The sequence below is a fragment of the Apodemus sylvaticus genome, chromosome 10 (genome assembly GCF_947179515.1).
Source record: "Apodemus sylvaticus chromosome 10, mApoSyl1.1, whole genome shotgun sequence".
Lineage (NCBI taxonomy): Eukaryota > Metazoa > Chordata > Mammalia > Rodentia > Muridae > Apodemus > Apodemus sylvaticus.
Window position 1 is genome coordinate 99763109 of NC_067481.1, and position 104337 is coordinate 99867445.

Sequence of the window (104337 nt, forward strand, 5' to 3'; positions counted from 1 at the left end):
CGGTGGAGGCAGTGCGGCCGGACTAGCGCGAAAGGGAGCCGACTGTGCTACCGGCTCGCTTCCGGGACTCTAGACTCATTTCTAGCCTTTCTTGGTGGTTCCGTTACGGCCGTTAGGCAGGCGCGGGCCCCGGGCCGTTCCCGAGCCTGAGGTGCCGGGCGGATGGGTGTTGGAGTCCGTGTACTGCCCTGACTGACCCTGGCGCGGCCTGGAAGCCAGTCTCGGTCCGAGCCCGGAGCAGAAGAGGCCCTGGCTGCCCGCGAGCCCGCGCTCGGGGCGAGAGCTCCAGACTGCTGAGGAGCGCCTAGCTCGACCGTCGGCTTCCGGAGCGGCGTCCCCGCAGAGCGTCCTCGGCATCGCCCGACTTGTTTTCTTGGACGTGGACTTGGCACATCTCGGCTCCCCCCGCTGGCTGACGAGAGAAAGCGGCAGTTCGTCGAGAGGCTTCCTTCCCGCGGGCTGGGGACCCGGCCATGGGCCGCGGCGCGGGCCCTCCGCGCGCCCGCCTGCAGCGCTCGGGTGCGGGCCGCTGAGCCGCGCCGCAGCCCGGAGGTCCCGGGCCGGCATGAGGACCACCACGGGGAGACGTCTGCGGCCCGCGTCGGCTCTGGGGACAACGGTGAGCGCCGCGGTCTGGTCCAGCCTCCCGCGTTAGCCTTCGTAAGTAGTGTGACACTTTGCAAGAAGTTTTGACAGCTGGAAGACAGATGACAGCGTAGTGGGAACTGGTACCTGCCGAGGGGCAGGGCGGCTGCCCTGACTTCCGTAGACCGAGTTGTAGCCTGATTTGGAGCAAGAAAGGCTCACTCCCCAGAAAAGACAGCAGGGAGTCCGAGTCCCGGGTGGACCTAACTTAGGGCTGTACTTTAAGTCAGCGCCTGCTGGGAAGGTGACGGGTTCACGCCCCTTTCCCCAGAGCAGCGTCCGTGTAAAGGCTTTGATTGTAAATTGCTCTGGGAGATGGTGAGGTGGAGAAGGTGGGTAGTAGCCGTGGATTGACCCCAGCCTTTTTTTCTTTGGAAGAAGTATCACAGATTAGTCGCAAGGACTGTCATTTTCGGTGTGTGTTAATTTAAACAAACTGACCATTTAAGGTGTGTTTGAGATGTCATAAAATTTAACAAGTGTTCTTAATTTAGAAATTAGAGTTTTCGAGGGACTGAAGAATATTGTAACGACTTGTCTTTAAATGTAAGTCTTTACAACTAGATTTAGAAGCAATCCCATCGAAGTCAGGAAGAGAACAAAGGATATCTTGTTTAATGTCCTGGAAAAACTAATAATGAAATGAAATAAGACAGGAAACAAAAATAAATGTAAAAAAAGCTATTTCTGTAGATAATAAAACTTTGCTTTTTAAAATAAAAAGAGAAAAGCCATTAAATGGGGAAAGAAATTAATGAAAAAATTAGCATACAAGTTTTTCTGTTTTGTCGGTAGTCAGGTCAAAAGTAAAATGGTTAAAAAGAATGTATTTATGATAACAGAAACATAAGATACTCCCTAGGAATACCTGGAAATATGTTTTTTTTATTTGTTTTGTTTTTTTCAAGACAGAATTTCCCTGTGTAGTCCTGGCTGTCTTGGCGCTAGCTCCTTGTGGATCAGGCTTGCTTCGATCTGAGTGCTGGCATTAAAGATCTGTCCATCACCACCAACCCATAATCCCATAATCTGCTTTTTAAAGAGAAGAATTTTTCCTGTGTGGCATATTAATTCAACTCAGCCAGGCGGTGGTGGCGCACACCTGTAATCCCAGTACTTTGGGAGACAGAGGCAGGCAGATCTCTGAGTTTGAGGCCAGCCTGGTCTATAGAGTGAGTTCCAGGACAGCCAGGGCTATACAGAGAAACCCTGTCTCGGAAAAACCAAATCCAAACAAACAAACAAACAAAAGTCAACTCATTCAGAGTATTTAAAACCTATTCTGTGGGTTTTTTTTTCCTTTTTGTATTTTATTTGGAGACAGAATCTCATGCAATCCAGGCTGGTCTTCAACTCCTTGTATGTCCAAGAATGACTTTAAACTTAGCATCCTCTTGCCTCTGCCTCCACAGTGCTTCTATTACAGGTGTATATTACTATTCTCATTTAAATTTAATCTCAGTGTGGGGACTGAACCCAGGGCCTCCAGTGTGCAAAGAAAGCACTTTGCTGAGCTACATCCCCAGCCCATTCTTAGCTATTTAAGAAAACAAAAACAAACAAAAATACCACTTTTTAAAAAAAAAGATTTTATTTATTTTATGTATATGAAAAACTTCTGGCTGTCTTCAGACACACCAGAAGAGAGCATCAGATCCCATTACAGATGGTTGTGAGCCACCATGTGGTTCCTGGGAATTGAAGTGAGGACCTAAGAGTCAGTGCTCTTAACTGCTGAGCCATTTCTCCAGCCTCCATTCTTAGCTCTTTTTTAAAACTCGTAAATTTTAATTAGTGTTTCATTTACAGATTTAAGAATTTATATGACAAATTATGTGAGGGTCTACAAGATGGCTCAACAGGTAAGGGTGTCTGCCTCCAAGCCTGAAGACCTTTGTTCAATCTCTGGAACGCACATGATGAAATGAAAGAATTAACTTCTGTAAGTTCTCTCTCTCTCTCTCTCTCTCTCATGATGAAATGAAAGAATTAACTTCTGTAAGTTCTCTCTCTTTCTCTCTCACACACACACACACTCACATACTCATATGAATGCATGTGAAAATAAAAATTACTTAAACTTGAACACTTGAACAAAGCTTAGAGATAGCACCAGGTTAAACAGATTAAATTTTCTTAAACAATCAACTCTTTTAGATCAAGTTAATTAAATTCTCTTAACATGTTTTAAACTGCATTTATTTTTTTCTTAATTCTCAGATATTTCTTTCTTGGTTTGTTTGTTTCATATTTCTTTTGTTTGTATGTTTCTTCTGAGACAGGGTTGTTTTTTCTGTGTAGCCCTGGCAGTTCTCTGTAGACCAGGCTGGCCTCAAATTCATGGAGAGCCACCTGCCTCTGCCTCCCAAGTGCTGCATACTGTACCATCTCCCATCTACTTCATATTTCTAAAGAGGTAAACTTGTAAACCTTAGAGGAAGCTCTTTCCAAGATCATAAATAACTCATAAGTTAATTGTATAAATACAATTTACATTCTTTTATGGACTTTACAACCTACATTTTCTTTCTTTCTTTCTTTCTTTCTTTACAACCTACATTTTCTTTCTTTCTTTCTTTCTTTCTTTTTTTTTTTTTTTTTTTTTTTTTTTGGTTTTTGAGACAGGGTTTCTCTGTATAGCCCCGGCTGTCCTGGAACTCACTTGAACTTGGAAATCCTTCTGCCTCTGCTTCCAAGAGTGCTGGGATTACAGGTGTGTGCCACCACTGCCTGGCTCAGCCTACATTTTCTTAAGCATTTGGAATTAAATGTGTAAGTTTAACATGGACTTTAACATCTATTATTGTCTTAAATATTTCAAATGCCCTAGTCCATGAACATGGTCAGAAAACTTCACCAAAACCTGACTTCTAAGAGTTAATAGGTGGACTTACTTTATCTTTTAGTCTTATCTCCTTGTTGGCCAAGGCTTGCACAGACTTTTGTAGCTGACAGGAACATTGTTAGTGGCTATGTGGATTGGAATTGTGCTTTCTAAAAACATGGTCTGAAATGAAGCTACATTTTAAAAATTTTGGCTAGATGAAACAACACTTGGGTCTGGCTGCCAGTTCCCTCATCTAGTTGAGTGACTCACTGATCCATTTCTCACAGTGCGACTGCTCCGTTCAGTGGGAGCCTTTCATTCTCAGTTAAGGTGTGTTTTCACAGCCAGCTGGTCCTTAGGGCCTTGAAGCAGTTGCTTAGGTACTGCGTAGAGCATCCTAGTGAGTGTTGATAAACTCTGCACTGGGCACCTATTTTACTAGTTATGTCTTTGCTGTCCAATTAGAATGACTTTTTTTCCTTCAAGACAGGGTTTCTCTATGTAGTCCTGGCTACAGGATGCCTGCCTCTACTCCACGAGTGATGGGATTAAAAGTGTACCGCCATCACTGCTTGGCTAGAATGACTTTTTAAAACTCATTTGTATATTTTTAACTCCTTTATGTGGTCTTACATCACTTTTTTATGATAATAACAGAACGAATGAATACTGAATATATATATAGATATGTTCCACATATATCTACATATATGTGGAAATAGACAAATCATTCTGAATTCATATTTGTGATTCATTTTTGCAAAGTACAGTCACATTTTGTAGGGGACTTCCAAAAATGATTCTAAAATTGATCTGAAATAGGCTAAAATTCAATTACTATTTTTAAAAAGATAATAAAGACAAAGTTTTAATTCAAGATACCAAAAGTAGGAGTTTTCAAGACAGTTTATTACTGGATAAACAGTCTGTCAAGTACTTGATTAATGTAACACAGCTTTTAGACATGGACCATACATATATCAGGTCTGCTTTGTAATTGGTACTGGGAAAAAAAAACAAGTTATAGCCTGTTCTCACAGCATAGACCCCAGTAAGTTCACCATGGGTTAGATTTAAAAGTGAAAACTCTTTAGTAGACTGACTGGGGTGATTTCTTCCTTGTGATCTGTTTATAAAGAGCTTTCTAGGCACAAAAGAAATGTCACATGCAACAAAACCCAAGTTTTGACTGCATTAATAAATAGGCTTTTGACTTGAATTAAGTGGTGTGAGATGATTTCTAAAATAGGAAAAAGTTATATTTAAAACTATTTGCTTAAATGAGTTAAAGCAACTATAATTTATCAGTGGATTCTTTTTAACAATGAAAAATTTTAAAAACTGAATAACTGACAAGGAAATGCCTGTTTTGTTATTTTGAAAATGTCTATCTTTGTTATTTTGGTTTGACCTGGCCCTTCTTTTCAATGTTAACAGAAACCATGCAGTGACACCTGCTAAGACTTGTTGGTAGCCATGTCGGAGCCCCACAGGGTCCAGTTCACCTCTCTCCCAGGTTCTTTGAATCCTGCATTTTTGAAGAAGTCCAGGAAAGAGGAAGTTGGAGGAACAGAGCAGCATCAGGACTGTGAGCCAGCTGCAGCAGCTGTTCGCATCACACTCACTCTCTTTGAACCAGATCACAAGCGCTGTCCAGAGTTCTTCTACCCAGAGCTGGTGAAGAACATCCGAGGGAAGGTGAAAGGCCTTCATCCTGGAGACAAGGTACATTCCTGTTGCTTTGCAGACCTAACATGAAGCTACCAATATGTCCACATGGACCTTTACATCTGGGAAGTGAGGCCTGAGAGGCTGAGCTGCCCTGTTTATTTCACTCACCTAGAGCAAGCACTGGGTGAGAAGAAAGAGAATTCTATTAGGAATCCTTCTGACTTATGCTAGAGAAAAATATATGGCATATTCAAGGCTAGTTTGAATTATGGCTAACTATAAATTTAAAAAGAAGCAATTTTTTTATACTAATCTTTTCATATGACTCACATGAGCTCATTGTTTTGATGGTCCAGAGTTCCATGCTTTCCTTTGTCCGCTCTGTAAAAGGACAGACAGGAAGATACCTGTACTGCTCATCATTCCTGAACAGGAGTGACTTGAGTAGTTTCTCGTTTAGGATGTATAGAAATCTTGCTTGCTTGCTTTCTTCCTGTGCCAAAATTGGCTTTGTGAGCTTTAAGCTGTCTCGTTTTCTTTTTCTTTTCTTTCCTTTTTAAAGTTTTAAACATTTATTTATTTATTTATTTATTTATTTATTTATTATGGAGAGAGAGAGAAAGAACAAGTGTGCTCAAGCATGTAGCTTGTGGGAGTCAGAGCTCTCCTTCCATCAGTAGGACCTAGGATGGAACTCAGGGTATCAGGCTTTATAGCAAGTGCCAAGAATCTCATGCTGCCCAGGCTGACCCTCACCAACTTTGATTTTTTTTTCTTGGCTTATTTGTTTTAACTTTTCTAGTATGGAACTTTCAAACATGTATATTTTCAAATCTATGCATATAGATTACCAAGTATGGGTAATATCTATTACCCATTTTTAACTGTTCCAGCATTGGCCAGTCATTAACTTTTTTTTGTTTTGTTTTGTTTTTTGCTTTGGTTTTTTTTTCAAGACAGGGTTTCTCTGTGTAGCCCTGGCTATCCTGGAACTCACTCTGTAGATCAGGCTGGCCGCAAACTCAGATATCCCCCTGAGTCATTAACTTTTTAAAGAAGTTTATGTGTTTTTATATATTTTCGAGATAGTGTCTTTCTCTGTTTTCTGTTGCTGTGATAAATGTAGAAATCAAAGCAAGTTGGGGATGAGGAAAGGCTTATTTCAGCTTACAACCTTTCTAGTCTATCATGAAGGGAAGTTAAGATAGGAACAAAGGCGTGAGCTATAAAAGAGTGTTGCTTATTGACTTGGTTCTTTTGGCTTGCTTAGTTACCTTCTTGTACAGGGGTAACTTGCCCAGGTGTCTCACTACCCAGAGTGGGCCATTCCCACATTAATCATACCAAGAAAATATTCCCACAGACTTGCCTATGGACCAGTCTGAAGGTTACATTTTTTTCTGTTGAGGTCCTAAGATGACTCTAGCTTGTTTCAAACTGCAAAACAAAACAAAACAAACAAACAAAAACCCCAAGTAGCACAGTCTTACTATGTAGCCCAGGCTGACCTTGAACTTAGGAGTCCTGGGGCAGACTCCTAAATTCTGGGTTTACATATTTACACCACTATATCCAACTAAAAATGTCTAAACAAATTGTTTAGTTGTATCATACAAACAATTTTAAAAACTACATAATGATAACAGTTGTGGATTTTACATAAACTTAGCACAGCCATGCAACTTGCACATGGTTCATAAAACACAACTTTTACTGGGATACTAGAGACATTTCTACCTGCCTCTAACACTATCTGCCTTCCTCACAGGGAACTGCTGTCAATCAAGACCAGTTTTGTATTTCTTTGTGCTTGTATGTATATAGCATCATATATTATGAGTAGGAACTAGATGAGCATTTTAAACATACTGTATACTACAATATTGGTAGGCTTGAAAGAGAAGGAAAGTAGGACCACACTTGTGACATTTTGATCTAGTGGCTTTTAGCAGAACAAAGGATGAGCCAGCACCCATCTAACAGAAGGGTGGAATGAGATAATACTGTTAAGTCTCTGGCATAGTGTCTTGGTGCCAAGTACTCACCCAGCCTGATTGATTTTGGGAATGTATGGAGGAAGCATGTCTAGTTAGAAGGATTCCTCATTTTTCTTGATTAAAAATGTATAGGGTTATGTTTTGTTATATTTGAGGCGGGGTCTCATGTACCCTAGAATGGCCTCTCAATTACCATATAGCAATATGCTCTTGAATTCCTGAGCCTCCTGCCTCCACCCCCTCCTGCCTGTTTGTTGTCTTGATTGATAATCTTAAAGGCAGAATGAAATCAGTGCATCTATACCAAGGGTCATCATGTTGTATAAGGGCCAGTAATCAGGATGAAAACAATAAAATCTGTTTACAATTCCTAATACAGATAGTGTTCTCATTCTCAAGAGAAAGAGATAGTAGGAGTTGGTTAATATATTTATGTGCTCATACTAAATGGATAAAACAAAATTAGAACTCCAGTGCTCTGACTTACCTTGTTTTATTTTTTGGCAGCTGGGGAAGAAAAGTTCCATATTACTTTCAATATTACAGAAAAATGTATGGAATGTATACAGAAAAAAATTGGATTAAGATTCAAAGGAATCACTCCTTTTCAGTTTTACAAATTGTGAGTGGCTCTGTCCTGTAGTATAAAGGGTACAGTCACGTGTGAGCTCCTAGGCACCTACTCACAGTATAATCTGATCCATGTGGGTATTAATTCATTTAGCACATATTCTTTACAATGTGAAGTGCTGCTGCACAGGGAGAGCCATATGAAAGTGGGAAAGACTGTCCCTGCCTCATAGGAATTTACAGTCTTATAGCTATGTTAAAAACATTCTAGTAGTGCAGGTAGCAAAAGTTACAATATGTTGAGGTTTAAGCCCCAGAGGGCTTTGACTGAGCTCAGTAATGGCCAGCACGCTGTGTTTGAACAGAACTGAGTCTTTTGTTCTGGGTAGTAATTGAAAAGATGTGTTGGCTTGGCTTTGAGGAGTTCATGTTAAATTGGGTAGTGCTGAAAAATGGTTTTTTTGTTTGTTTTTTTGAGTCAGGGTTTTCTGTGTAATAGTAGTGGACCAGACTGGCTTTGAACTCAAAGAGATCTACTTGCCTCTGTCTCTAGGTGCTAGGATTAAGGGTGTAACCACCACCCTTCCAAAAATGGAATTTTTAAAGGTTATTTTAGCCATTTAAGTTGTACGTGATCATTGTAGAAATAGAAGACACAAATAAACAGCACATGGTTTTTTTGTTTTTGTTTTTGTTCTTTAAAAAAGCCCATGTAGGTTTGGAGAGATGGGTTAGTTTTAAGAGCGCTCTCTTTTATAGGACCCAGGTTCCATTTCCGGCTCACATCCATTTGTAACTAGTTCCAGGGGATCTGATGTCCTCTTCTGACCTTTTGGGCACCATGCATGCACATACAAACATGCAGGCAAAAACATACTTATAAAAAATCACTCATTGTCATTAATGTTTGTACTTTGTATGCACCATAGAATTCCAGTATGTATACACACTATAAGTCATGTAAATCTTTTTGAGTAGGTGGGTTTTATTAGACTAGAAAGTATAATAAAGGAATTTTTTTTAATTTGAGGTTGGAAATTGAGCAATACTATGTAGTACGGGCTGGTTTTTGACCTTTTTTTATGCATTGGTGGTTTGCTTGCATATATATTTGGGTAAGGGTGTCAGATCTTGGAGTTACAGACAGTTGTGAACTGCCATGTGGGTGCCAGGAATTGAACCCCTATTCTCTGGAAGAACAAATATTCAGTTCTCTTAACTGCTGGGCCATCTCTCCAGCCCTTGAACATTATTCTTTTGCTTCTGTTTTCCAAGTGCTAAAATAACAGGAGTGTACCTTCATGCTTGGCTTAGAGACATTAGTTTTGAAAGCAAACATCTATTTTTCTGTATTTTATGTGCACTCCGAAGTCTTAACATATAGATTATAATCACTATTAATATTAAAATTCCCTGCCCAATAACATGGAAAATGTACTTGATTAAAAAGTGTAGGAGTTCGGGGCTGGAGAGATGGCCCAGTGGTTAAGAGCACTAACTGCTCTTCCAGAGGTCCTAAGTTCAATTCCCAGCAACCACATGGGATCACAACCAATCTATAATGGGATCTGATACCCTCTTTTGGTGTGTCTGAAGACAACTACAGTGTCTCTTAACCTCTGAGCCATCTCTCCAGTTCTTTCTGTCTTTTTTTAGAGAAAATTTTTAGACTTTTTTGTAAAGATTTATATATGAATGCTCTGCCCTATATGTACATCTGATTCAAGAAGAGGGCATCGGATCCCATTACAGATGGTTATGAGCCACCATGTGGTTGCTGGGAATTGAACTCAGGACCTCTGGAAGAGCAGTCAGTGCTCATAACCACACTGAGCCATCTCTCCAGGCCCCCACCCCCACCCTTTTTTTTTTCTTTTTAAGACAAGTTCTTGATGCATTGCCTAGGCTAGCTTTGACTTCATTCTGTAGTCAGGGTTGGCTTTGAATTGAGATTATTGTGCCTCTGCCTTTCTAGTAGCTAGGATTACAATAAATTGGAGAAATTCTGTGTTTTTTAAACAGTAAAACATGGTATTCTATCTTGCTATTTCTGAATGATAGTTTTTATTTTTTTATTTTTTGTTTTTGATTTTTCAAGACAAGGGTGTCTGTGTGTAGTCCTGACTGTCCTAGAACTTGCTCTGTAGACCAGGCTGGCCTCGAACTGAGAAATCTGCCTGCCTCTGCCTCGCAAGTGCTGGGATTAAAGGTGTGCATCACCACCACTGCCCGGCTGAATAATAGTTTTTATTACATAGTTTATAAGTGTTGGGTAGTCATTGAAGGTTCTTTAAGTAGGACTATGGCTTTGTGTGTGTGTGTGTGTTTTATTTTTTTGTGGAATGATCTCTTTCCAGAAAAAAGATGTCTTGGATCCTTTCAATGATGAAGAAAAAGAAAGGCATAAAGTGGAGGCCCTTGCACGGAAATTCGAAGAAAAATATGTAAGACTTTTGTGTTGGGCAAGACAACCTATTAGTGAGAATAGTCTCCAGGCATTTTCATGTTCATTTAGTGGACAGTCAGAAGTGATCTGAAATAGACATAGAATTCAGAGGAAACAGAATGTAGGTATTAAACCAATGTATTAAGGGACAGACCGCTTATGTGGCAGGAGCAATGGTGAGTTAAATGGGTAAATAAACAAGGCCTTAAAAGATCTGTTTTGTTACAGAGCAGAAGAATCTGCTTATTTTGTTCTTCTTTCTTAGGCCATTTATGCAGATTAAATCTGCCCTATTTCAAAGGTCTTTAGGGGAGAGGTTGGAATATGTATGTGGGTATGTAAGAGAGAAGAGAGACACTGGTTGGGGGGTAGTATGTGTTTTCATTGCTTTACAACTTAATCATTAGCTCAAGGCAACATTTAATTGTACTTACCAAAAAGCATGTGATAACTTGCTTTTAAATTTCAGGGTGGAAAGAAACGTAGGAAAGACCGAATACAGGATTTGATTGATATGGGATATGGCTATGATGAATCGGATTCTTTCATCGATAACTCTGAGGCGGTGAGTACTTAATGATATGATACTGTATGATACTGACAGTGGGGTTGTGATATCTCAGTGTGTCCTCTTCGTACAAGAAGCACTGAGCTTAAGAGGAATAGACCTCCTGAACCCAGAACTTGTTTTTTTTTATTTGAAAACCTCCCCTCTCTAAAACATCTAGTAGCTTGCACACTAGTGATTGACAAGAGGATGTCTTAGCATGGTGTCTGAAGAATGACAGGAAATCCCAGTTGCATTTCTTAAAATGTGCTTTGTATCTTGGACCGTAGTACCAGAAGTGGGAGCTGATGATATGTTTTCCCCCTTTAGTATGACGAACTTGTTCCTGCTTCTTTGACTACAAAATACGGAGGATTTTACATCAACTCAGGAACCTTGCAGTTTAGACAAGCTTCAGAATCTGAAGATGACTTCATTAAAGAAAAGAAGAAAAAATCTCCAAAGGTTAGAATATTCTTTCTTTTGGACCTTAGGAATAATTTTTGATGTGACTCTGTGAAATTAGTAGGTTATTCTAGACTATGTAGTCTCTTGGGATGACTTAGGAGACTGGTGGACAGGTACCTGATGTGAAACATGGGGATGCTGGTCATGCCTTAGTCATTTCATCCATATCTCAAGATGGTCCAGTAGGGTCATGTTTCCAGATAAGTCTTAGGGAGGACTATGAACCCACTGTTTCAGGCTTTTCCACTGTGGACTTGGAGACGACTTTAGTTCCGGGGCTTTCACCCACTGCAAACTTTTCAGCCTTAGTTTGGGTGTGTTTCAGGGCCTGCCTACCATTGCCCGTAACATAAAATGAGAGGGCTCACCTGCAACCAGTTCTAGAACAGCCACCATGTCCTTCACTTGGATGTTTGCAGGAAACACTGTTGTTGGAATGCTGTGGGTTCTTGACCCAAGGACTGCTTTGAGAGACAGCTTTTCGTTCATGAAGGAAATGAGATGGGTTTGGAGATATACACCACACAGAGCAAGTCTAGTGTACTTGCTCTCTGACTCATGGAATTATGTAACTGCCTTGTCTTTTATTCTCAGAAGCGGAAGTTGAAGGAAGGTGGTGAAAAGATAAAAAAGAAGAAAAAAGATGACACTTATGACAAGGAGAAGAAATCGAAAAAGTCCAAGTTTTCCAAAACCGGGTGAGAGGCAGTACTAGGAGAAGTTCTGGTCCTTGAGGGCACATGAGGGCCCTGGGATACCTGAGAGCTGACTTTCCTTCTCTTTCCTCTGCAGCTTCAGAGGGGGTTATAGGGCCTGACCCTCCTCTCCCCTCTTCTGACAGGGCGGTTCTGGGCAAGTCAGCCATTCCCATCTCTGTATGTTGGATAGCCTGTGTGCCTGTGTTCTTCTGTCGGTGTCAGCAGCTATTTCTGTCACCATGATTGCTGATGTCCCTTGTTCTCTTGGCACTCCTCTCGGCCCCAGTTCTTCTTATCTGTTACTTTCTTTTGTCGTCTATGGTTGTGATTCCTCCTTACGCCCAGCTGCCTTCTAGTTGCTGCTGCTCTCCTCTCATGTCTTCTTCCTTGAAATAGTTTTCCTGCCCCTCCCATTTTTTGCAAACTTTTATTTCAGCCTGGTAGTGGTTTTTAAAAACCCATTGGACATTTAGCGTTATATGATACTGTATGGCTAATCTGTATTCATGCTACAGTTTTGGTCTAGCAAGAACAAGTTCTCTTTGCCAAAAGGATGGAGGCATAACAGAGTGGACTGACAGAAAAAAGACTCATGGAGTCTCTTCCCTGGGAGCAGGGATGAAGGCTGTTGAGTTTCTCATGGAGAGGGCTACAACCTGAGTAACCAGTTTCCCTCTTGCTTGCAGCTTCACAGCCCTCAATGCCAGTAAGGAGAAAAAGAAGAAGAAGTACTCTGGGTCATTAAGTGTTAGAGAGATGCTCAAGAAATTTCAAAAGGAGAAAGAGGCTCAGAAAAAGAGGGAGGAGGAACACAAACCTGTTGCTGTGTCATCAATAGACGCTCAGGGCCTGAGGGAACTGGAGGGCGCTTCTGACCCGCTGCTCTCACTCTTTGGCTCTGCTTCTGACAATGACTTGCTCCAAGCTGCCACTGCCATGGACTCCCTGACGGATTTGGACTTGGAGCAGCTGCTCAGTGAGTCTCCAGAAGGAAGCCCTTTCCGAGATATGGATGATGGAAGTGATTCCCTTGGGGTGGGATTGGATCAGGAGTTCAGGCAGCCCTCTTCCTTCCCCGAAGGCCTGCCAACACCCCTGGAGAAGCGTGTTAAGGAGCTGGCTCAGGTATGGTGACACACTGGCTGGGCTTTCCTGGAAGCCATTTCAGTAGATTGGCATTACCTCTGCACCTCGTGAGGCTTGATGCCCAAGCAATCCTTTGTGAAAGTATAAGCCTTTCCCAGTCCTCACTTCATCCCAAGGAGGAAGCTGTAAGCTTTGCCCACCAGGATTCAGTTTTTCACCTTTTTTGATTCCTCCACTTCTGGAAATTTTACTTTGGGGGAAATTTTCTCTTGTTCTGCTTTTCCCCAGTTTCCTTCTCACAATTCCCCTTTGCTTTTGTTGACCTGCCCTGATGTTGATAGCAGGGAGTTAAGGTAAAATGTCATCGTTGAATTCTTCCAAAGATTTTGAAAATTCACTGGTTTATGAACGCATGAAGTGAAAACACGTGCTTAGCTGTTACTGTGTTTTAATTGCTCTGGTATCATTGGTGCTGAGGTGGACCTGCTTGGTGATGAGTGGAAGCTTAGTCTGAGCACCTCTTCCTGTCCCAGAAACCAGCAAGCAGTCTAAATTAGCATGGAATAGCCATGCTGCTGTTCTCCTCCAGTATTTGGAGATGATCCCTGAGTCCTAAGAACTGTCAATTCAGTGATTTACTACTAACTGTAACCTAACTGTGGATCATTAGTTTTGATACCATTGCCTTGGTTAAAATAATATTCCCTGTAGAGACTGATTTGGACTGTAGCTCCAGGAGTGCTTGTGCTCAACAGCTGTATGTTTTGAACTAGTGATTCTTACAGCATTTTCAGAATCACTGTTGTGACTATTTCAAGTTATAGGACAGTGTAAAACATCAGCTTTGGTATAAATGTTTAGTTTTGTTTTGTTTTGTTTTCTCACGTAGAGAAGATATTTAAACACAATGTACAAAGCAAACAAAACACCTTATTCACAGCTATAGTTTCTCCTTGTTAGCCTATGTGTGGTATCTAAGTGTTCTTGAATGTAATGCTTTAATGAATTGTGACATGTCAGGGACTCAGTTATCTGAATATGACATTGAAGGGAGAGGAGTTGAATCTGCACTTGGCATGTTTGAGCATATTGTCTTGTTGCTCAGAATTTATGTTTAAAAAAATTATTTCTTGTTCTTTTCAATGCTTTGATTTGTAAGCACATTGTTTTGTAGTCTCTCAAAGACTTGTTAACTAAGTTAAATGAGACCAAGTGATAGTAGACCACTGTTTATTTTAACAGAAAAGTCAAAATAAAACTCCTGGTTATGTGCTCACTCCCACAGTAGATTGTGATCAGAGTAGTAACCTATTATTTCACCTTTTTCGGGAAAAGATATAGTGGGAATGAAGTGCCACCCCTGAAACAGTGTTGAACTGTGGTACAAGAAAGCTCTCTGGGTAGACATGCTATCTGGTAAGTTCTCTCTTGTGAATAATGGCTCCTTTACAGCTGACATTATAGACTTTGCTGTACCTAGAGCCCTTCATATGTGTGCATGGGTGTCTGGGTGCCTCATCCTTTGTGCTAATTTGCTAGGAAAGGTGGTTTTTCCAGAGAAGAATGTATTTAGACATAGAATATTACATAGAATTCCAAAAGCCACACACGGTTATTTGAATCTTTAATAAAGAATTCTGTGCTAGATCTTGAAATGAACATAGCATTTTAAAAATTAAATTTGAGGGGACTGAGAAATAGCTCAACAGTTAAGAGCACCGATTGCGTGTCCAAAGAGCCTGAGTTCAATTCCCAGCAACCACATGGTGGTTCACAACCATCTGTAATGGGATCTGATGGCCTCTTCTGGTTTGAGGACAGTGATGATGTATTCATATACATAAAATTTAAAAATCAAATAAATTTGATAGCTGGGCATGGTGGCACTCACTTATAATCCTAATCGTTGAGAGGTAGTGACATGAGATTGTGGTGTTCAAGAACATCCTGGCAACAAAGGAAGTTCAAGATTAGCTGGGCTATACCAGACCCTGTCTTAACCCCAGAATTAAACTCAATGTGCATCATTGTTGGTAGCAGTTTAAGTATTTTTCCCTGCATTTTCTTACTTCCCTAAACTTATTTTCCTCTTTTACTCTTTTTAAAAATAAGATTAGATAGATTTTAAATCTTGACTTTAGATGAGAGACATGCCCATTTCTATTGCTTAAATTTGAAAACGAATGCTAAAACTTGGGGTTGGCTACATACTATTCCTGACTTTGCTGGTTAAGTGGCTCTTTCCCCATCTTTCCTGAGCTCACACTTCATTAGCCATATGCTGGCTAAACCTCCCTATCAGGAGTTTCTGCAGATCATGGTAGTCTCACTGGTTACTCGACCTTACCTCAAATTTGGAATCCTGCTTTAGTCTCCAGAGTAACTGGGGTTATGGCTGTGTGCCAGCAAGCCCAACATCAGTTAGTCTTTAATTTGGAATTATTTAAAAATGTAGCACCTAAGTAATTCACTATAATGCCAGATCCTCCAACTTGCAGTTTGAAAGGCTTCAGAATTTTTTTAAAAGGTTATAAAGGCAGAAAGCTTTTGAAGTACTGGAGAAATGGATTAGTATCTAAAAATAAAACTTGTAGCCAGGTATGGTAGTGCATGCCTCTGTAATTGTTGTTCTTAGGGGACAAATTTTGGATTCTAGCACTTATATAACCAGCTAAATATGATCTAGTATATGCCTATAACCTTAATGCTCTGAGGGTGGTGTGAAGGAGGAGGATCAGTAGGCTCAGTGGCTAAAAGTTTAGCCCAAAATACTGAATTCCAGGAATAAGACAGTGACTGAGAAGGACAAATGACGTGCTCCTTTGGCATCTTGTTTGCACACACAGTACCTACACGCACACAGAGTATATATAAACAGTTCAAGTTCATCCTTGGGTTAATAAAACCCTGGCTCAGAAAAGGAATATTTATTTGCAAACTTAAAACTGTCGATGGCCCTGATGAGCAATGTGACACTTGAATATCTGCTTAAGGAGTGAGATTGAATTACTAAGGATACTTCTGGGTCTTAGAACTAGTAGTATAACTTTAAACAAAACAGTAACTCATCTGGGGAGAGAGTCAAATGTTTGCTACACAAGCATGTGGACACAAGGTTTGACTCCCCAGAGTCCTTGGACAGTAAGCCATGGCTCCTGAGAAACAGCAGCTGAGGTGGTCTGCTGGCCGCGGCTTACACCAGTACAAACACACACAGCAACACTAATGGGAACACACACGTACACACTCACACATACACAGACAGGATTCAATTTTATTTTCTTCTGTATTAACTGAGGCTGTAGCTGAGTGGTTCAGGGCTGGAATAGCATATGTGAGACCCCATATTCTATCTCCAGCAATGCAAGGGTAAGGGGAGCAAACTAACCCAAACATAGACACAAAACCTCCAAACATCAAAGTAACAGAATCCCATTGCTCTAGAAAAGCACCAAGATAGAATCTGCATGTTTTAGAAATTACACGTACCCTTTAGTCATGAATAGTAGTTTATACCTATAATCCTATCACCCAGAACTCAGGATTGCAAGTTTGAGGGCAGTCTGGGTTATAGTGTAAGTTCAAAGCTGGCCTTAGATACACAGCAAGACTCTATCTTTTAAAAATTAATAACTGAAATAAGTTAATTTAGAAATAATATTCACACTGGGCAGTGGTGGCACATGTCTTTAATCCTAGCATTAGAAAGGCAGTGGCAGGCAAATCTCTGAGTTTGAAGCTAACCTGGTTTACAGTGTGAGTTCCAAGATAGTCAGGGCTACACAGAGAAACCCTCCCTCAATAAAACACAATGAAATAAAATAAAACAAAATAATAAATAGACTACACATGTTCTTTCTTCCACTACCCAGTGTTTGTGTCCTACCATTCATCTGTTTCTTCTGGGTTATCTTTTAGCCAAGGTATCCTTAGAAGCTTGAATTTTGTATAGTTTCTCCATATTCATTTCTGATTAGTCAGTATTTAATCTTTTTCCATCTAGTTTGTCTTAAAATTATGTCTGTTCATATGTTTTCTTTCTTTCACTCATTCAGTGGACCTGTGACTTGATAGCTATAGTGAATACAATGACATAGATTCAAGTTCTTCTCTTCCACGATCTTGTCATGTAAAGAGACAATAGAGAGGTAGACAACAGGCTGAAGTACAGAACAGGCTGAAGTTTGGATGGCTAGGTAGATAGCCAGATTGAAAAGAGATCAAAGAATACCTCTGAGCTACCTAGGACTCAGACTAGAGACCACAGTGTTAGTTAGACTAGTCTTCAGCACAAGAGATCCTTGTCATTAAGTACAGCAGAGCTGAGTGTGAGTGGTTGGACAGTGGGATATTCATATGGTAGGAGAGGAGACGAGGAGAGCTGACGTGGGTGGGTGGCTAGTGGCAGACGATGGAAAACCATGTGTAATGCTTGGGTTTGAGTCTGGAAAAGAACCCTTATAGGGTTCTAAGGAAGTTAGTGAGGTGTTTTAAGAAGACTAAGGTGCAGGTATGAGTAGGAATCTAGGGGGTCAAGCAAGTAAGTTTTAATAAGTTGCTTGTTTATCCAAGGCCACTCACTACCCCTTTATAGAAGTAATTGGAAGTGATTTAGAAGTAATTGGAAGTACTAGTCCAGAGTTTAGAAGAGAGGGTTCAGGATTTAGAGGCTTAGATTTGACGGATCTGCCGGGATCTAGAAGCCTGAGAATCGGGAGTTAAAGGTCAGTCTCAGCCTTTGAACTCTGATTTTGGTGGGCGGGGTATAAAGGGCCTGTAGAATAGTTAAGTGGAGTGGTCAGAGGGGCCAGGAGGACCCAGAGATTGCAATTACAAGAAGGCAGAAGAGTAAATATTTACATATCTTTTTCAGAGAGTCACCTTTGTCGTCCCCATTTTGTATCCAGTTTGATTTCAGAAACTGTATTTTGCCTTAATTTTCAGGTCAGCATCTTTTTGTCTAGACCAGTGATTCCCAACCCTCTTTGCTCATTAGAATCACCATGTGGTATGTTGAGAGAGATCTGATGTTTGGGCTACTTGTCAAGAACATACACTCTTCAGTTCTAGCTCCCAAGATTGTGTTTTGATTGGCCTGGGATAGGGAAACCTGCCTAGGTAACTTCCATGTGCTGCTATGAGTAAGAACTACCAGTCTTTGCTATGGTCACTTCAGGGATCTCTAGACTTGTTCTCCAAGTTGTCATCTTCAGTATCACATAATTCAGGAGTCAGGGTGTGGGATACCGTACAGATTTTCAAAGGATGTCCTTTAAGTGCTGAAGCTACACAGTCATTTTTTTTCTGATAGGAGGCTTCTCTCTGGGTACTAGAGTACACAGTATTTTTATTTCTTTTCATTATTTTTTTGATACATAAAAGCTTTTAAATCAGCAGGTCTTACTTAACCCATGGGTTACAACTTTCATAGAGTCACCTAAAACCATTGAAAATATAGATATTTACATTATGATTCATAGCAGCAGCAATAGAGTTACAAAGTAGCAACAAAAATAGTTTCATGGTTGGGGATCACCACAACAGAAGGAATTGTATTAAGGGATTGCAGCGTTAGAAAGGTTGAGAACTGCTGCTTTAAATCTTGTAGTTTTGCTGAAGGTCTTAGTTGGTTTTCTACCATTGACAGTATAGAAATCCCAATTTACAGTATAGTTGGTAAGATCCTGGACACAGAAGCTAGACAGCTGGCTGAGTTGGTCTCTAGCTAGATGTCTCAGGATAACTTCTTTCTGTTCCATGATTAATATTGTAGTAGGTCCCAAGAAACTCAACCCATAGATGCTGCATCAGCTTTGGGGGTGATCTTAATCTGGGGTTGGGGAATAGTCAAGAAGATAGTAGAGAGTGAGAGAGTGTTTTGTTGGCAGGTGCTCTTTGGGAGCGGTGACTGTGTTCCTGCTGGTGAGTATGAGGGGTGCATGGGGAAAGGGCACTAACACATTACCATTACTGTCTCCTGTGAATCAGGCTGCCAGAGCTGCTGAGGGGGAGAGCAAACAGAAGTTCTTCACTCAAGATATTAATGGCATCCTGCTAGAGTGAGTATCATCTGTTTGTTTGTCTCTGCTCTCCTATTTAAAATGAAACAGGGACACTGCATCTGTTGCCATAAATGATAGACCTTACTAATTTTCAGCAACAGACATTATTAAAATGATGTAATACATGTATTGTCATAATTGGAAGAGGATTTCTTGGCAAGTATGTGATAAAAAAAGAATGCAGAAAAATGAATGGTAACCTGGTGACCTCAGGTCTGCTGGGAATTAGGTGCCTCTCAGGGTTCCGCCTCATTTTTATTTGTGCTGCCATTTCACTTCATCCTGTGATGCTTTGCCCAGAGCTCCCCAAACCTGAGGTGCTTGGTTGTCTGAACTGTATTAATAAGGACAACAGCAAGCATACAAAGCTAAGCCATGTCAGGCCACAGCTTTGCAACCTTTCTCCTGGTCAAGGCAGCAGGGAAGCCTGGTACTCAACAACAGGGTTTTGCTTATGTAAGAACAGTTATCAAGACTTGAATATTCCCACAAATGGCCTCTACTGAGTAGGGTGTGGATGGACCTTTTGGCCCAGCACGGGCCTTCAAAGAGTACCTTGAGGATCAGGTAAGAGTTTTGTGTCAACAAAGATCCTGCCTGATTGTGCCACATACAGAAAGCTCAGGCTTGTTTGTTTGTTTGGCTAGAGAAACTAAACAGTGAGGATTTTCCTGATCTCATGATCATGGGTAGAATTAGTAACTGAAAATCAGATTGTGGTGGAGAGGGCTGAAAAGATGCTCTAGTACCTACGAGAACTTGCCATTGTTTTCACAGAGGACCTGGTTTTGGTCCCTAGTACCAAGATGGTGACTCACAACTGTCTTTAAGAACCTGGTTTCTTACCTTAGGTCCAAGGGATCCAGTGCCTTCTTAGGGCTTCCATGGACACCAGGCATGCACATGGGACAGACATATACATATAGGCAAAACACTTTGCATGAAAGAAAAATAAATCTTCAAAATATTGTTGGAAAATATTTCCTGCCAACTCCAAGCAATTTGTTACTTTCACTTTTAAAGCTTTCATATTTTTTGTTTATAAAATTTAATACTCATATCTTTTTGTCTTTGGTTTTGTTCTCTTGACTACTTTTGACTTGGTCTTATCCTTGACCTAAGAGCCTTGACTGTTTTTTCCTAGCCAAGTTCATCAAGCTTGAGAGTTTTTCTTGTTGCTGCTGGAGATTTTGTTGCTGTAACCACATGGTTGGTTACATGGTGTGACTATCAAGATAAGATTCAGCCTACTTTTGGTGCCTAGCTTTCTTCTCCAGTCTGCAACCTAAGGAAGAGGAAACTTACCATGAGCTACAGGCCATTGATGACTGTGTTGTGTTCTTCAGCATAGAGGTGCAAACTCGGGAGCTGACTAGCCAAATCCGTTCTGGAGTGTTTGCCTATCTGGCTTCATTCCTGCCCTGCAGCAAGGATGCTCTAGTCAAGCGTGCTCGGAAACTTCACCTCTACGAACAGGTGGGTGTCAGAGTCTGCCTAAGGATCCCATCTGCTACACTAGCTCCTTTTGATAGCCCATTATGGGTCCTCAGTGTAAGACTGGTGCATGAGCCAAGCCTGTACTATATCCTTTTTTTTTGTAGGGTGGGCGCCTGAAAGAGCCACTCCAGAAGCTCAAGGATGCTATTGGTAGAGCTATGCCTGAGCAGGTGGCCAAGTACCAGGATGAATGCCAAGCACACACACAGGCAAAGGCTGCTAAGTAAGTGTGTCCCATCTCTCTTGAGTATCATTATCTTTGTGTATTTTCTTCTACTTCCTCTTAAAATTACTTGTGCACATGTGAGTTGTCTGTGGAAATGTGCATGAACTTGCAGAATCCAGAAGAGAGTCTTTCCTTGAAGTTGTTACAGGTGATTGTGAGCTGGGGTGCTGGAAACTGAATTTGGATCCCCTGAAAGAGCAGTATATGCTTTTAAACTCTGATCCATCTCTCCAGGTTCCTGTCTCTTTGTTTTACACTTCTCCAACACTTTTTACATTGCTCCTTCTTGTGTGTTGTCATCCATGTAGGGAATACATGTAGAGCATGGGTAGTTAGGTAAAGACTGTGTTAGGTGTTGACTTGATTCATTTGGTGCTTTAGACAGATAAAAGAACCTCAGGAATTATTATTCTTTCCTTGTAGGTTAGGTTATATGAAGACAGCTTTTGTTGAGTTTCTCTAGGCAATTTAGCACTTTCTGATCTTAAGGAGAACATTGTAGAAGGGAGAAGTGGGAATCTGGTGGGCAGGAAGACCTCAGAAGTTCTTCTATTTCCTCTATAGGATGCTGGAGGAAGAGAAAGACAAGGAGCAGAGAGAACGGATTTGTTCTGATGAAGAAGAGGATGAAGAAAAGGGGGGCCGGAGAATAATGGGACCCCGGAAGAAATTCCAGTGGAATGATGAAATCAGGTGTGCACATACTGGGACCTTGCGTCATTGGAGGGTTTGTGAGACCAGTGTCTGAGCCTGTCCCCATATTGCTAATGAAGGTTAGGATTAATTACTTTCATGTGTTGCTGAAAGCACACAGTGGCAACTGTGAAACAGCCTTTGGGGTGGTGGGAGGTTTCTGATCTCTCTCTCTGCTCCTCAGGGAGCTTCTGTGCCAGGTGGTAAAGATCAAGCTGGAGAGCCGTGATCTGGAGAGGAACAGTAAGGCCCAAGCCTGGGAGGACTGTGTGAAAGCTTTTCTGGATGCGGAGGTCAAGCCTCTCTGGCCCAAAGGCTGGATGCAGGCCAGGTGAGGCCTTTGTGGTGAGACAGTCTGGGCTGACAGATCCCTGCCCTCATAGGTTGTTGTCTCATTGTTCAGTTCTGATGTCACTGGAGTACTTAGGGACATACTGGGATCTATAAAGGAGTCTTCTTAATCTATAAGAGGGATCTTATTTGCGGGAGTTCAGTCCTCGTAAGTCCTCACTCCTCTTTAGTTGGAGGATTGACTGCATTCTCTTCCTCACAGTATGGACTTTATTATTTGATGCAATGGCTGTACCAGAGGCTAGGAGATAGACGTCGTCTAAGGGACTTCCTCATGGTCCCAAAAAGTTTCATTCATGAGGAGCGGTGCTAATTCCATGTTGGAGCTTAGTGTTGAGCTTCTATCCAGAATCTCCTTCATGTGTGTTGTCATCATGTAGGGAGCACATGTGCTTTATTAGGGCATGGGTGGTTAGGTAAAGACTGTGTTAGGTGTTGGCTTGATTCATTGGTGCTTTAGACAGATGAAAGAACCTCAGGAATTATTGTTCTTTCCTTATAGGTTAGGTTATATGAAGATAGTTTTTGTTGCGTTTCCCTGGGGGGGGGAAATGTTGACATTTTTTCCTTGGGTGGATTTAAATAGCACCACTGCCTTGGGGAACTTGTGGCTATGATAGGCTGCAGCAAAGCCATTGGCTTTCTTGGTAAAGCTTAGAGTTCTGGCTGTAGGTTAGTTGGTGAGACCATATTAGGCCCCTCAGTTGGATTAAGTGCCACTGAGTACCAGAGCCTTCAGGAACAATCTAGAAGAAGAGTTGTGGCATAGTGGGGCAGATATGATACCCCGGCTCTTTTTCTTTTAGGACTCTCTTTAAGGAGAGTCGACGAGGCCATGGACACCTGACGTCACTTCTGTAAGTACCTCAGAATTTTATTTCTTGGGGCACTGCTACTTTAATCTTTTCTTGTGGATGTCTTCTGAACCATTTCTGTGTTCCTTTCTTTGAGCAGGGCCAAGAAGAAAGTAATAGCTCCCTCAAAAATCAAGATGAAGGTGAGTCAGCCTGTTCGGGCCATGTGTCAACTGTCCTGAAGCTATGCTCAGGAAATCTCTTGAATGACTGTGGTAGCTTGTTACACTTCACTGAGAAGAATTATTGAGATGGCGCTCTTGACCAAGACAGACATCTGAGCTGGGCCACGTAACTCTCTCTAGCCTTTGTTTTCCCAGCAGTACTCAGCCAGCGCAGTTCTTTTGGTTGTGGGGCTCAAAGTCTGAGGCAGCCCCAAAGGGGTGCAATGCAAAGTCACTGTAAATGTGAAAGGTCACTTGCATGGTAGTTTTCTTGGGGGGAAGAAGTATATACTCTTGCTGTTTGTAGCAGTAGCAGGAATGAGAAGTGTCTGTCAGTTACCTGGGAGGACCATAGGGGAAGTACAGTGGATGGAGCACAGACATGGGATACCCATCGCACACAGCACAGAAACCTCTCAGGAGAGACCTTTGGTACTTGCCAAACTTGTACCAGTTGGGAAACTTGGAATTCGCTTAGCCCTGCTTAAAGAGATTGTGAGATCAGAAGTTTATTCCTGAGTATATGAAAGGTTCCTAAAATCTGTGAGAACATACTGTGTTAAGTACTGGGGACACAGGAGCAATGGGAGAGATCTTATTTTGTTCCCATTAGAATGGCTGGGAGACAGGTATTGTGAAAAATTAGAGGAAAAAAAGTTAATTGAAAGTAATTCTCATTAGTCTATAATTTTAGCCAGGAGCATTCAAAATAGTGTAAATGCCAATAGGCTTAGTCTTCTACTGTTGTGATAAAAAACAGAAACACAACCAAGCCAGGCAGTGGTGGCACAGGCCTTTTAATCCCAATACTTCGGATGCAAAGGCATGCAGTCTCTGTGAGTTCCAGGACAGCCAGGGTACATAGAAAAAACATGTTTCAGAAGTGGGGAAAAAAATCCTATCAAAAGCAACTTGGAGAAGAAAAGGTTTTTGTCTTACAGCTTATAGTCCATCATCCAGAAAAGTTAGGGCAGAAACCCAAGCAGGGCAGGAGCCTGGAGACAAGAACTAATACAGAGGCCATAGAAGAGTGCTGCTTGTTCCTTATGGTTTATTTAACCTCCTCCTCCTCCTCCTCCTCCTCCTCCTCCTCCTCCTCCTCCTCCTCCTCCTCCTCCTCCTCCTCCACCTCCTCCTCCTCCTCCCTTCTTCTTCTTCAGTTAAATTTTACATCTTGATTCAGTTTCCTCTCCCTCATCTCCTCCCAGTCCCCCTGCCCCCCAATCCACTTTTCCTTTGTTTTTCTTCAGAAAAGGAGAGGCCTCCCATGGATATCAAGCAGCCCTGGCATATCAAGTTGCTGAAAGTCTAGGCATATCCTCTCTTATTGAGGCTAGAGGAGGCGACCAAGTAGGAGGAAAGAGTCTCAAAGGCAGGCAGTAGAGTCAGTGACAACTCCTGTTCCCACTGTTTTGAGACCCATGTGAAGACCAAGCTATACAGTTGTAACATATATGCCTATGCAGGCTTCCTGGTTGGTAGTTTAATTTTTGTGAGTTTCTATGGACCCAGGTTAGTTGATTCTATGGGTTTTCTTGTGTCCTTGACCCCTTTGGTTCCTACTTCCCTTCTGCAGGATTCCTCAAGCTCTGCCTAATGCTTGGCTGTGAGTCTCTGCATCTGTTTCCATCAGTTGCTGGAAGCCTCTGATGATGATTAAGCTAGGCTCATGTTTGCAAGTATAACAGTATCTTTAGCAGTATCAGGCTTGGGCTCCCTTTCATGGCATGGGTCTCAACCTGGAGCTGTGGTTGGTTGGCTATTCCTTCAATTTCTGCTCTATCTTACCCCAGCACATCTTGTAGGCAGGACAGATTGTAAGCTGAAGGTTTTGTGACTGGGTTGATGTCCCAGTTCTTCCATTGGAAGTCTTGCCTGGTTACAGGAGATACCAGTTTATCAGCCTGCTTTCTTATGGCACTCAAGACCACCAGCCCTGGAGTGGCACTACACATAGTGAACTGGGCCTTCCTATATTAACCATTGATCAAGAAAATGTGGGCTAGAGAGATGACTCAGTGGTTAAGAGCACTGGCTGCTCTTCCAAAGGTCCTGAGTTCAATACTCAGCAACCACATGGTGACTCACAACCATCTGTAATGGTATTCAATGCTCACTTCTGGTGTGTCTGAAGACACATACAGTGTACTCATATAATATAAATAAAATAATTCAAAGAAAGAAACTCCCCCCTCCCAAAAAAAAAATCAAGAAAATGCACCACAGGTTGTCCACAGGCCAATCTTGTATGGGTATTTTCTCAGTTAAGATTACTTCTTTTGCCGGGCGGTGGTGGCTCACGCCTGTAATCCCAGCACTCTGGGAGGCAGAGGCAGGTGGATTTTTGAGTTCGAGGCCAGCCTGGTCTACAGAGTGAGTTCCAGGACAGCCAGGGCTACACAGAGAAACCCTGTCTCAAAAAAAAAAAAAAAAAAAAAAAAAAAACAAAAAAAGATTACTACTTTCAAATTACTCTAGCTGGTATTAGGCAGTTCATATACAACTAGCAAGTATAGTGAGTAATCCTTATAGTATTTCAGAAACTAAAAGAAGAAAAGTTTTGCTGTGGGCATATGTATACTTAGCAACAAAGAATGCTAGCCTAAAACCAGCCTCCACCACATATGACCAAATAGTACTACAAGTCAAAGCAGACATGGTACCTACACTCAACCATCACTTGTAATTACCCAGTAAGCTTGAATTCACTTGACATCCTCATAACAGGCCACTGTTGGCATCTTTGAGTACATCTAACTATGAGCATTTCCATTTTCCTTTAGGAATCATCTGTTAAACTTGACAAAAAAGTTTCTATCCCATCAGGACAACATGGTGGTCCCACTACTTTGCTCTCAGAACATCAGGGCGGAGGCCTGAACACTGGGGCAAACAGCAGGGAGCATCCATCCCAGGCAACTTGTGGCCTCCCTGACCCTGTTCCTGTCACCTTGGAGGACTCACTGGATGAAGACTTGGTCCGGAATCCAGCCTCCTCTGTGGATGCTGTGTCTAAGGAGCTGGCTGTATTGAACAGCAGAGCAGCCAATAGTTCAGAATTCACACTGCCTGCACCCTCCAGAGCACCAACAGAAAAAGTTGTTGGTGTTTTGTGTACAGAAGAGAAACGGAACTTTGCAAAGCCCAGCTCTTCTGTACCACCCCCCACGAATGCTCTGCAGTCACCTCTCAATTTTCTGGCTGAGCAGGCTCTAGCACTGGGGCAGTCCTCTCAGGAGAAAAAGCCAGAGGGTTCTGGCTACAAAGAGCTATCCTGTCAGGCTCCCCTTAGCAAGGGTATGCCTGACTTGCACCAGTCCAAAGCAAAGCACCACAGTTTGCCACGGACGTCTCATGGATCCCAGGCAGCAGCTCCCGTGCCTGGTCCCCAAGTCAAAGTCTTTCATGCAGGCACTCAACAGCAGAAAAGCTTCACACCCCCATCCCCATTTGTCAACAAGCTGCAAGGCCCAAAGGCCACCTCACCACAGTGTCATCGTTCCCTCCTGCAGCTGGTAAAGACAGCAGCCAAAGGCCAGGCCTTCCATGCCGCTATGCCAGCCTCCTCTGGAAGTTCATCAGCCTCCAGCAGCAGCTCCCACAAGACGACAGCCTCAAATTCTACCACCATCAACCATCCAGCAAAGCTGCACCCCGCCAGCTCTGTGGGGCCATCTTATAAGAATAGCCCCTTTGCTGGCTCAGTCTCTAAACATGGGGCTTCTAGCAGCCCATCGCCTGGAGGAGGAGCCCAAGTGCAGAGTTCTGTTTCTGGGACCTTGCTCCCTGGTGTGCAGCCTCCCTCCACAGGACAGCCTGCTAGCAGAGCTGCCCCAAGTTCTTCTGTGAAAAAAACACCTGTTACTCAGAAGCTGACCCTTGTGGCTCCGCCTGGAGGTCCAAATGGAGATTCTGGTGGTGGGACCCAGGGAGTGGCAAAATTACTGACTTCCTCCCTGAAGCCTGCTGCAGTTAGTAGCGTGACATCGTCTACCTCCTTGCCAGTGAGTATTCCAACATTGCAACCTTCCCCAGCTGCAAGGTTTTAGGGATAAGGCTGCTTGTCTTTCTCAGGTCTGTAAAAGTGGTCTGAAACTGAGGTGGTGACAGTTAAGTGAGATTAGATACTGGGGTGAGTACTGGGTTTTCTGTTAAGTCTCACTTTTACTGGTGATTGGAGGACTGGTATAAACTGAATGTCTTAGCAGGGGAACTGGGAGGGAGGGAAAAGAAAGGGAACATCTTTTGGCATTGGGCCCCTGTTAGATAGAGCCTGTGAGGAGTAGAGTGAGCCCTAGAATCTGCCTTTGCAGATGGAAGCACCTTCAGCTGTTAGGTAGCAGTCAGACGTGTTTATACCTCAGTACAAAGTGGCAGTACCTTTTGGTTGCAATTCTCTGATTAGCTTGAAGGAACTCTGCAGGACAAAGGTGACTTGACTAGCAGGGAAGGTGTAGGGTGTGGGTGTATGTAAAATGAGAAGTTTGGCCAAGGGCATTGTCACACATCTATAATCCCACGGATAGAAGCAAAATCAGGAGTTAAAAGCAAGACTTGGCTACATATCTACAAACTGAGACCAGCCCGGATACATGAGACCCTTTCTTAAATTGAAAAGAGCTCTGGAAAGATAGCTCAGCAGTTAAGAGGGGAAAAAGCACATAACACCAGGTCACCAGGCTATGGTGGCAGCATACACCTTTACTCCCCGCACTTGGGAGGCAGAGGCAGGCTGATCTCTGAGTTCCAGGACAACCAGAGCTACACAGAGAAACTTGGTACAGGGCTGGGGGTGGAGTGTACATTACCTGTCTTGAAGAGCTCCTGGGTTGGTAACCCACCACCCACATCAGGTAGCTCACACATGCCTGCAACGCCAGTATGCGGGGGTCTGAAGCCTCCGGTCTCCTTTGGCACACATAAACACGCGAATTTATATGTGTATATGTATGTAATATATATGTTACATGTGTGTGTGTGTGTGTGTTTGTGTATAATATATATCCTTATACATGCACGTAATTAAAGAATTGAAGACAGGTTGGTCTAGCAAGGTCTTGATTCTTTCTCCATACCACCCCATATAGTGACTGTGTATATTAGTTTCCAGGAAAAAAGAAATGGTATATACACACATGTGTTTGTTTGAGTGGTGGCACTTATCTTAGGTGTACTGGTTATAGGCTCATGCTAACATACTCAGTTTTATATGGGTTTTGAGGATTCAAACTCAGGCCTCAGGGTTCAGGCTCTAGTTCAGTGGTAGAGTACTTATCTAACATACACAAGGCACTACATTCAATCTCTACTACTGCTAGAACAAGAAAGGAAAAAGGAAAATTATTCACTTAATGTTGCCTTAACAGTATATTATAGGCTGGTGATACAGATCAGTTGTTAGAATGTGTGACTAGCTTGCATGAAGCCATGATTTGATCCCCTGCACCATACAAATTGGGCAATGGTGCATACTTGTAACCCCAACACTGAGAGATAGAGTCAGCCAGATCAGATGTTCAAGGTCATCCTCAGCTACATAATAGGTCAGTGTGGGCCTATTATGGGACCTGTCTCAAAAATAGAACAAGGACTTCTTGTTTCCTATGAACCCTTGGATTGAAGTTTGCAGCCATGGTAAAGATCTCTATTGTGTTAGGTAGGCTTCTTACGCTTTCTTGGGACGTGTATACCCTTTCAAAGTGAAATAAGGGTCTATAGTAGATAACGTGCAACTCAGCCCAGTGTCAGGTACTGGGATTAAAGGTGTCTGCAACCATACCCAGCTGAACAAGACTTTCTGGGTTCCTGAGTACATACTAGCTAGTCTTATTGAAAGTATGATCTTGGGGCTAGAGAGATGGCTCAGCGGTTAAGAGCACCTACTGCTCTTCCGGAGATCCTGAGTTCAAATCCCAGCAACCACATGGTGGCTCACAACCATCTATAACAAGATCTGACTCCTTTTGGAGTGTCTGAAGACAGCTACAGTGTACTTACATATAGTAAATAAATAAATAAACCTTAAAAAAAAAAGTATGATCTTGTGCAGTCAGATTTCACTAGCCACATTCCACTGTAGTGCTGCGATGAAGCTTTCTAATTAACTTTAAAAATCCAATGATGGGCAGAAGTGTTCACGTTCATGTGAATTTGAATATGTGGGGAACCAGTTTTGAGTATTATTTAGGAACACCTCATTCTGTTTGGACTATAAAAGTCTTTTTGTTCAGTGTACCAATTAAATTTTAAATTTTGGATGGTAAATCTAACCTCATTACCTTTATATTTAATCATATATTTATAACATACTTATGTATATATAAATATAATACACTTATAAAACCAGGTAGATCTTTTAAAATGAGAATATATTTATTTATAATTATATATATTTATTGTATATTGTATATCCATTTAAACATTTGTTTACATAAATATAATATATATATATGGTTATATAACTAAGCTTATACTAACCTTATGATGCACTCAGTGCACTGCCTGTGGGAGGATGTCACTGTCTCATGAGGGAGGACTGCCTGTTGCCATTATCTCATCATATCATTTTCAGTTGTTTGTCTTTTTGTATTGTTTTGCTGTGTTTTTCTTTGCCTCCCTTCCTTCCTTTCTTTTCTTTTCTTTTCTTTCTTTTCTTTCTTTCCTTCCTTCCTTCTTTTCTTTCTTTTCTTTCTTTCCTTCCCTTTTCTTTTCTTTTCTTTTCTTTTCTTTTCTTTTCTTTTCTTTTCTTTCCTTTCCTTTCCTTTCCTTTTTCCTTTCCTTTTTCCTTTCCTTTTTCCTTTCCTTTTTCCTTTCCTTTTTCCTTTCCTTTTTCCTTTCCTTTTTCCTTTCCTTTTTCTTTTTTTCTTTTTTTTTGAGACAGCTTTTCTTCTGTGTATCCCTGGTACTCTCTTTTATAGACCAGGCCTTGAACTCACAGAAATCCACTTGCCTCTGCCTCCTGAGTTCTGGGATTAAAAGCATGTGCCACTACTGTCCGGCTTCAGTTGGATCTTTTTAAATGAGAAACCTGCCATACTGTTTATATTTATGGAAGCTTTGGGTGGGAGCAAGGGTTCCTCTAGACTTAAAATTTGTCATGGAGATAACTTTGTTTTTATTTATTTTATATGTATGAGTGTTTTGCCTTTATGTGTATTGTATTTGAACCATATGACTACCTGGTGCCCACCGAGGCAAGGAAAGGGCGTTGGAACCCTTGGGAGTGTAGTTAAAATTATCTCTGTACCCTGGAATCCCCTAGATACTGACTCACAGAAACTTCCTAATTCCTCTTTTGGGTGCTAAGTAGTAGGTCCTTTCACAGGGCAGGTTCTGACTGTGTGTTTCCTTCCCAGAAAGGAACTGGCGGGGCAGTGCTGCTGTCCAACACCTCTTCCTTAAGCCTGCTGTCTTCATCCTATAAGCCCAACAACCCCAAGCTTCCGGGGGCTATGAACTCAAACTCACTGGGAATCATAACCCCATTTCCACTTCATGTACTCTCCTTCAATGCAGACTCCTCTGCCAAAGCAGGAGTCTCTAAGGATGCCATTGTCACAGGTCCAGCCCCTGGGACCTTCCACCATGGCCTCAGCCACAGTAAGTTCTTGTCTCCTGTCTCTATTCCTATGTTGTGTGCCTTGTTGGGTCCTGTATGTGTTTGGTGTGACCATGGGAACATCCCCTGCGTCTGGAAGCTGCTTAGTGCCCAGGATAGCTGTTTTGTTCCAGACTGGCCCACAGGTTGCCTGGGGCTCTAGATCTCCCAAGCTGCTTTTCTGTTCTGTCTTCAATGTGTGTGTTTTGTTCTCTCCCCTCCTGTTTCTCTCAGGTCTTCTGGCTGGCTTGCACTCCAGCCCACCCCACACAGCGCCTCTCCCACATGCTGCTGTGTCTACCCATGTCCCACAGAGTCTGCCAGGTAAATGCCAGATGGGCAGTGTGCCATGCACTCTGTGCACCATACCCCTCCACCCTTAGGTGCTTTGCTGCTGGCGCTGTTAGCCATCTCTGCCTCATCATCACTGTTTTGTATTTTGCTTTGTCTTTTGAGGCTATGTCTTTTTGGGTTCCAGAATAATATAAGCCTATAATATGAGAGACTTTTCCTGATTTCTTATTGGAATGGCCATTGGGTCAGACTTAGCCCATGTGACAGTATATGATGGAGCCTGAGTATGAAACAGGTGTTCCAACCCTTAATATGCATTTAAAGAAAAGAAAGGTAATGGTGTTACTTGTCCAGAGGTTAAGCACTTTAGGGCCTTTATGGTGAAATGCTGCATTCAGGCCATGCATTGTCAGGGGCTGAAGACTCTTTGAAATAGTGTAAATATCCATAGAATAGTGAGAGACCATAGTACATGATTGTGAGGGAATGACCTCTTTATCTCTGAAGTTTTTTTAACACAGATTCAAAATAGAAGCGGCTTTCAGTCCTCCCTGTATAAACCTTCCTTGAAACAGATTTGGAAGCACACCTGGAATGAGGCCAGTGTCTCCTGATAGAATGGTGCTTTCAGAAGTAGGCAGCTCTAAGAGCTCTGGGTATATTGTCAGCTTGAGAGCATGAGAACGGGGAATAGTTGCCAGAGACAGGCATCTTGTCATACATGGACTGGCCTCATCCTGTCCTGATTCCTGAATTCTTGCATATGGATACTTCATGAAATTTTGGTTTAAGAACCCTATGAGAGCCGGGCTTGGTGGCGCACACCTGTAATCCCAGCACTTGGGAGGCAGAGTTCCAGGACAGCCAGGACTACACAGAGAAACCCTGTCTCCAAAAAACAAAAAACAAAACAAACAAACAAACAAAAAGAACCCTATGAGAACCTGATTTTGACCTAGTATTTTTAGCGCTTTAGACCTGTTCCAACCAGGTCCCTGGGCTATCAGGAGAGAAAGACTAAACTTAGGGAACATGGGGTTTGTATAGGACAGGAATCAGATGCAAACTCTAGGGATGTGTCTTTGACCTGCACATGAACTGTGTGGACCCATAACTCATTGTCTGCTTTAGGATCTGTTTGTGGGCTCCTTGTACTCATGTCTTAAAGCTGGGAACTCTGTAGAGGCCTTGGTAGGATGAGAGTGAGTTTGCATTTCTCAGAGGGAAACCTTTGGGCCTTTGAAGAGCAAAGCCAGCCACAGTAGTCAATTCTTTGAAGAAGTAGTCACATCTGAGGACTTCCTCTACACGGGTGGGTGGCTGCCATTTGAGTGAATTGCAGTGTGGGTGTCTCCCCAGCTATGGAGAGCCTGTGTGCTGTGAAAATGAGATGGTGCCACTTCCACCTGCTTTGGAAATGGCCCTTTTTCAGAGAAACAAAGTAATTGAAGAGGGACTGGAAACAAACTTTGCATTTGTAGAATTTTCAGCAACAAAGGGAAGAGGGAGGCAGATAGAAAGGAAAAGAAAAAAACATTTTTTGAACCATTTTTGTGTTTTCCCTCCCCTGGTCTTCCAAAGCTATCAGAAGATTTAAGGATGTCATTCAGTGGTTGAGTACTTGCCCAGCATATTTAAAGCCCTGTGTCCATTACCAGTACCTCAAGGAGAAAAGAAAAACGGTGGAGGCAATCAGAAGAGAAGCCATGCAAAATGGGTTAGCAGAGTGAACTTCATGTTGAGCTATGCTCCAAGTATGGGCTCTGTAGGATGGACAGGGAAATCTACCTGTGAGCTGAGACTGTAGGGCAGGCAGGGAATGCCCTGTGTCTACCTGTGAACTGAGACTTGGTTCTGTCCTGCTTTCCCTTCCATGTGGATTTGATGTTGTTACCTTTGTCTTTGTGCCTGTGGTACCTGAGTACATTTTGGTGGCAAGAGAATGAACATTGTCTGGATTCTATGTGGTCATCAGGCCTTGCATGGCCTTGCCATGTTGCAGAGTGCCTGATCTATAGATGTGCTCAATGGCCTCCTGCCTTAAAAGTGCTAGTGCTCACGCATGATGCAGGATGCTGCAAGTAGCAGTGCACACGGCTGCAGTTTGGGGGACATTTGCTGCTTATGTCCCTGTGAAGTTTGTTTATGCTGTCTTAAAGGAATTGGAGCACTTCAACAATGATCTGATTTTGCTTATTCCTTTACAGATGCTTCACAGCTTCATGGGAAAGGGCCTGTTGTACCGAGGAAATTGTGACCACTTTGGAGGATGGAACTGAATGACATAGGTCTAGGAGGAAGCCCAACATGTATGTCTCTGATAAGACAGTGGCTGTGCTCTTCTTGCCCACTGCTTTTCTTCTGGAGCAGGCGTGTGTTTGAAATGGAGCACTTCTTAGCACTTCAGATGGGCCTCCAACCAAGGCAGCGTCTGCTGCTCACAAAGCGCTTACCGACCTGGTGCTCTAGGCCTCATGGCTTTGTCGCTGGACGACGTCAAGGGGCAGCTCTGTGCTGGGAAGTGTGCCTAGACTATGTTGGGAAGCATAGTGTACATGAGCACCCGTGGCAGCTCTGTTGGCTACTGGGTTCTAGATCTGCCTAACTCCTGGCATTTGGTGTGTCTCAGAGCTCCCTACTGGTCAGGGACTCCTGGCCACAGTAGAATCCCTGGATGGTTGTGATTCCATCCCATCCTCAGGCTATGTATTCAAGAGGACAAGACTCAGGCCAGAGCCGCATGTGGGGGACCTTGCAAAATACTAAGAACACATAATGTGTGCTCCTTGTAGGGGCCAGTTTCTCCTCAGAACATGACAATGAAGCTCTTATAGAGAAAAAGATCTTTATAGATTCAACAATCGTGGTAGGATTTTTAAAGATACCTATCTTGGGCTGTTTTTCGTCATTACCATTGAATGCGTTGGATAGAATGGGACTGCTCTTCACACATCACATTATAGGAAGACTTAATTCCAGTGCCTTTTTGGTGGAGCAGACTTTGACAACTCACACCTATCCATTCAGCCCACTGAATGGATCTGAGATGAAGATCTTTTTTAAAAGCTAGTCTGTATTTAAGACAGTTTTATTTAATTGGGTTTTTTAATGACTGCACACCATAGCCTGTGCTGTCTTGACTTGAAAGTCATCTGAGCCCCCAAATCCCAGGTTCCCGTGGAGCTACAGCTCTGTTTTGCTTTTGTAGAGTTGATGCAGGTGGACTACAGGGGAGTCCCTCGGCCCTCTGTGTGTGAGAGCCCAGGGGTTCCAAGCCAGGTAGACATTCCACTTTGTCTTACTCTTAGAAATCTCTCTCTCTGGCAGAGCTGCAGGACAGGCCTCTCTGAAGCATCTGCCACAGAGAACAGGTTTAGGGTGCTGGTGCTCTCTGGACTGCGAGCTTCTGTGTAGACTTAGGAGGGATGTCCAGGGTCTGGAGGGCAGACGGAGGACAAAGATAGTTGACTACAGAGCTTCCATCTTCAGGCTGTCACACTTAGCTAGTGGCTGTTTCATATGGACTCGGAGGGCTGATGCCTATCCTGTAAATCTGCCTCGCAGTGGGTCTGGCTGACTGCCTAGCCAGACAACATTTGGGGAGGTAATCAGCGCTCTCAGTATGCACCCTAGGGTGGGCCAAGTGTGCTTTGGTTCCTGCCTCAAGGGTTTGGAGCTCAGTAGCCCTCTAGTCGTGTGGGGGTGGCCACCTTTCCACTTAGGGAACAAGACCGTTGTCAGCTCTTTGGTCCGGCCTCTGCTCTGACTCCTTTTGTATGGAAGAACCAATTGTTTTCACATTGGCCATGTGGATTCCTTATCCTTTTATTACATATATTTTTTGCAACTTGGATTTCCAGTTTGTTTACAGAATAGTCTTAGGTAGTAGCAAAAAGAGCCAAAGAAGAGATTTGTATAGCTGAGCTCTAAGCCGAGCTGAGGCCGCCAGCGGAGCTGAGCAGTGGGAACTCTCCAGGCTCCTCTGCCCGTCAACCAACGGGCCCCAGCACCCCACCCTTCTGGTGCTCCCTCCTCCCCATGTGCCACTGCTTGTGCAGCTAGAGCAGGATGCCCTCATCTTTAGGAATCTAGTGATGCCTCTTGCCTCAGGGAAACGTTTCTTTGATGGGGAGTTTATGAGATTTCTTTTCCTTGTTTATGCTTTATTTGTGGTTATGAACGAGTGAATGACTTAAGCATCCAGGGCCAGGGAGACCTGCGGCCCGGCTTCAGCAGAGGGTGGAGGTAGAGCAAACTCAGTGGGATGCAAGGGTTTCTTTGGTGGGTGCAAGGTTCTGAGACTTAACCAGGCGTGGCCGTTTCTTAGGTGTGAGAGGGGCTTTTGTGCCGCAACTATGTTGGTGTTAGGGGGTGGTGTGGAAATTGTTAATCTTGTATAAAGCAATTCAATAAATTGTTTTGAGGTTTCCAAAATGTCTTTCCTTATTTTTTTCATTACTATTTTATTTGCAAGTGATTCTTCAGTGCATAGGAGCCCAGGTGTATATGGAACACCCATTGTGGCTGGGAGCCGAGGTTCAGCCTCGTGTAAAGGATGCATACTTGCTATGAGTTAGAATCAAGCCACCAGATTTTTATTTTCATGCCATAAAGTTGCCTATCACTTCCCATTTTCTTACATAATACATGAAATACAGAGAAGCAGAAATTTGTTTGGTGAACAGCTGTCGTTTACCTAAATGCCAGTGTGATAATGAGGAAGACTTGTAAGGCACTGAAAGTAAGGCCAGCACACCATCCATTACTAAGATCTTTTCATAACTAGCAAACTGTTGTTGGTGCCTGTCTTTCTGGCATATCCTGGCTAGTTACTCTAGCACCAAGAGCCAGGCATTGTGGATTCTGGACACGTTCTAGTGTAGAGCCCTGTTCAGTGATAAGAGTCACTACTGAGCAGGCACTGTTGATAGTTTGATCCCAGTCAGAAAAATGGAATGGCAAGAAGGAAGGTCAGCAGCCCCAGTGGACCAGTCAAAAGAGGCAGAAAGGAAGCCTTCTGCCTTCAGTGTCACTGTGTGATAACACTAAAGCCAATGCTGTCTTGTTATGTCTATATTTTCTCCTGCTGTGGTTTCCAGCTGTCGCACTGATGATGAGAGCATATAGGAAAGGGAGAGAAGATACCAAGGTTGTTAAGTCATCAGAGGTGGGGGCAGGTCACTCACTCAGACCGAATGAGGCTGAGCTGAGAGATGCTACCCAGCTAGTGTCTGCTGGTATCACAGTAGCCGCACTGTAAGCAGCCTGATACAGTGTGGATAAAACACTTAGCTCAGAAGTCTATATGAGGGCTAAGGAGCAGAAGACACCCAGGAAGTTGCTGAGAACGAGTTAGCCATCCATCCATCTCCAAGAAAAGCCAAGCAGAAGGACTGGCCTACTTCTGCCCAGACACCAAGACTGCCAGCTCCTGAATGGACATATCCTTGTTGATATAGCGGTCATATTGAGCAGGAGTTAGCCTGCCACTCTGCAGAGCGTCCTCAATGGAGAACTTCTTGCCTGACTTCCTGTCATGGATTACTGATGACTCCCCATTAGGACCTTTCACTGATATCTCCTCCCAGTCGCACTCCTGGCTTCTGAGCTTCACAAACATTTTCCAGTCGATGAGCCCAGCCCGGTGGGCCTCCTCTGGGGACAGCTCACGACCTGTGTCAGGGTCAATGACCACTATGGAGCGCCTCAGGTGGTTCTCTCTCTGCTCTCTCTTGACAGCCACAGAGCCCAGGCGCCTCTGCAGTTCATCGATCTCCAGATCCTTGTCCTTGGACATCTTCTTGAGGTCATCCAGTTCCTTCTCTAGGGACCACAGCCTAGAGTTTAGGTGGGTCCCAGAGTCTACCGTGGTTATGTTCTTCAGATCTCGAGTTTCTGTTGCTGCCATCTCAATCTCTGATTGGAGTCTCCGGGTCTCTAACTGCAGGTTTTGCCTCTCTAACTGTAGCTTGTGGTTTTCTTCTCTCAGGAAATCCAGTTCCTTGGATGACTTGGAATTATAGAATTCTAGCTCGGATAACTTGGCTTCTAGGCGGGTCACCTCTGAATCCAGTTCCCTCTTGCTCCGGGTCTCCTCTTCGAGGTTCTTCTTGAGCCGCTGGATCTCTTGCTCAGTGTCCCCTTTTTCTACTTGGACACTCTCAGAGAAGACCACCTTTTCTTTGATCTCTGCCTTCTCCAGAGCAGCCAACTTTCTACGCAGGGGCTCAAGCTCACCCTCCAGTAGCTGCCTCCGGTGCCGCTCTTCCTCCAGCTGGGCTCGGAGCAGGGCATGCTCCCTGGTCTGCTGCGGGTCCTGCTGCAGCACCACCTTTTGTGTGTGGGTCACCTTCTCACCAGTCTTGGCCTCCTCCTGCTCCAATGCGGCCAGCCGTTGTTGCAGCTTCTGTACCTGCAGCTCAGCTGCCCTACGTGCCTGCCTCTCACGCTCTAGCTCCTCCAACTGCCTCTCCAGCTCTGTGCGACGATGCTGCAGCCGCCGTAGTTCCACGTGCAGTTTGTCAATCTGCCGCAGCTCAGCATCAATGCTGTCTGTGAAGGCAGTCACCTCAGCTCGCAAATCTGGCTCATCTTCATACTGTATGACCTCCTGGCGTACAACCCTTTCCTTCCCCTGGGCCAGCTCTTCCTCCTTGCGTTTGATTTTCTCTTCCTGGGATGCCCGCTCCCCTTCCAGGTCCACCTGTTTCTTCTGTTCTTCTGACAGCTGGATACGCAGAGACTCTACCTCCTTCTTGGTTTGGGGGTCTTCCTGGAACTGCAGGATCTCTTGGACCACCTCTCTAGTCTGCACCTGCGGTTTGGTGTCCTTAAGGGCCTGGATCTCCTGCTTCAGCTGGTAAATCTCCAGGTCACACCTTTCTATTAGCCTGGTCTTATCCATGATCTCCTCCCTGAGCCGCTGGAGTTCCTGTTCTGTCTCTGGGTCGGTTGTGTATTTAATGACCTCTTTGGTCACCTCTTTGACTTCTACCTGTGGCCCACGGTTCCGTAGGGCCTCTAGCTCACTCTGGTAGCTCTTCAGCTGCTCCTCAGCGCCCCTGAATTTGCGCTCCTGCTCCACCAGCTCCAGGCGGAGGTTGGCCACTTCACTCTCTGCCTTGGGATCTGGCCGCACGATCTCTCGGACCTTCTCCTGTACCACCACCTTGGCATTTTCCTCTTCCAGGGCCCATATCTTTCTGAGAAGCTCTGTCTTCTCCCGCTGGCCAGAGCGGGCCTTGGCCGCCTCGTCCTCATACTGGCGGGTGAGGTCACTGACTTCTCTCTCGGCAGCTGCATCTTTCTCTACCTTGAGCACCTCTTTGACAGTGATCTTGCCTTCTGCCATGGCTCGTTCTTTCTCCAGTCTCCTGAGCTTCGCCTGTAGGAAGCTCAACTCCTCTTCCTGTTTCTCCCTGAGCGTGCCCTCCCGCTGGTGCTCCTCCTGCAGCCTCCGGTATTCTGCCTCCAGCTGGGGGTCATTCTGTAGTTTCACCACCTCTCTCTCGGTGACCTTTTCCTGCACCCTGCTCTTCTCAGCAGCCAGAGCGGTCACACGCTGCTGTAGGAGCAGCACCTCAGCCTCTCGGGCACCTTTCTGGCGCCGCAGTGCCTCCAGCTCCTCCCGAAGCTGCAAGACCTCATCCTCCTGGGCTCTGTCTGGCTCAATGCGCAAGACCTCCTTGACCACATACTCTTGTCCCCCATCCCTGGTCTCCTGCTCTAGGGCCTGCAGCCGGAGCTGCAGTGCTCCCAGCTCCTCCTGTAACAGCTGGTTCTTGTGCTGTTCCTCAGCCAGGGTCTGCTGCAGCTGCTGGAAGCTCTCCTCCAGGGCGGGGTCTGGCACCTTCTTCAGCACCTCCTTCCTCACCAGTGACTCCTGAGGCCCCTGATCCTTCAGGGTCTGGATTTCCTCCTGGGCACTCTTGACCTCATTTTCCAGCTGCTGCCTTCGCTCCATCTCCTCCTCCAGTTCCTTCTTAATCTTCCATTTTTCCTCCATGCCGGAGCCTGGCTTTCCCCCTTGCAGGGTCTCATGGGTCACTCCTTCTGGTTGCTGTGGCAGAAAAGACAACGAATGCATGGTTAAGAGACAGACAGGTGAGATGGAGCCCAGGCCACCCTAGCAAAGGTTGTGGTAGCCTCAGACGCGGGAGGACCTGGGCTAGTATGGGTGGTTGGAGAGGCAGCCATAAGCTGCAGACTGGTCCAAGATGGAAAGTCATAAAGTACTAGCAAAGATGATTTAATATTTAATACCATATCCAGAAGAATTAAACAACTCCCAGAATCAGACAGGTGATTTGAGCTGTGAAACCTGTAGCACAACACGGGGTGTACTAGTTGGTTTTGTTTTGTATGGTCTGTATCCTATTCTTTTGGCTATACCCGTGAATGGGGGCCTTGCTGCCAGGTATGACTCAACCCCCTACCACAGAGGGGAAACACTGTCAATTACTACATTACAGTTTCTAAGCCTGCCTTTAGAAAAATGTTATTTCCTACTTCAGACTGTGTTTGCGGCATATCTTGGGTCTAGACAATATAAACTCATAAAGGCCCTTCAGTTACCTGAACCTGACTTAGAATTCATTAATTTGAAGCATTAATTTGAAGTCCTGTAATCTTCTGGGGACTACATTAATATTCTAGGGCTACTTTTTAAAGCTTTAAAAATTGAATACGGCAAAATGTTTTGCAGACACAGAGGAGTCTGACGTGATACCAGTTTCCCATCTCTGCCCTGTCCCTAGGGGATGTCTGTTGTCCTTGGAGACATTTTTTTAATGTATATGTTTTATTGAGCACATGATTACTTTTTCTGTGCAAATAGTTTTTGTTTTGCAGTTTCTGACTGGAGGGGTAGAATACCATCTTGGCATAGAAGGTGCCACATCATTGCTTAACGGCAGTGTGTCCACTGTGTGGACAGGTTAACCCAGAGCATTTCTGAGGAGTGTCAGTTGCTTTTAGTTCCTTTATGTCAGATAATACTGTCATAAATTTCATTGAGTCCTAAAATAACTTTGGGGACTAGAAGAATCCCCTGCAAGCTTATGGACTTGAGTTCTTTTGTTTTTGTTTTGGTATTGGTTTTGGTTTTTCCAGACAGGGTTCCCCTGTGTATCCCTGGCTATCCTGGACCTCATTCTGTAGACCAGGCTGGCCTTGAACTCAGAAATCCGCCTGCCTCTGCCTCCCAAGTGCTGGGATTAAAGGTGTGTGCCACCACCACCCGGCTGGACCTGAGTTCTGTCCCCAGCACTGTCTGGAAAATGCTGGGTTTGGTGCTCTAGTATAGATACACTTGTAATCCCGGCATCAAGGAGGTGGAAACTGGAAGCTTCCTGAGCCTTGCTAGCCAGCTAGCTTAGCCTACTTCCAGGCCAATAGGAAACCTTGTCTTAAAAGGGGTAAATGACATTCCTCAGGATGGCTCTTTGGTTGTTATTGCCCTGCACATGCAAACATGTACATGTACCTGCACATGCAAACATGTACACGTACCTACACACACAAACATGTACATGTACCTGCACACACAAACATGTACATGTACCTGCACATAAGTGAATCCACATAAAGAAACATGAACACGCCATTAAAAAATAACTTTAAAGCTGGGTTGTTACAATATATGCCTTTAATTCCAGCACAGTGAGTTCCAGGACAGCCAGGACTACACAGAGAAACCCTGTCTTAAACAACCAAACCCAAACAACACCCCTCAACAAAACAAAACAAAACAAACTTCTGGGGGCTGGAGAGATGTCTCAGCAGTTAAGAGCACTTTTTGTTCTTGCAGAGGGCCCAGGTTTAATTCCTAGCACCCACACAGTGGCTCACAACCATCTGAAACTCCAGTTCCAGGGGATGCATTGTCTCCTGACCTTGGGCATCAGGCATACATGCAGGCAAAACACTCATAAAAACAAACAAACAAAAGCTTCTGATAAGTGCTCAGCAAACATCTTTTGAATTAGTATGGAAGTTAGCCCAGGCTAGTGAAGAAGGCTGGCTCAGCTTAGCATTAGCATTAGCTCATCTCAAAAGTGTCAGCAGAGTGGGCCTGTCACTTCCGGAGGACCCTGCTATACCACTCCTGGGCATATACCCAGAGGATTCCCCAGCATATAATAAGGACACCTGATCCACTATGTTCATAGCAGCCCTATTTATAATAGCCAGAAGCTGGAAAGAACCCAGATGTCCCTCAACGGAGGAATGGGTACAGAAAATGTGGTATATTTACACAATGGAGTACTATTCAGCCATTAGAAACTATGAATTCATGAAATTCTTAGACAAATGGATGGAGCTGGAGGACATCATACTAAGTGAGGTAACCCAGTCTCAAAAGATCAATCATGGTATGCACTCACTGATAAGCAGAAATTAGCCTAAAAACTTGGAATACCCAAGTCATAAGCCACATATCAAATGATGTCCAAGAAGAACGGAGGAGTGGCCTCTGGTTCTGGAAAGACTCAGTGAAGCAGTATATGGTAAAACCAGAACAGGGAAGTGGGAAGGGGGGGGATGGGGGAACAGGGGGAGGGAAGAGGGCTTATGGGACTTTCGGGGAGTGGGGAGTCAGAAAAGGGGAAATCATCTGAAATGTTAATAAAAAATATGTCGAATAAAAAAAAGTATCAGCGCCAGGCAGTGGTGGCGCATGCCTTTAATCCCAGCACTTGGGAGGCAGAGGCAGGCGGATTTCTGAGTTCGAGGCCAGCCTGGTCTACAGAGTGAGTTCCAGGACAGCCAGGGCTACACAGAGAAACCCTGTCTCGAAAAACCAAAAAAAAAAAAAAAAAAAAAAAAAAGTATCAGCAGCAGAGGACACTCCCTTCATTCCCAGGCTGTGTCTCTAAGGCAGAGGAGGATTTCTCATCTTGTAGGACAATTTGAAGTAGTATTTCTAACTAAGATGGATTACCTGTCTCAAGAGATTCAGTGCAAACTCCAAATTCTGTAGCCTCTGTCTGTTGATGGCGTTAACCTCTGTGAACTTGGCAGCGAGAGCAGCTTCCTACAGAGACATTTCAGGACATCAGTTAACAAACAAGCCAAAAGGCTGGGAGAAAGGCAGGACACTCGGACACAGACTGGGAAGGGCCTAGCAGGTAGGGAAAGGGGTACTTCTTGCCCGTTCCTACCCATAGCTCCATCCATTGGTGGAAAGATAGACTGAGATGACCCAGGTTGATTCTTGGTCCATGACCCTTGAGCAAGTCTTTCTAAGTATTCTTTTCATAGCTGTTGCAGGCTGTACTGCCTTCTACTACAGACTTGCACAAGGGAGCAAGGCGGGAGCTTCCCATGTGTCTGGCACGGGACCAGAACCCCTACAAGCCTGCCTCTTAGGCATATTGATATATCAGTGCTCCGAAACAAGTTCTTCCTCCTCTTCCAAGTGCTTCACAGAGGACCTGGTCCAGAGAGCCCTTGGCAGTCCTCACTCACAGCTCACCTCTTCCTTCACTTTGGCAGCGGGAGACTGCAGCCTGGCTCTCTTGTTCACGTGGCTGTTTCGTCCGTTCTCCAGGTCCAGCAGGGACCTCAGCTTCTCTGCTTCAAGCTCGTAGTCCTGGGTGAAAGAAAGAAAGTGCAGTTGTCAGCTAGGGGCAACCAAGAAGAAGCGACACTGATATATGCTCCCTCTATGGACTCCAAGCTGCCAGGAGCTGGTTTAGCAATCGTGCAGAGCTTCCTCACGTCTGTACCTGAGCTGTCTGCCAGGAGGTCCTGAGAGCTACTAAGACAGTGATGCTAAGTTGCTACCTCACTGAGCGACATCATACAAGAAAATGTGCCTGCAATTCCCAACTACTGCAGAGACACAAATCACACTGATTCTTCAGGCCTTCCAACAGGCCCAGAGGCCACATCTGTTTCCTTAGTGAACACCATCCTGAGCTTTCCACCCTTTCTCCACCAGAGACCTAGACATTTCCCATCAAGTAGATGTTTGATCATTCACACAGACATTCCTGTATAAGGCTTTGTTAGCTAGTTTTCCTGTTCTAACTAGAGCTGCTACCTAATTTTGTTTGGTGTACATTACTTTTCATTTTGTTTTGTTTTCCTTTAGGGTAAACACCCCAGCCCCAAAGAGTTTTCTGTTGCTAAGAATATAACTCCTGGATGATATCAGATGTCTGTGCCATATTGTTTTGTCAAAGGGGTGGACCTACACATGGCTACTGCCCCTTTCCCCAGCAACCAACCTCAATTTCTCTGCAACACTGAATGCAAAAGCCCCTACTGTGTGCTCTGACAGGGTTCGTGGCTCACCTTCACTGCTTGCTGGTACTGCTGGGAATCCGCATAGACCTTCTGCACCTCTCGTTCCCTGCTGGCTATCTCATCAAGCAAGTTCTGTAAAACAAGAGATGCTGGAAACCAAAACTGAAGCACACACACACACACACACACACTCCCCAGAAGGCTGAGTCCTTAGAAGCTGAAGTCAACATGCTATAGTTCAAAGTATAATGGGTGGCTTTCTTGTATGCATTTGTTCACCACGAAGGGCAATGCCAGGCCTGGAGCAAGGGCTGTGAAGATGGTTATCTGTGCCAGGAAACAGGTGTTTATTGTGTGCTCTGAAATGGCAGGCTTTGCTCTGGTAGAGCATGTAATCCTCCAGCGAACTTGTGAGCCAAGTCTGAGAACTTGTTTGAGAATGAGAAAACAAGTCCAGGAAAGGACAGCAAGTTCAATATCAGGCACTGGATTTTCCATTTCCTCTGCCTCTGTCTGTCTGTCTACATACAAAGGATAACAGTCTACATCATATATCTTTCGGCTACTGTGCTCCACTTACTTTTTGAGACAGGATCTCTCACAGAACCCAGAAAACAATCAACGCGGCTATGCTTGCCGGTTAATGAATTTCATAGACCCATCTGTTTTTCGTCCTTGCCCAGTGCTAGCATCATAGTCATGCGTAGTCGTGCTTGACTTCTTAGGTGGATGCTAATGATTAAATTCAGGTCTTCATGTTTGCATAGCAAGCACTTTTCCGACGAAGTTGCTTCCTTAGCCCCAGCCACTGGATTTCTGAGGTTGTTGTGGCACTGAGGAAGTGGGAACCCCAACTTTGATAATGGAAACTTTCCCACAGGGTTCCCAGTGTTTTGGTCATGAGCTAAGCCACGTGAGTATCAGTTGGGATGAGCTTTCCTCGTAAGAGGATGCTGAAAGCTGCGGCCTCTCCCTTTTCTTTCCCCATTGGCCTTCTTCTTCCTCCTCCTCCTCCTCCTCCTCCTCCTCCTCCTCCTCCTCCTCCTCCTCCTCCTCCTCCTCCTCCTCCTCCTCTTCTTCTTCTTCTTCTTCTTCTTCTTCTTCTTCTTCTTCTTCTTCTTCTTCTTCTTCTTCTTCTTCTTCTTCTTCTTCTTCTTCCTCTTCTTCTCCTCCTTCTCCTTCTCCTCCTTCTCCTCCTCCTCCGCTTCTTCCTCCTCCTCTTTCTCCTCCTCTCCCCTCCCCTCCCTCCTCCTCCCTTTCCCCTTCCTCTTCCTCCTCCTCTTCTTCTTTCTTTTTTCTTCCTCCTCCACTTCTATCACTACTACTTCTTCTTCTTCTTCTTCTTCTTCTTCTTCTTCTTCTTCTTCTTCTTCTTCTTCTTCTTCTTCTTCTTCTTCTTCTTTTCTTTTTCCTCTTCTTCTCCTCCTTCTCCTTCTCCTCCTCCTTCTCCTCCTCCTCCGCTTCCTCCTCCTCCTCTTTCTCCTCCTCTCCCCTCCCCTCCCTCCTCCTCCCTTTCCCCTTCCTCTTCCTCCTCCTCTTCTTTCTTTTTTCTTCCTCCTCCACTTCTACCACTTCTTCTTCTTCTTCTTCTTCTTCTTCTTCTTCTTCTTCTTCTTCTTCTTCTTCTTCTGCTGCTGCTGCTGCTGCTGCTGCTTCTGCCTCCTTTTCTTCCTCCCCCTCTTCCTCCTCTTCTTCTTCTCTTAAAAATGTATGTGAAGACACTGTAGATGTCTTCAGACATATCAGAAGAGGGCATTGGATCCCATTACAGATGGTTGTGAGAACCCATGTCTGGAAGAGCAGTCAGTGCTCTTAACCGCTGAGCCATCTCCCCAGGCCTTAAAGACTTCTGATCCTCCCAACCATACATTACGAAGCAGAAGCAGCAGCCATCTTACCTTCTGGTTCTTCAGCTTGGTCTCCATCTGGCTGAGGCTGTCTGTCTCCTGGGGCTCGTAGCTGGGAATCTTGGCCAAGAACTGGAGCACATGGTCATAACCACTGCAGTATTCATTGTAGGCAGCCTTGGCACTCTGCAGGCTCTGGGCCCTGAGGGGACAAAGCCAGTCAGGTCTCTCTGTATAGCAGGCAAGAGCCTCCCCGATCCCTCAATTTTGGAAGGTCCTCTTGTGGTCCATGTTGGTGGTGGAGGAGAAGCGGGTCAAGTTAACTGGCTGGTAAGTGCCACAGGGCCCACCTATTTCTGCCTCTCCCATACTAGAATTATAAATCTCTGCCACCATGCCCACTCTACATGTGTGCTGGGGATAAAATTTGGGTCCTCATACTTGTGTGACAAGGAGTATTCTGACTGAAGCTATCTTCCTAGCCACATTGAGTTTTGAAAGGCAGTAGAAAAGCCAAGTGTCACTGAACTGGACAAGTTCCCAAATGGCTAACAGAGAAAGAGTGGCTAAGCATGGATTGTTGACAGGACGGTGAAGAGCTGCATCCCAACAGGCAGAGGGGCTCGCTGTATCACTCGAGCAAAGGAAGGACACATGGAGGCTGGGAAACCCTGTTTCCGCAAGAAGAAAATTTCAGCATTGCTGGGGCAGGGTTGAAGCAGAACTTGCACAGTGTTAAATGCTTACAGGAGGAAAGGGAAACTACCTTGAAACAACGATCTAAGCTCCAATAGTAAGAAAGGAAAAGAGACACACATTAAACCCACTGTAATCCACATAAAGGGGAGAAAGCTCTGGAACACAACGGTGTTCTTTGAAATGATCTGTCAACCTCAATCAGACTTAGTAGAAATATGCACTCTAGAACACAAGCAGAAATGGAGTGGGGGGAGACAACAGAGACAGAGCCTAGGAAGAAAGACAAGCATCAGCCGCCACGGGTGGGATGCTGCCACGTCTACCTGCCCACGGTGTGGATGTGTGGGAAATGGGTGGAGCTAGGCGGGTAGGGCGTGGCCGGGGGATGCATTAGTGGGTTAAAGCACTTAATGTGCAAGCCTGATCACCTGGGCTCAGCTCTCCAAACCTATGTAAGAGCCAGGCATAGGCATCTATAATTCCAGTGTTCCTAGAGGGAGATGGGAGGAAATGGGGGAAGGACTAGGAAGGCCCCATACAACTAGGACTCTGCTAGCCGGACTCAGCACTGGTGAACTGAGACCTGTATACAAGGTAGAAAGTGAGAACGTTCAAAATGATCCTCTGACCTCTATGCATTCCATGGATTACAGTGACACACATACATGGATCATACCTGTCTCTCTCTAACTGACACACACACACACACACACACACACACACACACACACACAGTTGATGGCTTACCTAGAGACAGGTGGCTGGTCACTGCATAGAGTTTCTTACTTTGAATGTGTCATTTTAATTTTTATTTTATTTTTTTTAAAAGGGGCACTTGGGCTGGGGAGATGGCTTGGCAGTTAAGAGCTAAATACTGTGCATGCCTGAGGACTGGAGTTTGGATCTTTAGGACCCATGTGAGTTCTGCATGGGATTGTGGCTGAACTGTAAGTTCAACCCTAGAAAGAAGACATGGACTCCCCAACGTAAGTAAGCTCGAGTCTAGCTACATGGGCATGAGTGCCACTGAGAAATCCTACCTCGGTGAAGAGGAATGATCAAAGATGACTCCTGACACCAACTTAGGACCTCCACCTGAACAAGTATTCCCCCACACGTGCATATGAACATGTACACCACACACACACACACACACACACACAGAGAGAGAGAGAGAGAGAGAGAGAGAGAGAGAGAGAGAGAGAGAGAGGATCCTGGCCTAGTGTTTCACGGCAGGCTGGCTGAGCCAGGCCCTCACTCCAGCCTCCCCACCCCCCAGTCCAGCACCCCTCACCTGCGTTCCACTTGTTGACTGAGGTTGTTGAAGCGTTGGTTGAGCTTGTGCACCTCAGCCTCCTGGCGCTCCAGGTCAGGGCAGTGCTCTTGGAAACGGCTGGCCAGTGAGTTGGAACATTGCTTGGCCGCCTGCAGGTTCTGTTCCACCTCATCCAGGAGGGACTTCTGGGCCTGCAGCTCAGAAGCCATGGCCTGCCAGACAGGCAGAGACAACAGTGTTGTGGCCAGAGCTCCGAAGAGCCTGGCAGCGTCCCTAGGGTGCAGGGGCCTCCTGCTTTGAGGGGAGTTCAGGCCTAAGAGCAGGAAGGAGGTCTTGGCCTCCACTTACACAATGTCCTTTTTCATTATAATAAACAGCTCTGATAAGTCTCCTTTGGCAAACTGCCAAAGGGGTGACACGCGTGCCTGCCACCCTCCAAGCCACGAGGCTCTCACTGAGCCTGCTTTCTTTGCTCCAAGGCTGGTCACAAAAAGGAGACAGAGATGGATTGCTACAGGCCACTATCAGAGTGCCTCAGTGCTCAGACATCCAAACCTGCATCCTGGACCGCTGGTGACAGTGGCTGTGCGCCAACCCAGCAGCTGTAGGCCCAGGCTGCTAATGTGCTCACCGGGAGCTCCAGAAACCTATATTTTCTGTAGACCCTCTGTTGCGAAATAGTGCCTCTAAAACCTCCCAGGCTGCACAGACCCTAGGAACAGCCGAGAAGGAGCCCACTGCCTATGTCTATAAACTCCCCCAGAATGATGCGCTTGGAACTGCAAGCCTTCAGGGCCCTCACATCCTCATCTGGCCATGGAGGCAGATGTCCTGAGCCCAGACAAAGGACCCCACGGCCCCCAGATCCTAAGTTTACCTCCAACTCCTGCCTCTTGCTGTCCAACTTGGATCCACTCTCAGGCATTGTGTCATCCATGATCAGCCTGTTCTCATACGAGGCCAGCAGCTCCCTGCCCCGCTGCAGACTGCTCTCCAGGCGGTTGGCCACATCCACCCTAAGAACAGGGCAACATCGTATGTGTAGGGGTCAGGTGGCCCCTTGACCCCTCCATGACCACCCTCCGACTGCCTCCCTGCCACCTACTTCTCCTGGGCCGCCTCCAGCAGCTGTACCAATTGTTCATATTTCTGGTTGGTGTCCTCCACCCGGGTCTTCAGCAAGGGTGTGGTGCCGCTGCCGGGGAGGGCCTGCACAAAGGCCTCACACTCGGCTGTGCGCTGGGTCTTCTCTGGCTCAATCTGGAGCAGCTGGTTGGTAATGTTCTAGGAGATCAAGATTGCCCAGGTCAACCACAGCCCTACAGCTCTCTTCCCTTAAGGATATGCCCAGGGACAATGAGAACAGCGAGAAAGCTCGCCTCCCTGGGGTGGGCAGTCCTGGGGCCCAATCACCAGTCTGGCCGTCTGTGGGTTGAGAAGCCAGAGGTCACCCTCAGGAATTCCTTTGGAGCCATCTATTTTATTTAGAGAGGAAGAGAGGAAGGGAGAGGTGGGGTTGGTGTGAGTGAAAGTGTAGAGGCCAGAGGTCAGTGTCAGTTCTCTCTAGATCTCTGTCTTGTCTTCTAAGACAGGGTCTCTCACTAGGACAGTGCGTACTGATTGGCTATACTTACCGGCCAGTAGGTTTCACCCAAAGTCAGATTTACAGACCAGGGCAACCATGCTATTTTTTTTTTAAACATGGGTTCTTGGGATCTGAACTTGGTCCTCATGGTTGTGTGTGAGCACTTTATAAACCGAGCCTCTCTTGAGCCCCTACCTTGTTTGTTTGATTTTGAGATAGTGTCTCTTAGCAGGCACCCGGGCTTGTCAATTAGGCTGGCCAGCTGGTCACCCTCACCGATCCTTGTGATCCTGCCTCCTCAGTAGTGGGATTAATTATGGGGGTATCCTGCCACGTCCATCTTTTAATGTGAGTGCTGGGGACTGAGTTGAGATCCTCCTTCTTGCCTGTGCGTTATGTAAAGCAAGCGCATCACTGGCCAAGCTTTGTCCTCAGTCCCAGGGTCTGTGTTTTAATGAGGATCTGGTACCAGTGGACTGTTAAATAAAGTCCATAACTCGGACAACAGCAGGTTGCCACTGGACACTGGGCACTCTGTACACCCTTCATCAGAGAGTTCATGAAATCTTGGGCAACCTGCCAGGTAGATACTGATTTGCCCATTTCATGACTCCACAGAGTTTGGAATCTTGTGGTATGTGTGCCTGTGCCCCTGTGCCTCTGGCCCTCACTCCTGTGCCAGGCACCATAGACCCCTGAATTTTTCTGACTCTTAATTCTCTCTAAAACAGGGGTGGCAGACCCTACCACAAAGAGTCAACAGGCAGAAGGGTATGAGAGTAGGCTGTGGTGAACCAGAGACTCAGGCATCTTGCCTGGTTCAGCCGCTCAAGTGAGGGCCAGCTCATTTTACTTCAGAATGACCTGAGAAAGTGGTGGTGTGTGCCTTTAATCCCAGCACTTGGGAGGCAGAGGCAGGCGGATCTCTGAGTTCAAGGCCAGCCTGGTCTACAGAGTGAGTTCCAGGACAGCCAGGGTCACACAGAGAAACCCTGTCTCAGAAAAAAAAAAAGGAGAAGGGGAGGAGGAGGAAGAGGAGGAGGAGAAAGAAGGGAGGGGAGGAGGGAGGGAAGGAGGGAGGGAGAAAGAGAGAGAAAGAGAGAGACAGAGAGAGAGAGAGAGAGAGAGAGAGAGGGAGAGGGAGAGGGAGGGAGAGTGAGTGCGCCTTGGCCTGTCGCAGGGCAAGCAGCAGTGAACTGGATCTCCAGTTCCACAGCTAGCCCACATACCTCTTGCCCACAGCCTCAGTCAGCAGGAACCTCTAGGACCCCAGTCCCTGAAAAGCTGCTCAGAAGCAGGACCAGGTCACATCTGGGGGTATGCCTGAGTACCAGGACAGGGCATCTATTTGGAACCTGCTTCTTGGGACAGCTCTCCACCATAATTATCTCTATAATTATCCAGCACCTGCTTTGAATGTCCCGAGACCCCACAGAGGTAGAACCTTGAGCAGGAGCCCCAGCCTGGTGATACCTTGAGGTCCTTGGCCCGCTCCGCACTGTCCTCTATCGCCCGTCCATGCTCAAGTGGTGGCCGTAGGATCCCTGTGATAGCCTTTTCCTGCCGGTCCAAGTCACTGGCCACTTTGTCCAAGCCAGCCAGCAGCTGTCGGCCCTGAAGATCAGAGGCATCTGTCGTAGGGAGGACAAATCAGAGATGACGGTGAAGGAAGACAAGGCCCTGAAAGCCAGCCTGGCCCCCCTCTCTCAGCCCTCTAGCAGACACCCGTCACCCATGCACAGCACAGTCTAGCTCAGTCCCTTTCCCATGCTCCTGCACCTGTACAGGATGCCCTGGTACCCACCTCCAGGGTTCTCCGTCCTTAGCACCTCATGCCGCTGCTGGAGAGCGTGTTTGCTCCCGGTTGCCTTCTGCCGCACACTCCGGTACTGGCTGCCCAGGCTGTGAGAGCAAGAACATGCTGGGGACCCTGGCCTCACACCACCCTCCTAGCAGGTCGCCATCCCGGGTTGGGTAACAGCCCACGGGAGCCAAGCAGCTACTTGAAGGATTTTGAAAAGTCAAAAATACTAGGCGGGGACAAGATGGCTCCGTGGGGAAAGGTGCTTGCCGCCGAGCTGAGGGCATGAATTTGGTCCTCAGAAGCTAGTGGTAGAAAGAGAGAATCAACTCTAGTAGGCTGTCCTCTGGCCTCCACACGTGCTGTTGCACACACATACGTCCCCTCCTCATGAGCTACAGCCACAAGGTTTGGGAAGAATCTCATCTATCTGCCCTTGTCCTTCCCTCTCTCCTGTACTTTCCATTTAGGAGATGAGTCAGTGCCGCATCCCCTTGGGTCTACTCATTGACTAAAGGACTTGCCATGTGACACTGACATCAAGGGGCCAGGGCCCAAGCAAGGCCAACCCACAGATCTTAGCAAAACAAAGTGCTGAAAGATGGTGAAGCCAGAGAGGAAGAGTGGGGGACCTACTGTGTGCAAAATGAGGGCCAGAGTCAGTGAAGCAGGACACAGGCACCGCAGGTGGCATGGCTAGGACTTGGCAAGGCCCAGAGGCAGTAAGAACAGGCTTGCTGCACTGGCCCTGAGCCAGACAGCTGACTCAGCAAGCCAGCCTAGCCTGCCCTCTTCCTACAGCCTTTAAGGGAGGCCAGAATGAGAGGTATATGTCACATCGTGCCACTAAGAGGGTTTAAATAGGGGAGGCTGCAGAGCCCAGGGGTAGGTCCACCCTCCTCCTCCTCCTCACTCTCCTTGGTGTCTGTACCTGTCAGCAAGAGCCAGGGCCTCGGGGTCGGTGGGGGGAATGATGAAGCAGACAGCTGGGGCAGTCAGCTTCTTCCCAGTGCTGTCTGTCAACTCCCAGCTCTCCCCGTTGTTCTTCTGCAGGGTGTAGCTATAGCCCCGGGAGATCAGGCCCTGAGGGGAACAGACCCAGCATTTCAGACTCGCTCTCAGGCCCGGGAGCTCGAGGCTCTCTGTCTGCCCCTTGGCCCTCTTAACTCTCAGACACAGGGAGTCTTAGCCTTCCTCTTAGACAGGTCACAGCGCTAGATGGAACCAGCACAAAGAGAACTATCCCTGCCCATCCCTAGTCCAAGTGACACACCTCCTATATTCCAGTCTCCAGATGCATGGACATAGATGACTGAGAAGCTGACCACAGCCAATGAGAGGCTAACCTTCTCAGACACAGGAACTGGTTAGAGGTGGCTGTAAACATTATGAAATGGGCCAGCGAGAGGCTTCCCTGATATGCTAGCTAGAATGGCTAGGGTGGTTTAGCTGATAAGAAAGATGAAGGCAGGGCAGGGAGGGAAAGAATATCGGGGTGCATATCCACGCCCAGGAGAAGGGTGGACAGAGAGTGACACTGATGAGACATGATTGCTTGTAGCCCCAGCTCTACCCGTGCCGCCCCAAGACTCTGCTATAGGTCCAGGCTGCCTAGGGTCAGGTAGTGACTGACCTGGTCACCCTCAAAGTCGCAGAGGGCCTCCACAGGGATGGGCTTGAGCGGTGTCTCGCGGCGGTACTTGAGAGGCACCACTTGCATTCCTCGCCTCTGCAGCCCCCGCACCACATCCTCATACTTGTCCAGAGCCTTCTCCTGGTCCTGTAAGAGCAGCACAGCGCCAGGTAAGGCCAGCCTCGCTGACCCAGGAGGAGCATGAGGCGGGCACAGGATGCGGTCTGCTCAGGTCCAGGGTGGCCTGGCGGGGTACCTCACATGCTGCCACTCACATCCAGTTCCCGAAGCAACAGCTCTATCTGATACCGGTCTTTGAAGTCAGGGTTGTATTTCTGGTTCAAGTCTGAGTCCACCTTGCGTAGCAGCTCCTGGGCGTCCTTCATATCTTTGTGAAACTGAGGGAGACCAGAGGACACCATCACGGGTGGAAAGCTCCCACACACAGCTGGCTACGCCTTGCATGCTTATCCCCTAGGAGGGCCTGTGCCTCCCACTCACCCTAAATCTATGATATGACCTGTTTGAGCCTGTTCAACTCCCTCTTCAGTCTGGCTCCGTGGGGCCTCAGGGGGGAAAAGCTGGCTCCCCCACCTCTCTATATCTTTAGATGCCAGGCAAGTTCAGGCTTTCTTCTGTGTGCCAGGAACACCCTGACAGTGCAGCTGTACGCAAACCTTCCGCTGAGGACCCTCCACATGACAGGTGCTTTACGAATGTCTCTCCCCGTGGAAGTGTGCTTCATGGGTTTGCACAATGATAAAATCACCCAGCAATGCATTTCTCAGAAGCTAGCTGTACCGATTAGCAGCACCTAAGCCTGCTTTAATCCTAAACCTTGTTAACTATCTTGTCTTCTTGTTTTGAAAAGTTCCCCTGCCCAGTGTTTGGTTCATCAACTCTTGACTCATTTGTTTTCAGTCGTCCCCTTGCGGACTGCTGCCCTGATGAGGACTTTCAGACCTTTGCAAAATTCTGTGTCACTCAGATACTCCAGCAAGAGTTACGAGGTCCCCCTGAGCTCATGTTGCAGTTTGAAGACCCTAGATCGAGCAGGCACGTGGGCACTGTCATCCTAGTCACTCGGAAGGCTGAGGCAGGAGGATCACAAGTTCAAGTTTGCCACTTAGTAAGACGGTCTTCCAACAGAAGGTAAAGGGACGCTGGGAATACGGCTTAGAAGTGGGGCCTGGCCTGGCCTATGTGGGGCCCTGGGCTTGATTGCTAGGACTGGGCAAGCATTGGGGAGACCCTACATCATGACGATTTCCTACAGCTCCTACTGTTTCCTATGAAATCACACAGTGTCTATGAATAGATGGGAATGCAAACAGGTGTCCACCCGGACAATAGTCAGCCACTTGGCCACAATAATAAAAAGTACAGAAATGTAGAAACACTGCCCTGTGCCCAAGCTGTCATGCCTAGCAAGAAAAGCCAGACACAAGGGCAAGAGGCACTGTTCTTCACCGCTTATGCTCGCTCTAGCTAACACCAGGCAAATCTAGAGACAGGTCAGAGGTCATCAGGCGTGTGTATGTGTGTGTGTGTGTGTGTGTGTGTTGGGGGCAGGCACTCAATTTCTATTCTTCCGATGAGAAAGTTTGGGAAACAGAGGGTGAGGTCATTCTGTATTGTTAATGTAACAAATAGGTCAGTGGTAAAAATGAGCTAGGCATGGTGGTGCTTCTCAAGAGGCTGAGGCAGGAGAATTGTGGAGAGTTTGAATGCAAGGACATTTCTGGACTATATATTGAGAACTTGTCTCAAAAAGGGGGTGGGGTAGGAATGTTAGTTTTCTTGAAAAGGGGCTAAATAGCAAGGTTTATGTTTTGTATATCTCAGAAAAATTAAACCCGACGGGTGGAGTGGAAACAGGAGGATTGGGAGTCCAGTTCATCCTCTATGAGAGTGGTTAGCCTGGGCTACCTGAGATCCTATGTCAGAAATTCAAAACCCTGAGCTAGTGAAATCTCTCAGCAGAAAAAAGTGCTTGTGGCATTAGTACAATGATCTGAGTTGAGTCCCCTGGTGTCATGGTGGAGAGACTCACGCATGGCAAGTTGTCCTCTGACCTCCCCCTGCATGTGAGGGCCTCTGTGTGCACCCAGGAACTCCCGCGCCCTCTCACGTGCCTGGAGCCAGGCAGGCACCTACCTGGTGGTAGTCCTCCATGTATTTCAGATGGCTCTCCTCACAGATGAGCAGGTTCAAGTACTCCTTCCACTCGGCGTGCACGGCCTCCATGTGTGCCTGCCAGGAAGAGAAGACACCCGTCACTGGGCTGTCAGGGGAGAGACTGAGGGCAGAGAAAGGAGGTGCCTTGCTTGTGAGGGGAGCAGTAGAGCACGCACCTCAATGGAGTTCCTCCCTGGGTGCTCAGCGGTCAGCAGCTGGTCACCTTCAGTGTGCAGTTTGTTGATTCTTTCTTCTTTGGCCTCCAGGTTCCGGTTGATGAAGTTCTGTTGGGAAGCAGATGGCGTCAGAACCTAGCCTGGCAGCCCCGTGTCCCACTCCGGCCCTGCGCCCGGCCCTGCGCCCGGCCCTGCACCGGGCCCTACATCTGGCCCCGTGCCCACCTCGTACTGGCGCCGTCGGCTGGGGTAGTCGAGGTTGCGGTCGCTCCAGTCATACTGCATGCGGCCCTTGGCTTGCTGGTCCAGCCAGTACAGCTCATTGGTGCAGCGCTGCATGTAATCCTGCAGCGAGCTCAGGTGCTGCTGCCGTGCCTGCGATGCTGTCTGCGGGATGAGAGCGAGGTGAAGACTGAACCGGCTTCCCGTCTGCTTTGCTCCTGTGTCAGTCACCTGACCCTCTGCAGCATTCCCCTGCAGGTGTTTATTGAGCACCAGTAGATGGGGAGCACGGTTCTAGGCACTGAGGACAAACCAGTGAACACAGAAAGAAGATCCCTGTGGGACTGACGTCTCCTTGAAGCTTCAGTTTGAGGCAGGATTTCATGTAGCTCAGGATGGCCTCAAACTTGTTATGTAACAGAGGATGACCCTAAACTGCTCTTGCCTCTTCTCTCAGGTTCTAGGATGGTAGGTGCACCCCATGCCCGGGCTTTATTTGGCACTAGGGATGGAACCCGGGGCTTCATGCCTACTAGGGCAGGCACTCTGCAAACCAAGCCACACCTCAGCTCCTTATGGGGACCACAGGAGCATCTGGGGGTGTGGAGAGCTGCTGGGAAGGCTCAGGGAAGGCCAGGAGGCTTGCAGATTGTTTGGTAGAATAAGAATGACAAGCACACATGTCATACATGTCACACATGTCATATGTGTCATACAAGTCACATAAGTCATACATATCATACATGTCATACATGCCATACATGAAGGTACTTGTGCACACACATGCCTAGACCATGTTTAAAGTGCATGGCATCTGCTTGGCATGTAGTGATATCACATAAAGAATTGAACAGTACTTAGATGGCAGAATGCCGACCTAGACAGAATGCCCAAAGCCCTGGGTTCCATCCCTGGCACCTCACAGACTGCTATGGTGACACTACAGTGCGCTGTCACCATTAGAGCGGTATGTCCCCAGTCCATAGCCTCCCGTCCTACCCCATCTCCCAGGGCTTCTTACCAGCAACTTCTGATACTTGGCTTGGAGTTCACTGTTCTGCTCCTGTGGGCAGAGTCAAGGGCTGAGGTTAGACCAAGTGTGCTCCTTCTCTGCCCCACACCTCCACAGACTCCACTACATACGTACCTTGTCTTTGGCTAGGTGGGGCCCAATGGCTTTGACTTCATTGTGGAAGATGTTGTGTTGCTCCACCTGGCTGTCCACCAGAGGAAGGTCGGTCCCAAAGCTCTGGCTGCTCAGCTTGTCCTGGTGGAGAGGTGGAGAGACACTGGGAAGAGCTGTGGCTTGGGAGCAGACAACCCTTGGCAGCATGGGCTGCTGGCCTGGGGGTGGGGATGCTTTCTCCCCTCTCTTTTCTGGACTGGGTGGTGGCACGCCCCTCTCTGGACCACCGCTGCTGCTCTTGCATCACACAGGTCATCCCTTAATCTCACGGTGACCTGTGGGCCCCTGGTCACTGCTTTCATTTTACAGGCAGACATGTGAAGGGAAGTCCCTTCCCCAGGGACACGCTGCTAACAGCTGCCGAGACACGCCCCCAAAGACGCCCAGCTGCAAGTACCGAAAGCTTGGCCTTGGGAGACACACACTTCTCCAGCCGGTCCACATAGCCTTGCAAGGACGCCAGCAAGATAGGCATGAGGGGGTGTGGCATAGTCAGTGGGGAACAAGGTCTGGCTGTGTGACTCCCCGCTGGGTACTGTCCTCCTCTGATCCCCACTGCTCTCGGTTATACAATCTCAGAAGACTTCATAATGGTGTCCCCTAGCAGCAGGGCGGAGGTGCTGAGAGACAGCCCCATTCCCGACCGTACCAGCTTCTCGTCCACCAGCGCGTCCCAGTTAACCTTCGGGTCGGCCTCTTTCACTGCCAGGCTGTACATCTGCTTGTGTTTTCCCCGCAGGTTGGCCACACGCTCTTTCAGCTGGCGGATGCTGCGTGGGGGATACGCTACCATGTTAGTGGTCATCATGTAAGCCTCAGCTTGGGTTTCAGGTCACTGTCCTGGAGGACAGGGGACAGTGGCCTTGGGCAGCGGACTAACTCTGAATCCTGTTGTTCCTCCCATCGAGGTTCCCCAAACTTCCTTCTCTACCATTTCCCAAAGGGCTACTATAGAAAGTTTTGGAAGAAATAGGCAAGACCACTGCTCACTGGAGCACAAGCCCACCACAGGCACAGGCCGGGCTGTGTCACATAATGACAAGTATGGGGGACATGGAACATAGAAAGACCCTGACTCATGGGGCGCTAGATCACTGTGTTGAGCTGCAGCGTGACCTTAGCTCAGGAGACACAGCGGCCATGGAGTCCTGGGACTGTCAACTCCCAAAGCCCCAGTCCTCAGCGACAGCCTTGCTGTTAAGTTTCAATCAAGGCCCCCGGTGTGCACCTTTGGTGTCCACCTGCCCTGTGTGTACCCTATAGGAAAGAGGTCAGGTCCTGAGGACCCGAGAGGTCCAGCCCTCCTGCCTAGACCCCGGCCCAGCACGCTCACTGGGACAGAGCAAGGACTTACTCCTCAGCGATCATGTCCCCTTGCGGGTGCTTCATGTGCTTGGCGATGGCTGAGTCCGCCTCCAGCACATACAGCAGCTTTTCTGAGTCAGACACATTCTGCAGGGCCGCGTCCCGGTGTTCAGGGAGCTGCCCCTCTTGCATCCGGGCCAAGTCCTGAGGAGGGAAAGAAAGGGTAACAATGGGGACTCAGAGTCTATAGTGACACCGCAGGGTCTGAGGGGCAGGGCCGGCTGGGGGCTCCTCTGGCTTTGTCCAGACTGGCTCTCACCGAACAGCTCCGCACCAAGACACGGGGGTAAACAGTCCCACTGGCACCTACGCTGGCTCTGCCTGTCTGGTGTTCATAACCCAAGTTGGGAGACTGTCCACAAAGCAAGTTGACAGACACCCCACAGGCACCAGAGAGGGAATGAGGGGACCCACATTTGCTCCAGAGCTCAGGGAGGCACTTCCGGTGCTGACATAAGCTAGGATGAGGGACAGAAGCGAAGTGTGTTCTAGGCAGAGGGGAGAGTCTGGACAAAGGCCCTGAGGAAAGACAGAGCAGCCCCAAGTGAGGGACCAGTAGGAGACTAGTGGGGACAGGGGTGGGAGGGAGGCCAGAGCAGACTGAGGACTGTTCACACGACCCGTGAACCCAGAGCACAGAAGGACCCCAGGGAAGGAGCCAATCACATGACTCCTTCTATGCCTAAGTTGAGGCTTCCAGGAGCCATGCAGCTGGCCTTCAGCATTAGGGTGATCTGGAATTGCTGGTGGTGTCACCTGGGTGACCTGGGCAACTGCTGGGCACCACCACAGTGGTGATAGAAGGAAAAGTGAGTGGGTATATATTTACTGTGTGTGTGTGTGTGTGTGCCCACACATGTGCACATGCATACAGAGTCCACTAGAGGGCGTCGGATCCCCTGGAGCTAGATTTACAGGCAGTTGTGCACTGTCTATCGTGGGTGCTGGGAACCAAATCCTGGTCCTCTGAATGAGCGGCAAGTGCTATTAACCCTTGAGTCATCTCTCCAGCCCCAGGACAGTCTAGACACAGTCTACTCCAGCAGCCATGAAGCCTGGCTATGTTTTTAGCACCAAGCTGGTGTCCAGGGATGAACCCCTAGCGGTCTTAGAGTTCATCAGGGGAAGCGAGGATGTCAGTAAGTTGGGCTGAAGTCAGGATAAGCAACACTGGGGTGCCTTCAGCAGTAAGGCCTCCTGCTGGCTAGCTAGCTGGCTTTGGGGTTCCCATCTTTACCTGCCTTCAGAAGAGGAAAGTTGAGACTGGGAAGCAGTTCAGCGTGTAGGTGCAAGGACCTAGATTCTGTCTGAGCAGCACAGAAACCAGAAGAGAGGAACTAGACTAGCAAGGCCTCTCAGTGGCAGAAGTAATGCCACCAGGAAAACAAGACTGGAGAGCAACATACAGTCACGGGGGTGGGGCTGAGGTGGGGATGGGGTGGGCGTGAGGAAACACAGTGACCATGGCATGGGATTCCACTAAGGTGAAAAGCTCCCAACCGGTAGACGCAGGCGGAAAGGCAGTTGCTTGGCTTGGGGCTAGGGAAGGTCATGAGTAGACCACAGAGAGTCCACTGACATCGATGTGTGAGACCATCAAGAAGCTCTACCAAGGTCTTAAAAATACTGGGCTACACACACCTCATTAGGTTTAAAGCGAGCATCATGTTTAAAAGTGGGAGGAAAGGCTGTGGTGGTTAATGAAGGTGATCTCGGCATTGGAGGGGCAGAGGGAGAAGACTTAAACTCAAGGTTGGCCGCCATGTTTCTCAAAACAAAGGGAACTGGGGTTGGAGAGATGGCTCAGTAGTTAAAAGCACTGGCTGCTCTTCCAGAGGACCTGGGTTCAGTTCCCAGTGCCCACACAACTCACAGGATCCAACAATTCCCGTGGATTCAAAGCTCTCTTCTTAGCCTCTGCGGGTGCAAGATTTGCCTGTGATACACTGACATAGATCCAGGCAAAACACCCAGACATACACAACAGAAACAAATAAATCTAAAAATAAGGAACAGAACTCAGGAAGGTTCCTGATAGGAATGCTCAGTGGGCAGGGCATCTGCCGCCAGGCTGGTGGACTGAGTTCAATCCCAGGACCTACATGGTGGACGGAGAGAACCAACTCCTACCCATTGCCGTGTGAGCTTCATACCTGTGCCATGGTGTAAGCACACACCACAAGCAAGCAAAGGGAGGAAGGACAAGGAAAATGAACCAGACCCAGTCATGTCGTCAGTTCAAAGCCAGCCTGGGCTTCAGGGGATTGTCAGAAAGAAGGAGGGGAAAGGGGACAGAGCTGAGGATGTGGAGGTGCATCCAGTGTCAGCGTGTGTGCTTAGTGGTGAGACCTGGGGTTCCAGCCTGAGGACCTGAGAAGTAAAGATAAAAACAGAAATACCAAAAGGAAAAGAGGGGGGATGGGGAGGGAGATGGCCCAGTGTCTTGGGAGACAAGGACTCAGCTGCCTGCAGATAGTGGATAGGACCCAGGCTCCCATCCACGGCTACCTGGGGACCTGGAGCCTTCGGGAGCCTGGCTCTCCCAGTGGCCTGGAGCTGGGACTGTGGAGTGGAAGACCCGTGGGCCAGGCATGGCTGACCTGGGGCAGGCAGCACAGCATGCGTCCTGGCTTGGGCAGAATATTATCTTCTCAGTCACTGGTTGACCCAAGGCCACCCTGGGCCCCACAGTGTCAAAGATTAATGTTTCAGAAACAAAGTCTGTTAATCATTACTGAATCCTGCAGGTGAATCTGGGATGGGGACACATCTGACTGAGATGAGGAGACCTGCTCGGGGGACCGTGGGTGGGTGACTAAGGGTTCAAGTTAGCCAAACTAATGGTCAGTGAGAGAGGGGGACTAGGGCGGGGCCACCTCTAGCGGGTGAGCAACAAAGGCATTCTAGAAGATTCGATCAGATCTTCAACCCTGCCTAGGTGACTATCTACCAAAGCACTGATTCACATGGGTGAGTTTACAGATGGAGGTCACTTCTGGGGTCTTTTTGTGATTTACATCCTGATAAAATGGTCCTTCAGACCAGAGGAACTAATAGGGCTGGCGCGTGACAGATCCACTGATGGACAGGTAGGAGAGCGACAGTCCAGTATGGGCACTGCGAGGTGTTGGTGGAGGAGCTGCAAAGGAACACCTCTCCATCCATCCTTCAGGTCTGTCTGCAGCCTCAGACACAGGACTCACCACTGGAAAGCTCTGTGCACAGGGATACACAGGTCAGGGAACGCAGAGGCAGAGTGGGGGAGGGGCTGGGGAAGAGAAAGCAGGGGGCAGTAATGCCTAAGGGTGGGGGACTCCCTGGGGAGGGGTGACACCAACGTTGTGCCTGTGGCCCTTTGAGCAGTTCAGCTTATGCTACTCAAGTATAAGTTTAAAACATGGAAAGTTCAGGAAAACATTTGGATAATATAATGAGCCCTTCTACAAACAAGAGAAAGAAGGGAAGAAAGGAGGGGGAGGGGGAGAGAAGAAAGGACAAAGGAAGGAAATGATTTGGCCCAGGTACTCTTCAAAATGTAGCTGCCTTTTTTCCCCCCAACTTTGTTCTGTTAAAATTAAGAAACAGCTCAGAATGGGAGGGGGAAGGTTGGGGGGGTTGGGGGGAAAGGGGGGGAAGGCTGGGGGGGTTGGGGGGGAAAGGGTGGCACAGGCCTTTAATCCCAGCACTCAGGAGGCAGAGGCAGGCAGATCTCTGTGAGTTTGAGGCCAGCCTGGATTTACAGAGTGAGTTCCAGGACAGCCAGGGCTACACAGAGAAACTGTCTCCAAAAACCAAGACAAACAAAAAAAAAGAAAAAAGAAAAAAGAAAGAAAGAAAAAAGTGAAGGAGCTCGGGGTCGGGGTGTTGTTCAGTGGTGCGACACCTGCCTCATGTGCACATGGTTCTGGGCTCTGTCCCCAGCACTGCATACACACACACACACACACACACACACACACACACACACGCACACATAGACGTACATGCACATGCATGCACCAATGCACACATGACAGAAGGCTGAACATAATCCTGAAGGCTCGGGGCTGGTGGATACCTCTGAGGATGGATTCTGTGGGATTTTAGTTTTCTACAACATATTGTTTATCTGTCCTAAAATGTTAGTTATGAGCACACACTATTCTGGTTGTAAGGAAAAACTGACACATCCCAACACGACGATTTTTACTTAGGAAAGAAAACAAACAAAACACTGTTGCTGGCTGCCAGGAGAGGGGATAGCAGAAAAAAAATCCCAGAGGCATGTTGGGAGAGGAGAGGTACTCTGAGAGGCGAGGGGTACAGTCTGGGGATGAGCACTCGAGGATCCCAGGTAGGAGGAAGGTGGCCACATTCCTCAGTCCCTGAAGGGCCATCCTGGGTCAGGACCTCCCGGACTTCCTGACCCTGAGTGACTCTACTTGCCACCTACCACCCTCACCCTATCCTCTGGATCCACTGGCCCTGGGGTTGCACACCTGGTCTCCCAGAGAAGGCTGTGGAGGCAGAAGCAGCCACAACAGAGGCCAGAGACAACAGTGAGGCCTGGCGTCCCATGACTTCCCAACCCTCGGTCCCACACTGCCCAGGGCTAGCTCTTGGTCATCTGGTGACTAAGATGCCAGATGCAGCACAGCTCCAGGCTACACCTGACTTCCAGACAAACGACAACCTGCACTAGAGCATAAGTGTGGCGGAAACAGTACCAGGGCCTGCTGACACTCAGGGACACTGTGCTCTGAGATTCAGACATAGCCTGGCTTCCCTGCTTGCTTGCTTTAGCAGTTCCATCTACAGCCACTCCTGGGGCCAGCTGGTCCCTGACTAGTCCTCCATTCTTTTAGCACCTCATCCAGAAGGCCAGAAGAGACTCGCCTAGCACGCCCAATGCCGATGCCCTGGGTTTCACCACCAGCACTGGGATCCCGTTGGGATGGGAGAGTGAGAATGAGAAAGTGCTATGTGTTCCCCAGCGAGGGAGGGATTGCCCAGGTATTGGAGGTGTGCAGGGAGCATGCCCCTGGTGTCTGAGCAGAACGTGCTAGGTTTCCTGGAACCTGCGACACACTAACTAGGTGAGTGCTTCTACCCTCTGAGAGGGAGTCAAACGGGGGGCGGGGGGGGGGCGATAACTCAGTGAGTTCAAGTGCAGATCCTAGCTGAGGTTAGACCCCTACAAGTTCTCCTCCACAAGTGGAAGCTCCGCCCAGGGGAAGCTCCACCCAGGAGGAGCTTTTTGTCTTCCTAGAGGACAGAATAAGTGGGAGGAGCCTGCCGTTACTAGGTTACCAATTCAGCACCCTCAGTTTTTCTCCTAGTGCAGAAGCTCAGCACCCCCGAGGCACTGGGCTGGGTGAGTTCTTTCCCTCAGTCATAGCTGGACTGAGTACTGCAGGTCTCTAGATACCAAGAGCTGTGCTTGTACCAGAAACCACAAGGATTCTGGATGCGGTTGCACCTGGGACTGTGTTCTAAGGTAAAGACCAAGATGGAGAAGCCCCGTGGGGAAAGCCGGCACTCACGCTCTGCATCTTGGCCTCGGTGTCCACAATGTTCCTTTCCACCTGGTCCGCATTCTTCTGCAGCTGCTCGATCAGATCTGAGAGTTCCTTGTTGGAGATGCTGTGGATGGAAGAAGCAGAGAGGTGGGGCTCAGTGCAAGCCCAGCCTCCAGCCTCCCAGGCTGGCCCCTCCCTAAGCCCCAGGCAGGACCTGCCAACCCAGCCAGACTTCCAGGAGCTAGCCTGTCCCCACAGGATGAAGCCGCCGGCACACAAAGAAGGCAGGGGTATCAGCCTTTACTTTGTCCATTGGATTTAAAGCTCCTATTCTGCCGTGTTGTCAAAACACGAGCCTTTCATCTTTTCCACTGGGTTGGCCTCTGTGTTGGCTGGCATCCACCACTAACTCAAGCCATCCATGCTGGAACTGGGACAGATGAGGGGGACCCAGCTCTTCCTGTGGCACTTGGCGTATTGAAACCTTTAACACTGAAAACACTGTTGAAGTCTGTAAAAAATCACTTTGTGTATTAATGACAGCCATTTGGGTTCTTTTTAAAAAAAGATTTATTTATGTATATGAGTGAACTGTAGCTGTGCAGATGGTTGTGAGCCTTCATGTGGTTGCTGGAGATTGAATTTAGGACCTCTGCTCGCTCCAGTTAACCTTGCTCGTTCAGTCCCTGCTCGCTCTGGCCTTTCAAAGATTTATTTATTATTATATGTAAGTACACTGTAGCTGTCTTCAGACACACCAGAAGAGGGCGTCAGATCTCATTATGGATGATTGTGAGCCACCATGTGGTTGCTGGGATTTGAACTCAGGACCTTTGGGAGAGCAGTCAGTGCTCTTAACCACTGAGCAATCTCTCTAGCCCAAGTCTTTTGGGTTCTTACTGCTGGCAGTGCCGATGCACGTGGTCCAGTAAATAAGCAAAGACATTGAGCATGGACCCTCCGTGCTGCCCTGGCCGCCTTCATGCAAACAGACTGCTAGTCAGACAGATAGCAGGACTGCCTTTATGCCATCTCTGTCTCCTGCATTCCACTAACACCTTGAAGAAACTACATGACAGCCACAGCTGCTTGTTATGGCTCCTGAAGGCAGCTGGTGCCAGAACTGTTTGAAACAGCTTTGCATTGGACTTTGTGATGTCAAAACCTCAATGAACTCAAGATGACCCTAGAACTATTCCTACCCAAGCCAGAGGAGCACTTTCCCAGATAGTCTATCAAGACCACCGTGATTGGTGCAAACAGGAACCTTCATTTGCATGCAGATTGTACTGTGATTGGTGCAAACAGGAACCTTCATTTGCATGTAGGGTGTGCTGTGATTGGTACAAACAGGAACCTTCATTTGCATGTAGGGTGTGCTGTGATTGGTACAAATAGGAACCTTCATTTGCATGTAGGGTGTACTGATATTGGTGCAGATGCCTTTTTTGCCTGTACAAGCAAATGTTGTCTCACTTGGGGAGTTGGCTGGAAGGTTCCTTCTGTGGTGCCTTCCCTGAGATTGTCAGTTTGGGTATCATTGCAAAAGTGAGAAGCCCTAGATGTCAGCAACCCTGACATCAGAAGGGTTTAAAGCTACAGAACAGTGATCAACAATGACCTTTTGTCATTGTAGCTACGATGTGAGGCCACAGAGACCTGTAGGCCATCAGGGGCTGAGGAATTCTGGGTCTTTAGGCTTGCCCGAGAGTCCTGAGTTGGAATACAGCTGAGCCTGGTGGTATGGGCTGTCATTCCATCTACTTGGGAGGCCCAGGTAGGAGGCTCACACATTCAAAGCCTGACAGGGCTACACAGTAAGTGCAAGGCTGCCTTGGGCAACTCAGTGAGACCCTGCCTCAAAATAAAAAACAAAAATCGAGCTGAAGGTCAGGTCAGTGGTAGATCAGGTCACTGGTAGAGCCTCTGCGCTAGTGTTTACGTGGCTCTAGGTTCTGTCCAGAATGGTGAAAACCAAAAAGGAAAAAGAACCATAGCATTTGTAGGGCTAAAGGTCCTGGCACCGGAGGCCTCACAAGGCTGGGGACTTTGGCTGGCTGCCCTGGCTGCTGCTTCTACCTGCAGTGACAGCCATCTTCTGTCAGTCACCCAGGGATGGAGCCTTGTTAATACTAAAGCCCCACCCTTTTACAGCTCCTCCCCCACCCACAGTTTCAATAGAGCAGAAGGCTGCCTGACTGATGACAATGCAACAGGTGCAGGCCACTGTGCCAAGCTCAGTGTGTGCTTGGAGATGTAATTCAAGGCACAATAGTTCACCCATTGAAAATATACACTCCGTGGGTTTCAGAATAGACTTTTACAGCCATCACCTCTAACTGATGATGTGTTTGCCATCCCCAGGCTCACGCCCATTGATTAGCAACCGCTTCCGACCTCTCCATCCCCTCCCCTCCTTGCAACCACCGCTCTACCTGTGCGCATCGTACACTTGACATTTTATCTGCAGCCCTTCATGGCTGGCTTCTCTAGTGTCTGGGAGACCCATGCCTGTCACGATCTTTGTGATAACTCTGCTCCTTCCCCAGCTGAATAATATCCTATTGTATAAACGGAATATTTATACATTTGGATGTGGATGAGTTTGGGGTCTTGGGTAGAATATCCAGTAGAGAGAGGCTACAAAGAAAGGTAGGTCCTGGGTGCATCCTTTGGGTTAGGCAGACGTACAAGGCCGGGGGCCAGAGGACTAGAAGCTCAAAGAGATCCTCCTAGTACAGGAGAGACCGAGGACCCTGCACACCGCCCCAAACCCTGGAGTAAAGGTCACCAGAGCCTAGGGGACTGCATACTATCACTGTGGGGTTCTCAGGTTCTCCTGGGGACCTGGATACCCACCAATGGTTGGGGACCAGCATGGCAGGTACTGACGACGTGGGCAAGCTGGGAGCAGAAATGATAATAGCAAAGGCGATTATGAGTGTGCCCGCCCACCTCCTCACCTTGCCGGTGTCAGGCCAGGGCAGTGGGCTGATGGCTCACAGTGAACAAGGTCCTGGCTACCTCTCCTGGAGAATCAACCAAGAAAGCAGCACTTTCCAAAGAGAGGCCCGGGAGCCCTCATTCTGTAAGTCACTCACGGGCTGACCTCTGGCGGTTTAGGCAGCTAGGATGAAGTCACACGCCTATACACAGTTATGAGAAGCTGTCCCTGTCTGAGATACAGGCCAAGAGGGATCAGAATGGGGGAATTCGTGCAGGAACCAGGTCAGGGGGAATAAGCTAAGCTTCCAGGGAGGCCCGGTCAGGGCCCACCTCAGCTGCGCTCCTGTCGGCCGGCCGCATCTGGAGACGGGGAGGCTCTCTCCTCAGCATCCTCCTGCCTGCATGAGCCACTGTTAGGGGCCTTCCAGCCTCGCCTCAGGGAATGCGCCCATGTGCTCAGCCAGCCTGTCACAGGTTGCTCACTTGCGGAACTCCATCACTGTCCCAACAGAGTTCAGCATACAAATGGGACTCAGAGCTCAGAGCAACCAAGAGGGGCAGCTGGAGCTTGGACGGTTGCAGGCAGGAATTACGCCTTCGTCCCCAGGAGCCTCAGTTTCTCTACCTGCTGAATGAGCGTGCGCACAAAGGCGTCCTGCTTGTCTGGCATCGCCTGACATCAAGCACCAACTTCACACCAAGACTTAGGGAGGCTTGTGTGGAAAGTTGTGGATGAGATAAACAAGGCTCAGAGATGTCAAAACACATCCCTGGAGTCACACAGTCTGTGAACAGAGAGCAGCAACTCTCCCCCCAGCACCGACTGCTGCCCAGATGGATGCTGCGAAAGCCACATGACCCAACACAGGGCAACAACATGCATCATAATAACACTAGGCGCCAATACTGACTTTCTGCATGCCAGGTTCCTATTCCCTTCTGGCCTTATCTTCTTAGAACCCTGAAATTAGCAGGATGGTGAACCATATTATTATCCCAACTTTATAGATGTGGAAAATGAGGAACAGAGATGTTAGGTAACCTTCCTCAAGTCACACAGTAATTAACTGACAGAGCCAAGATCCCAATTGAGACACATCCCCAGAGTCCACACCCTTGACATCTCCATTTGACAGTCTTGTAGACTTTGTAGCACACAGCATGTAGTTAATAAATTGGTTTAAGATGTCATGTGCTCAAAACTGCCACACCTTTATCCACTTCAAAATGGTTGTGGTAATAATAAAGAATAAGGAAAAGATCTATCAGTTGCTGCAAGGACATGGAGAAATCCCCCTGCCTCATAAGGTGCTGGCAAGGGTGTGAAATGGTTTAGAGATGTGGAAAAAGGTGAACACATAAATAAACCAGGTGTGGCCCCCATACTGCAATCTCAGCCCTCGGGAGGCAGGGCTGCAGCGCCAGGAGTTTAAGGCTGCATAAGGAATTTGGGGCCAATCTGGGCTATCTGAGGCCCTGTCCTCAAAGGGGAGGGAAGCTAAGCTAGAGAGATGGCTCAGTAAGGACATGAGTTCAGATTTCAGTCCCCATGTAAAAGCTGGCGTGGTACCACACACCTATGTAATCCCAGCACTGAGGAAGGTGCCAGCCTAGCAGAGAGAGAGAGAGACAGAGACAGAGACAGAGAGACAGACAGAGACAGACAGAGGCAGAGAGACAGAGACAGAGAGGATAGAGAGAGGAAGACACAGAGAGACAGACAGAGAGAGACACATAGACAGACAGACAGAGACAAAAAGACATTCAGGTTCATTAAGAGACCCTATCTCAATAAAACAAGGCAGAAAGTAATAGAGGACTCAAGGTAGATACCTGTGATTACCCACACACACACACACACACACACACACACACACACAAATGAGATGTGGTGGCTCATGCCTTTAATCCCAGCACTTAGAAGGCAGAGGCTGGTAGATTTCTGTGAATTCAGGGCTAGCTTGTTCTACATAATGAGTTCCAGGACAGCCAGAGCTACTGGGTTAGATCTTGTCTCAAACAAATAAGTAAATAAAGGAACATCTGAATGTAGACTTGCCATTCAGCCCAGTGAGTACTTACTCCTGGATCTAAATCTGAGAGAGAGAGAGAGAGAGAGAGAGAGAGAGAGAGAGAGAGAGAGAGAGAGTGAGTCTGTTAATGTGGCTCTGTCTGCCCAACGTCATCCATAACAGGAGAATTTAAAACAACCCAGATGTAAGATATGAGCCATCTGTACGGCTCAACTCTGATACAGGGGGCTCTGATGCCTGCTTCAGTACGGGCGAACCTTGCTGTCAGGACGCTCAGGGGAAGATGCCAGACAGGAAGGATCAGAGAGTGAGTCGGCACACTGAGGTAAAATATCAGAGTGGGGAAAAAGTAAATTAGCCGAGACTGGGGATTGGCCCAGGAGAGGGTTCAGGAGTGCTAAGAGTGGTGTGAGCTGGGTGGGGCTGCTGGGGATTGGGAGCGAGATAACGTTCTAGAATTACCTGTACTGTTGATTGTACGCACCTACGAACACACTAAACCTCCATGGGGATTATTGTAAGTTCAAGGCCAGCCTGAATCAGAATTCCCGGGCTACGTAGGGAATTCTAGTGTGAGACTGTCTCAAAAAAACCAACAACAGATAAATAACAACAGGAATCATTAGACTGAGTCTAGGGCGTGGCTCCCTAATCAGCAGCTGTTGTACTCTGGCTTGCTGCCCTGGCTACCTTGAGCAGAAATACTGCCAGTCCAACAGCCAGAGGGACTGATCTCATGCCAGGACCAGCCCACTACAACAGTCCGTAGACACCTTTAGAGAACCACACATCGATCAAAGCAGTACACCCCAGCCCTGAAGGTTTGTATGACACCTTTTGCTATCTTAAGCTTCAGTGAATTGACGCTCACCTGAAACCTTGTCTAACCAGGTAGAGGGACGCACTTCCTGTTTGACCTAGCAGAGGGATTGCTGTGATTGGTGCAAACGCCATTTTCATTTGCATGCAAGAGCCTGTGATTGGTGCAAACACCCCCCACACTTGCGAGCTCTTTTAGGCATTCCTGGGAGATCCCCCTCAAGTACTGCAGGTGCAGGGGGTGGGAGTGGGAACATCCTGACCCCAAGGCCCTGAGGGGCTGAGAGGTGAGGCCAGCAGCAGAAGCCAGAATCTGAAGGAACCGTGGGTAGCCCTGCCAACCCTAAGAGCCAAACCACTAGATCAGTGACTAGCAGCGGCCTGCAGAAGGTGGCTATAGCATGCTGAGCTATGGCCTCTCAGCATGCTACAGCTGGTGCTATAGCCGGCTTCTCAGGTTCTGGGATTATATGGTTTGTTCTCAGGGTCAGCCAACCCCAGCTACCTGTTAGAAGCCAAAGAATGCTTCCAGAGGCTGTCACCATCCCAGCGCTGAGCGGGGCCATTGCATGTATGACACGGCTCAGGAATCCCGCTGCTCTCTGAAATAAGTGGTATTACTTATTTTAATTTGTTTTTGAATTTTATTTATTTCATGTGTATGAGTGTTTTGCCTGCCTGCCTGCCTGTAAGTCTGTGCACCACAGATGTGCAGTTCCCACGGAGGCCAGAAGAGGGCGTCGGATCCTCTGCAACAGGAGTTACAGACTGTTGCGAGCCTCTGTGGTGTTCTAGGAATCCAACTCAGGTCCTCCCGGAGAACAGTCAGTGTTCCCAACGGCCGAGCCATCTCTCCAGGGTCACCATTATTTATCCTGCTTCACAGTAAAGCGATGAGATTTGAGTCTGGAACATTCTGTGCTTTTGCTCTTTGGGCTTGGGGTCTGAGTAAGAGAGATGGCAGTGTGTTCCTGTGAGAGGGCAGTGTTCCGTGCCAGCGCCAGCAGCGCAGGAATGTGGGCTGGAGCAGAGTGTGCAGGGAGGGGCCTGGGAACAGGCCTGGCAGGTTGGGCTTTCATCTCACAGATGAACCACACTGGGCATCCAGTCCGGGTGGCCCCATGGAGGCTGAGATACAGACCTCCCCACCCATCTCATCCCAGTCCGGTCCCGCCCACAGCTGGCAGCCACCTGATTGGTCGAGAGAAACCAAAGCACACCCAGCCCCTCCCCCAGAACAGCGCAGGGCTAGTAAGTGCCCCACTGGAAGGACATGCCCAGCCCGTCACTTCTGTGCCCAGAAGTTAGTAGGGTGTGAGCGGTCAGGGCAGGTAGACATTGTCATTTGAAAGTGTCTCAGATGCTCATTTCCAGATTTCTCAGATGTCTCCACTCCATCTGCTCATTTTCAGAGTCGCTTCAGAAGTAAAGGCACCACCCAGGGTCACGTGGGGGACAGCTGCGGAGGGGAAAGATCTGTGTCTGGATCCAGTTGGGCTCAGATCCCCGCTGCACTGACAAAGGCACTGAGGATTGAAGCCGGGGCTTTAAACATCCCAGGCAAGTATTGTGCCCCGCGCTACAGCCCCAACCTTCTTTCTAGTTACTTAGAGACAGGCTAGCCTTGACTCACTCTGCACTCAGGCAAGGCTTGAACTTCTAATCCTCCGCCTCAGTTTCCCCACTAGCTCTGGAGACAGACCTGTACCACGATGTCCTGTGAGTTATGGAACTAACAGCCCTCAGTTTCATCATCCCTTCAATGGGATCAATACATCCTGCTGCTTAGTTAAAGCTTGCATCTGACATCTGAGCTGACATTCCATTGCTGGGGCTCAAGGATTGAGGTGGGGGTTCAGAGAGGCATCTAACAGCAGATCTGTGGTCATTTACGCCCCTCAGTGAGGCACTACTGCCCTCCTGGCCACACAGAGGGCACTCAGTGTGCGCCTGGTGGCTTGTGGGTATCTTGGCACCTCAGCAGTAATAATGGCCCTGTGGTCACTAGCCCTCTGCATTATCCCACTCCTCTAAAGTTGCCATTAAAAATGGAATCAAGGCTGACACTGGTCCCCAGAGATGCCACACACAGGCCCAGGTGGAAACTTCCTCAACAGCAGACAGAAGGGCGCGGAGGACCCTGGGGATTTAGTGCCACCAGGGACCTGGGGGACAATAACATCAAGGGAGCTGGAGAAGATCCAGGAAAGCTGCACTGCACTTAAGGGGACATTGTTCCTGGGGTTTCCTGCGGGGGCTGAGTGAGGCCCTCCAGACACCCATCTGTGGCAGTGAGGAAGGGGTCGTCCTGAGAAACGCCACCTCACAGTCTCGGCTTGGACTTCGCGGTAAAAGGAACAGGATCTGGATGGGGTCTAGGGCTTTGAAGAGCCCAGAAATGGCCCTTTTAGCCCAGGTCTTGCAAGCCCAGTGGGGTCCTCTTATGTCCCTAGGGTGAGGAAAGTGGGGGAAGGCTGGCTGGGAGGATCTCCTTGGAGTACCCCCTTGGAGCCTGTGCTGGCTAGTTAACTCATCTGAGAGGAGGAAACCTCAATTTAAAAAATGCCTCCATAAGATCAGGCTGTAGGCAAGCCTGGAAGACACTTTCTTAATTAGTGATTGATGGGGGAGGGGGCCCATTGTGGGCGGGGCCACGCCTGGGCTGGTATTCTTGGGTTCTATAAGAAAGCAGGCTGAGCAAGCCACGAGGAGCAAGCCAGTAAGCAGCACCCCTCCATGGCCTCTGCACCAGCTCCTGCCTCCAGCTTCCTTCCCTGAGTGAGTTCCTGCTCTGATTTCCCTCATGAAGGAGTATGATGCAGACTTGTAAGCCAAAGGAGCCCTTTCCTCCCCAAGTTGCTTTGGTCATGGTGTTTCACTACAGTGATAGTAACCCTGACTAAGACAGAGCTCCAGGGCTGTGTCTGAGAACACAAGGACTTGACAAGAGCTTCCTGGGGACAGGAGCAGGAACAGGTATCTCTTTGTGTGCCTAGGATGTATCTGGAGCAGAGCAGCCTAGGGGGCGGGGCAGGGAGCCGCCAGCTGTTAGAAGTCCTGTAGCTTCAGCCCTGCCTGCTGGGGACTCGGCTCTGACACTGCTTGCAAAGTGGGAAGCTAGAATTTGAGCCCAGTGCCGTGTGAGTTCACAGCATGGCCAGGACAGCCCATAATTTTGTCAGTACAAGCAAAAGAGACACTCATCTGAGGAGACAGGAACAGGAATGTCCGCTGGGTGTAGCCATATACCAACGCTCTGCTTGGATCAGACGGAACACGGGTGTCTTGGGAGAACATACCCGTCCTGCTGAGTCCCTGAACAACTGTAATTTTATGCAGGGGCCTCTGGTCTCTTTTCTGGAGCTGGGGGTGGGGGAGAGAAGGGTGGGGGAGCGGTTTATTAAGCACACAGGCCAGTCAGATGCCTGGGTTCGTCCCCTCTTACTGCATGTGATGTCGCTTCTTTGAGTCTCGGTTGTCCTATCTGTAGTGTGGTGACAGTTAGGATGGAGCACCTGCACCACCAGGGACCCCTCACACTCTTTCACATGATGTCTCCTGAGGCTGACATGGACAGAGGGGTGGGGTGGGTGGGGGTGGGGCCGGGGGAGGACTCCAGAAGGTTCTAGGGCCTCTGTAGCACTGGGAGGAAGTAGATGAGCATCTGTCTGCCTCAATCAGTGTCTGGTACCTATGGGTATTTAATAAAGTCAGTTCTTTGTTCCCTGGGCCTCCTCCATCCCGGGGACACACACACACACACACACACACACACACACACACCACCCTGGCCAGGCATTTGCCTCCATGTCCTTGACAACTTGTTTCCCAAATGATCCAGTCTTGCGGAGCTGAGCCCAGGTCAGCATGTAGAAGGTCAGTCAGTGCATGAAGATATATCTGGATACAAAGCAGCAGTGGAGACTTGGCTTGTCCCCAGGCTGGGAGAACAGCCGTTTCCACAGAGCAGACACTCTGAGAGCCAACTGCTGCCCTGTAGCCCTGGAGGGGCCTTCTCCATTCCGGGTGTCCCTGGCTGCCCAGCATGTCCCCCTGCCTCTCCTGGATGGAACTGGGACCTGGGGGGCAGGGAGAGTTAGCGCTCTGACTGACTCCCTAGGCCCCAGTCAGTCTTCAGGCCCCAGCCCTTGGTCCTGCCTCAGTTCCCCCATTTTGGGGTTAATTCGGTCTTGGCGAGTGTGGGGTGTGCAGGTGGGGAAGTGAGACTCTTCCTTCCAGGAACTCCTGCTGTCTGCCTCTCACAGCCTCACCATCCCGGGTCTCACCTACCCCTGGAGCCAGGGCTGGGCTCAGTGGCTCTGAGGGGCATCGGGTCTGATTTGGGTGTGGCAGAACCCCCAACCCGGTCTTCTCTAAATGGTGACTCAGAATGTGCCTGGGCTGTCAGGAGTTAGGGAGCGCGCCCTGGTGCCCACTGCCAGCCGACGGGTCATTTATTAGAACCAAAGGGCCTGGGAAGGGTGGCACAGGAGAGTTACTAGGGCTGGGCTCTTTTTCTTTCCCTTTTACGACATTTTATTTATTTCATGTGTATAAATACAGACATGCAAGTCTGGGGGTAGGAGGACAATCTGAGGTAACTGATTCTCCTTCCATCGTGTAGGTCCTAAGGATCAAACTTCGGTCATCAAACTTGGTGGCAAGGGCCTTTACTCACCAAGCTATATACCCAGCCCCCACTGTGCACACATTTGTGTGTGTGTGTGTGTGTGTGTGTGTGTGTGTGTGAGTGAGTATCCCCATACGTCCATGGCCTGTCTCTGCTGTCTTTTCTTAGCTGCCTTCCCTCTGTTACTTGAAACAAGGTCATCATAGCCTGGGACTTGACTGAGTAGCCCAGGCTAGCCAGCATGCCTCCAGGAGTCCATAGTCTCCACTTCACACTCCCCAGCCTCAGGACTATGGATGAACCCAAGATACTACACGCAGCTTTTAACCCATGCTACGGGGATTGGACTCAGATTCTCGAACTTGGGAGACAAATGCTTTGCTGACAGGGCACCTCCTTAACCCACTTTCCAGTTAGACTTTATTGGGAAGAGGGTGGGTTTTTGTTTGTTTGAGACAGGGTTTTATTATGTAGCTCAGGTTGGCCTTGAGCTGATGATCCTCCTGCCTCAGCCTCTCTATTGCTGAAATTTGGGGCTCCCTCAGCAGGCGTTGAACTGAGCAGATACTTCTCAGAGCATCAGCAACGTCCACATCTCTTTTCCAGATGAAGTTATCTGAGGCTCAGCAGATTTAAGGAACCTGTCCAAGGTCACACAGTTGAGTAACTATAGTATCAGGATGTGAATCTAAGTAACCAGGCTCCAAAGCAACCTCCCCAGTCCAAGAGGGACATGTCAATACTAACCCTAACCCACACCACCACAGACAAAGTAACAAGAGACACTCAGAACAGAAGGGTGAGGCAGTCACTACCAGGAGTGTCACAGTAATTGACATCTTCTTGGTACCCTGGTCAGTAGATTGATCCTGAGTAAGAGGCAAGGTGACAATCAATGGCGGTAAACCAGGCTGAGTCATTCTTTTAGATGTGACCACAAGGGACTCCGCACCTGTCCCTTTGAACAGGACTTTCAAGTGTAAGGAACCAGCAACACAGGAACCTGGGCCACACACCCCACCCAGTGATGACACAGGCTCCCTCTCTGACCCTCAGGCCAGCTGACAAGATGGCTGTTATTGGCCCACACTGGGGTGGAATGCTACACTTCAGAGCAGGCTGGGGTGGTGGTAGGGGCCTCATAGATTCTCCTAACACATCAGCAAGTCTTTATGGTAGAATTGTGGTTTTTGTTTTCTGCTGTTTAATGCAGTTATTGTTATTAGGAACAGTTTTGAGAAAGAGTCTTCCTGTGCACCAAGATTGGTCAGTAAATGTCTACACTCGTAAGTGTAGCAGCCCAGCAGGCACTCCCTAGACATTTGATAACAGGTCAATATGTTTTACTTCTGCCCCCCAACTCCTTGCCGTCTCCCTTCCCCTGACACAGACCCTGGGGACAGGACTTTTTGACCATAAGCCCCTGGAGATATGAGCTGTAGACAGACCATAAAATGCCTGGTCCAATTAATGCCTATATCCTGAGCCCCAAGCTTATGCAAGCCCTGGAATTAAGGGTTACAGAAGGGCCCACCCTAAAGATGAGTAAATCTTTATTGTCCTATACTTTATAGGTTATTAGGGAGGGTTAGGAAAACACCCCCAATGACTATAATTAGGAAGATTACCTAGGCCAGGGTATTTTCAGCCTCATTAGTCCTTATTCAGGCCTCCTAATCCAACCTGTTTGTTTGTTTGTTTGTTTGTTTGGAGAAACAGTCTTACTATTTATTGTAGGCCAGGCTGATCTTGAATTTGCAAGCCTCTGCTTTTAGCCTCTTGAGTGTTAGGATTACAGGTGCTCTTCTGATCTAAAATTAATTGTGGAGAATATAACTCAATCCAATAAAAAAGTGAATAAAGAACAAAGAAATGAAAAAGGGAAGTGCTATAAGTGGCAAAGCAGCAGAGTGGGCCCAAGCACATTGGTCACCACAATAAACATAACTGAGTTAAACTCTCCAATTAAGGGACTGGGGATCTAGTTCAAGTTGGTGGAGTCCTTGACTAGCAGCATAAAGCCTGGTGGTTTCAGTTCTCAGTCCTCATAACTTGGGCATGATGTTTGGTGGTTGTAATCTCAGAATCTGGAAGATGGAGGAAGGAGGATCAGGAGTACATGGTAATCTTTACCTATATCAAAAGTTCAAGGCTAGCCTGGGTTACGTGACACCCTTTCTGTCCAAAGATAGATATCCCTTCCTGGAACTCACAGAAATCCACTTGTGTCTACCTTTCAAGTACTAGGATTAACCACAACCCTGGCTTGTATGACATTTAAAGATGTACCTACAACTATGTGATACAGGAAAGACGGGCATAAAAGAACAGAAGGTGACATTCCAGGAAGCTGCCACTGAAAGGGGAAGTATAATCTACACACCCCTAAAAACAGGACAGAGCATGACATCAGTATCACTACCATGGTCACTCCTGACTGCACAGCCCAGGAACAGAGGCAATTGCTTCTAAAGGTTGTGATTTAATTAGTCTGAGATAAGATATATTCCTGGTAGACCTCCTCAGGGTGTTCTGAAATACAGCCAGGGCTGAGAACAAGGAACTGAAACACAGCAACTGTTATAGATGAGCAACAGGAATGAGAAAACATTCCAAGTCTCCACCAGAAGGAAATCTTAAGAGAAAGCCACATACAGGGGGTGTTCAATAAATACCAGACTGATTAGCCAATTGACCGATACTTTCCCTACTAGAAACTTCTGTGGTAATTAGACAGTCAATTCCCCCACACCCAGTTATTAATCCTGGGGAAGTCAGCCCTACACTGTGTGGGCTGTTGGGGCAGTAATTCCTGCTCTATTTTTAAGGCCTGAACTGTTTCTGTCCAGGGAAGACCCGCCACCTCCCGGCTTCCAGTTCTCATTACAGACACACAAAGGCCAAGTCATGACTCTAGTCTTGAAGCTTCCTATGGTATTTACAGGGCTCAAGCTGACTGTGGTGCCTCTGGCCATTAGAATGCCATTCTGAGTTAGAGTTAAGTCATCATGACCCAGTTGAGCCAGTAGAATAGTATCAAAAATAAGTGGTCATCCCTGTGTCTGCCACCAGGACTTAGTGGGTGTCCTTTCATGGTCATATTCACTACAGACTCTCTTTAAAAAGAAATAAAAGGTCATTTATATCAATCATTTTCCAATCCCCCCCAGGAGTATATAATTTTATTTAGCTTGACATTTTATTATTTTTCTCTGTGTGTGGGTGTTTTGTCTGCATGTACATATACACTACAAGTGTGCCTGGTACTTAGGAGGTCAGAAAAGGGTGTTGGACCCCATGGAACTGGAGTTACATAAGGTTGTGAACCACCCTGTGGTACTAAGAACTGAACCCAGGTCTTCTGTTAATAGCAACGTGTGTTCATAACTGCTGAAGCAACTCTTTAGCCTACCATTTACATTTTTGATACATCTGTTTGTCTACATCCAAATGTTAGCAATAAAATTGCTTTTTGTCAGCTGTGGCGGCAGCAGCGGAGGCGAGGCGGCAGCGCAGAGTGAGTTCCAGGACAGCCAGGGTTATACAGAGAAACCCAGTCTCGAAAAAACCAAATCCAAAAACAAAACCAAAAAAAACCAAAAAAACAAAAAAAAAAATTTGCTTTTTTGTCCTTTTGGTTTTCCGTTGCTGTTGATAGCTGCTTTTGTTTTGAGATAAGGTCTCATTGTGTGGCCTGGATTGGCCCTGAGCTCAGTCTTCCTGCCTTAGCCTCCCCAGCAGTGGGATTGCAGGCTTGCATCACCACACCTGGCTGTAGTTTGTGCATTTTTAAGCCTACTAACATTCTCTCTCACCTTTCCTCCACTTGCTTCGCCTGCTCAGCAAATTGTATCCCCGTGAGGATACAACGTGTCTCTTAAAATCCATCTGACTGATGGTTATCAGTCCGTCTCCTGACAGCCCCTGGGCTCTGTTTAGATGCCCCATCTCCCCCTCCTTCTTATAGTTCAGTACCTAGGGCCCTTCACTGTTACCCTGCTGTTTACCCTGCCCCCTCCCTAGTGCAGGTCAGATACTGGATGGGGGAGGGGGCACACTGCGCAGGCGTCCGGTATTCCCTTTTCCAGAGAGAGCTCTACCCTCTCCAGCTCACCTCCATTCCTAGCCTCTCATCTGATGGCTGCTCCTGCCCTTCCATTCATGGTCCAGTGGGCTGCCACACAAGCCCAAACCACACCAAGATGAGACTGACTTATTTGAGACAATGTGCAGATGGGTGTGTCCCAGTACGGAGGCTTCCGAGGGCTCCCCTGGGAATCCAAGTAAGTCAGGTAGAAAGGAAAGGGCACTTCAGGCAGGAGGCACAACTTGGCCAAAGGCTCGCCCGGCTAGGAGCAGCATGGAGACAGGATAGGTGCTCACCCTGTGCAGGGTGGTATTTGCCAGTGCCCCAGAGAAGTCAAACTGTTGGGAACATTGTCATCACATGCCGCAGTGGCCATGGCTGCAGCAGGGGGATGGACAAACAGGAATGGCCAAGGGCCAGCTGCAGGCATCCAGGCCCCACGAGTCCCCTTTGGGCTGAATTCTGGATGCAGCAATAGGGACCCATTTAAGGGAGGACAGGGCAGCAGGAGGCCTCTCAGGCTTAGAAGGCTTCGACTAAAAAGGCAGAAAGAGCAAAGGCCCATGCCAGCTCCCTCTTCCTGCTGCCCAGACAGGCTGAGGCAGGCAGGAGGGTGCGGACAGTGCCAGGGAGGTCCCACACTACCTACGTGGGGGAGGGGAGTGCCTGACTCCCATCTCCTCTGCTTTGGGGAGTAAGGAACACTGACAGGGTGTTAGGTGAGCCCTGCTGCTCTCTCTCTCCCCCAGGCTGGCCCTTGACAGTGCTGGTCTTTAGCAGAGCTTCCCACAGGCTGAGCCTAACTCCGTCCTAGATCTCTTCATCTGCCAAAACGTTTTGCAGAGAGCTGGCCAGACTAGGCTGTAGTGGCTCCTAAAGGCAATCTCAGCACATGGGAAGCGTAGGCAGGAGAACTCAGGAGTGCGAAGCTAACCTGGGCTGTGTAGTTAATTGGAGGTCAGTCTGGGTTACAGAATAAGTTGAAGTCAGCCTGGAATATATGGTGAGTTCAAGGATACCTTAGGCTATATAGTAAGTTGAGACCCTGCCAAAATACACTCCCCCACAACCTACAAACAGGTTAATTAAGTAATTATTTTAAAAATGGGACAGAGTCGGAAGCCCTGAGGTCAACATTCAGCCACCTGACTGGAGAGTCTCTGGACTGCACTGCCACCATCCTCAGGCATGGGGGAGGGGTTCCTCTTCTAGAACCCCCGTGCCTCGGTAGAGTGAGCCCTCTCATTTCTATCCGGCTTCAGTGTTCATCCCCATGGGAAGTGGGACCCAGCCCACGTGGTGGGTCATACTGACGCCTTACCACACTCCAGCCGTGCAGCCCTTCTTTGGCAGGTGCAGGGACATCGCACGCAGTTTACTGTGCCCAAGGCAGCCAGGTTCTTGGAGGGTGGTGTGTTTTACTGACAGGCCCTCCCCATATCATCCTCTTTCAGGCGCCATGCATCAATGGGTGTGAACATAGCCTGCTTGGTTATGCGGCCTGGAGGCTTCTAGACTTAAAGAACAGGTCCCTCTTAGCAGTGTGTGATGGCTGCCTCCTCTGAGACTGACCCAGAGCTGGGCCTATCACACAGTCACTTTGCTGTCCCACCCAGGAGTTGGTCCGAGTGGGGGTTGTAACACTGTTCCTGTTACTCAGATGATGAAGCAGGTTCCTAGATACTAAGTGACCTCCACAAGGTCACACAGCTCCGGAGAGGCAGGTTGCACTTGGACTCATGACTAGTGGACATCTTCGATACCAAGATGATCAGAGTGCCCCAAGATGTTCTTCTTGCTTGTCCCCTCTCTACACACAGGCTTCTCCCTCTGGTGCAGGTTACTCGGGGAGTTTCGGGGATACTTGGCAAGAAGTTTCTAGACTTGGTTGGCTAAGGTGGGGAGACTCGCACTAAATATAGTCAGCACTATCCCGTGGGGTGTGGTCCCTGATTGAATTCAAAGAAGGAAAGCAAGTTGAGTGCTAGCATCCATCTGTCTCTGCACACTGAGGGTGCAGGGTGTCCCCCTGCCTCACACTCCAGCCGCCATTGCCTCCCTATAGACAGAGTATATCTAAGAACTGTGAGGTAATTGCTGCCTCTCTTAAGCAGCGTCTGTCAGGCATTTTGCCACACAGTGAGTATCTAAGACAGCCTCTTGCAAGCAGACTGGATGGGGCTGGAGAGATGTGTGGTGGTCAGGCTGCGGGCAGGGCATGGCTGGAGGTGGGCATGTGAGATCAGTTCTGTTCAGCTTTTTAGACAGGATCTTTCTGTGATGCGGCCCTGGCTGGTCCGGAACTCACGGAGGTTGCGTTTGTCTTTGCATTCCGTCTGACCCCAAAGTCAGACACCTTTCCCAGGAAGTCTTCTCTGATGCACTCTGACCTGACAGCCTCACGTACACCATTACAGAACACAGAGTGGGCGGGCTGGAGCCCCGTTCTGACCCATCAGTCAGATGGTCATTCCTGTGTTTAACCTCATCTTATCTCCCCTTCATGACGCCAGCAACTGATCACCAGGAGTTGTCGAGGTTCCCTCCCCCAGCTTGGCTCCGCCCATGGGAATAACCTGGTCTGTTCTTGGGATTACAGTAGGTACATCCTCTGCATTCATATGTTTGTGTCCACACAGGGTCTCACAGCTCAGGCCGGCTTCAACCCCTCTGTGTAAACAGGGATGGCCGTGAACTTTTGACTTTCCGGGATGACAGGCATGTGCCACCATGCCTTTTTTTTACATAGTTCTGGGAATCAAACCTAGGGCTTTGTGGATGCTAGACAAGCACTCTACCAACTTATCTACATCCCCAGCCACACACCCCTGCATTTGTTTCTTTTTCTTCTTCTTCATCATCATCACCATCATCATCATCATCATCACCACCTTCACATGCTGATGGCCCCTCTGGTTCTCACCCTTTTCTCTGGGTTATTTCATCTCTTCCTTAGCCAAAACTCACAGGCAGATGCTCTGTTATCCCCATTCCAGGTGAGAAAGTGGCTCAGAGAGGTCAAGAACCCCCACTAAAGTTGCACAGCCAACAGGGCGCGAGCATGGACCCCACACAGTACCTTCCTGCTCATCTAGATACATGGACCCCACAGTACCTTCCTGCTCAGTGACCCCCCCCCCCCAGCAAGCCTGACCCTGTCATTAGTTCAGGTGTGAACACCAGCTTCCACACCTGTCATTAGGAACCAGGGTGACAGGAGTAGCGGGGTTCACACCCTGCCCAGAACCCCTCAGCCCATGGCATCTGCTAAAAGGCAGACAAACAGGGAGGGGGCATCTCTGTCCTCTGACAGGGATTTGTGCTGTCCAAGCCCTAGGCTGCCTGGGCTCGAAGGCCCTGACACAGGGCTGCTGGGTCCCCTGAGCTTGGGAAGGCACTAACAACTCCTGTTTGGGTTCTTCTGGTATGCTGGGATTTTGCTTTTCCAGCCTTTATTCCACTGCAATACTTGGCAGGCAGGGAAACTGAGGCTCAGAGCGTCGCACCAGTATAGCTAATCCAGGATGAACATCAAGGCTTCTGCTGCTTAGACCTGAGTTCCTCCTCAACTCACTACTGTCTCCTTCCCTCAGACAGCAACGGAGGAGCCACAGAGAACTCAGACTGCAGGGATAGCTATGGGGGAACTCCCCACGGCCATGGAGAACAATAAGGACACACACACACACACACACACACACACACACAATGCTTGCTACAAGGCTGGCTGGACATGAGCCAGTGCTGCAGTTTCTTGTAATCCCCAGCTCTGGGGAGGCTGAGGCAGGAGGATGGAGTCCAAGGCTAGGCTGAGTTACATACACAGTTGTTCAAGGCAAACCTGAGCTTATATAGCAAAAGCCTGTTTTGTGTGTGTGTGTGTGTGTGTGTGTGAGAGAGAGAGAGAGGGGGGGGGGGATAGGTACTAGGCTTCCCTACCCCACAGTTTGGTAGTCTAGTCCTCCAGCAAGGGGGTGGGGACAGTGGGCACCCTGGGCTAGAAAACCATGAAGAGAAGTGTCTGGTCTCTCTCTACTCAGGGCTGGGTGACCACAAGAGGGGCGTGGCTAAAGCTGCCCACCAAGGACTCAGCGGGTCTGCCTAGACCGGGAGGCAAGCAGGACTCTGGTACTTAAGCACCAGGTTCTCAGAGTCCCTGTGGCTGAAAGGATGGAGCTCCTTTTTCCCTTCCCCTCTTCTCCCCTCCCCCCTCCCCTCCCCTCCCCTCCCCTCCCCTTCTCTTCCCTTCCCTTTCCTTCCCTTCCCTTCCCTTCCCTTCCCGGCTCTGTTGCCTTTGCTGTTAGGTCCAAGCCCAGGCTCTCCAGGCTGGAGGGCTGGAGGGTGGGGGTGGGACCTGGCCCGGCTCCTGGGATGTGTGACTCTTCCTGGTGAGGACCACAGGGGCCTGACCCCTTGTGGGGCTGGCACGGAGTGTCTGATTGTGCAATAGGCAAGAGAGCAGCCCAGGGACTGGATGGGACCCCAACTGGTTCTGACTGCCAGCTGGATCTGCCACAGAGGAGCAGCACGGAGGGCCCTGCCCAGCCTCTGGGGTTGTGAAAGACTGAAAGGCAGGGTTGATGAGGAGAAGGCAGGAGAGGGGAGGGGACCGCACAACATGGGAGAAATTACACTGAGCTTCAAACAGCCCTGCCCGTGGGACTTCAGGAAAGCAGAATTTCTGAAAGCATAGAATACGCACGCAGGTCACACTCCAGGCTGCACGGGCCAGGGCACCTGTCTCAGTAGGTGGGTCTGGGTTGGAGGGCAGAGCCAGCCAGTGAGAAAGCTCTGGCCCAGAATCTCCTGTCTTGCCTCTTTCTGGAGTCCCGGGGCGTGGGAGGGGGGCGGAGGGGAGGAACTGTTCGTGGGCCAGTGGAGGAGCCCAGTTGAGAGTTGAGCCTCTCAGCCAGGTGAGTGGTGACATTTGTCACCTCTCATCTGCCTAAAGTTATTTGGAGGGACCACTCCCACTTCCCCTAGAGGGGTGCCAAGACAGAGGAACGAATTCCACCCCTCCCTCAATCTCAGCAACTTCACCAGTCTCCCCCAAACCGGTTATTAAGCGAATGAATACATTAGGCTTATCAAAACCGACGTGGCCTGTCTCTCCATCCAGACACATCAAGACATGTCATTCGCTTCTCGGGCGGCCCTGAGAACTCAGGGATCGCAGACGCGGCCAGTTTCGGGGATAGGGGGGTGGGGAAGCGCCAGGAGCCACACCCCTGAGAAATCACGCAGTGAGAAATTGGCCTGTCCCCACCCAGCCGGGCCGAGCGGGAGTCTAGAGAGCCCGAGAATGCCTTAGCAAGGGCCCCCGGGGCCCCAGGACCCACCGCGGCCTTCGAGTGCTCCGCCGCAGGCAGGCAGGTGCAGCCGGGACAGGTGGCTCACCCTCGGAGCCACCATATCTCGCCGACCAACGGCGGCTGCAGCACCTGCGCGGTCTACAATTCCCTCAGGGGATCATCCCACACACAACTTATTTTCCGAGTCCCAGGGTGGAAACAACGTTTCATGACCGAGATTCCAGCTTCAGGACCGCCCCACAGTTTGTCTCCTTACTCAAGTCCCCCACAAAGCAGCCCATCATGGGGCTCTAGAGTCCGTCCTGCCATTCTTGGTGCCCCTTCCCGGGCCCCATTCCATCAGGACAGAACTTTCCAGTTCCAGAGGAACCTCCGCATCGCGTGCCCACGCATCCCCACTACTGGCTCAGCTCTAGGTCTCCCTAATCCTAGCCCAGGGCGCCCCCTCACCTCCGCGTCTGCACCGTCGGGCTGTATTTGCCTTTGTTTCTCTTCCTGAAGAGCGAGTGCATGGTGGCGCTTGGGACGGAGGGACCTGGAATGCGGCGATGGGCCCGGCGCGCACTGAAAGCGGGCGGCGGGCGCAGGTGAAAGGCGGCGGCGGAGGCGGCAGCGGCGCGCGGAGCCCCGTGTGCGGAGGGCCGCGGCTCTGGGTCACTACAGGAACAGGGCGGGGCGATCGCCGGCCACTTGCTTGCCTGCCGCACCCCGGGAAGGTGGCGCTTACCTTGCAGGCGGGGCTTCGGACGCGCTCCTTGGGTCCCCGCCGGACACCGCCCCCCGTTGCTCGGTACTGCCTAGGCTGCGCAGCCAGAACCTGCAGGGCCAGGCCACCTGCGCCAGGTCTCGAGGCCGCGCCCATCCTGCACATAGAGTCTGGCGCGCCCCCTGGCTGAAGGGTTTACCCGGGCAATCCCAAAACACCGTGACACTCCTTTTGTGATGACCCACAGGTGGAACCTCAGACAGGTGTGGGAGACCCGAAAATCACACTCAAGGTGGGGGCAGCGGAACTGGCGGTGGCCACAGCCACAGCCACAGCATGAGACTGAATTCGTTTCTCGTGGGCACCTATGGTCAGTTAGGACTTCTCTGAGAGTTGTTTTACTTACTGCCCTCTGCCTCAGTTTCTTCCTTGGCCAAGGGAAGATAACGATGACTCCCATCCAGAAGGGGTATAGGAGATTCCTGTAGCCAATTCACCAAAGAGCTTGGCACACAGCGGCAACTCAAAACACGCAGGAAGCAGCTGGGGAGGACGTACATATGCCTTGAAACGTTCATAACCCCGGGCCCTGGCCTGATAGAGACTTCATGGTGGATCACGGAAACTTTAGTTATGGTTGAGAAAAGCAATGCTGCAGAATCCTGCCCACACGCCCTGGAGTGAGGCTGGGCGGGGGGCGGAAGGGTGTTAGAAGTTTGGAGCTTTTCCCCATTCAGATCTGTACCCGCAGCTCACGAGCTCACGAGCTGCAGCAAGGGACACAGCTCTGGTTTTGTTGGCCAATGGGAAATTGAGTCTGGGTAGGACTTAGAGTGGAAGAGAGACAGCTGTGAGGACTCAGTGCCACCCTGGGGTGGGAGCTCACCCGGAGAGACGCAAGCTGGAGAGACTCTAGAGATAGCCAAAGGGCGTACAGTTCAAGTAAGGGGAGAGTGGAAGGGGACAGATAGCTGTGGGACTTGCTCACACCATCAGGAGACTGGAGGTCCAAGTTCAGCTGACCCCAATCTCTGTCCCACGGGTTTAAAATAAGGAGGTTGGTGTTCAGGGGTGGGGGGCTCAGTAGCTGCGAGAACACACTGCTCTTGAGAGGGCCCTGTTAGTTCCCAGAACCCGTTAGCCAGATCCGGCACCAGGGTGCCTTCCTCTGGCTTCCCCAGGCACCTTCCTTCTCTCATGTGCACATACCGTGTACATACCCACACACATGCACACAATTTAAATATATGTAAATATATATAACATATAAAAATAATATATACATATATTATAAAATATAAATAACTTTGGAGGTTAAGAAAGGAAGTGCAGCGCCTTCCTTTGGTGGAGTTGGTGGGCAGGAATACTTGAACAATGTGCTCTTGTATATATAGAAGGCTTCTGGAGGGATCCATGAGAAACTGTGAGCCTTGACTCCCCTGAGGAAGAATGAGATTCTTCACTGCGGAAGGAGGAGACGGAGCCAGGATACACGGGTGTTTGGATCTTTCCAGGGGAACAGTGAGGGAGTCCTTTTGCTTCTCTGGCCTCAGTTTTCCCCATCTGTGAAGTGGATGTAAAGGCAGAGTAACCACCATGAGATGAGATCTTCACAGTGAGCCTCCAGCATAGCCTGATTGTGATTAGACAGAGCTCGGTGACAACAGGGATGTGTCCTTTGCTACAGGCTCATTGGACGCCTGGGACAGCTCTGATTAAAACTGCAAACTCTCAAGTCCTTTTCTCAGCAGCTCCTGGGCGGCTGTGAAGTGGTGTTGGGGAAGTGGCATGGACCAGGAGCTCCAGGCCAGTCAGCTTGGGGCCCTGCGGAAGAACAGCACTGAGGGTATCTTAGGGTCTCATCCCCAATGATCTGTTCTAAGAACTCCCTGTGAGGTAAAGCCCCTTAGACTCTCTGCTCAGGGAGGACTTGATATCTCGGCCTTTTCTCTTGGGAAGGGAGCCATATTCTGATAGCCACACAGTGCCTGACTGGTCTGTGGCCACCAGCTGCAAGAGCCCAAACCCCGGACACCCCTGTCTCTACCCACCATAGTGTCCACTTCCAGGCTCAGGGCCACTGGGCTGGGCGCCCACTGACTCAGCTGGGCCCGGCCCAGGAGTGTTGGGGGAATTAACAGATTAGGGGAGGAATTCCACTTGGTCCTCACCCACTCTCTCACTCCGTGTTCTAAGAGAGTGAGCCCAGGCCTGGCGCAGCTGTGTGTGCATGCGTGGGTATGTGTGCACGTGTGTATGCACATGTGTTCCACACACAGCTGTGGGCAGGCAGGGTGGGGATCTGCCCTCACTTGTGCATCCTCTGGGGGCCAGATGGGGTTAGCTCGGCACTGCCAAGCTGTCTTTTGCCAAGTGACTCATCCCCTCTGCTGTGGTGGGGGCGGGAGGCCAGCACGAGGATTGCGAGGATTGCGAGGAGGATTGCATAGGTGCTTGTTCCAGGAAGGTTGAGCCTCATTGAGGAGGCACCTGCAGGGCCGTGCAGTGAGCGCCCAGCAACCAGTGACCCTTGACCTCCCATACCTGTCTCTTTCCAAAGCTGGAAGGAGGGAGGGCTCTGTTTCATTGTTGCAAGGGTCACCCACACCCTCTCTGGGCTCAGCATTTCCTCAGAAGTTGGAGAGGAATGTGCACCCCAGGCTCCCTCACTTTGAACCAGTTCGAAACAGGAAGAACAGCATTCTCTCAGCCCGGGAACAGAGGGCCCTGCTCACAGGACCGGGATGGAGGCTGTTCCTCCCAGGGTGGCGGCCCAGGTCCATCCTCTGTACCTAGACCCTCTCTCATCTCCTATATGGCTCCACAGTCACTCGAGGAATCTTACTCACATATGGACTCCTGCTAGGCATGGTGGCATAGACCTGTCACTTCAGCTGAGGCTGAAGGATTAAAACATCAAGGCCTGCCTTAGCTCTAGAGTAAGTTCAAGGCTAGCCCAAGTAACTTATCAAGGCTAGCCCAGGTGACTTAATAAGACCCTGTCACCAAACAAAAGTTAAAAAAGCTGGGGGCAGGGACAGCTTGCCAGGCACGCGCGAGGCCCTTCGTTCAAGTTCATGTGTCTTTTCCTGGGATTGTGGCTGGATTTTATCAGCACCGCACTGTACACACTGAGATAACCGGCCAGATGGAAAGGCTTTTCAGTGAGCACACACCCTCCGGAGCACCGAGGCAAGAGGTCTGGGGCTATCTGGAGAACACAGGTCAAAGCCAGCCTGGGATTGAGTCCTGGCTGTGTGAGCTCGCACCTAACACACGGGGGACAGCCAGTGCCAAGGGATGCATTCGGAGCTCTGACTCGCACAGGAGAGCGGCGTGGGGGCTGACCCAGCCTCGCCCTCTATTGTGTAACATATATTTACTTTTCTTTCGGGACAATTCTTGGGACGGAAAATCAAACTGACCCTCTAGCTCACATGGGCTGACTCATACCTACCCCTGAGCTCCCCCCCTGCATCCTTGGCACGAGGGGAAGCTGAGCTCTGGGAGCAGGCACAGAAGAGGGACTCAGAGTCTTCTTGCTCCTGAGTCACCCCTAGAGTACTCACTTCAGGCCCTCATCCACTGAGGCCCCTGGCAGCCTCTCCCCTGTCTGATGGGAACTCCACCCTGTGGTCACTTCAGGAAGGCAGGCTCCCATGACTCCCTGCTACCCTCCCCAGACTCAGGTATGCACCTGTACGATTGTGTATATTGCCAAAATATGGAGACAACTCCCACTACGTTTGAATGGTGATTGCTCCGATCCATCCCCAGGGCCGGCCCTGCCCTTCCCCCCATATGTTCTAACCACCAAACAGTGACCCTGAAGCCCAGACAGCCCACTGTAGGGTTATCCCTGGGCCTCTCGAACTCACCATGAGGGCTTCTCTGCAAGGAAGCCACCCCATCAGGGCAGAGTGATTCTAGGTGGGGCTAAACAGGCTCTGCCAGGCACAGCATCCCTGCAGGGCAGACTGCCCAGCCTCCTGTCCACGCCCAGCTGCTTCTTCCTGCCTGCCGCCTGCTCCTCCCCTTCTGGGCCGTGCCAGGCTCATGCAGAGCAGACCAGTACAGCTACATTCTTGGGCAAGTGTCTAGGGTGTGAATAACCCCGGGGCTGGTCAGGTCAGAAGGTCAGGGCCTTGTTCCCTCCAGTGCCCAAGGGACAGATGAGTCAGGCTACGAATGGGAGAACAAGAAACCAAACCAGGTATTAGCTTGAAGCCCTTCTGGGTTCAAAAGCCAGCTTAGCCATGTGACCAGCTGTGTGACTTTGGGGAGGTAGTTGTCCCTCTCTGCTAAATGAGAAGAACTTGGGAACTGAGATGTCCAGTCCGAGTGAGTTCTTTCATTTCCTTGTGGTGTGACCCTGAGCAAGTATCTCCAACTCTACGAACCCTGGTTTTCACATCTGCAAAATGGGAGCACCCTGATAGAAACTCCATAGACTCAGTGAAGACGAAAACCAAAAACACCTAATGCAAAGCACATCTTCACAGCAACAATCTGACGACCACGAGAGCACCCAGCCGCCTAACCCTGATGGGAATGAAGGCGGGGCCACTGCTCACTTTGCTTTTCAACTATCGCTGTATGATCACAACGACATGCCTCTCAAGTCCCTGGAGACTCAGGCCCTCGTCCCCAGTCTGAACCACTTGCTGGACAAGACTGTGTGATCAGTATTCTCTGCGTGAGTGTGGTCTCAGGGGAGAGCCCCAGAGCCCAGGACAAGAGTGAGTAATTATGAGTAGGAATTATGGTAGAAGAGAAGTAGTTTCCATCCATCCATCCATCCATCCATCCATCCATCCGTTCATATTGGACTGTTTATTTATAGGCAGAATCTCCTGCAGCCCATTTGGCCTCAAGCTTCCTTTGTAGGCCAGGCTAGCCTCAAGCTCATTCTACAGCTGAAGATGACCTTGAATTTCCAATCCTCCTGCCTCTACCTTCTAAGTATTAGAATTACAAGCATGCCAGGTTTGTGTAGTACCACAAATGGCACCTGGGATTTTTGAGTCAGCTGAGCTGTATCCCCAGTCCATCACATCATCCCATATTTATTGAGCAGATATTATTGGACACAGTCCATCACATCATCCCATATTTATTGAGCAGATATTATTGGACAAGTCAAGTCCCAGCTCCTCAGTATGTGGTATTAGGGTGCAGCCCTCAGAGGGCTTGCTGTGGAGAAGCAGGGTGAGGACAGGAGATGAAGGTCCCCAAACAGAGCAGCCCAGTAGACACAGGGACGATGCACACAGACACTGTAGGTCAGACTTGAGGCTGAGGGTGGAGAGGAAGGAAGGACCCCGGTTATAGGCACCCTAGCTCCCTCATGTCCTCCTCATTACTGCCATTTCCACGGCAACCAGACTTTTCCCACCTGTTGCTGGGGAAGGAAAGAGTACCCAGGGGGCTTCAGTGCATCCTTCATGTGCAATGGTCCATGTAGCACCTGCTGCGTGTGCAGCCCAGGAGTTACAGACATTCCATGTGCAGGAGATGATGGAACAGGCAGTCACATTGTTTTCCTCTGTGTCTTTATGCATTTACACATTCTGGTGTGTTTGGGTGCATATGTATGTGTGTGTGTGTGTGTGTGTGTATGCATGTGGAGGTAACCTGGGATGCTCCTCAGGCACTGTCTACCTTGGTTCAGATAGCTTTTGTTTTTTGGTTTTTCGAGACAGGCTTTCTCTGTGTAGCCTTGGCTGTCTTGGAACTCACTCTATAGATCAGGCTGGCCTCGAACTCAGAAATCCGCCTGCCTCTGCTTTCTGAGCTTTTTGGTTTTGTTGTTGTTTGTTTGTTTGTTTTGTTTTCCATTTTTGGGGGGCTGTTTTGTTTTGTTTTGTTGAGATAGGGTCTCTCCATCTGACCTGGTTAGACATCTGGCCAGAGAGCTTTGCCTCCCAGCACCAGAACTACAAGCATGCCCGCCAGCCTGTTTTAAACATGTGCTGTATTTTTAGTTTATGTGACAAGTGTTGGCTGTGTGTTTACCACACGCGTGCCCGGTGCAAGAGGGGGACGAGGGGGGCGCTGCTCTCTGGAACAGGGGTCTCAGTCAATTCCCAGCGGCCCCATGGGTACTGGGAAATGAACCTGGGTCCTCTGCAACATCGGCATATTGCTCCTAACTGCTAAGCCATCTCCGGTCCCAGCCCCGATTTTCAAATCAGGGCCTCATGCTTGCAAGGCCAATAGTTTACAGACTGAGTGGTGTTCCCAGCCCACCACTTAAAAAAGAAAGAGAAAAGAGAAGAGAGGAGGAGAGAGGGGGGAGGGGAAGAGTGGGGCAGGGGGAGAGAGAGAAGAGGGGGCAGGAGGAGGGGGAGGGAGCGAGAGGGGAGAGGGGGAAGAGGGTGCAGAAATGTTCAGTGCCAAGAAGCGAGCCGGTGAGCTGCCTCCACAGCTGGACTCGGTGTAGGCGGAGAAGGTGGGGGATATCACGTCACAAGGAAGGAAGCCTGTGATGAAGTGCGAGCAGATGCAATCAAAATGCGCCTGCCAATCTGCCATGGTCTGCCCATCAGGTCTCCCCTGACCTTTGTCCGCTCTCCGCTGAGCTCAAACATTCCAGCCTGGGACCCAGTGGCCAAGCTCCCATCCGCTGCTCTCTGCTGCCGTTCTCGGGTCACAGACTCAAGCTTAATCCCAGCCTGGCCCAGGGCCCAGACGATGACTCAAACCCCGCTCAGGACAAAGCTCCCTCCTCCCAGCCCTGGGTCTCCGCCCCAGCCTTTCTGGTGGGCTGGCCAAGGGCCCGCCGCCGCCGCCGCTGCTGCTGCTGCTGCTGCCGTAGAAAGTGCCCTGCCCAGGAGCTCCCACACCCCCGCCCCCGCCCCCGCCCCCGCCCCCGCCCCCGGGGAGATGCTGGGGAGACCCTGGAGCTGCCAGCCACTCCCTGCTGGGATTTTTTTCTTTTCAGTTCTGAGGACTGAGCACAGGACTGTGTGAAAGCAAGTGTTCTTCTGAGCTACATCCTCGACCTTTTAAAAATATTTATTTATTTATAGCTAGGTATAGTGGCCCATATCTTTAATCCTAGCACGAGGGAGGCAGAGGTAGGCGGATCTCTGTGGGCTCAAGGGAGGCAGAGGTAGGCGGATCTCTGTATGGTTCAGCCTACATAGCGAGTTCCAGGACAACCAGAGCCACACAGTGAGACCCTGTCTCAAAATAAGTAAATATATAAAAACAAAAAATAAATTAGCAGGAGAAGTGGTGTCACACGCCTTTAATCCCAGCACTTGGGAGGCAGAAGCAGACCGATTTTTGAGTTCGAGACCAGCCTGGTCTACAGAGTGAGTTCCAGGACAGCCAGAGCCACACAGAGAAACCCTGTCTCGAAAAACCAAAAGAAAAAAAATATGTATTTATTTTAAAATAAAAATTTAAATATATGTATTTACTTATTATTTCTTTGTATTTTGAGATAGGCTCTCAGTAAGTTCCCCGGGCTGGATTTGAACTCGCTCCATAGCCCCGGAACTTTCGTCCTCTTGCTTCAGTCTCCAGCATGGCCACGTGGCTACGATGACAGTCCGGTGTCATCCGGCCGAACCAGGAGGCGACAGTCTAGCCATTTATTCTGCTTATGTGGAAGTGCCAAAGGTTTCTATCTGTGTAAACTTGACCAGCTGTGTGTCGGGCGTTGTCACACTGAGAAGCTCCGGAGAGTCAGCTGGTTGATGGCGCTGAGGACCGCGGTCCCTGGAGTCTGCTCTGTGGACATGCGAGACTCTAGGTTTTCGGCCCATGGCGCTGTGTGATGTGCCCAAGCCTGTGGACAGAGTTCCGCAGGGAGGGTGAGGACCCAGCTGACCTCTGCTCTGTCATTGTCACGGGCTCCTCGTCTGCCCTGTGGGGGTGACCCTGCAGGAACGGGATTCTCCTTCCTCTGGCTGCAGGCTCTCCTCAGTTTCCTCTTCATCCACAAAAGTAACACGCGTGGCCTTTACCTTCAGATCCGAGGCCTCAGGCTCACACACTCTTCATTTCCAGCTTGCTGCAAGAAACTCTGCAAGCTTCTAGGCTCCTCCTCCTAGCTCTAGCCCCTCCTCCTTTCTCCCTCCTCCCAGACCCCTCCTCCTTTCTCCCTCCTCCCAGACTCCTCCTCCTTTCTACCTCCTCCCAGGCCTCTCCTCTTCTCTCCCTCCTCCCAGGCCCCTCCTCCTATCTCCCTTCTCCCAGGCTGCTCCTCCTCCTCTCTTCCTCCTGCCAGGCTGCTCCTCCTCCTCTCTCCCTCCTCCCAGGTCCCTCCTCCTTTCTTCTTGTTTTAGGCTCTTCCTCCCTCCCCCCTGTTCTCAGTCCCTTCCTAGTCTCTTCATCTTCTATGAAGGTGTTCTCAGATCCCCCTCCCTCCCCCTCCAGCCTTCTTTCTCTCCTTCTTCCTCCTCCTCCTCCCCTCTTCCTTCCTCACTTGTTCACTAGTCTGTACTAAGCACAGCAGGCAGAGGCTGAACAGCCTCCCTTTGGGCATGCTCCTGCCTCAGGACCACCTCCTCAGCCTCTCGCTCACAGCACTCAGGTCTTCCTTCATCCTGCATTTTACTGCCCCATCAAGGGCAAGGTGCAGCATGGTGTGCTGCAGCCCCGGCTCCTCTGAACCCAGGGGCCAGGTGCACTGCTTGTTTCTCTGCGACCTCCTAGCGCCCAGCACCTGCCTGGCCTCCCTCAGCACTTAATGAAGTGTCTTTGTCATGGACACTGAGGTGAAGGCCGGTGCCCGGACCTCTCCCCTTCCCTACTGATCTCGAGAGACAGGGAGTTAGTTGTCTCTCCTTTCTTTCCTGGAGAGCTCAGGGTGTGCCCAGGAGGAACAGATGCCTTCCCCTCCCCATGGTCTCTCCTCAGTCTCCATGCTCCCATCTAGGATCACTGAGGGAGGGGACCCCAGGGCGGGCTGACTCTTGTTCCTGTTTTGGGGTGCAGTGGCACACACCCGGCCCTCCCTTTGCCTCAGCAAGGCCACACTTTGTATGCTCTGCACAAGGGTGGGTTAGCTGGTGCCCACCTTTACCCCAGGGGGGCTCATTCCGGCTTCCAGACCTCTCCTCTTGGGTTGTGAGATAGGAATTTGTGTTGGGTTTCAAGGCACAAGTGTGCTATCCATGACAGCAGTCCAGGGACCAGGATGGGTGCCTCCCCGAGGCTGCAGGGGTCCTGAGTCTGGGCCAGCAGGAGCGCTGGGGGCAGCCAGGGAAAGGCCTTGGCGAAGGTAGGAAGTAAGGAGGGTCTCCTTTCTGCATCCTGTCTCTCACCATAGATACCCTCCAACGTATTCACCCAGGGCGTGATGGTGCACACCTCTTGCTGGAAGCTCAGGAGGCGGAGCCAGGGGCAGGGGCAGGGGCAGGGGCAGGGGCAGGGGCAGGGGCAGGGGCAGGGGCAGGGGCAGGGGCAGAGGCAGAGGGGCGGGGCCGGGGCCGGGGCGGAGGCGGAGGCAGAGGCAGAGGCAGAGAGGCGGAGGCGTGAAAGGCAGCCTAGCGTTGCCTCGTGGTCCAAGCTCCTCCCTGGCAGGGTGTCTGCCTGGATTGTCTCGACATTATTCACATGCTTCTTATCCACCTGTAAAAGCCGCACTGTAAGCTCGGATGCTTGTCCACAGGGGAGAGGAATGTGGCCTGTCCACGAAAGAGTATGACTCAGTCACAGGAAGGAAGGGTGGTTGGGGACATGACACTTGCCCAGCAGCCTGGAGGGAGGCCCTAGGGGGTCCATCCCCAGCTACAGATAAAACAAAACAAGGCTAGCCTTGGTTGTATAGCAAGACTGTCTAAGGGGGTAAAGGCTGTAGGCTCTGTAGAGATGGCTCAGGATTTAAGAGTGTGTGCTGACCTCACAGAGGACCAGAGTTCAATTCCCGGTGCTCCTCTAACTCCAGCTGTATCCAAGGTCTCTGGCACTGCCAGCATTTACCCTCACATGTGCACATAATTAAAAAAACAAAATGCCGGGCGGTGGTGGCGCATGCCTGTAATCCCAGCACTTGGGAGGCAGAGGCAGGCGGATTTCTGAGTTCGAGGCCAGCCTGGTCTACAGAGTGAGTTCCAGGACAGCCAGGGCTACACAGAGAAACCCTGTCTCAAAAAATCCTAATCCAAAAAACCAAAAAAAAAAAAAAAAAAAAAAAAAAAAAAACCAAAAACAAACAAACAAAAAAAACCAAAAACAAAAACACCCCCACAAAACAACCGTAAAGTGAAATTAAATGAAAGAGGGGGTAATCTGGGCACATATCTGTGAACAGAGGGGCAGAATTCACCCAGTAGGGTGGATCTATGACAGCATCCTCGCCACCTACAGAGCCACCCTGCCCTGTGTCCCCCCCCCCCATACTGAGGCTCCTCCACTATTTAAAGTCTTCTTGCTCTTAGGTGACCTTTGGCCCACAGGTGACTCTGGGCGGATCCAGAAGCCTTTATGGAAATGGACAGACTTAGGGAAGGCTAGGAAGCAGAGCGGGCAGGGCCCAACTGTGCAGCCCCTGCATCGACTCCTCCAGACCCTGCTCCTGACTAATCAAGGCTGCAGAGTGACCGGGAGTACTGTGCGATATTGTGCAGGTTACAACCGGAACAGCTGTGCACAGGGGTCCCAGCTGTGACCCGGATGGCCCTAGAGGGTCCCCACCAAGGAGGCCCTCAGCTGTGAGCTGAGAACTGGAGAAGGCACGGGTAGAGGACTTCAGCGACAGATGCCGAGGATGGGCGGTGGCTGGGGCAGGCTGACAGGAAGACAGACCGTCACTCTGGTTACACAGCCTTTTGGATGCCCTGGGAACTGCCATATTGCACAATGGATGGTTGCAGTGGGCACTCTCACGTTGTATCTATTTTATTTTACTGTGTGTGTGTGTGTGTGTGTGTGTGTGTGTGTGCATGTGTGTGTGAGAGAATGCAGATGCGTGCGTGCGTGCGTGCGTGCGTGTACGAATGCATGTGGAGGCTAGGTGTCCACTCTCATTTCTTTGTTTTTGAGACAGGGTTTATTGGCTAGCTGTATGTCAAGTCAACATAAGCTAAAGTCATCTGAGAGGAGGGAATCTTAATTTAGAAAATGCCTGTTAGATCAGGCAGAAGGCAAGCCTGTGAGGCATTTTCTTAGTTAGTGACTGATGGGGAAGGACCCAACCCACGCTGGGCAGGGCCACGCCTGGGCTGGTGGTCCTGGGTTCTATAAGAAAGCAGGCTGAGCAAGTTACAAGGAGCAAGTCAGTCAGCAACACCCCTCCGTGGCCTCTGAGTCAAGTCCTGCCTCCAGTTTCCTGCCCTGCTTGAGTTCCTGTCCTGACTTCCTTCAATGATGAACAGCAATATGGAGGTGTAAGCCAAAGAAACCCTTTCCTCCCCAACTTGCTTCAGGTCATGGTGTTTTACCACAGCAATAGGAACCCTAACTAAGACACAGGGTTTCTCTGTGTAGCCCTGGCTATCTTGGAACTCACTCCGTAGACCAGGTTGGCCTCGAACTCAGAGATCTCCTTGAGTGCTGGCGATGAAAGGCCTGCGCCTCCACACCCAGCTGGGTGTGTTTTTGAGCACTCTCCACCTTACATTTTGAGGTGGGGGTCTCACACTTGAATCCTAAACTCACTAATTCTTTTGCTGAGTCTGCTTCAGGGATTTCTGTCATCTGCACCCATGGTGGATTACATACAGGCGGGCTGTCAGGCCTGCCTGACTCTCCCACATACTAAGAATCCCCGCCCAGTAATCACGCCCCCCTTGGCAAGGGCTACTACCTTCCCAGACCCATGTTACTGATTTACTAGTCATACCTATTTGCTTATTTATATTTTATTTTATTTATTTATTTTATTTTATGTGCACTGATGATTGGCCTACCTGTGTGTCTGTGATGGTTCCAGAGGCCCTGGAATTGTAACCACGGAGCCCATGGGCCACCAGGTGGGCGCTGGGCATTGAACCCAGGTCCTCTGGAAGAACAGCCAGGGCTTTTTAACCACCAGGCCATCTCCTTAGCCCCTCTACTTATTTATTTTAAAGATTTATTTTTGTTTTATTTACTTCTACCTGTTCATGTGAGTGTATGCTGTGTGTGTGGGTACCCTCGGGAGTCAGAAAGGAGCGCTGGATAGCCAGCCTGCTTGGTGCTGGAGTTAAAGGCAGCTGTGAGCCAGTCAACATAGCTGCTGGGGATTGAACTCGGGTCCTCTGAAGGAGCAGGGAGCACTCTTAACCGCTGAGCCATCGCTCCAGCTCCTATTTATTTATTTATTTTTAAAAGATGTATTTATTTCATTTCTATGAGCACACTGTAGCTGTCTTCAGATACACCAGAGGAGGGCGTCAGATCTCATTAAGGGTGGTTGTGAGTCACCATGTGGTTGCTGGGAATTGAACTCAGCACCTCTGGAAGAGCAGTCAGTGCTCTTAACCGCCGAGCCATCTCTCCAGCCCTTGTTTGTTTGTTTGTTTGTTTGTTTGTTTTTGAGGCAGTCTCATGCAGCCTATGCTAACCTCAAACTTGCTCTGTTGTTTTCTCGAGGATGACCTTGAGCTTCCGACCCCCTACTTCCATCTCTGAGGGCTGATATTCCAGGCGACTGCCTGTGGTGCTGAAGATGGAACCCAGGACTTCACGGGAGCAGTTGAGGTGAAATTTATAGAATGTACAATCAGCCATCTTACTGTAGACCATTTGGTGACATTTAATGCGTTCGCAGTGTTCTGCCTGCACCACTCCCTTAAGTTACAAGCCCTTTCTTCCCCACAGCAGCTGTTTTGGGATTAAGTGCGTTTATATTTGAAAGGCTTTAGCAGAGTGTATGGAACAACACGTACAAACGAAGCGGTGGAGATAATCAGCGGAACCGGAGCTCTGTTCACGCACAGGCACCCCTCTTCCCTCAGACTGTCCTGTATCCAACATGTCACCCACTCTTCTCCTAGCGCGGTCACATCTTCCCTAAGGTTTGGAGCAGAGGAGGTGTGGCTTAACTGTGGTGTTGGGAAAACAGCAGATGACAGTGTTAAGGCCACTGTGCTGATCCTGGGATCCTGGGGGAGACCACTAAAGTCCCCTCAATGAATCAAGGAAGGATAAAATACCTGAGACCGGGAACAGAACAATAGCCCGTGGGTACTTGGGTTATCTTTTGCTGCCACCTTGTGGCAACACTGGGAATTTCGACTCCTAGTTCTGTACTTTATAACCTAGCACGCGCCGTCTGTGAGGTCCCATAAGATCTTACCTGGGCTGCCACTACGGTGACAACAATATCAGGGCCATTTCCTTTGCTCTTGCAGGGTGAAAGGATAGGTTGAGAGAAGGGAGGGCTGATGGGAGTGAAGCTGGTCCCTGGGCACTCTGGGAAGACTGGCAGCTGTAGTTGGAAAAATAGACAAAAGCCTAGGGTGTCCCTTTTCCTGATTATCTTCTTCTCCGCACTTCTCTCCATGTCTACATTACCAAATAATAATCATTACCTTATTTATTTTTTTAAGATTTACTTTTATTATTTTAAATTATGTATATGTTTATGTGTAGCTGAGCGCTGGTACCTGCTGAGGACAGATAGCTGGACCCTCCCCCCCCCCCCCACCCCGGAGCTAGGGTTACAGGAGGCTGTGACCCGCTTGACCTGGGTACTGGGAATCGAACTCCGCTCCTCTTAAAAACCTGATTTTATCTGCTGAGCTGTCTCTCCAGTCTGCCTAATTTGTTTAATGTCAGAGGGCCCGACTTTTAGGGGACATTCTGTAAAGGCGTGAAGAGTGAATAAACAACGCACACAGAAGGGTTTGGGTTGGACCCCTGAAGCCTTCGAGGCGCGATCAGGTGGAGAATGAGTTCAAGGCTAGGGGTCAGCTGGACGTGGTGGAGCACATCTGTGATCCGGAACTCCGGAGGTTGGGATAGTAAAGTCGCGATTGATCTACAGCGTGAATTCCTCCTCAAAATAAATCGAACCGAAAAACAAAAGTTCAGGTGCAGTAGGTTGAAGAAGAGGTTACTCAGAGCGAGGTAGTTGTGAACTAGGGAAGTCGCCTCTGTAACCCTGGGCAGGTGCAAAAGAGGGGGGTGGGTGGGGGCGCGTCATCGGGGCTGGGTCCTCATGGGGGCGGAGATTGGGCTGGGGGCGGAGCCTTTGTTAAGTCTGGGTGTGTGTGGACAGGGTCAACATGGGTGGGGCCTTCTCGAGCCATGGCCAATAGGAAGCAAGGGTAGGGCTGAAGGCGTGACCAGGAGAGCGATGAATAAAAATGAGGGGGCAGAATCTGGTCGGGGAGGGGATGGGACCAGACCAATCAGGGAGCAAGATAATCTTGTGGGGGCGGTGCCAGGCCAGGCCAGGCTCTCCCGCTGTCCCGGGTCCTGGAGCTCTCCAGGCCGGGTGCGTCTGTCACCGCTCTGGTCCCACTTCTGCCTTCCAGGGTCACTGCTTGTGTAGGATTAACAAGAGTCTGGGGCAGGACTGAGGCTATTGAGCTGCTGAGTTCTGCGCTCCGGGCAAGGCGCCTCCTGGTGATCTGGCGAGCTCGGTTCCCAGGTCAGGCAGGTGCCAGAGCCCTGTGCTGTATCTCCAGCAGTTCTGAGGGTGAGCGAAGCAGCGGGGCCTGCGCATGTATGCGTGTTTGAATAGCTCTGTGTGGGTGCGCACTTGTGCACCTGGGGGAACAGAGTGCGCGTGTGTGGAGTTGCTGCAGGGAGCTGGGGGCCTGTGCAAAGTTCTGTGCTGCGTGTACACGGGCTGTCCTGTGTGGGAGTCGGATGCAGGTGAGACGTCCGGAAGGGTGCTCGTGTCAGGCTATCATGGAGAAAAATGAAAGGGCAGGAACAAAAATACTGGGGGGCAGGGCGGGCATAGGGCAGGATGTCCACAGCAAGTCACGGGCAGAATGTGTGAGGACAATCGTGGGAATGTAAGAATTGCAAATGTGTGTGCCTGCTTGAGTGGGTGGCATTGAGGGTGCCTCTGAAAGAGTGGGGATGGGGAGACAGCATGAAGTGTTGTTCGCTCTCAGAGGGCTGAGTGTGGGTTGGGGTGCTGGGTAGTGGACAGGTGCCTAGCCTGGGCTAGCTGATAATCCTGTCAGTGTCTTACTTTGAGGGCTGGGGCTGCCTGGCACCTGGTAGGCAGTGCCCGTGCTTTGTGTGAAGGGAGCTGCCGCCTCACCAGTAACTCTTCATTTCCAGCTTCTGGCTGTCTCTGTCCTGGTGGTTTCTGAGTTTGAACATGGTGCAGAAGTACCAGTCTCCTGTCCGAGTATACAAGTATCCATTCGAGTTGGTCATGGTGGTGAGTGACCCCTGGTTCTTGGGCCCCTCTCGTGACTGGAGGTCACTGGTGGGAAGGAAAGAGGACATTTCAGGCTATGAAATGGGGAAATTTTACTGAACTTTTCAGCTGCCCTGACTTCCTGACTTCTTTGCCTGACCACCCCCTCCCACCTGTCATGACTCTTGGAACCCTGCTGAGCAGATAAACTACAGGGTCTAGGGTGAGGATATGTGCTGTAAAACTTGCATTCAAAGGCTGAACCAGGAGGACCAGGAGTTCAAAGCCATCCTGGGCTACATAGAAACCAAAATAGGGGATGGAGATGCAGTCTTCCAGTGTGTATATGAGTGTGTATATGAGTGTCTTGCACTGGGGCAGTCGTGTGCCTAGGCATGACTGCGGATCCTTGGTCTTCTGGGTCATATTGTTTTTTTCACTGAGGCCAGAGCTAGAGCACACTTGGATTCCTTCTCTGGGTTCCACTACTCTGCCTCAGTTTCTCCTCAGAGAAATGGGGACGGTGCTATGATATGGGCTTGCTGTGGATAATAATAGAAGTGACTGGTGTCCCAGAAGCCATGTGATTGATGCATAGTAGGTACCTGTGACATATGGCATTCCCTGTTATCACACAAGGTCTAGAGCTGGGGCGGAGGCACAGTGGTGAATGCTCACAGAGTGTGCAGAAGGCTCTGAGTTCCATGCCTAGCGCGCGCGCACACACACACACACACACACACACACACACGCACATGCACACGTACACACACACGCGCATGCACACGCGCACGCACACATGCACACAGGTGGGGAGAGGATAAGGCTTTTATAAATGATTATATTGAAATATTTTGCAAATGTGCCCAACCTGTGGCCCATGGATAGCTATGAATGTGGCTCAGTATACTTGTAGACTAAAACAGCATATCAGTGTCAAAAGCTTAGACACCCCTGCTAGTGTTTAGACACCAAATGTCTCCCCACTTTGCTGCACTCCACCCCTAGCTGCTAAGCCCACCCAGCCTTCTTTTCAAGAAGCCATCTCAGCTCGGGGATCTGAGCATGTGTCCTGGCTGACCCAACCCCAGGGGCCACATGCTTGTGTTTTTCTGGCTAAGAGAAGATAAAGGCCTACAGAAGGCATCATTGTACAAGGCTGGTTCCTAGGATGTGGGCTGACAAGCCGGGGGGCGTGGGAGCAGGCCACCCCACTCCTGATCTGCTGCTGCCCAACTTTAAAATGGAGATCTGTGGTTTTCCACACCACGGTGGTGGGCGTTGGTTGAGGGAACCGGTATCTGCAGCTCCTAAGCTCCTCTGATGAAGAGGAAACGAGCCATGACTTCTGGCTCTCGTACTGTGACGGTGTACAGGGGGGCTGTAGGGCTCCCCTTCTTTGCCATGGGGCTGTGACTCCAGAGGGTGAGGCTGAAACTCAGCCTCTCTGGTCAAAAGCACAGGATCCATGCTGCTTTTTGCCATACTCTGGCATAAGGTTGTCATGGTGATTAACAGTGTGCGTGTATGTGTGTGTGTGCATGCACGTGTGTGTGCACGCGTGTGTGCCTGTGCACACACACGCATGCGTGTGCGTGTGTGCCTGTGTGCGTGCACATGTGTGCATGTGTATATGTGTGTGCCTGCGTGTGCATGCATGTATGTGTGCACACATGTGCGTGTGTGTGTGTGTGTGCGCGCATGTGTGTGTGTGTTCGCGCGTGTGCGCGCGCACGTGCATGTGTCCCTGTGTGTGCATGTATGCATGCAGAGGCAGGTGGATCTCTGACTTTGAGGCCAGCCTGGTCTACAGAGTGAGTTCCAGGACAACCAGGACTACACAGAGAAACCCTGTCTCAAGAAACAAACAAAAGATGTAAACTTTATCACATATAGGTTATAAAAATATCCACAATCAGGCATGGTGGCACATGTGTAGAATCTCAGCAGTCGGTGGGAAGACGGCAGAGGGAAGAAGATCAGGAAATCAAAGCCATTGTGAGCTCCGAGGCTAGCCAGAGCTCCGAGGCTAGCCAGAGCTACATGAGACACTGCCTCAAGCCCTCACCCTCCAGCCCCAACTGGAAAAAAAAAGAGGAAGGAGGAGGCAGACGAAGAGAAGAGAAAATTTATCTCTGTGAGTTGGAGGCCAGCCTGGTCTCCACAGAAAGACCCTGTCTCAAAAACCAAACCAACCAACCAAACAACCAACCAACCAACCAAACAAACAAACCAACAAACAAACCAACAAATTAAATAGCAAATTGCGTTGAGTCATCTTCAAAGGGTTCTCTAGAGGGCGGGTCACAGCCTTCTCTTCCGTCCTGTTCTTGTCTGTGTCCAGATCCTGCAGCTTCACCACAGACAAAGAAGCTTTGCTGACTGTTGACAAAACGCTATTGTCCCTCAAATAACCACATAACTACACAGAACGTGTGGCTTTGGAGGCACAAAGGGATTTTTCTGCCCTTAATGCCCCTCTTTGTTCCTCAGCTGATCCTTGCCCTCAGTGTGGGTTCCGGGCTGGACCCCTGGGGATGAACTCAGCCGCCTCCGGGCATCCGAGCTACTGGCCTTTTAGGTTGTGTTTGACAGGAGCGTCTGGAGAATTGGATCACCCATTATGCTTCAAAAGCCCACCAACAGAAACAGAAAGGCTTCCCAGATTTACTGACTGGCCTCTAAAACTGTGTGAAGGTTGTTTTTTTATTCATGTGTATGTAGGTGTGCCTGCATGAGTTTACGTGCCTGTAGGCACCCAGAAGGCCAGAGCATATTGGAACTGGAGTTACAGGTGATTGTGAGCCACCAGATGTGTGTTCTGGGATTCAAACCCTGGTCCTCTCTGGAGGAGCAGTAAGTACTTCTAACCACTGAGCCACCTCTCCAGCAAGATTTCCAAAAATTTTTATTACACCATTTTAGAGAGTGAAAGAGATAGATAGATAGATAGATAGATAGATAGATAGATAGATAGATAGATAGATAGACAAACAGAGGTCTCTGGTCAGAGGATAACTGTCTGGATTCAGTTTTCTTTTACCACGTGAATTCTGGGAACTGAACTTAAGTCTTCAGTCTTAGCACAGACACCTTCACCCACTGAGCCCCTTCACTGGCCCAACTAATTGGTGTTTATTTTGAGACAGGCTTTCACTCTGTAGCTCAGACTGGTTTGGAACTCACAACAATCTTCTTTTGTCAGCCTCCTAATTGTGAAAACTGTTTTAGAGATTTGAGCCAAAGAGATGGCTCAGTGGGTAAAGGGCTTGCTGTGTATACACGAGGTCCCGAGTTCGGGCTCTCCAGCACCCTTATAAAAACTGGGTGCAGTAGTGTGCACCTCGAATGCTCAGGATGGGGGTATAGAGAAGGGCAGAGGTTCAGGACTCACTGGTCAGTCAGCCAAGTAGGAATGTCCTGAGCTCCAGGCAAAGTGAGTAATCACACCTCAAAAATAAGATGGAGAGAGATGGAGGGAGACATGATGGCAACTTCTTATGACCACACTTGAACACACACACACACACACACACACACACACACAGATGTATATATAGAGGAAGATAGGGAGGGGGTGGGGATGGAGAGAGAAAGAACATGATCTGTAGACCAGGCTGACCTTGAACTCAGACACCTACCTGCCTCTTCCTCCTGAGTGCTGGGATTAAAGGCCTGTGACGCCGCTGCCTGGCTAAGTTTATTTTTTTTTTTAAAAATTATTTATTTATGTATCTGAGTGCTCTATTTGCATGTAAACCTGATTGACCAAAGAGGGCATCAGATCCCATTACAGATGGTTGTGAGCCACCATGTGGTTGCTGGGAATTGAACTCAGGACCTCCGGAAGAGCAGTCAGTGCTCTTAACTGCTGAGCCATCTCTCCAGCCCTGAGTTTAAAAATTTTAAGCTGGGCATGGTGGCTCATATATTTGGCAGTCTGAAGCAGGAAGATTGCAGCCTCAAGTCCAGCCTTGGCTACATACTGTCCTCAAAAGGAAAATAAAAGGAGAGGGTTAGTGTGTGTTTGTGTATGTGTGTGGTATTGTACATATAGGGCGGATATGTCCATACATGTGCATGGGCATGAGAAGGCCAGGGGTTGACATCAGGTGTCATGTTTCTTCAGTCACCCTCTACCTTTATTTCATTAAAACCCTTTCAATACCTTTATTGTGGGGATTGGGGACAAGGTCTTACTATGTAGTCTTGGCTTGGCTCAGAACTTGCTAGGTAAGCCAGCCTAAGACTCACAGAGATTAAAAGTGTGTGCCACCATGCCCAGCAATCACACACGCACACACACACACACACATTTGATTTTCAATTATGTGTATGGGTGTGGGGGTATGTGCATGAGTGTGGGTGACTGAGGACATCAACCTCACTGGATTGGGAGTTACAGCGGTTCTAAGTCTTAGCATCAGTGCTGGGAATAGAACAGGGGTCTTCCAGAAGAACAGTATGTACTTCTAACCATGGAACTATCTCTCTAGCCCCTTAAAGTTTTTAAGCCACATCTTATTTAATAAACAGCAATGTGATTTATACAATTTATAAGACTATAATAGAATGATCTGATATAGTTTTATGTGAATGGCTGTTTCTCCTGCATGCACAGATCTGTGTGCCACATGAGGGCCTAGTACCATGGATCCCCTGGAACTGGAGTTACAGACAGCTTTGAACTGCCATGTGGGTGTTGGGAATTGAACCCAGGTCCTCTGGAAGAGCAGCACGTGCTCCTAACCACTGAGCCATCTCTCCAGCCCATAACAACCCTCATATAGTTTTAAACAGATGACAAAAGGGGGAGTTTTGGTGCCCCAGCTTCCGCGTCAAGTGAGTAGGCTGAAAGGGATAGAACAAGACACCATCCTTCTTTGAGACAGTCTCTTGCAGAAACTGAAGCTCATTGTTTGAAATATGGTGCTGGGGATGAAACCCAAGGCTGCGTCCTGGGTACCCACATCATAACCGAGCCACATCTCTAGCCACAGTCTGTTGCTTTGAACATTCTCATTTGAAATATCTTTGTTCGTTCGTTCGTTTGTTTGTTTGTTTGTTTTCAAGACAGGGTTTCTCTGTGTAGCCCTGGCTGTCCTGGAATTCACTCTGTAGACCAGGCTGGCCTCGAATTCAGAAATACGCCTGCCTCTGCCTCCCAAGTGCTGGGATTAAAGGTGTGCGCCACCACTGCCCAGCTTGAAATATCTTTAGCAAGCAAACTCTCTCTGCACTGAAGTACAGCCTCCCCCTACCCCCCAGGGAACAAGCATCAAACCCCCAGGGACCCTACGAGGACATGTATATAATCTCACGTGGGAAGTACATCTATAATAAAGGCACACAACCTGTTCTCCGACTCCCTTCCTTGTCTCCCACAGGGAATCAGATAGCCCACAGGCTTGTGGTGAATGCCCCCCCCCCAAAGGTACAGGAAGAGGCCCCCTCCTCTGCCCTGTTAACCTCCAATTCTCTTCAGAGCCTCCACAATGCCTCCTGTCTCTGGAGCTGGAACCTGACCTCTCTATAGAACTTCCACCGTGTTGGGGCTGCTCTGGTCTGGAGTTAGTAATTCTTCTATGAATTCCTTATTCTTCTGGAATCTGTCTGTGTCCTTCTGAGCCCCCTCCCCCACCACCTTACAAACCTAACACTATGTTTCTTTTAACATTTGCTGCCACTTTGTCCCGTATCAGTAACAGCACACAGCAAAACTTAGACTGGAATTTAGAAACTCCCACTCCTTACAACGAGTTTACATCATGAATCTTGGTAAAACCCCTGCGGACAAAGCCTTGGAGCTGAGGCTTCAGAAATGCCCTCAGTCCTTTCCTGTGTGGCCACTGTCCAGGGTGTCTTGGGCTCCAAATCTCCTTCGATCCTGCAAATGTAAAGAGGAAAGAGGCCCCGAAGCGGAATTGTTTAAGTTGTAGGCTTTCCTCCGGCTGTAGAGACATGCTTCCACCATCCTGCAATTCAGTGTTAAAATATTTAAAGCCTTGGCCGTGCTGTGTTGATACACAGCGTGTAATTGAGCAAACGGATTGTTAATAAGGAGCCGGATACTCTTGCAGCCCGGGCCAAAAGCAGTTCCAGCAGAATGGCTGCCTTGGACACCCCTTTAA

General features: G+C 48.9%; 3 protein-coding genes across 6 annotated transcripts in view; 2 read left to right on the forward strand and 1 right to left on the reverse strand.

Moving 5' to 3' along the window:
• Positions 1–525: 525 nt before the first annotated feature.
• Positions 526–35127, forward strand: Ubn1 (ubinuclein 1). 4 transcript variants are annotated; one of them, XM_052195268.1, is made up of 18 exons: positions 526–619; positions 4910–5197; positions 10068–10154; positions 10626–10721; positions 11034–11168; positions 11766–11869; positions 12556–12994; positions 18944–19014; positions 20364–20493; positions 20619–20737; positions 21305–21433; positions 21618–21764; positions 22591–22641; positions 22739–22781; positions 25586–26806; positions 30158–30401; positions 30634–30723; positions 32901–35127. In XM_052195268.1, exons 2-18 carry the CDS (start codon positions 4949–4951, stop codon positions 32948–32950), a joined length of 3405 nt encoding a protein of 1134 aa, XP_052051228.1. In that variant the 5' UTR covers positions 526–619; positions 4910–4948; the 3' UTR covers positions 32951–35127. The 4 variants fall into 4 exon arrangements, with proteins under 4 accessions (XP_052051228.1, XP_052051227.1, XP_052051229.1 ...); XM_052195267.1 differs by having other exon boundaries at positions 566–660; XM_052195269.1 differs by lacking the exon at positions 30634–30723 and having other exon boundaries at positions 566–660.
• Ppl (periplakin) lies at positions 34526–82881 on the reverse strand. Its single transcript, XM_052195266.1, has 22 exons — positions 82689–82881; positions 62436–62535; positions 56903–57057; positions 56198–56318; positions 55510–55629; positions 55384–55425; positions 54366–54527; positions 54141–54248; positions 53944–54039; positions 52062–52184; positions 51787–51933; positions 51085–51236; positions 50157–50254; positions 49826–49983; positions 47873–48051; positions 47645–47783; positions 46786–46979; positions 44844–44994; positions 42994–43077; positions 42170–42286; positions 41636–41728; positions 34526–38752 (listed from the first exon to the last, which is right to left on the reverse strand). Exons 1-22 carry the CDS (start codon positions 82748–82750, stop codon positions 36092–36094), a joined length of 5262 nt encoding a protein of 1753 aa, XP_052051226.1. The 5' UTR covers positions 82751–82881; the 3' UTR covers positions 34526–36091.
• A 14428-nt stretch (positions 82882–97309) lies between these two features.
• Sec14l5 (SEC14 like lipid binding 5) overlaps positions 97310–104337 on the forward strand; it is a 38423-nt gene continuing 31395 nt past the window's right edge. The window contains exons 1-2 of the mRNA XM_052196563.1: positions 97310–97525; positions 98125–98227. Coding sequence (XP_052052523.1) covers positions 98165–98227 — 63 coding nt within the window. The 5' untranslated portion in view covers positions 97310–97525; positions 98125–98164. The remainder of the gene's footprint in view (positions 97526–98124; positions 98228–104337) is intronic.

Coding starts and splice junctions, on each gene's coding strand:
- Ubn1 (XM_052195268.1), top strand. CDS start 4,949: ATGTCGGAGCCCCACAGGGTCCAGTTCACCTCTCTCCCAGGTTCTTTG. Junction 19,015..20,363: donor ATTAATGGCATCCTGCTAGA/GTGAGTATCATC, acceptor TGTGTTCTTCAG/CATAGAGGTGCAAACTCGGG. Junction 26,807..30,157: donor CATCGTCTACCTCCTTGCCA/GTGAGTATTCCA, acceptor TTTCCTTCCCAG/AAAGGAACTGGCGGGGCAGT.
- Ppl (XM_052195266.1), bottom strand. CDS start 82,750: ATGCACTCGCTCTTCAGGAAGAGAAACAAAGGCAAATACAGCCCGACG. Junction 62,536..82,688: donor CCGACGGTGCAGACGCGGAG/GTGAGGGGGCGC, acceptor TTCCATCCACAG/CATCTCCAACAAGGAACTCT. Junction 48,052..49,825: donor AGCGGGCCAAGGACCTCAAG/GTATCACCAGGC, acceptor TTGATCTCCTAG/AACATTACCAACCAGCTGCT.